General features: G+C 42.2%; 1 protein-coding gene, 2 long non-coding RNA genes and 2 pseudogenes across 7 annotated transcripts; 3 read left to right on the top strand and 2 right to left on the bottom strand.

Moving 5' to 3' along the window:
• The first annotated feature begins 771 nt into the window (after positions 1-771).
• On the top strand, positions 772-49216 carry LOC309797518 (3-hydroxyisobutyrate dehydrogenase, mitochondrial-like; annotated as a pseudogene). The gene is made up of 2 exons: positions 772-987; positions 45270-49216. The product of its transcript is annotated as a 3-hydroxyisobutyrate dehydrogenase, mitochondrial-like (transcript).
• A 14055-nt stretch (positions 49217-63271) lies between these two features.
• Positions 63272-68895, top strand: LOC309797516. Its single transcript, XR_014292687.1, has 2 exons — positions 63272-64458; positions 65354-68895. It is a non-coding gene; the product is annotated as an uncharacterized lncRNA (long non-coding RNA).
• LOC309797515 (U3 small nucleolar RNA-associated protein 25 homolog) lies at positions 68881-98165 on the bottom strand (annotated as a pseudogene). Its single transcript has 12 exons — positions 97915-98165; positions 96762-96801; positions 95825-96057; positions 93765-93935; positions 91306-91394; positions 89226-89636; positions 87028-87247; positions 79224-79426; positions 77852-78034; positions 77603-77715; positions 76630-76875; positions 68881-70412 (listed from the first exon to the last, which is right to left on the bottom strand). The product of its transcript is annotated as a U3 small nucleolar RNA-associated protein 25 homolog (transcript).
• An 11461-nt stretch (positions 98166-109626) lies between these two features.
• On the top strand, positions 109627-131735 carry LOC309797514 (U3 small nucleolar RNA-associated protein 25 homolog). 3 transcript variants are annotated; one of them, XM_082646026.1, is made up of 7 exons: positions 109627-111395; positions 113374-113593; positions 121249-121397; positions 122587-122769; positions 122906-123018; positions 123746-123991; positions 130204-131735. In XM_082646026.1, the coding sequence occupies exons 1-7, from the start codon at positions 111189-111191 to the stop codon at positions 130445-130447; spliced, it is 1362 nt and encodes a 453-aa protein (XP_082502152.1). In that variant the 5' UTR covers positions 109627-111188; the 3' UTR covers positions 130448-131735. The 3 variants fall into 3 exon arrangements, with proteins under 3 accessions (XP_082502152.1, XP_082502151.1, XP_082502153.1); XM_082646025.1 differs by having other exon boundaries at positions 121195-121397; XM_082646027.1 differs by lacking the exon at positions 109627-111395 and adding an exon at positions 112977-113082 and having other exon boundaries at positions 113310-113593; positions 121195-121397.
• Positions 131721-137344, bottom strand: LOC309797517. Its single transcript, XR_014292688.1, has 2 exons — positions 136158-137344; positions 131721-135262 (listed from the first exon to the last, which is right to left on the bottom strand). It is a non-coding gene; the product is annotated as an uncharacterized lncRNA (long non-coding RNA).
• Positions 137345-144179: the final 6835 nt, after the last annotated feature.

Below are 144179 nucleotides of genomic sequence, written 5' to 3'. Positions count from 1 at the left end.
TTTTAATCTCTTGTTTGCATCTGGAAAATGGTTTTTAAAACTTTTCTGTTGCTTTGTTAATGGCAGTTGCACATTGCAGAAAAATAGCTGGAAGAAAAAACATGTTTTTCAGATGTCCAGTGCAGGCCCAGGATAGAAGCAAGATGAATATTCCATTCCGCATTGTCAACACCAAAGGAGATGACGCTTTAGAAAAAAGATTTCTCGACAGAGCTCTTGAACTCACTATGATCTCCCTGAAAGGGCATAGGTGGTGAGTACGTGTCCCATCCAGAAGCTTGTCAGAGAATTGGTTTAGTTTTCAGACGCTGAAGGAGACACATCTAGGAGGCTGTCCATCCTGGAGTAGCAGTTATTGTAACTAGTTGGGAAAGACCGTTTGTTACGGGGGTGCTCCTGCTGCTGCTTACAGGCCCCTTAGCACGATTCCATGGCCGAGAGCACGGTGGGGGGGGCACACCTTCTAGGAGCTTTGGTCAAAATTTCCTTTGAAAGTCTCTGCTCTGACAGCACAAAGGGTGCCATCCCATCTCTAGTGCAGCTGGCACAAGCCTGTTCAGTGTAAGAACAGACACTGTTGCTCCCCTGAACATCAGAGAGAGTAGTTAATTCTGTGAGCTCCATGGAAGATGTATGTTTTCACGCATGAGAATAGCTGCCCGCTCCCTGCCCCCTGCACAGCAGGCTCATTGAAGAGTTGAGCTAACCTAGGTTACCTGTGAGCATGACGGTCCTTCACTGCCGTTGGAAAGGAATTTTCTAATGACTGAGATGTGTGACACTCATGGCCACCTGCAGGGGCTTTCAGGTGGGAGGTTGGACACGACGGCCTCAGGTGCCGTGACTCTCGCAGGAGCTGGTGACGGGAAGGAGGGTCATCCTGATGCTCAACCAGATGCTCCTGTTCTTAACGGCTGCATCGGTGGTTCTTCTGGGTCCGTGGGAGGCATTCAGGCCTCTCTGTGTAATGCTGTCACCATCGAAGATGTCAGAAGCTGGCAGCCTTCATGAAGCATTTTTTGGAGATGCACCAGCTATGAGCACATCCTAACTAATATACACTCTGCCCTTGAACAGTGTAGAAAATTGAAAGTCACCTGGGCATGGCTAAAAAACACAGTATTTTTTTTGAATGAACATACTTATGATAGATTTTCTTCTTTTTTCAGAGAACACAAAAGCATTCACAGCTATCCCAAGCTGTTGAAAATTAACCTTAATTCTGACTTGAACTGGAAGCTTTTAAAAAGTCTTCTCTTACTTTTCTACCAAATGCCAGCCACTGTTGTCTTTGCTGCTACTTTTTCTGCCTAGATCTCATATTCAAAGCTGCCTATGGGTTTAATTATATGCCAATTGCAGGTTATTATTTTTAGAGAAACACAGACACACAGCATGGAGGGTGGGTGGGGCCCTCTAGGTGCTGAATTTTGATCCTTTGCAAGATGACAGCAGTGGGGTCTTCTGGATCCTTTCTTTATACGGTTGTTCTCATAAAGCGGTAGAAGTGACTTACTATATGTTTGTATAGCAAGGTCTGTTTTTACTACCAAATAGTTTATATATCTATGCATTTATATCTCTGTGCCTTTATATTTCTAATAATACGGTTCTTGTTGGTATATGTTGAGACTTTGAGAATTTGTTAGGATCCTTGACCTTGTGCATTAGAGTGTTAGGTTCTCAACAGTCGTGTGCCTCCCCTTCCCCCTCCCCTCTCCCTTTTTAAGCTGCTTCACAAGATTTGGAAGCTCCCTGATTCACTTTTCCTTTCCTTTCAGTGGGTAGAAGATCGGTTGGTTGGTTGGTTGGTTGGTTTTGTTTTTCAGTTATGCTGTTAAACTAAAAATCTGTGTTAAATTCCCTTACTGTTGCTTCACGTGATCGTTCTCCTTCTGGTGTTTGACCAGTGATGCCGAAGAAGGAAGATCTTTGCTGAATAGTCTTTTCCCCTATTGTTCATCCATTGTCAGTGTTTTATGTTGACCGTGTGAAGGACATTAAAGTCCTAAAACATCTAAACCTTTGTCAATGAATTTCTTTACATGCTTTTTAGATGGATTGTTCTTTTAAAAACTTTATGCTGGGAAAACTTGAGTCTAAAAATAGCATCTGTGAAGGGTATTTTTTTCAGAACCGTGTAAGACTTGAGTCCTGTACCTCCATGTTTTTAATGATTCAGCGTACTGGTAGCTTTCCGTTGGCTTTTGGAATGGACGTTATCAACAGACCACCTTACAACACAGCTCACGATATAAAGTTGTATGAACTTTGTCCCACTTAGGCTGGAAACATGCCACTAGGACAGTTTTGAGCCATCTTTGTGTTTCGCTGGATTGTGTAATGAGGACTACACTGATCTTTCGTCCCAGCTCTGCACCAATTAGTTGGGTTAGTTGGGTTTCCTGCTTAGGGCTAAACCTTGCCAGTCATGGTTCTCTCATCTGTAAAAAGGAGGATTGAAGTAACTCCCCCACTTATCTCAGGGATGTTTGAAGAGCTTAAAACAAGGGCTCAGTGCAGGATGTGACTGGTTAAACACAGTAAATGTTTCAACAGCAAAAGCCGGCCAGTCCATGGACGCCATCCAAGTGTTCACATATAATAGTGCTCAGAGTCTATTTTGCCTACTTCCTCATCCATTCATATGATGGTTCCAAGTCCCTGTGGTTTGTACCGGCCCCAAATCTCTTGAATCTCCACTTATTTCCATTCCCATTGCCACAGCCAGCTCTGTCAGCCCTCAGTGGATCATTTCAGCAGCCTCATCTGCCCCCACCTGCCCCTACCAGCACCGCCAGCTGGACCGTCACTTCCCCTTCATGCTCCTCCTTGGTTCATAAAAATCCCAGACTTCTGAGCCCAACGGTCACAGCTTTGTGGTGTCTGGTCTGGCTTCTTCTTTCTTGTGTTTCTGGTTCTTGGAATGTGGCGAGCATATATGCCCGTGCTACGTCGGGTAAGCCTGGAGTTTCTGCCCCCCCTCAGCAAGACTGATGTTCCTTCAAGACACCTGCCAACCTCCTGAGCTTGTTTGTGTCTCCTGCATTGGAAGGATGCGCTTTTCCTTTGTTCTTATAAGCGTGACCCTTTTATCCCATCACAGCACCTCCATTCTGTGTTTTCCTGTGCCGAGGGTGTCTGCTTACGTGCCTTCCCCATCGGAGCAAGGAACAAGCCCTGTTTCTCCACCTCCATCACCTGGCATCCTGCCTTGCCCTTAGGAGGTGCTCAACGACTATGTGTTTAATGAATGGAAAGGCAGGGCTTCCTGAATTTTGCAAACAGCCTGCAGTAAAGGCAGAGGTACAATCTCACATACGTGGATGTTTTCATTTTTCAAGAGCTTACTATATAATTTCATTTTTTAACTAAAATTTAAAATCTTGGAGGGCTCCCAGGCTCTTCTTTACATATGTGTGAAAGTGTTTGGAAAACGGCGAGCAACTGCATTCATACCAGGACAAAAGGTAGTCACTGTTGTCTGGAGCACAGATCGCTGGAAGATACTCATTGAGCGAAAACCTTGACCTTTGAATGTCTCAAGTGAGTGAACGGATGCCAGTCTGCTGACCACGTGGAGAGTGGGGAAGGGGAGACAAGGATGCAGGCCCCGGGTCTACAGGCTGCGGGAGCCACAACTGGCCAGTCTTTAAGGTTAAAAGCAAAGTGGACAGGCAGGTGTCTTTCAGGCCTTGGGAAATCTGTGTAAGCCTTGGTGGCCTCACGTTCCTTCAGATCCTTCAGATCCTCCGGAGTGTCCTCCTTCTTCTCCCAAACTGTTTTTGTTTATTTTTCTCTTTCAAAATTTGACAACACATAACCATGTTAATACCACCTAAGTGAGAAAAAACAGATTTGTTCCCTCGTTGCTTATGTTTACCTGCACACACTGCTTTATCCCCAGCACTGTGGCTCTGTTCTTTGCCTGCACAAGAAACAAAATTGTTCTGTTCGGCGCTAGTCTATGTTTATCTAAACGTCTAATGCTGTCTCATCACAACTTAGCAGATGCTGGAAGGTTTGGCCAGCCCTTAGGTGAAGTATGTGATGTAACAAATAATTAGTCCCTTTTCTCCCCTTTGGAGCTTAAGGAGCCACTAAGACCCTGTAAAATGGACAAGACCCATTGATAGATGTCCAGCTCCACCTAAGGCCCTTGCAGGTCTGGCCTTGTATCACTCTGGGATTAATGTTTGTTGTATCGTGTCCTTTGGATGGAAAATAAAATGAGGAAGAATTTTCTCACATTTGATCCGAATGAACATAATTAAAAAGTGAAATGCTACTGCGTCTGCAAAGAAATCAATCACTTTAATTGCAAAGAAGATTCCCTGCCTCTGTTAGTAATGGGGCTCTTGGTAATTTAGAATCAGAATCCATGACAGCTTGTGATGAATTGGCTCCTTTTGGGCTAAAGAAGGTAAGAAGTTCTAATTACCCCTGGATTATTCCAGAGTGGGTGGAAAAGCTTGATCAAAGAGATATTGGGAGAGATCTCAAAAAGCTAGCAGTGAGCAAAGATTCATTGAATTTCTTTTTAAGAATCTACAGAATAAAATAGTTCATTTGTTGTAACAAAAACAAGAGCCTGTGGTATTTGAAATCCCAGAGCAAATTGGATTTTCTAAGAAAATAGGGAACTGGGCATATGAGAAAAAGTTTACGTACCCAGAAGTCCTATAGTTAGGTTATAGAAATTGGCCTTGCTTACTCGTTAGCACACGAGAATACTGACAGCCTTGTGCCTCACTTGGGGAAAAGTATGGAATTCATCCTTTGAGTGTTTAAATGTATAAGTAATTGGCACTAAGCTGAAGGCAGTCCAAAATGTTTGATTCAAATGAAAGCATAATTTAAGTTAGTAGAAATGTACTCAGGGTCCTAATGAATGAATCTACTGACCCAATCCCTTTTGGTATCCTAGCCTTTGTTTCTCTTCAGATTGCCAACAATACCTGAAGAATAGGCTGGATTTTAGGTTGATGCATTTTATTTTGAATTGTGTGTGTTGATTTTTGTATATCTATATAGATGTAGATATATAGTTATAGATATAATTTCAAACTTAAAGAAAAGTTGCAAGATTAGTACAAAGAACTCTTGTATGTGCTTTAGCTAGATTCACCAATGATTAATATTTAGCTTTATTTGCTTTGGCATTCACTGTCTTTCCATATATACATGTTTTTTTCTCCTGAACCCCTTAAGGGTAAGGACACATTTTGCCCTTTTCCCTGGAAATAGTGATTACTTCCTAAGCGAAACAACATTTTCTTACCAAACCACAGCACAGTGGTCTAAGTCAGAAATTTAACATTGATACTGCTGACTGATCTACCATCCATATTCAAATTTTGCCAGTTATTCCAGTAACATCCTTAATGGCTAAATTTTTCAGGCCAGGAACCAGTCTACAATCCTGCATTGCACTTAGTTCTCATGTCACTTTGGTCTAAGTATGAAATAATTCTTCAGCCTCTTTGTTCCTCATATTATGAGAGTTTGTGACGAGTATAGGCTGGTTGTTGTGTAGAATGATCCTCATTCTGGGTTTGTCCTGTTTCCTCATGGTTCTTTCATGTTCTGTGCTTTGGATGGGGTTCCACAGAGGTGACGGTGTGTCTCTCTGTGCATCCTTACAGGAGCCCCTTGATGGTCATCTGTCTCATTAGCATCTTGGTTAAGGTGGTGCCCCCGCACTTTCTCCACTGTGAAGTTATTATTTGTCCCTTTGTAGTTAATAAGTAATTTATGGAGAGATATTTTGAGACTCAAAGTATTCTGTTCTTCATCAAACTTTTGAATTACATACTGGTTCACAGAACCAGTAATTCAGGTGGATTTATTTGATGAAGAAGGTGAAGTGATTCTTAATGCTTATTTTCCACTAGTAGTTTTACAAGCCACTCTTCTCTCTCCCAAAGGAAAAAAAATCCTAAAATATAAGCAGTGGAGCTGTGCAGAACAGTTCATTGACAAAAGGCAACCATTGGAGGATATGTATTCCAGGAGCTCTGAGAGTAACAAACATATTTTGAGAATGTGAACAGTATGAGCAAGTGTGCTTTCTGGTGAATCAGGGAAGGAGGAAAAGAATCCCCTGATCAGGCTATGGGGAACGACTTGCAGACTTTTCCTTCCCTGAACTAGTCAAGGTTGTTTATTTCTCAATAGTTGTAGAAGTACAGCCCTTTGGCCACACAGACCTTTAATCTAATAACCAGATCATGAACCACATAGCCTGATTATGCTTTAAAAGATGTGATATTTATAATAACCTGAAGTTAAAGTTGCTTCTAATGACTCTAGCCCAGCAGAATAGCCCCCAAGAGAAAAGTAAAATCTTGGCTTCCATCTAGCCAGGTGAAAAGCTGTAGGCATCCCGAGAAATGAAACTTGAAGTTGAAATGTAAGAAATGTAGGAAGTCACAGGTCATTCTGGGGGAAAAAATTAATGATCTTATCCAGCAGAGTAAAAAGCAGCTAGAGGCTGAATCATTCTTTCCTGTTCCCTTCCCCCAATTTAAAACCATAGGTTCTTTAGGTTGAAAGTCCAGGATTTGAAGCAGAAATCTTTAGGAGTTCTTAGGAACTGACAGGTGAGCAGGTTAGTAACCTCAGGTAGGAACAATTCTGCTGTAAAACACACCGGGGAAAATACTCCTGAATTTCTGATGAATTTAAATCTTGGGCAGTCTAACATATTTTCTAAAGAACTATGTTCAAATTAAGGCTCCAGCTGATGTTACCCAGTCACCTCCCCCATTAAGCCATCTCCAGTTCTCCCGATGGCATATTGTTCAAGATATGGTGTCTTCCATGAGCAAGGTTCTTGTGGATACAGGGACAAGATATATCAGTTAGGATTTTGTTGGTCACAATACATAGAAACCTTGGTCCCAACTGGCTAAAGCAAAAAAAAAAAAAAAAAAAAAAGAAAAAAATTATTGGTTGATGTAACTGAACAGTCCAAACACAAGGGCCAGCCCAGATCTGGTTCACTCGAGAGGCCCATGTTGTGTACCCTTTGGAGCCACCTTTCTGGGACTCTGCGTCTTTGTCCTCCTTCGTGTCATGCTTCATGATAACCACATTGGTGACATTGCCTCTTCAGAACGGGTCTGTAGCTCTGCTTTCCTCGCCAGAGTGTCCAGCCTCACTCTGCTTGGGCTGCCTTAGATCAGGTTCTCGTTCCTGTGCCAATGAGTAGGACCTGGAGGAAGGGACATGCTAACTGGCTGGAATACAACAGGACCCATCTTTGGAGCTGGGTAGGTGGCCAATCCCACGTAAACCATATAGAAGCCTGTGCAGTTTGCCAAATAAGTTCTGCTTTTTGTTGCCCTTATGGAGTTTACAGCTTCATCAGGGAGGCAGACAAACAAATAAGCAAATGGATACAAGATATGAAGTGAAAGAACAGAGCTCTGAGAATAAATGTCAGGGAGACACGGTCCAGACGGCGAAATGGGAAGTGACATTTGAGTTGAGATCTGAATGGTTGCGCAGGAGTTAATCAAGAAAAGAGGTTAGGGAGAGACAAAAGCCACGTGAGCATTTGGGGGAACCTTTATCACTTGACTTTCTCTTTGGAGAGTTGGTGTGTGATGCTCAAAATATTGAACAACTAGTATGGTACCCTAAAGAGGGCCAAATTACAAGTGGCCAAAGGAGGATGACTCCAGGAAAGCACCACCTTGCCGTAGGTGGCCACAGATGAGTGGCCCACTGCTGGGGTCTGAGGCCCACAGGGCTAGGGCTGGGGCAGAGACTGTTAACCAACTAGGATGGAAGTAGTAGATAAGTATATAAATAACTGGTATGGCAGCAGAGGCGTGTACCTGGTGGATTTCAAGCCTGAGTGTACCCCCTTTTTTTCTGGGCCTCTTTCCACTGTTTACTGACCACCAAACCTCCCCATGCGATAGTCAATAAATGTTGACTAAACATATAGATGACTATATTGGTAGCGTGGGAAAATTATCTACATTCATGCCTGATTGATATTGATAGAAGATTTCGCCCCAGAGCAAATTAGCAAATGCTTCCCTAGATTCCGCAGAGCATCTCAGACATTGATTTTCAACTAGAGGCTTCTGGGATTTGAATCAGCATCTGCCTGAGGTTTGCAAGTTGAGGGGAATCTCAGCCTGGAGACACATGTTGATTCCACGTAAAGTGTTGGAGGCCCGCACGGAGTAATAAACTTATAGTTGTGTTCTTTTTGAACCATTTAATACTTATTGACTTAATGGGCATGTTAAAAAAAGTCATGAGATGAAGCATTAACATCTTGATTCCTGTCTTTTCTTGAAGGGGGAGAAAATTTGGGCCTGCATTGCAGCATGGAGGTTTGTCTGCAGCCAGTAGAGGCTGCCTCTTTAGATGGTGGGCTCTAATTTGCCTTTCTTCCACCTTTCTCACTTTTTTCATATTTGTGACGTACTTGCCCTTGGGTACCGGGTCTGAAAATAGCAAGATTTCAGCTTTCTATTAGAAAACCATCGCGAGGTCAAAAGAGTACGATGATCCTTGGCATCACCCTTCTGGCCTTTTCCACTGTTTTAACCCCAGCAGCAGGAGCATAAACTTTCCAGCTGTGTGCAGGACTCAGAACTGAGCCAGAGCAATCCCCAAACCAGCTGAAGTTAGCCTGTTAGCTTTGTGCAGCCTGAAAGCTTTACATAATCATTGCCAGTCATACCTTCTGGTCATTTCCCTTTAGTGTACAGTTTCCACCTCCAAGTTCTTCTCTTACACCCTGAGAGGCTGGCCCAGAACCAACCTAGGAGCCTCCACTTGGGTGAGTAATTGTCATTAGCCTCCCTTGAGTCTCTTAAGCATCTCTCCTGTTTAGGGCTGAAGTCTAGTTCTATACGATTTCAAGTAAAAACTCCCATCCACAAGTCACTGATCCATTCATCCAACCTTACCTAGTTAGTTAGCAAAATGGGGAATCGTATTGACAAGATCATTATCCTTAAGCGAGTTGGAGCCTAGTAGGGAAATTAAAATGTCAACATGCAATTGTCATACTCTGGAACAAGTGCCTATCAGGTAGGGTTGCAGATAAAAATACAGGACACCCGGTTAAACTTGCATGGTTTATTTGTTAAATCTGATACCCCTACCACCGGGGAAAGTCTTGGGTGCAAGGGAACACAGGTGAGGAGGACCAGGGACGTCTTCCTAGAAGTACTGCCATTGAGGCCAACATGAGAGGGCTTAAGTCAGAAGAGGTGCAGGATAGGGGAGGGCTCTGTGAAGACAGCAAATAGCACGTGTGAAGGCCCTGACTTGAGAGCCGCTCCAGGAAATTCAGGGGCCTGAGGTTCAGGATGTGGGAATGTGGAGGATGGAAGCGTATGTCAGGGGAGGGGAGACTGGAGATGTGATGAAGTCCTGCCATGGAATGTGGACTGGATCCTAAGCACAACGGGCCAGCCATTGTAGGACTCGAAGCGGCAGAGTGACGTAGGATAGGCATTTGAGAAAAACCCTTCTGGCTGGAGTGTAGTGACTGATTAGAAGAGGGAGTCTGGAGACAGGAGAAGGCAGAGCGGTGCTTGCTGCAGTAACGATAGTGAGTGATGGCGGTGGCTGTGAGGAAGAGAGAGGAATGGATGAGCTCCTTAGAGGATGGATGGGTAGATGTGGGAGATGAGGGAAGAGAAAGGTCGCGCATGAAGATGGTTCCACTCAGTGGCACAGGAGAGGTAGGGAGAAGTGGGTACTGCGCTGCCATTGGCCTGTTTGCCTCAGACTGTCTCCCTGTCTTTCCACTGCTCTGCTCCGTGTCACAGGGCTGATCCTGCAAACCCCATCGCCCAGATTTCCTTGCCAACTCTTTTCCAGGTAGGTTCAGCCAGTGGAAAACATTGGCCAGAGGTTGGAGGGCAGGGGGATGGGAGAAGCCAACGTATTTTTCCCTCGCCCTCCACTCTCTGTTCGGGCAGCTGCAGCAGGGTTGGTGGCTGCTTTGCTCTGAGTGGCTGCCCCAGGCACTTCACAGTGCTTAGTATGATAATCTCGAGGTCCATCCACGACATTGCTGCAAATAGCATTATTTCATTCTTTTTATGGCTGAATAATATTCCATTGTATATATGTACCATATCTTCTTTATCCATTCATCCATCAGTGAACATTTAGGTAGCTTCCCCATCTTGGCTATTGTAAATAGTGCTGCAATGAACATTAGGGTGCATGTATCTTTTCTTTCTTTCTTTCTTTTTCTTTCTTTCTCTTTCTTTCTTTCTTTCTTTCTTTTTTTTTTTTTTTTTTTTTGTCACACGGCATGTGGGATCTTAGTTCCCTGGCCAGAGATGGAACCCATGCTCCCTGCACTGGAAGCACGGAGTCTTAACCACTGGACCACCAGGGAAATCCCAGGGGTGTACGTATATTTTTGAATTAGAGTTTTTTCTGGATCTATGCCCAGGAGTGGAATTGCGGGACCCTATGGCAGCTGTATCTGTTGTCTTCACATCTCACATCAACCACCTGCACTCCAATCCTTGCTCTCAACGTCATCTTTGGGGAACCCAACCTGCGACAGGGACCTTGACAAGAAGAAATGGCTCAGGGAAAAGCTACCTGCACAGGGAGGAGATAGAGGCCATCGACCCTGGGGTGCGGCGGGGAGAGTGGGCACAGAGATTTGTCATTTCACCCCTGATACTCAGCCCTCCTGGCTGCCCCACTCTAGGTCACCTCGTGATACAGAGATGACCCGGTTAGAGTCCCTGCCTGTGCAGGAATCTAGGGGCACCAGCGGGTCTGAATAATATCAGTGCAGGGTCTCCCCCACGGCACTGGGGTTATTTGGGGCGGCTCATCCTCTGCTGGGGGCCCCTTCTGGGCACTGTGTGGGGTTCAGCAGCATCCCTGGCCCCACCCATTTGATTCCAGGGGCCCCTCCCACCCAGTTGTGACCACCACAGATTTTCCCCAGACATGACCAAAGAACTGGGTGAGGCGGGGGCAGGATGGCCCTGGGTGAGGACAGGTGTGTTGAAGCAACCAGCCTGTCCCAGGGCAAGGTCTGCCCCAATCCCGTCAGAGCCTGCATTTAGAACTGCCCCTTCCCTTTCCCAGCTCCCCTGCCCTGCAGTGGTCTCCGAGACATCATCCCTATGTAATAAATCACACCTTCTCAGTTTACTGTCCCCAGCACCTAGAAGAGTGTCTGATGTGTAGTAGATGCTTCATAAATACTTGCTGAATAAAGGAGTTGAATAAAGGGATGAGTGGATGAATGAATGAAGGTTACAATGGAAGGAGGGGCGAGATTCCCTTTCTGGCTCTCGGGGGTTGGGAGATCAAGTGAGAGATCCGTCCTAAATAGGCTGACCAGCCTTCTGGGGTTCCCCGGGAATGAGGGTTTCCCCACAGTTCCAGCGCTCAAACCTGAGTGGTCCTGGGCAAACTGGAGGCGGGTGTTGGTCACCCTATGTAAACACAGTAACAATTCCAACTGCAATAGCAATGGCCAAGGACCTCTAGGGTCTTATTGACCAGGCAGAGTTCTTTACCTGGCGGGGAAAGTGGCACAGGAGGGAGGGAGGAGTCTAAGGAAGAACATCCCACACGACAACGTGTGCCAATGGCCCTGGGCCCAAGGTCACACCTGACCAGGGCTTGCTTTTTTTTTTTCTAATTTACTTTTTCCCACATGGATATGCAATTGTCCTAATGCCATTTATTGAAAACTCCTTAATTTCCCCACTTTCTGTCATATCAAGTTCTCATATATCTGTTTCTGGACCTTTATTCTATACCATAGAGCTGTATGTCCCATCCTATCACCACTAGGGCTGTTTCATCACTATAACTTTATTTTTTATTCATTTATTTTTTTGGCCGTGCCGTGTGGCATGTGGGATTTTATTTCCCTGCCCAGGGATCGAAACTGCGCCCCCTGCAGTGCAAACTCGGAGTCTTAATCGCTGGACCTCCAGGGAAGTCCCCAGGGCTTGCTTTGACATCCATCGAATGGTGGTGGGTGGACACAGGGAGCAGCTGTCTGTGAGCCATCCTGTGTAGAAATGCAGGGTGGAGGGCAGGCCAGCTGGAGCGGGAGGGGAAGAGGCGGAGGAGGGAGGGAGGGTGGGCGGGCGAGAGACAGAGAGTTTCCGGAGACAACAGCTCTGGCCCTGTCCTAGGGCATGAAAGCTGAGCTCCTAGTGCCAGGAGTCTTGGAGCCGCAGCCTGTGAGCCAGGGTGACTGGCTCTCCTCCCTGGTGTGTGTGTGTGTGGGGTGGCTCTAGGCTTCTCAGGCTGGGAATGGGGTGCACGGAGCAGGGACGGAGTAGGGACCCTTCTCTCTGGGACCTCGCGGGCCATCCTTAGCTCACAAAGCTGAGGCACTCCTGGCCCTAAGGGTGGGGGTCTTAACCTCCCTGTCCCCTGGACTGCACCCTCTCACACACAACTTCCCCGTGTGTGCTCCCAGCAGCCAAGAGAATCTGTTTGTAAAAGATTTGGGGGAGGGGGGTAAACATACAAACAAGAGCAGAATGGATACTTTTTCAGAATGGGAATGGCTCTGTGTAACCCCACCCCCAGGGTAACCACAGTCCTGACCTCTAACACCCTTGACGAGTCAGCCTTGGTCTGGGCTTGCGGACCCACGGAAGCTTCCTCATCCCCTCCTTCAGACCCAGTCTCTCCCTCGGCGTCTTTGTGAGAAGCACCCGGGGAAGTGGGACTGCTAGGCTGTACTGCTGCTAGAACTCCACCTGGGCTCCACCAGGCTCCAGCCCCCCGCACTGTGCACCTCTCTGACCCTGGGCACCTCAACTGGTAGGAGCGGCATCACCTTGCCTCCCGGGACTTGTGACACTTAAGGCAGACACCGAAAAGACAAGTGTTTGGCTCCCTGGCTGGCAAAGGGCAGGTGCTCAATTGTCATAAGTGTCCGTATCAGTAAGGGTTCTCCAGACAAACAGAACCCATAGGGTTTATGTGTGTATATATACACACACACGTACATATGTACATGCATACAAAAATATACAGCTGTGTATATATGCAGTATGCATACAGACATATACACATATAGTATATACAATACACACACATATACACACATATAAAATGCACAGTTTGTATATATACAGTATGTATACACACATATACAATACACACATACATATACACTATACATACACACATAAAATGCATAGTTTATATATATACAGTATGTACACATATGTATAACATGCAATAGACACCTAGGTACATGTATATCATACATATATACACACATACAAAGATATTTAGGTGTGTGTATATATATAGTATGCATACATATATAATATATGCAATACATACACGTACATATAGACACACATATACACCTACATATAAAAGCATGTAGCATAAAAATATATATGTACTGTATATATAAATTTATCATATATATACATATATCATATATATAAGATATACACACATACATATACACAATGTATACACACACATACACACCTATATGTAAATATGTGCATGTAAATACACATATAAATACATACACAAGTGTGTCTATATATAGTATATACATATATACATATATACATATATACATATAATACCTATACAACGTATACACATACAGGTATACAACATATATACACACCTATATATAAATATACACTGTATACATACATACATACAGTGTACCTATACTGTATATATACACATATATACACATATATACCCATATATCAATATATGGGTGTGTGTATATATACAGCATGTTCACATTTATAATATGTATACTATACATATATACACATACATGCATACAATATATACACACACATATAGGCTTGTATGTATACTGTATATAGTACTTACACATATACTACAAACGCACGCACATATAAACGTGTATACATATATAATATGTATACACACATATACAAATTAATAGGCTTGTGTATATTCAGTATTTTTACATATATAGTTTTGTTTTAAGGAGTTGACTCGTGACCGTGAGGCAGGCAAGTCAGGGCAGGACTCTGGGCTGGAGACACAGGGAAGAGCTGATGTCCCAAGGCCATTGGAGGAACAGTTCCCTCTTTCTAGGGAACCTCATTTTTCTCTCCAGTCCTTCAACTGATGGACGAGGCCCACCCACGCCGCGGCATTGACAATCTCCTTTACGCAAAATGGACCAATTTCAGCGTTAATCTCTTCCGAAAAATACCTTCCTGGCCACATCTGGAATAATGTTTGTGGTTGCCGGGGCCCCACGCAGTGCGCACATGAGATTAACCATCCCCGTGGCGATGATGACACTTTATTTTCTCCCTTGACCATTGTCACTACTATTCCAATTAAAATGGCAGTGCCACGAGGGCAGGGCATTTCCTTTTTTGCCAGTACTGAGCGTCCGCGGTCTGGTGCCTAGCATAGGCTAAATACACGGCATTTTTGTGAACAGAAGCCGGGATGCCGGCTGTCATATTTAATGAGGAATTATAGTCTTCTTATTGGGGGGGAGGGGGGATGTGTGTGTCACGGTACGTCAAGGGCGGGAGTCGAACCCGCCACCCCAGGCCCCGAGGGCTCTCCTCGGGTCCCCACTTCGGGCCGGTGGGGGTGGCCGGGGTCAGCCGAAGACGTGCGTGCGTGCGTGCGTGCGTCGTGAGAGCGGGCGAGTCCACAGGGTGGGCCGCCCGTGCCGTGAGTGGTTCGCCCCGGCCCCCGGCTCACTGTGCTCGCCTCACGCCGGCCCGAGTTCGCAGCAGCGCTGGAGGCCCCAGGCCTGTGACCACAAAGAGGGAACCGGGGGCCGGACGGGAGCACGGCGGCGGCGGCGGCTGAGGCCCAGGCCAGGCCCCCTCCTCTCAGCCGCCCGCCTGCCCGCCCGTGTGCCCCGCCCCCGCCGGCGGCGCCGCGCCCCTCCCCCAAGCGCCAGACTAGCACGGTGCGGGGGCCGCGCGCGAAGACATGGGGGAGAAGCTGGAGCTGAGGCTGGAGTCGCTCGTGGGGGCCGAGCCCGCCGTCTGCCTGTGGCCGCTGCAGGTCTACGTAAGTGCCACCCGTGCCCTCCTCCCGGACCCCCGCCCCTCTTCCCCCACGGCGCGCGCTGAGCCCACCGAGAAACGGAGCGACTCGAGTCGCCAGACCTTCTTTGGAGCCCCCCTTCCCCCCGCGCCGTGGTTCTCCGCGGCCGTTTCCAGCCCCCGCGCGCAGGGTGGGCAGAGGGGAGCCGGCGCCGGCCGGGGGCGCAGACTCGGCCGCGGGGACCCCGCGCTTCCGAGGGGCGCCCGAGCCGGTCTGCGGTTGGCTCTGCAGGGCTGGGGACCCCGGTACCCCCGGGCCTGGACTGCCGGTGGGCTTGCCCTTCTGTACTTTAGGATGTGACATGTAGGGATTCTGTTTCCTGGTAGTTTATTCTTAGCGCTGTCAACGTGCTTAGGTTTTTTTTTTATTTTTGAGGGCACCCTTTCCTCCCTCTCTCCAGTTTTTTGTGTTTCTGTTTTGTTTTGTTTTAGTTAGGCATTTTGTCCCTCTGATCTTGAGTGGGTGGGCTGGCAGGACACTTGGAGAGGAGGCGTTCCGTCCCCTGATCTTGAGTGGCCTTTGGAAAATGACACGCCAAAGGGAAATTTACACAGAAGTCCGGTGATTCCAGAAATGCAGGGTGTCCGGCCAGGTGGGCGCACGGCCTCTCGTCCCCTGTGGCGGCGTGGTGTGCGTGTACCTTGTCTCAGGGTTTACTCTTGGGCCCCGCAGCTCACCGTCCGGAGGGAAAGCGCAGCGGGCGCCTTGGGCCGGCGCCTGTGGGGCGCCCTTTCGTGCGCTCAGCTTGCGGGGGACCGGCCTCCAGGCGACCCGGCGGGGAAGCCCGCGCGACCCGCCCCTCGCGCGGGCTCCGTGTGTGTCAGTTTTGTGGAAACTGTGTCGCGACCGGGGTCGGGGTTGGGACGCTGGGACCGCCTGGGAGCCGATGTTGACGCCGAGGCCCGGTTCTCCGCAGTTATCTGAGGTCCGAGGGTTTCCAGCCCTCCACTGCGCACTGGCGCTTTCTATTTCTGCCGTTCCTGTGCCTGGAGGCGTGGCTGAGCCTGGGCTCTGGCTTTTCCGGTTGGGTAACTCCGGGTGTCCCGGGTGGGTGACCTGAGCAGCAGTGGGCCGGGCGGGGAGACATGCCAGGGGAGGGAAACTGAAAGTGGGGAGAACCTTCAGAACTCCAGCTGATGCACTTGCCTCGCCTCCCCGCCCTTCTTACTGCACTTGTCATGCACGGGCTGGCTGGCCGGCGCATTTTTCAAAATGTAATAATTTGTGTGTCCTTAGTAGCCGTGAAGCCTAGTTCACTTGTAGTGCACAGTTGTAGGAGTTTTGATCGCCATCAGGCGGCAGAGCAATCCTGTCATCCCATTTGCTGCCCTTTGGCGCCAGGGTGCCTCTAGCCTCTTGGTCACTAATCTCCTCTCTGTCCCTAAGGTTTTGGCTTTTCCAGAAAGTCAGATAAACGGAACAACAGCACGTAGCTTTTTGATTCTGGCTGCTTTGGCTCAGCAAAACCTATGCGAGATTCCTCCCGGGTTTGTTTTGTTGTTGTTGTTCTAAATATTTATTTAGTTAGTTATTTACTTGGCTGTGCTGGGTCTTAGTTGCGGCACATGGGATCTTCATTGGCGCGTGCAGTATGTTTTAGTTGCGGCGTGGGGGATCTAGTTCCCTGAGCAGGGATGGACCCCGGGCCCCCTGCATTGGGAGCGCGGAGTCTTAACCACTGGACCACCAGGGAAGTCCGTCATCCCTGTTGTTGCGGGTATGAGAAGCCACTCCTTTTTCTGGCTGTGTTGTATTCCATTTTCCGTTTGTCCATTCGCCTGCGGGTGGCAGGACTTGTGGGATGTTTCCACTTTTGAGGGGATCGGGAATAAAGCTGCTGTAAACATCCCGGGGCAGTTTTCCATGTGAACTTGGGTTTTTACCTCACTTGAGAAAATACTCAGGAGTGGGACTGGGGTCTGTGCTAAGTGTATGTTTAACAACCCTCCTGCATCTTAGAAATTGATATTTTTGAATATTGGAAGAGTTGAGAAATCCACTGTGACCCAGCACCCAGGCACTTGAAACGGAGTTGAAAGTTCATCTGGAGATGGTCACGTTGTCCCCGTCACTGTCTTTTATTCGAGGCAGAGCAAGGCCACAGATTTGTAACCCTTGTAAGGAAGGCCTCGTGTGTCCAGGCCCTGGCAGGACCTGGCTTTCTAGTGGTGGGCGGTTCTGCAGTGGAGAGCGTCTTTCCCTTGCTGGCCAGACCTCGCTTGGCAGGGTGCGGGGTGTGCTGCCTGCGTGGCCGGGCGCTCTTTCTGCCGGTCAGCAGCCGTTCCTGGTGTGTCTGTCCTACTACCAGGCAGGCGGTCAGGGGCCCTAGTGAAGTGCTCAGCGAGCCGCAGCCTTCCTAAAGTTTGCGGGTAATGTCTGCTACCCTCCCATTTCCCTGCTGAGGAATTTTGCTCTCTCATGGGAAGTGAGGGGGCAGTACTTTATAAGAGTTCATGTTTTGTGATGACTCGATGCTGAATACATTAAGAAAATGGGCTCCTTCCAGAAGCCTAACTTCTCAGAAGGTCAGATTACGCATGTGACAGCACGTTTGAAATGAGTGAGCTTGTTTGTTCATTGATTCATTCATTCTGCAAGCACCTCCTGGATATTTACAGTGAGTGTTCCAGGGGGCGTGGAGGACAGTAGACAGTATTCCTTTTTTTTTTGATTTTTGAGTTTTACTTTATTTTTTTATACAGCATGTTCTTATTAGTCATCAATTTTATACACATCAGTGTATACATGTCAATCCGACTCGCCGAGCTCAGCACACCACCATCCCCACCCCCCCCGCGGCTTTCCTCCCTTGGTGTCCATACGTTTGTTCTCTACATCAGTGTCTCAACTTCTGCCCTGCAAACTGGTTCATCTGTTTGAGACAGCTTTGTACTTCCCGCTTCCAGGGGCTCTCATGTGGGCGCTGCGAAGCGGGGTTTTAGATGGTGCAAGGTGGAGGGTGGGCACTAGAACCGGAGCCCAGTGCCCGGGTGTGTGTGCGCTGGATGGGGCGTGCGGCCTAGGACTCCTGCCGGCTCGGTGACCCCGGCCGAGTGCCTTAAGGCTTCTAGGTCTCAGTGTTCTCATCTGTAGCATGGGCTGAACAGGACTCACTCTCTCTGGAGGTTACAAGGTCGCACTGTGTTAATGTTTGTAGACCCTACAATGTAGAACACTTAGGACAGTTTGGAGCATCGTTAATTGTTCCACAGATGTTACCTGGTCTGTTGAACGACTGCCTGGTACACGCCAAAGCGATTAGGAAATGGATATATCCCAGCTTCATTTCCTTTCCATTAAAACAGGGTTCAGGAAAAAAAAATCTGTTTTTCAGTAGTCGTATCATATAGTGGAAAGAGCACTGGTGTGAAGGCAGCTTAGGGTTTGAATTCCAGGGCTTATGCTGTCTGTGGCCTGGGCAGGTTTCTTTTGAACTGCAGTCCCCACACTTGTAAAATGACATTAAAAACCACTCTTTCTGTGGGTTCTTAGAATTAATTAAGCAGGTTATGTGTGTCAAGTAGCCTGGCACTTGAATGAGTTGTCAGAACCAAGGGCTGCTGGAGACGATGCTTCTGCCCTAGGTAATCTCCCCTTCTACTGGGCGGCAGGTAAACACAAGCACAGTAGTCAGTGCTCTGGAAGAAGTGAGTTCTGGTGCTACAGAGCACAGAATCTTTTTTTAAAATTTAATTATTATTTTATATTGGAGGTTAGTTGATGTACAATATTGTGTTAGTTTCAGGTGTACAGCAAAGTGGTTTAGTTATTCATGTATCCATTCTTTTTCAGATTCTTTTCCCGTACAGTTTGTTACAGGATATGGAGTAGAGTTCCCTGTGCTATGCAGTAGGTCCTTGTGGATTATCTGTTTTATATAGAGTCGTGTGTCTATGTTAATGCCAAACTCCTAATGTATCCCTCCCCCCCCACCTTTCCCCTTTGCAGAGCACAGAATCTTGGAAGGGAAAGTTCAGGGTAGGCTTCTTGGAGGAGGTGCCATCCTTTCTAAGGATATGTAGAAGCTCCTGGGGTGGCAGGAGGGAGCAGTGTGTGTCAAAGTTTGAGAAATATAAGAAAATATGGCAAAACTAAGGTATAGGACTGGAACTCAGGGTTTGGGAAAGAAATGAGAGTTGATACTGGAAACTTAGTGGGGCCCAAGAGAAGGGGGCCTTGTTTGTCCTGTCAGAAGTTTAGATGTTTATCCTGAGGGCTGTGGGAAACCCTAAAGAACAGTGAGATGGACTTGTGGTTTAGAGACTCACTCGGACCTCCATGTGCAAGGCACTTGATTGGGTGCAGGGTGAATTGTAATCTAAGGTTCCCACTTAAGTTATAAAAGGTTGGACTGGATTTTGCAGATGTGAGAGAGAATGGGTGGGGCCTGGTGACCGGTTAGAAAAGGGAGGGCAGCAAGCGTGGGTGACAGTTTACAGCTGCATCTTTTTGAGAGATACAGAGCACAGTAGGAAGGGATTGGGGGTGGGGAGAGGATCTTACTTCATCTTCAGTGCTTTAGAGGGGCCTGGTAGCCAGGTCTGGGCCCAAGGTTCATATCTGGGCTTTTGGGGAGGAGAGGTGTTTGAAGGCATGGGAGAGACTTAGGTTACCCACAACAAGATCCAAAGAATCATAGGTCTGAGGGCTTTTTAAGTGGGTATATTGAGGAAGTTTATAAGCTGAAAGAAAGCAACCAGCAGAGAAAGGGTGTGAAGATGTAGAAGAGGAAATGATTGTTCATTTGTTTTCAAAAAGCTGAATACTTATCGTGTGCCTGGCCCTTTTCTAGGATCTGGGGTTCTCACCATGTGTTACCTCTTCTGCAAGGACAGTTCAACTCATCCCCTGGTGAAGAGAAGTCAGATTATTCTTTGCATCCCATTCAGGTGTAGGAACTGTTCTGTACCTCTGAAGGGACTTTACTTAACCAGAGTAATAAGTTAGAAATCAAAAGAAATTAGAGCTGGAAGGGACCTTAAAGGCCACTGTACTTAATTTTGCCTAATATTTTACATTGATTGTCAGAAAAATGCAGAGCCCATTCTCTTCAGAATGCCTTCACTGAACTTTCTTTATGACTTTCATCCAGTGGGTCTAGCTTGTAAATGTTGGCCTCCTCCTAAATTTGCTTCTTCATCCACATTACCTTTTTCCCCGACTATGGTAGAAACTCCTGGGTGGTTTCGCGGCCCCTGGTCTCAGTTCCTCTAAGTTCATCTGCCTACTCGGGTTGAGTGATCTTCTAACATGACAAGATATGCCTAAAATAATGCTGCTAATGGCTTGCCCACACAGAGTTAGTGCATACTAGCCGCCCAGCGTGTGCTCTGCACAGAGGCCTGTAATCTGAACTGTGCTTTGCCAAGCCTCCTGGGGCTCTTTGGCCCTGAGGAAGGGGAGCTTTTTGTGATCACTCCCTTTGTCTAATTGGTCCTTCAGCAGCGGGGAGCCTTCTTCTAATCAGCGGAGGCACCCTTACTCAGCCAGTGGTAGCCCCAGGCCTCATCACCTGTGGGATACAAGCCATGCTCTCTCCCAGGCTTGCTTGGGCCAACATGTCTATTTTTATTTCTGTCTCTCCTCACACTTGGACTCCTGGTCTTTAGTCATCCCCACCTGCAGTATTTACAGTGCCCAGCAGGTGTCAGGCTCGAGTGTCTTTTCACAGATGTTTCCTCTGCAGTTAATGCACCTCCTACTCCAACTCTGCATAGCCTCATCTTTCTAGGCTGTACTTCAGGGTTATCATGAAGCCATCACTTAGATATAACTTTTGGCCTCCATAGGCACTTGTGTGCTTAAAGGTTATGGTTCTTTATCTCATGTGATTGAAATTTTGAGTTTATAGATCTTCGTCCTTAATGAGGCTTTAAGGACAGGAATCATTTCTAATCCTTAGCACAGAGCAGATGCTTTTTAACGGTGATAAAATGTGTGGTTTAAATGACTCATTTTACAATAATTTTGCTTTAGCTTCCGATAGAAATAAAGTTTCCAGATGTTGTGTTCCTGCAATAAGAAATAAAGATGTGACCTTCCAGTTGCGTAAAGCTCATCAATGCTGTGTAAGTGCGTCGGGTGTGCTAAGGAACGTGGATCCAAGTGGGCTAGTTGTGAGAGAGAGAGACTTAACTATGTTAACAAAGGTAAGCCTTCATTGTGTCCTGCCAACATGTGATAGTTGCTTTTGGGCAAACTAAACTTATAAAATTTTAAACTGTTCCTCGCCATTAAAGGGATTGAATATTGGGCCACTTTGGTGCACCTGTGTCTTGCGAATTGTCCAGTTGGAGATGGAGGTTTAGAAAGTGAGTTTCAGTCTTGTTTAAGTCTCTTCCCATCAGACTGGTCTTGTGATTTCCTACACACCATGTTACTTCCTGTCTACCTTTCCTTGGTGTTGTTCATGCCTGGATTGTCTCCTGTACCTGCTCAAACCTTGGTCCATTCTCATTTGTACCATGGAAGTTTGTCATGCCGGATACTGTCAGAATTAATTTTACTTAAGTTTGTGTTAAGGTGCAAAGCACACGTTTTGTATATTGTCTGTTTTTTGTGTTTGTTTATATTTTTATGGTTTCTCTTCAAGAAATATTATGAGTAGGGAAATAACGAGATGTAAAGAGAAAAAAAGTCATCATTCTCTTTCAAGTTGTTAGAACATCTACCTGCAATCATAATGCACTGTGGTATGTGTTAAAATAGGAAATATATGTCATGTCCCGTAGGAGCAGGAAAGTCAGTGGTGTTAGGGTGTGTCATGGAAGTAATCACAAAGCAGGTGACTGCTGGTTGGGGTCCTGAAACATTAGTGTGTGTTCCTTGTGTCCAGTAGTGGTCTGGAGGGGTCAGGAAGCGTGCCTTTCAATTTGAGGGAACAGAGGGTTTGAGGTCCTCTCTGTTCTATTGCTCTAGTATAGTATACTGCATAGCAGCTCATAAAATACTGTGTTTATAGTTGATATTTAAATCGCTGATTGATCATCAAGATTGGGATGTATCATTGGAAATGAAAATAGGAAGAGTCTTATGCTTTTTAGGTTTTTCCTTTTTTTCCGATGTCTCAGAAGGCTCTTTGACGGGGGACTTTTTATTCTCCCATACAATTCCATGAATACTTATACCCTGGCACTTATTTTAATGGCATTTTCCATTTATAAATGTCTCTGAAACACGTACTGTGAACTATTTGAGGGTAATGACCATGGCCATGGATGACACATCTTAAATGTGCATCGTGTTAATGTTTGAGTGTCAAGTGGTCTACCATCAGTGCTTCCTTCTTTCACCCAGTTTTCTTCCTCATTTCCTTCTCCAAATTTGTCTCATTTTTCTACTCTCCCTTTTGCTTCTCTATTCTTGCTTTCTCTTTCCCATTGCGTGTGTCATTCTTCTTCTTCTTCTTCTCCTTCTGACTTCATTATTACGGCCAACCAAAACCTTTTCTAGGATTGTCTCTATCTTCCTTTCCTCTTCATTGCCATCCACAAACTCTTAGAGAATATTGTTGCTTGAGTCCCTTACTTCCTAGCATACCCATGTACTTCCTGATCACTTTAGAACATTGAAAAGGGTTGGAATTTTTAAAAATAGGTAATTATAATCAGTCTTCTTTCACCTCTGGCATAAGACTCTTCTTCCTCAATCTGACCATTCTGAAGTCTAGAAGTACTCCAGCTCATTGGTCTCCCTTACCCCCATGTTTAGGCCAAAGAACTTGTGAAACCTTAGCCCTGTTTAATACTTGAATTTATCAAAACATAAGAGGGCTAATTCTGCCTAAGGGCACCAAAGAAGAATAAAGATGCCACAGATAAACGTTTAGTCCAGATTTATAATGGACTCTTAAGTGCCTAGTTGAGTGCTAACCGTTAACTCACTTGAACAACAGGGAGTTCATGACACAAACTAACATGTTAATTGTATAGACACTTCACTTCACCATTCCTCAATGTAGCTGATAAACTGCATCCAGTTAGCTTAAATACATGAATGATGAATTTCCCTGCGTATATAAATTGGGAGTTCCTAAAGTTTTCTTTTTCCCTTTGTACAACTACTGACTGCCACCTCGCTTGGTCAGTGCAATAGAAAATGATGACTAAGAAACACATTGTCTCAATATCAGTGGACATAATGTCCTAGTAGTCTATAAAAATCTCAAAATTCTTAATCTAAAAGGTAGTTCTGCCAATCTTATATCCTTTTCCTTTGTTAATATAAATATCCAATCTATGAAGGTCTCAGTTTCCTTACTTAGAATATGAGGTGGATAGATTTGCTAATATCTAGGGACCTTTCCAATTTTAATATTCCCTAGTTATAAGGGCTGAGCCAAATACAGTGGCTCCCTTAATCATTAACCTCGCTCATGATGAAAGTTATCAGCAAGTTCTACTTGTAAGAGATCAAACATTCATATCCATGTATATTGTAGCACATTGATTTTTACAGAACTCAAAGTAACACAACATAGTTACATTCATAGACTTAAGGTCACTGTGGTATACTTTACAATTTTTCTTTTCTCTAGGAAGGAAATGTAGATCCCTAGGAAGGGATTTCTTTCTCTGCCTTTCAGTAATGTAAGCCTTTTATTATCTCTTGGATCCTAAAAATGGGTAGGGTTTTGGCAGGTGGAGCTTAGGACAGACATTCCAGGTGACAGGGACAACACGAGAAAGGGCAGAAGGAAGAATGGATTTTCAGAAAGACTTGATATCTTACATGATGAGAGCAGCGTTTCACAATCTCTGTCCTGCAGAACACTGGTTTTAGATGATGTTAATGTAGTTACAAGACAGAAGCATTTGGGAAGAGCCGTACTCTACATCCCGACATGAAATTCAAGTTTCACTTTGTTACATTACATACTCTGAAAAGTTTTGGAGGAAGGAATTGATTTATTTTTGTTTAATTCAGTCTTACTCACAGTTACTTGACAAACCTATATTCAGCTGATGGGACTGTATTTTGTGAAAGGCCAATCGGAGAAATGGTGAGATGGAGCTTAGGCTATTTCTCTGTTGGGACAGGCATGTGATTATTTTTCTTATAATTCTTTACTGTTTGTCCTAACAATTGTTACTTTGCAGGAGTCAGTTTTTTTGTTTTTTTTTTTTACATCTTTATTGGAGTATAATTGCTTTACAGTGTTGTGTTAGTTTCTGCTGTATAACAAAGTGAATCAGCTATATGCATACATATATCCCCAGGATTCAGTTTTAAGCCCTCTGTTTTTACCTGAGTTATTGGGACTCTTAGAAAGCTCAACAATCCTGGAGTCTTCATCTCTGATGTAGTTTCCAGAAGCTCCTGGCACTTAACCACTATTTCCTCTTGATTCTTTTCCTCCGACTTCAGACTTCTTCCGATTATGAGCTGATGGTTTTCTCAGCCTCTAGTGTCAAAACCAGCTACCTCACTCATCTTCATTGTCTCAGTTACAAGGTGCAATATTTCCCATGTTTATATGTGTCAAAATATAAGTCAGGGATTGATACATAGCATATGCGTAATAAAAATTGTATTTCTTTTTTTTCTTTGTTCAAAGGTATCCAAACACTGGCCAAGTTCTTAAATTGAAAGTAGAGTGATCTAACTTATTCAGCTCATCCAACCATCAATATTCAATACTTGTCTTTTTTCTTACACATATTTCTTGTATTCCAATTGTGACATTCTAGAGCACAGTGAGTACATTTATAACTTATTACTGCATTACTACCTTGGCTGTTCCTTGACCAAAATTTACTTCATACAACTGACAGCCTAATTAACCTACTAGAGTTTTTTTTTTAATGTACGCATACATTAAAAAAAACTCTGGTAGGTTAACTACATTGCTAATAACTGAATTTTTACATCTCTACGCACCCATGTATCCAACACCAGATCAAGATATTATAAAATATTTCTAACAGCCTACACGGTTCTCTGTTACTTCTCTCTGTTCCATACTCTCCCAGGGCAACACCTAAGCTGACCTCTATCTATCACCATATATGACATACGTGGAAACACACAGTGTGTATTCTTTGGTATCTGGCCTCTGATTACATATCATTATATCGGTAGTTTATTCTTTTATTGTGTTTTCCTGATTTTTTAAACCTAGACATTCATACAGTGTCAAAGTACCACTGAGTTCTTCATATTATTATGCTGACCTCCATCTTCAGGGGCTTTCCACAGTCTTCCATGTGTCTTTCCACCTACTTTCTCTTCCATCTAATTATGTTTCATTTAACCAACCTCAGCCAGCCTTCCCCCATATTCCCCAACACGTAGCACTCCTGTGTTCAGCCAGTTTTGTCCCCTATTCCATAAGGCCTTTGTGCCATTCCTGACACTGTGCCTGTTCCCTGCCCGGAAGGCCTGTTCCCTACCCTCTATATACTTGTTCAAGACTCAGTTTAAATGCTACCTGTTCTGAGTAGTCTTCTCAGAAGAAGCCAGTACTTTTTGGAATCCTTCTTTAATGAAATCCCATAGCAAGTGTCATCTGTCCTCCCTGATCTGGTAATTAATTATCCATTGGTCCTATCATATAGTGTTTGTTTTCCTTGTGTGCTGTTATTATTTATTGAAGCAGATTACAGTGACTTGAACCAGGAACTGGGTCATTTTCCTCTTCATTTTAGTGCAAGTTTCTGTGATATGAAGTTAAACTCTTTTTCCCTCACTTCCCATTCACCCTCAGCAGTTGTTAAACATGAAGTACAAGTGAAACTTGTTGGTTAACAGGTTTTTGTGGTCCTTGGTTCTGGTCCCTAGGTCTAAGCTGCACTTCTGTAGTGCTAATTTGACTGATTTCTTATTGTCACGTAACTCAGGAATTAACTAAATCATTACAAATTTAGATACATATAAGATAGTATAAAAAAAAAACCCAGTGGATATCAAAAGTTTTGGCCTGGAGGAGAGTGTCGTATGAGTCCTAATTTGGTGGGGTTCACACTTAATGATCGAGCCTTCCAATATTCCACTGTAAGTAAGAAAGAGGTATGCAAATATATGGTTAATGTTTAACAGTGTTGATAAAAAAGAGAAGAGAGAAAGGGACGACAGATATTTTGAGGGCCTTGTGGAATTCATGAACAATTATGATTGGATGGGGAAAAAGAAGAACCGAGGGCTAACCTCCCACAAGTGAAGTCAGGAAAGAGAGAAGGGCTCATCTGGTATGCAGGTAGAGAGGTTTGACCTACAGAATCTTAGAAAACCTCAACAATCTGAGCAGTGTTTGCAAGAGGCAAACTAAAGGGCTAACAAAAGTCTGCAAAAGTCTCACACAAAGAACTCTGGCATGGTGTTCATCATCTAGCTAATCCTAACATGCAGACATTGATGAGAGTAAAGTCAGGTCTTTACCAGAGTGGGTTTCTTATTTGGGCAACTGGGTCAAATGAAGAAAGGCAGGTGTAGGCTGCCAGAGTAATAAATAAGGAGAGGAAAAAACAAAAAGAACGAGACATATCATTCATCAGTGATTTCCCCCCAGTATTCTTAGCCTCCACCTTATCTCCATCTTGCTGCTAACACAGGAACTAGACCGAACAGTGAGGTAAAAGGTCTCTACAGAAACTGAGGTAATATAGAAAATAAAAAAATAAAACATAAAATTGTAAATTTTCTTCCTAGGGGTAATTGAGATGATAGTTCAATAATAACATAAGATCAGGTGAAGTCTAAAGAAATTTTAGAAAAGCTGGATAAAGTAAGAAAACATCCGTTCGCTGGCATCTGAATGTTAGAGAGACACCAAGACATGTGGGCCAAGTTGTGGAGAGAAGGGAAACACAGACGCAAGCTTGACACTTGGTGCAGCTTTTGTCCTTGGGGCATTTGCTGATTCAGCTCATACAGCCTAGGAGCTGAAAAGCCAAAGAGTTCAAAAGACTGTAACCACAGAAGCCAATGGGCAACAGCTCAAGCTAAAGGCAACAACTAATGGAATGATAAGCTAAGTGTATCTTTAGTCTCACAGGGCTGCGGGAACCATTACATTTAAAGCCTAACAAATACAAGGGTAGTTGGGAATAGGGAGAATCCAAACATTCACATGGTAATCCCAAAGGGCAACACCCATAGAGGAAGGACAAGACAGAAATAGACCAACCTTCACACAGACTGAAAAACGGCTTTGAATGAGCTCAAACTGAGAATGGACTAAGGTTACCAGTCCCTATAGTAACTGTCTGCCATGGGCCAAAGTAAATCTTTTCAAGAGAAAGATAACAACATCCAGAATGTGGAGGTATCTTTATAGTTCCGTAAAATAATTTAAGCCCAATTTTAGTATAAAAAATAATTGGACATAACCAGGAAAAAGACTAAATGATCAAATGTTCAAAAAAAGAAGAAAGAAAGAAAAAAGACAACATAAATAGACACAGGAGGACAAGGGTTAGCAGGCCTTGGTTTAAAAAAAACAACAAAACTACTATGGTTAAACAAAGAAAATAGACACATGGCAAATAAACATATGAAAAGATGCTGCACATTCCATGTCATCAGTGAATTTTGAATTAGAACAATAATGAGATACCACTACACACCTATTTAAATGGCTAAAATCCCAAAACTGAAATACCGAAGTTGGTGATAATGCAGAACAATTGGAATTCTCATTTGTGGCTAGCGGGATACTTGGCAGTTGCCTACAAAATAAACGTACTTTTACCATACAGTGATGTAGTAATCACGCTCTTTGGTATTTACCCATAGGAACTGAAAAGTTATGAAAAGTTATGAAAGTAAGAGCCTTTACAGTGAGAAAATTCTATGATTCTATGGTTTTTCAACTCATTAATTTGTGTAGTTCATCCATTTTACTCATTGTATACACTTAAGTATATTGTTCCTTGAAATGGCCATTCAAAGGTGTTTCCTGTGCCACACACTATGAATGTTAGGGTTGGTCCTGTGTAAATCTTACCCCCATTGAATTAGTATTATCCCTAAACAAGCAACTTTGTTCCATAAGGAAACAAAAAAGAGGTTCAGAAATGTCCAAACTAAGTTTTTATAAAACTGTGTTATCAAATCTTATTTATCAAAAAACTTCAAACATAGCAGTATGAGTTCCCATATACCCTTTACTCAGCTTCCCCAAATGTTAACATTTTATATTACTAGAGTATAATTATTGAAAGCAGAAAGTTTACATTGTCACAATGCTACTAATGATTTATAGACTCGTATTCAAATATTGCCTATTGTCTTGTGGTCCAGATTCAAATCTAGGATCCCTTATTGCATTTGCTTGTCATATCTCCCCATTCTTCTCTAATCTAGGATAGTTCCTCAGTCTTTTTTTGTCTGTTATGACCTTGAACTAATGGAAAATCTTATGCAGTCATTTTGTAGAATTTTTCTCAAATCGGGTTTGTTTGATATTTTCTCATGGTTAGACTGAGGATATGAATTTCTTGACAAGAAGACTTCAGGAGAGATATTATGGCATTTTCAGTACATATTAGAGCTACAAACAAATCTGTATGTCTCACTACTGGGGATGCTAACCTTGATGACTTAGTTATAATGATAGCTGCAAAATCACTATTTTTCCCTTTGTAATTATTTGAGATTGTTCAAATATTCTGCTTCTTGTTTAATTTTCCCATACTAATTTTAGCATCCATCAATAATTTTTGACTCCACCAGTTACTGTGGTGTTTGATGATTGTTCATTTTCTATTCCCATCATTCCCTCTACATTTATTAACTATAATTTGAGTATAAGAAAGAGCTGTTCTTCTCATTCATTTATGTATTTATCTGGTTATTTGTTCATATATATACATACATCAGTGTGAACTTGTGGATATTTATTTTATTCTACGGGTTAAAATTTATTACTATCATTAATAGTTTTGTTTCTCAAAGTATTCCATATTTGGTCACTGGTACTCCTTCCAGCTGTCTCCTATATTTTTCCTACATGGCCATACAGTTTTTGGAGTAATATCTTACTTTCTGACACCACAAAATGCTCCAGACCCATCTTTTACTTTCTTCTGTCTCAGGCTTGAATCAGTCATTTCTCCATGGAGTTCTTGTTCCTTGCATTAATAATGGTATTCAGAAACCAGAATCTTGGTATGAGGTGGATTTATCACTATCCAAGCTACCTCATTGTGTTTTCAGCAGAGAGAGCTAAAAATATATATACGAATACATAAAAATATACAAGTATCTCTATTTTCATATTATCTATCTGGGTGTGTGTGTATACACACACACGTGTGCACACACACACCTTATCTATCATCTGTCTACCTACATATATATATATAACTTCAAGTTGATATATGAGTTCAAATTGATACCTTGATTCCAATCCAACACCACAGGGTTTATTCTAGCCTCCCTTACCCTTTCCTTATTTGTCACTCTTTAACAATTAGAAACCTGATTCTCATTATTTGCAGTCTATTTAGTCATTTGCTCAATTCTGGAATACACATAAAATATTTAAAAAATCATTAACCTGTACACGTGTGAAAAATAAATTTACTAACAAGTTCAATATTTGTGTACATTTCTTTTTGTCTTTAGCTTTTCAGTATATATTGTGCATGGTTAATGACAGTGTATTAAAATACTGTTTTCCAAAGTTACTTAGGTTAGCTCTTTCCCACCTCCTTCAGTGTGTTTTTTTTCTTCTGCAGTGTGAGAAAATCCAGTACTTTGTGTTCAACTCAGACTACCAAACCAGAAGTTCTGGCAGAAAAGGTGATAATCCATATGTGCAATAAGATCCCCAGGTGATTCTTTTCATTGGAGAAATATGAGGAACACTGCTTGACGTCTCTACAACTAAGATGTCTAAAATGAAACTTCAATTATTCCTTCTTCCAAACTGTCCCATCCTGCAAATCTTTTCTTCCTCAGTGAATGGTGCCATGATTCACACAAAAACTAACTCAGTGCAAAAACCTGGGAATGATCCTCAATTCCTTCCTTTTCTTCACTTTCTGCATAGACTGCATCATTAGGTCCTCTGGAATCTCATCTCTCTCTCTCTCTCTCTCTCTCTCTCATCACATACATAATGTTTCTCTTCATCTTCATTGCCACCATCTTAGCCACTACCATTTCTCCTTTGCTCTACTTGAACAGCCTAGTATCTACACAACTATCTTTTCATTTAATTGCTTTCTCTTGCATCTAAGATAAAGTCGAAATCCTTAGCCTTATAGATTCTGGCCTTGCCTTTTCTTGTAAGTTGTATTTTCATACTTATAAGTACAGGCACACTCACACGCACACACATATAGTTGGTATTGTTAGTTTAGGTTTGGTTTGCCCTCCCATCCTAGCATGAGAAAATTAAGAAACAAAGTCAAACCAAAAAAAAACTTTAAAAATAAATTTGAATAATATCTTTTCCCTCCAGAACATTTCTCTAAAGCAGTATTATCATTAATGGCAGTACAGACCAGAATTTTTTCCCTTAGACATAAAGGCATGGTGAAGAAGTCTCATTAAAAACTGGAATCTAAGCTTTCAATGTCAAATTCTGTCTCTAATCTTCTGCAGTAAGCCATAATGATTAAAGTATAGGAATCTGAATCAGAGGTCTGGTTTAGTATAATCTTTTTTGTAATAAGCTTTGTACCTTAGACAAGTCATTTATCTCTCCATTCCTTAATTTCTTCATTTATAAACGGAGACGTTAAGAGTATTGATATTCAAGGCTAATGAAAAAAGAATGCATCTAAGTACTGTATGAAACACTTTAAAAAGTAACCAGTTCAGGTTCTCTGCCCATTTTTAAATTGGAATATCTGGGGGGTTTTGATATTAGATTGTATGATTTCTTTAGATAATTTGGATATTAACTCCTTATCAGATATATCATTTGAAAAAATCTTTCATTCAGTAAGTTACCTTTTCATTTTGTGATGGTTTTCTCCTCTCTGCAAAAGGTTTTCAGTTTGATATAATCACACTTGTTTAATTTTACTTCTGTTGGCCATGCCTGAGGAGATAGACCCCCCCAAAATATTGCTAAGATCGATGTCAATGTATTTTTCCTAGGGGTTTTATGGTTTCAGGTCTTAAATGTGAGTCTTCAATCCATTTTAAATTTATGTTTATGTATAGTGTAAGGAAATAATTCAGTTTCACTCTTTTGCAAGTAGTTGTCCAATTTTCCTAACACCATTTATTGTCTTTATTTCATTGTATGTTCTTGCCTCCTTTGTTGTAGATTAATTGATCATATAACTGTGGGTTCATTTCTGGGCTCTCTATTCTATTCCACTGACCTATGTGTCTGTTGTTATGCTAATACCATACTGTTTTGATTACTATAGCTTTGTAGTATAGTCTGAGATCAGTGCATGTCGTACCACCAGCTTTGTATTTCTTTCTCAATATAGCTTTGGTTATTGGAGGTTTTTTGTTTGTTTGTTTGGATGATTCTATACAAATTTTAGGATTATTTGTTCTAATTCTGTGAAAAATACCATTGGTATTTTGATCGGGGTTACATTGCTTTGGGAATACATACAAATGACCAAAAGACACATGAAAAGATGCTCAATATCACTAATCATCTGGGAAATGCAAATCAAAACCACAGTGGGATATCACCTTACACCTGTCCGAATGGCCATCATCAAAAAGGGAACCCTTGTGCACTGTTAGTGGGAATGTAAATTGGTGCAGCCACTATGGAAAACAGTACAGAGGTTCCCCCAAATGTTAAAAATAGAATTACCATATGATGAAACAATTCAACTTCTGAGTATCTATCCAAAGAAAACAAAAACACTAATAAGAAAGGCTGTATGCACCCCTCTGTTCATTGGAGCATTACTTATAATAGCCAAGATATGGAAGAAACTAGTGTCCATAAATAGATGAATGGATAAAGAAGATGTGGTGTATATATACACATATATATAATGAAATATTACTTAGTCCTAAAAAAGAATGAAATATCTTCACTTGCAACAACATGGATTGACCTAGAGTACTAGGTGTGCTAAGTGAAATAAGTCAGGCAGAGAAGAACAAGTACTGTATGATTTCACTTATATGTGAAATCTAAAAAAATAAAGCAAAGAAAAGAAAACAGAAACAAACTTGTAGATACAGAGAACAAACTGGTGATTACTAGAGGGGAAGGGGGATAGGGGACTGAGAGAAATAGGTGAAGGGGATTAAGTGGTACAAATCTCCAGTTATAAAATAAATGTCTTGGGGATGCAATCTACCACATAAGGAATATAGTCAATAATACTGTAATAATTTTGTATGGTGATATATGGTTACTAGACTTATCATGGTGACCAATTCAAATGTATTTAGATGTTGGATCACTATGTTGAACACTTGAAACTAACATAATATTGTATGTCAACTCTACTTCAATAAAAAAGTGACCAGTTAACATTAATTGGTATTATAATTACATTTTCTCTGCATAAAGGCACATTTTATTGATTTTTTCATTATAAAGTATAAAAGTACCTTTTACTCTCAAGATGAGTTCTAAGATTACTTGTTAATGTTAATATGGTAATTTAAAAGATGTCTAGATATAATTTAATTTTAATTGCCTAACACAAATATGTCTGATATTCACCAGTATGAATTCAAACCTATTAGTAAAGATGTCAAATGAGTCACCAAAACATTTTTGTTTATTGCCTCTCATTGAACCCTAAATGCTAACAAGACTTTTTGTTGGAATGAGGGATCAAAATTTTATACTCTTTAAGAACTAATGCCATAGCTGTTTTATTTTTATAAATAAAGCTCTTTCCGTTTACTTTGTAGTGTACAATTTTTGAATGGCCTGGAAAGAGAAAAATTATTCTTTGGGCTGACAAAAATGATAAAGAGGCTCATTGCTGATGAAGGGAAGAAGACAAAGAAGAATAGAGAAAGAAGGATTCGTTCCTCTTTCAAAAGGGGGGCAAGATACTAGAGCTTTCTGCAGGGAAACTGAAGCACACCTTTCTTTCTGAGATTTGAAAGGAAGAGATGCCCTACATTGAAATATCTAGAGTATATCTTTCATTTAAAAATGAACCTAGCTAATCATCCAGTGAGGAAGAAAAGAGTAAAATAGCCTTTGATCAAGTCCTTTCTGTGGTGTTAAATGCAACTAATTATAATGAATATCACATATCTAATGAGTTCAAGAATTCCCCTTGGAAGACTTGGTCTGTCCTTTACAAAAAAAGAGAGTTCAAGTGAGTTATTTGCATTTGGTAGGGAAGCTCTACTGTCTAAATCATACTCATTTAAAGGTGAAGTTCAGGGCTTCCCTGGTGGCGCAGTGGTTGAGAGTCCACCTGCCAATGTAGAGGACACGGGTTCGTGCCCCGGTTTGGGAAGATCCCACATGCCGCAGAGCGGCTAGGCCCATGAGCCATGGCCGCTGAGCCTGCGTGTCCGGAGCCTGTGCTCTGCAACGGGAGAGCCCACAACAGTGAGAGGCCTGCGTACCGAAAAAAATAAAAGGTCCAGTTCAAAGTCTGCCATAGTTTGTTATTATATATGTGATTTTTGAATGTAATATGCAGTTATATATGTATATAACATCAACAAGAAAGTGACCCACTTTAGAGTCAAGAAAATATATAGGTGAAGTGTAAAAGGGTTGGAGTAGATATACCATAACAGTAACAACACAACAAAACAAGACAACAACAACAAAACTGGAGCGGCTAAGAAAATATCAGAAACAAAATGTTTTAAGACGAAAATTTTTACTAGAGACAAAGATATTTTAAACTGATAAAATGATTATAGCATCTAGAATGTATAATAATTATAAACTTATATGCACCTAACAACAGAACTTCAAAATACAATGAAGCAAAATCAACACAACAGAAAAGAGAAACAGACAGTTCTACAATAATAGTTGGATACTTTAGTACCTTTCTTTCAATAGCAGAACAGACAGAAAATCAACAAGAAAATTAAAAAAAAAAACTTGCACAACATTATCAATCAACTAGACCTAACAGCCATCTATAAAACATTCCACCCAACAGCATCAGAATATACATTCTTTACAAATGCACATGGATATACTGTATGCTAGGCCATAAAACAAATTTCAGTACATTTTAAAGGATATAAACAATACAAAGAGTGCTCTCAGATGACAACAGAATGCAATAAGAAATCGTTAACAGAAAGAAATTTGTTGAAAATCACAAATGGAAATTAAACAGTATATTCCTAAATAATTCATGGGTCAAGTAAGAACTCATAAGGGGAATTAGAAATAATTTGAGATGAAGTAAAAGGAAAGTATAACATGTTAATATTCGATTGGTCGCACATAGTCTTTTGAAAAGCAGAGGGGTTAGACAAAGAGATGTAAATTAATTAAAAAATCATTTATTATTCTGGGAATAAAAAGAACTGGGCTTAGTCTCAGTTTTGCCTTTCTTTATCTTTGTGTCTGTTGATCATCTTGGAATAGTCATTACATAGCCAGAATACAGTTGCCATCTCAGGAATCAAATACTGTTATCTCTAGGGCTACCATAACAAGATACCACAAACTTGTTAGCTTAAAAGAACAGAAATTTATTTTATCACAGCTCTAGAGGCCAGAAGATCAAACTCAGAGTGTTGAGAGGGCCATGTTCTTTCTGACGCCTCGAGGGGAGGATCCTTCTTTGTCTTAACCAGATTCTGGTGGTGGCCATCAATCACTGGTGTTGGCATTTTTTGATTTGCAGCTGCATCACTCTGGTCTCTTCCACTGTTGTCACATGGAATTGTCTCTGTGTGTTTCTGTCTCTGGAAACAATTTAAATAGAAATTTCTATTTTTAAAAAACAAACTGTTGATTACTATGCTCTATTTAGATAGTTCCTCTAACCCACACCCAGTTCCATTTCCCCATATGTATTTGAGAAGGAAAGAGGAACTCCTGTGAGCTATCCTATTGGAAAAAATCAATGATACAGTGCTTTACTAGAGATGCCTCTTACCTAAAATATTTGAATTAAATATAAAATCTGGGGAAATTATCACCCAGTTTCCCTCTTCTAGAGGCATGATCTGAATGATAGGCAGCAGAATATTTTATACCCGTGAGGTTTGCTGACATTATTGATTTGATCCAGAATCTGTATTTTCTCTCTAAAGAAAACAGTATTCTCTCTTTCCTTTCTTTAATTTATAATGTTGATGTCTTAAGATTATTGTCAGAGAGGATGCTTGTAGTTCAAATGATTTGGCTGTATTTCACCAGTATTATTACAAGGTAGTCAAACAATGGCTGGGCTCCAGTATAGACCTCGGTCCCTTTGTTCCACTGGGATACGGATGTGAAAGCCACTGTTTCCTTATATTCCAAAGACCAAATAAATAAAACAAATAAATAAACACACAAAAAAACAAGTAAATGAAACTATCTTAAAACCAACTCTCTTTTCTTCCTCATCCATGTTAATTCTCTTCTACCTAAAATTACTTCCTGGAAGTGATTTTTATGTTTCTTAGAGCCTCTTTATGTATATATCCACACTAATGCATATAAAACTGTTCCTTGTAGATCTTTTACTTTTTCCATTTGAATAATTATTTTCACATGTCATATAGAGTTTATCCATTGTCCTAGATATGCATTTTTCCTGTGTATTTGAGCATCATAGGAAGATAAATTCTACTCTTGAAAATGTTAACTGGTGACTGAGACACAGAAAGCTATTCTTCTTACCATTTTTCAATAGTGAGTAGTAGATTCTGTAGGGGTGGAATTTTAAGATGTAAGTATACTGTTTTTCTACACTCCAATTACGTTCCCCTTATCATAGAAATTGACCAGTGAAGTGTGCTGCTGACTTTTCAGAATCCACGTACATACAATCCATTAAGTTATTAGATATAACGTTGGTCAGAAAAGCATACTGTGAAATGTTGCTTTTATTTAAACTCCCACTATTTTCACTCCATGGTTTCAAGATTTGACTTCTTTATTGCCCTCTGGTGGTGGGCTCTGTGAACTGCATATTTACGGGTCTGGAGCACGTATCTTCCCGGAGGTATTCAACTCCTCAGGTACAAGCTAAAGAGTAGATGATAAGAAGCATTCAGATTTATTAAAACTAATTAAGAATATCAGTAGCCTGACTGTTGTTTCTAAAAATATAAAATATTTATCCTTCTGTTGTCAAACAACCATATTTCATGAAAAGAAGTATAAATCCTTTTTTGCTTGCAATAAAAGAACAATAATTGAAGGTATTCTTCATTTGGACCAAATACCTTCTCTGAAAACATAAGTGAAAATAGGAGTTGAACTTTCCAAAATATTCTTTAGTAAATAAAACTCCACATATAATTTCAAATTATCATTTAATTTTACCTTAAATTTAAATATCTATATTGACTTAAATGCCGTCCTCTGTAATTTCGGATGATTCCCTCCTTTATATCTTCTTCCTCTCTTCAACAAATAAAATACATATGAATGCCTAACATGAGGTAGGGTATTCTCTGTGAAATAATGATGTTGGGATACTTGATTTTGACTTAGCAGAGGGGTTGAGCCTCTGTGTTGGTGAATTCTCCCCAGATGGTGCGTGTGGAGAGGGTCAGGCATATCTCTGTGCTCCTGAAGTTTTCTCTGTGAAACTGTCAACCTCCAATATCAGAAATAACTTCCTTCGTGAGAAGGGATTTTCAGACATGAAAAGTTTTCTCTTAAAGTGCAAGTATTTTTAAAATCTATAAAATATAGAGCATTATAAATTTTCTTTAGTTACTACAAGCTGAATTTTAACTGAGAAGACTGGGAAGTCCATGTATGTGTACATGCATGCATACGTGCATGTTTGTGTGCTACACGTGTGTGTGTGTGTGTGTGTAGGTCTACTGAGGATACAGAACATATTCTGGACATGACAGAGCAGTGGTGTATCAGAAGGGAAAAGAGTATAAAGGACCAGCTTCACCTGCTTAATTTGTCCCCTGACCTGGTGTCGTCTTATTTTCCACCATCCTTTGCTGATCTGTATACTAAATACCCAGGGCTCCTGGGTACCTCCAGGTACCCCTGTAAGTTTTACAAGCCTATCAATATCCCATGTACAGTGGATGGAACCTGGACTTTTTGCCCATATAGTTTTCCTTTCCCTCAGAGTTTTCGTCTGAGCTATGTCATGGGGTAGGTACTGTTGTGAAAATTTGTGCTCACTTGTTAAATAGAAACTACTCATTGAACTGTTTAAACAAATAAACAGTATCTTGAGTCAATTGCAGGGCACCTCCAGTCTCCACAAAGCAGAGTTACTTTGGGACAGGAAGTTCTTTTAGTTTCCCCTTAAATCAAAATACAAAGTTATTGAGCAATTCTAGGACCAACCCTATAGTTGCAAACTTGGGAAGAGATCACAGGATTCTGTAATCGTCTGCTTATCCCCTTATTGGGACAGCAAATAGCTCAATAGTTCTTATACTGAAGTCAAAACGAAGAATAATACCGGAACAAAGTCTGCATTGAAAGTCTGTGTCTTATTTTTATTTTCTCTTGGCACATAGTAGGTAACTGTTAAATGTTCTCTTGATAAATGTTAAAAACACACAAGGTACTTCATATACTAGGGGTCATAAAATTTCAACTTTTCTTTTGGTGTAGGGGTTGATGATGAAAAGTTTGGAAACTTCTGATCCATGTTAATGTTCCTGCTTTGAGAACTGCAGGGTGCAGCTTTTAGATGGAAAAAGTTGCCAAGAGGACCAGAAGTAGAATAAAGGCATTTATGTAATTCTTCTTTATAATTTCATTTATTGGTTTTCAGCAACTAACTTTGAAAAGTTGCCTGAGGCTGCCTAGGGTCTGCAATAAGGATCACAGCTGTGCTGTCCTACCCCCTTCCCACATGTGGGAACAGAACCTACCCAGCAGTGCTAATAGAGGCCCATGGCTTTCCACCCACCTCGGTACTGCTCAAGGCAGTGGCTTTTTTCTACCAGCCTCACCCTTCTCCATGTGAATCTTTTTCTTCTTTCCAGTTTTACTGAGATGTAATTGACATATAACACTGTATAAGTTGAAGGTGTACAACATCATAATGTGATACATGTATATATTGCAAAGTGATTACCACAATAAGGTTAGTTAACACATCTATGACCGTACACAATTAATTACCTTTTGTGTGTGTGTGTGTGTGTGTGTGTGTGTGTGTGATGAGAACATGTAAGATCTACTATCTCGGAAACAAAATTTTGAGTATGCAATAGAGTGTTGTTAACTATAGTCACCATGCTGTACATCAGACTCCCAGGATTTATTCATCTTATAACTGGAAGGTTATACCCTTTGACCAACAACTCCCCATTTCCTCCACTCCCCAGCCCTTGACGGCCACCATTCTACTCGGTTTCTGTGAGAGCAGCGTTTTTAGATTACACGTAAAAGTGAGATTATGCAGTGTTTGTCTTTCTCTCTCTGACGTATTTCACTTAGCATAATGCCCTCAAGGTTCATCCAAGTTGTTGCAAATGGCAAGATTCCCTTATTTTTTAAGGCTGAATAACATTCCATTCTACATATGTGCCGTATTTTCTTTATTCATTTGTCTGTCAATGGACACTATAGAAACAGAAACTCACTCAGTTCCTACAAGTGTCCAAGGTAACAATAGACAAAATATGGATGTTGGTGGGTGTAGATCCAGGCAGTAGGTTAGACTACATCCCACAGGCAGGAAGGCCGCTATTTTAGGAGGAGCTGCTTTGAATATGAATCAAATAATAATTGATTTATATATCACCAGTTCAGAACTAACTCATCTGTTTTCGACACCTCACCATAGATATGAAATGAGAATGAGTGGAAAAAGAGGCTTCTGAAGGCAAACAGTCATAAAACCCATTATTATTCTGTAAAAAGGAGACTATACAGTCTTACCTTTAGAACCTCAACTCAAACAAAGACATGTAGCAGCCTCAGTAGGATATAATCGCAACAGAAAAAATACAAGCAGAAGGCAGAGGAAAAAGAAGTGCCATTTGGTATGGGAATAAATAGCTCTGTATGTCTCAAAAGCCTCCTATAAACATGTCTGGGTGTCAATATAGTGTAATAATTAATATCCATAAACCCTGAGTCTTAAGAAAAAAGAACTGTATCTTTTGCTTTCTTTTAGAAAGGGACAGAAAGGTAACTATATTTGCTTTAATAAATACAGAGACTTAGTGCACTTAAATATTTGATCAACTAATTTTAAAAATGTTTCTTACAGTATACATCATTTTCTGATGAAACAGGGGTAAAATAAGGTTCTAGGGTGTGAGGAGGGCATGAGGTATTATACACATTTTCTTTTCTGTCCTTTTGTAGCTGAATATCCTTTTCCAGGCCTAAAGAAGTAGTAAAATTATGCACCTAAGATTGAATAAAAGGTTTCATAGACATATTTTACATATATGCCATTAGATTTCCACAGAGTTATTTCAGGCTGCCGACAGGTTGCTTGCTTGAGCTGAGACCCCTCTAAACAAAGCCCAGGAAGAAGGTAACAACTGTGAAAGCCAACTTTTTTATTCTGTGAGTAACTTGGCTGCAGAGCAGACTAATTACCCCTTTAACCACACTGTTTGAACTCATTGTACTTATCTGGGAATCACTATTCTGAAAGTAGAGAAGGGGACTAGGGAAGTTAAAAGGGACAAAAGACTTAAATATGGTCTCTTTGCAGAATCTCAAAGGTCAGGCAACAGGCTTCTTCTTTCTGATGGTTTTAAAAAGAGAAGATGAGCTGTGGTTTAAAGGTCCACTTTGGAATTCAAGTTCTACCTCAGGTGCAGCCTGAATACTAGTCTCCACCTTGAGTGAATCACTGAAGGATCATTTCTCAGCACATAGTCAGTGTTTGTTAAATTTTCATATTATTTTATCCCAGTGAATAATATTGATGAGGGATTTTGAAACTATTAAATTCTGCCAAAGGACTTGATTTTGTAATGATACCAAACCTTGGAAAATAAAGGAAGTAGAGATTGGTGAATCCTTGACAAATTATTAGAGTTGTAACTGATTGTTTCATAAGGAAAGATAGGGAATGGATCACTTAGGAAACTGAATGAACACTTTGAATGTCCTCTATTTCTGTTAAAACTACAGGTTAGTTGAGCTCAAAAATTGTAGGTATAAAAATTGTGTTTTTTGGTAATAAAATTTGTTTTAACCCTTCTCTCAATTACGCATTTAAATGTTGACCAATTCACAAGTAACTGTTTACAGTCGATGGATTGGCCAGTGGCTTTGGGATCATTCATTTTATAGTCTGGGATTTCCAGTGTGATCTTTATTTTCCCATTTATACTCTATTTCATACATTTTATTAGCAGTAGTAGTAGAAATAGTAGCAGCAGTATCATTATTATTTAGTTAGAGTAGAATTGTTTCTATAACTTCTTACGGTCAGACGTATACTAAGCAACACACAATTTGAAAGCACTGGTGTTGGAGTAAATTCGATGTTGATGAGACTAGTCACTGCCCTTAAAGGAGCTTGTCTTCTAGTTGGAAAGATGTGACATATACAATAATCTGAGGCATTAAGTAAATACATGGGTCTGAGGGCAGAAGATCCTGAAGGAAGCAAGCTACAAAGAACTCATTTTGAATCCTGGCATTAATATTGGCAGATCTCCTCACACCTTTTTACGACAGTTATAGACAAAGCAAGTAAGACTGGAGAATACACTGCAATGGCCCAAATAAGATTTAATGTCATTTCAGCCTAGGCTTTGAGTATATGATAATTTAAATGCTACCTAAATAGTAAATTTACTTTAATGCTGACAACGTAGAAAAGATACTTTGCTGCAAAAGTATACACAGTAGTAACAAGTGGATTTTGGAAGAAACTAATATTTTGTCTTATACTGGTAACTACACTATTGCCCCAGACCTAGCAGCAGCCTTTATTCTTTGTTGTTTTCTTCTAAGACTGAAGAGCCTCTTTATTGTTTGTGCTGATTTTTTTTCCACCAACAGATCTCAGAGCAATCTGAGTGCACTGGCCAGTTGGGACAAAATTATCATTAGAATTCTTGGCTAGAGAAGAAAGCTCCTAATTTAAGAATGGCTTTTTGCCTTCTGAGAGCTCAGAAGAGCACATTGCAAGCCATCTACATTTATAAAACATGTTTTAGTATGGAAAATTTCAAACATCTACAGAAATAAAGAGAAAGAAGTAGAAACTTTCATCCATTGTTCTCATCAAATGTCCATTTCAGGCCAATAGATTTTCTCTACACCCTCTCTTACTACTACCACCATCATCCCCAGCAATTTTAAAGCAAATCCCAGATTTCTTTTTCTCAGTGAAAACGTCAGTATCCATATTTCTAAAATGCAAGAACTGCCCTTTTTAAGCTCAACTATGTCATTATCACACATCCGCAAATAATAATGATTCCTTAATATCAACAAATAGCCAGTCAGTTCATGTTTCCTTGATTGTCCTATAAATGTATTTTTATTTTAATAACCATTATTTATTTGATTGCTGATCCAAACACAATTTCTTTTAAAGTATAGGTTTAAAAGAACTCAATTTGCTCATTTTTCTTGCAAGTATTTGTCCTTGAATTCAAAGCATTCATCCAGTAGGGTTCCCAACTGTCTGGATTATGCTGATTGTCTGGATTATGCTGATTGCATCCCCTTTCTGCTTATATATTTATCATGCTCCTTTGACCCATGTATTTACTGTCAGTTGGTAGATAGATCTAGAGCACTGACATAATTCAGGTGTGATTTTTTTGTCAAGTTTACTTCATAGATAATATTGATGAATTCCAAAAGGAACTATCAAGTGTCTGTCTTACTGTGACGTTGCAGCCATTAATGATCAATGTCTAGATCCATTAATTTATTAAGGGTACCAAATGGTGATATTCTACTAACTAGATGATTATTCATTTACTAGCTAGAACATTATTTCATCAACTACTTGGTTGCCCTGAGTTACAGTTTAATTAGGAAAGGAAGAATAAATGTTTCTTTTCTTTTATTTACCAGTTTTACAAAAAAAGAAAAAACAAGAGAGAGAAAGGTTGACTCTTCCAAAGATAACTAATGAGGTATTTTCTTTCTTTGTTGTTGTTTTCAGTGAGGTTGTTATAAATATCGATGCAGAGATTGTCCCCTCTTAGGTTCACGGATCCTGTTCAAGTTGGCTCCTGAGTCCTTTCCACACAACCACAGTAGTCTTTGAAGTCTTCCCAGCTCTCTTATATGACAAGATGTAACAGGAACATCTTGTTCGTTTCTTATGCTGGATTTGAAATCAGCTGTTTCTCCAAGGAGACATTATCCACTGTGTTTATTCAAACTTGTGTTCCTTCTAGTTTAACCTTCTCTCGAGACATGATTTTTTTAAAACAAATTACTTACTGAATTTTTCACCTTTTCAAATCTTGCTATTCTCCAATCACTTCATTTCTGAATTTTTCTAATTTCTTTTATGTTTTTCTTAAAACCAGTTTCTATTCCTTTGAAAATTTCTTTTACTTTTTCCGCAGTATCAGGCAATAAATTTCATTTGTTCTGTGGACGTGTCTTTCTGTGACGTTTTCAGGATTTGCTGGAACTTTCTTTTCACCCTTCTTTTTTCTTTTTTTTTCTCACTGATTTTCTACAGGATGTGAATGGAATACCCTTCTGTCACTCATTTTTAAATGAAATAAGTTTCCACTTTAGGAGGGAAACATAGATCAGAATATAATTTCTAGCTTCAGAACTCCAGGGCTCACTATCTTCTATTATTTTCACAACATAATTTTATTGATTTATTTATTTTTTGCAGTACGCGGGCTTCTCACTGCTGTGGCCTCTCCCGTTGCGGAGCACAGGCTCCGGATGCGCAGGCTCAGCGGCCATGGTGCACGGACCCAGCCGCTCCGCGGCATGTGGGATCTTCCCAGACCGGGGCACGAACCTGTGTCCCGGCAGGCGGACTCTCAACCACTGCGCCACCAGGGAAGCCCCACAACATAATTTTAAAAAATGACCTTAAAATTTCTAAAATCTTCCTCCTCGGCCCTCCTATGCCCATTTACCCAGGCCTCCTCTTTCCTGTCCTTGTTGAGTATGGGGATTTGTTCTGGGATGGTGCTTTGGTTTGATAGGTGTCAAGGTTTCACAGACCCCAGAACACTTGGCATCCTCAGAACATTTCAAAGTTCTTGCACTCAGCTGCAAAGTGGAGCCTGCAACATTCACTCCCGGTTTCTGCCGCTGTTCTCAGTGAGTTTTTCAATCTCAGTGAGTTCGTGAACCATAGTAACCTTTGGCTCTCCTGAAAGAGAGAGAGAGTCCTTCCCTCGTCTTCCTCCCACACACCTTGGGATACACATATGTAGGTCTTTTTCCTGTTGTTGATTTGTTCCTACCTGGTTGTATGTTGCAGTTCATGTGGACACCTTGTTGTAGATGTTGTCTGTGGGTTTTTGATCTTGTTATCCTAGATGCTTTTCTTTCTTCTTTGTGGGGGTGGGGGGTTGTGTATTTAGGGGAGGGGTGGCATATTCAGGGATAAAAATCTTCTCTGTAGCCACCACCATTTCCCCAGAATCCTCTGCCATTAATATTTAAAACAAAATCATGGGAATCATTATCCGGATCCTTAGGATAATCATTACACTGTATCTGTCTTTTTTTCCAGGCTTCAAGCTGCCTGTGGCTCACCACGTTAGTATACTGACGTGACTGGGCAATGCCTAATTTGATGGGCTCTTTCTGTACTACCTTCCTCCTAATCATGACGGTCTTGTACGCTATACATAGTCTTCTTCACTGATAGGGAATTTAGAAAATACAGGAAGCCATGGGTTTAATAGCTGAAAGTGGAATTAATGTGTTCTTTTTCCCAGGTAAAATATCATAAGACTCCTTAGGCCAAAGTTGTAAAATGAAATCGCAACTTTCCTGGAATCATTTTGCAAACGTGAATGCCCACATAAAGTACACTAGGACTTGAATCCAAGGAATAACACATTTTTAGAGCCTCCAAATGTATAAACTTAGTACAATTCTGCATTACTTCTTAAGGCAACTGAAGAAAATAATTTTGTGATCAAATAAATATTGATTTTATTAACAGTTATTTTAAAAGTTTACAAAACTTATAAAAAATGTTAAGGCTCTATCAGCCTCATCAGTTGTTATTTCTTTTCTAGAATCTTGGATAAAGGAACAGTCGTTTGAGGGGAAACATGGTATAAAATGGGAAGATAATCTAACAGTAAAGATAGTTATATCTCTTCCTGTGTGATGAACTACTCCTAAGCTTGGTGGTTTAAAACAGCAGGCACTTTATCTCCTCACAATTTGTGAATCAGCGGAATGGGCTGGGATCTCCTGGGTGGATCTATCTTGCTTTCACCTGAGGTGACTACTGAGGCTGCCATCATCTGGTTGCTGGACTGGGGCTGGTTGCTTTCACATGTCTGGCCATTGGTGCTGGCTGTGGCCTGTGCCTAGTCTCCACTAGGTTAGCCAGGCTTCCTAACATGTCAGGTTTCCATGAGGACAAGCCCTAAAGCACGAGTACTCTCCAAGTTTCAGCTCTTGATATGCCATTGGGCCAAAGCAAGTCACGTGACCAAGCCCAGGTCAAGGTGGAACAAAACTACACAGGGTGAGAAAACGGGGGGAGGGGCATTTGCACTGGGGGTCAGTAGTCTAACAAACTGCTGCAATAACTATATAAAGAAAAACACCCTGGAGGACAACTGGTAAAAAATAAATGTGTGCGGGGTGGGGTGGGATTTGGCATAGGGGGGCAAAGGCAGTAAACAGGGGCTACCAAAATCTGAAGATTCTGGAATTTTTGGAAAATCCACTGGGATTAAAGGAGTTACACAACCATGTTCTGACACCAGAAGAAAGGCGCCAGTTGAGCATCAGGGAAGTCTAGCGCTCTTCCTCCATCGCATCAATTTTCACGTTTCTTTGACTCAGCATATTTGTAGAATGAATCATGACTTTCTATATTAATTCAGTTTTTCAAAGAAATAGTGACCTCGCTTCTATCTGCTGTGCCACAAAAATGCCGTAGAAAAAAATTCCTTCTGTTAAGTCGCTCACTAGGTGAAACTGTATGTTTAACCTAGTACCAAAGAGGTATTAAGAATCGCCACAGCCGAGCCGGCCCTCCGCATCACGCACCCTATAGCAGCCAGTGGGTGAGCCGGGAGTCGAGGAGGTCACCGTGAGAAGGAGGGGCGCGGGCAGCGTGGCAGCCTCCTTCCGTCTCCGTGGAGCCACCTCCGGCCTCCGGTACAGGGAGTCGTCTGCAGCAGCCAGTGGTGGCCAGCCTTGCAGCGCTGTGTTCTAGGTCAGTAGCTTCCAAGACTCCAGTTGGATTCATTGGAGTAGGCAACGTGGGGAGTCCAGTGGCAAAAGAGCTCATGAAACATGGCTAGCCACTCACCGTTGTTGATGTGTTCCCTGATTCATGCAAAGAGCTTCTAGATGCAGATGAACCCTGTAGTGTCTTCTGCAGGGGATGTAGCCGAAAAAGGTGACAGAATTATTACAATGCATCAATGCACTAGAAGCTTATTGTGGAGCAAATGGAATTCAAAAAAAAGTGAAGAAAGACTCACCATTAATAGATTCCAGTACTGTTGATCCTATGGTTTTCGGAGAATTGGCCAAAGAAGTTGAGAAAATGGGAGCGGTTTTCACGGATGCCCCTGTTTCTGGTAGTGTGGGAATGGCTCGATCTGGCAACCTCACACTTAGGATGGGAGGGGTTGAGCTGCTGTGGTGCATGGGCTCCCATGTGGTGCATCGTGGAGCTGTTGGGACTGGCCAGGCTTCGAAGATCTGCACAAACTTGCTGTTAGCTATTAGTAGGATTGGAACTGCTGAAGCTATGAATCTGGGACTCAGGTTAGGGCTTGACCCAAAACTCTTGGCTAAAATCCTAAATACGAGCTCAGGACAATGTTGGTCAAGTGACACTTATAATCCTGTACCTGGGGTGATGGATGGAGTTCCCTCGGCTAATTACTATCAGGGCGGATTCGGAGCAACACTATAATGGCTAAGGATCTGGGATTAGCATGAGACTCTGCTACCAGCACGAAGAGCCCAGTCCTTCTGGGCAGTCAAGCCCATCAGATCTGCAGGGATGTTGTGCGTGAAGGGCTACTCAAAAAAAAAGACTTCTCATCCGTGGTCCAGTTTTTGCAAGAGGAGGAGACATTCTGAGTTTGCCCTCTGGCTGTGAACACTGAAACATTGAAACCAAACTGTGTCTTGGAGCCCCTTATGGCTCACTCCACAGGAAAATGGGCTTAATCAAAGGTCAACTGTCTGCTTTTGAGTGTGTAGGTCAGGGGTTCCCAACCCCTTGGCCTTGGACGGGTACCAGTCCACAGCCTCTTAGGAACCGGGCTGCACAGCAGGAGGTGAGTCGCAAGCAAGCCAACTAAGCTTCATCTGCTGCTCCCTATGGCTCACATTACCGCCTGAACCTCACACACCCCGCCCCCCCTCCCTGGAAAAATTTGCTTCCAGGAAACCGGTCCCTGGTTCCAAAAAGTTTAGGCACCTCTGGTCTAGGTCACAGTAGATCCTGGGATTTTTCGCCCATTCTAAACTGCTTATTCTTTTTATCTATTTAGCAAACATATCATCTGTAATTTTTTTTTCTGCAAGCCACTGATGGTAACTGCTAGCTAGCTAGCTGATTGGCCTTTTTCAAAAGTTTGATTCCTGAGCATCTTCAGCTAAAACTCTGCCTACTTCACTCAGGATATTATTTACTCCACTTTACAAATAAAACTAAAATTGTTTTCAACAGGATAAAATCTATCCTCGAGGAAAGAAAAGAAATTGGTGTGAGAAAAGATATTAGAGAAAGGGGAAGTAGAGTGAATTACTACCTGTGTCCCTCAGAAAATTTGTCCTGTTAAATAACCCAGTGGTGATATTCTTGCATTGAGATTACTGGTTTAATTTCTAGGAGTTGTTAAAGCAAGAGAACTCCTTGCTGCATGTTATGTAATTTGGACTCTGTTACATTATCTTGTTGTGCCCCTCTTGTAACAACTTCCCATACTCAGCAAACTTGTTTTTTTCATATTTTTGCTTCCTTGTCCATTTTTACTGCATATTTTTTGACTTCAAAAGAATGACATCTTTAGAACTGTTTCAGAGCCAACGATGATATGTGCTTTAGATAATTATTACACTATGCTAAATATAACCATATTCTTTTGAATTCAAATAAATTTCTATGCTGATATAAAAAGAGAGGCACATTTCATCAATGTTTAAATAGTATCCTTCTTCCTCTAAAACTTAAAATAGGATTCAGTCTGATTCCTAAAGGGTTATTTTCTTCAACAACAAGAGCTGACTTAGGCCATTTCTTGGCAGTGGAATCTGAGCATAGAGGTCCCTGTCTGACTGCCCTTTGTTTCTCACTCACAGTATCCTGGGTGAGTGTAATGGACGGGCGTGCCCTTATGACTTAGCCCACTGCTACTGCTCCTGATGAGGGCTAATGGTGTGGGCCACTTTAACTCCTGCCCAGCAAAGTGCTGACATCTGGGGTTTCCTATCAAGTTTACCAGATATTTCACAGTAATTTCATAATTTACACAACATAAAAACACTGATTTTGAGCTTAGGAAAGCATTTCATTTAAACAGATACAGAACACTACTCTACAAAATGGTTTAAAATTTGTGAGCAATTGCATTAAATAAACTCTAATATAAATTAATCTAATACAAGTAAACTAATAGTTGCAAAGCTACTGGTTGCTTCAGAAGCGGTGGCTACGGATAACTTCAAAGTTGTTTCCTCAGTTCATTAAGAGGAGGAACTATTTGCTGTCAGCTTCTTCTTGGGGAAGCTTAGTTTGATGCTGATTCGCGTTATGAATGTATAGGAACCATTACTGGTTCTTCCTTTCCATATTCAGTGCACCATTATACTTCTATCCTCTTAAGATCTGGATATCTGTTACTGCTACTGTTGGCTGGAGCCTGGGAGGAGGAAAGCTATCAAGAAAAAAGGTCAACAAGTGTTAAAGATTTTTAGCATACCACTGAGACTTTTTATCAACCATAACCATAAGAAATAATAATTAAAATTACTTATAGCCTGGTCAGTGAGACCTTGAGTAAATTGTGGAAGCATCCATGTTTCATAGAGTTTCAGGGGATGGATATTTCCTGTTATTAACTCTATATCCTCTTCAACTGGAACAGAGAGACCTTTCTCTGTTGAAGCAGTTTTGTCTTTTTCCTGGGCATTTTCAGTTTTCTCTTAGGAGAGACTTGTAAAGCTTACATATACAAACTTACACATACACGAATAAAGCAAAGAAGGGATAGAGCAGTCTTGAGAGGACACGGTTTTGTAGCAGGCACACAAGACAGAGCTAATACTCCCTGATTGCATTTGCCTCCCTAGCCCCATCTCCTTTGTGGAAAGCATCAGCATTCTGACTGGTCTCTGCACCCCACTAACTGGACGGAACACTGCATTGGCATTCTTAGGGAGCACTGATGGTCCCTCCGGAAACTGTGGTTAGAGCTTGTGCAGCCAAAGTGCACAGGAAAGAATCAAATATACTTCATATAACATGCTTACTCTGTTTTGCTTAATTAGCACTTATTCCCTGTAAGAGGCTGATTTCTGCTTTGACAGGGAGTAATCGAACTCGGTATTCACGCAAACCATAAAATTAAAGTTAACATACCTCAGCTTTTCATCCTACTGGAAGAAATGTATGAAATCTAAAGTTATTTTTTAATTGCTGCTGTTTAGAACGCCTGAAGCCCATTTGCTGAACTTGTTAAAGAGCAGTGTTAATGAGGGTATTTTTCGTTTCTTTCTTTTCCGACCACAGCATGAATTCTCAGCCCAAAGTGTGCCCTGTTTCCCACAATAGAGACAGGGGAAAAAGTGCGAGTCTCTCACCACAAAGCATGAGACAACTACAAATACTTCTCTCCCAGAGTTAACATTGATGAGAGTCTTTGTGGAAAAGAACTTCCTCTTTTTGCGGGAATACAGTAGAAATGCAAGATGTATTCTCCACAATTTCACTATTGGAAAAATAATTTCATAGTCTCTCTCTCTCTCTCTCCCTCTCTCTCTCTCTCTCTCTTTCTCTCTCTCTCTCTCTCTCTCTCTATATATATATATATATATATATATTTTTTTTTTTTTTTTTTTTTTTTTTTTTGCGGTACGCGGGCCTCTCACTACTGTGGCCTCTCCCGTTGTGGAGCACAGGCTCTGCACACACAGTCTCAGCGGCCCTGGCTCACAGGCCCAGCTGCTCCGTGGCATGTGGGATCTTCCCAGACCGGGGCACGAACCCGTGTCCCCTGCATCAGCAGGCGGACTCTCAACCACTGCGCCACCAGGGAAGCCCCATAGTCCATATTTTTTATTGGTCTTCTTAAAAAGTGTTTAAACACTTAAACACAGTGTTTACAATAAGGAGTAAAAGAGAAGATTTTCAATGTGATATTTCAAGGAGCATTTTGTAAAGGCAGGATCCAGTGCCAACTTTGGAAAATTAACACACACCTATGAGATCAAAGAGTCACCTGCAAAAAATTTTATTATGTTTTTCTTTCATACTAGTTTCCTAAAGGTGCATTGTTACTTCTTGGTAACGTAATAGTCAGAAAATACAGCAAATAGTTTCTCCTCTTAATGGTGGCCATTTGAGGAAGAAGTAGCTCTTACATAAGTGTCTAGTGACCTTATCTCTTTTGATACAATACCTCTTGGTTTCAGAGGCTTGCACAGATTTCCTCTAAATGAATAAACTTAGTAAGATTTTTCTAACTATCAGTCTAAAAGTAGATTTAGAAATCTACTTCTGAAGCAGTTTTGTTAAGTAATTATTGGTCAGTTCTCTTTCTGATTGGTACTTCTTTCTGCAAAACAAATCCCTGTACTTAGAACAATTAATACCACCATCCCTGGCTCCTTGATTATTACACAGTGATGTTTCTTGAGAAAAAAGCTTACCCTTTTTGGGGGGAAACTTCAGCCCATGAAGTAATACTTCATTAAAACTAGATCTGCTTCTAATGCCAGTGTGATGCAGATCAGTATCCCCTTTCTTTTGACTTTCCAGGCTGTGTGAAGAGAATGGTATGGTTTGGTTTAGGAAGGGTTGTAGCTTAAGAGGATTGCATTATGTTTCTGTGTCACTTTGGGGGATTTTATTTCAATATTATATCCTGTTCTGTAAAAACACCCTAGTCATTCTCTTACTTATTATTAAATAATTAAACGCTGCCCTTTGTTTACTTTCCCCTTCTGATCAGAAGACTCCTCTCCACTCTAGGCCTTGATCTGAGTTCCCATTCATCAGCTTGTAGTAGCTACACTTCTGGTTTCTGAAGTCAGACAGATACGGGTCCCATTTCTGTCTTCATCAGTTATAATTTAGCCTCTGATATATGCATACCAGAGCTGGCAGTGACAAACATTTTGCTTCTCCTTATTTTCCCAGGGTTCTGTGCATTTTAATAGAGGATCACAATATTTGAAGTAGAGCTGGGATGGGGTGGAACGAAAGAGCAGGAAAACATGCTTTTAGGAAGGTCTAATATACAAATCACATGGAGGTAACTGCTTGAGGGAAAACCACCCCTACCTGAGTATTGTCAATAAAGTAGCACAGGGAGGCAAACGAATCAATTGTTCACTAAAAATATTCCTCTTTAGAAGAATAAAATTCACAAGAAAGCCTCATTGCAAATAAAATATATTTGTTTTCCTAAAGGAAGATATTTGGAAAGTCGTAGTAAATACCTCCTTTGACCTTCTGTGTCCCTAGTGTTCTATCTCCACTAAGTTTTATGAACACTACATAGAGGAGGAGGCTGAGTCTCAAAGGCCATAAGTAAGAGATGGATTTCAGAGCCTTTGCAAGGTCCTTTATGCCCCATGACTTCCCATTGCTTGTGCTTTTCATCCAGATAGGTGCTTAGGATACCAGAATGAATACATCTCTTTCGAGAGGTTTTTAACAGACATTAGATACTAAACAAGTACAACACCTAACAAATAGAACAGAATGCTTTATTTAAAGCAGAAACAGAATAAATGCTCACCTAGTATCATTTAAATCCCCATTAAATTATCTTTTGAATCAACATGTTTATATTTGAGGGTATTTTCTTATTTTTTCCTAGTTCCCTTTACTTGCACCTCCTTTCTTTTTCACTTTTCCCAACTGAAATGTTTATGGTTTCAAAAGTAATTACTTCTTGAAGAAAGTTTTCATGTATACTAAGTGCTACCTAATGGAAGCCATAAGCATAGAGTCTGCTAGCATTTAGAGTGGTATAATACATAGCCAGGTTGAATCAAGTGGGAGAGAAGGTTAATCATTCTTTTAAACTGGCAGTGTTGCCAGAGGTGGATTAATATGCTCTTTGAATCTCTTAGGTGCTGTAAGTCTCCTTGATCACAATCACTACGTTAATGGTTGAGGTTTTGAATTAGTGGTGTCTCCTGGGCTCAGCTGGGCCAAGTCCCTTCACCTCTCTGGCCATATTAGGTGATAGTTTTCTCATTTCAATACATGATCTACGTTAGAGGGAGTGTTGACTATACCAGACTTTTAACGTGGGCACCCAGAAAGTGGAAGAATCTCTCTACTGGTGATGAATCATAACTCTTTTCATTGTGAATATAGTCCTTCCCTTAGGTAAGGTAGGAACACCATGAAAAATAGAAAGTTCTCGGGTGTCTGTGGAAGCTGGAGTGCTCTCGACCTGTCAGCTCACTGGCAGAGCAGGCTTCGTCCAGACACTAGAGAACAAAATGTGAAATTGGCACCAGCCAGCCTCTCCATTGCACAGGATATCCCTATTTAAATTTGACAATCGGGATATTTTACAATTTGAAATTCTTGTCATCTGGTTTTCTTTAGTTTTTTCTTTGGGTTGAAAAGACTGAGAAGCTTGTTAAAAAATCTGGAATTCTGATGGTGAGGCTTAACCAGATCTATTGAGTCATCAATCAGCAAACATTGACCAATGCTTACCATTCCCTCAGTTACTATACTAAGGACCCAGACACGTCTCAGATAGTGGCCTTGCTCATTCACAGTATTTACAGTACTTTTTTCTAAATGTAACCAGAGCTCAGGTAAAGACAAGACATTGATTTGAGTCTGAAGTAAACAAAGCTGACTGGTCTGACCCCTTCAGTTTCCAGAATTCTTTTGTTTCAGGTAGTAATTTTCCCAGACCAATAGAACAAAGTCCTATCGTCTATTTATTTAATAATTTATCACAATAGTCCTTGCCCCTTTGACCTCTAGTGAGGAAACTTGCATAAGAAACTGAAATATGCTTAGGTTCTATGGGTAAGTGCAGATAATGATATGAATGAAATTGAAAATGAAAGCAAAGGTAGAAAAGCCAGTTCTGAATAGATGAAGTAAGACAGAGGTATTTGAAAAATCAAGTAGAAAAGATACAATAAGGAATGGAGAGCTTCTGGAAGTTTTCCAATAGGTGAGGGGTTGGTACATCATTTTCTTTTAATAACATGCCTGGCAGTTGTATGCCAGAGAAAGTTATAAGGGGGTTGACTATATGCATGGAAGTCCAGTGAGAACACTGTTTCTGTAGGCCACTGACGGTGTTCTGAGTGTACATTCTATAGTACTAGAAATTAAGTTAGGAAACAAAGGGTAATCTGATGGCATTTTAAATGACATTTCACAAATGATTAGAGCTAAAAGGTGTCTTTTTTCACTCAGCCAACACGTTGAGCACGTCCTATGGGGCAAGCACTGTGCTTATGGGTAAGAGATAAAAGAAAAAAATAAAGGCCAGAGGAACTCAAAAGAGAGTGTGAGAGATGCATAAACAACTCATTACAATCAAATAGGGAGAGGCTATTAAATAAATAGATCATAAAAATGTAACTTTGTAAAACAGAACTTGGAGTCACTAACCCTGCTAATAGGGGATATTAAAGAGGATGCCAACAATGAGGGGGTTTGGAATTAGGTTTTGAATGTCAGTAGGAATGTTCCACGTGGAGAGAAGGTCAGGGGCATACCAGGCAGAAGGAACATCCTGGACTTGAGAACCAACACAATATGTTTAAGTGATTGTAAATGAGATTTTTTTGACTAGAGCGTAGGGTATAAGTTGCCAAATGGTAGAAAATAGAGTATAAAAGTTAGGCTGGAATAAAAGTATAAAGTGTCATAATTCTTATGATGAAAGTTAGGTGTTTTCCTACAAAATGGGTTACTTATAAATATTTTAAAAATAGAGACTGCGGTGTAAGGCTTGAAAAAACACTAAATCAGAGTTGTACAGAGCTCAGGCTTAGTGGTGAAAATTTCTGTATTTTGTTTTCCAGGTTGGATACTGTTACAATTCTTTAACATTTCTTTTTCCTGAGTAAAGGCATCTGGTGAAAATATGGGATCCATTTTATCCTGGGGAAGTTTTGTCTTAACCTTTCTTCTATGTATTTTTCCTATTTAAAATGCTTTTGCAGAATCTAATCATACGAAGTTCGGATACTTGAAGTACCTGCTCATATTCTCTCTTGGACATAATGGGAATAATTGGGAAGTCTTCTCTAATTTTGAGACTACCGTGACTACTCTCTTATGTTGGTTATTCCTGTAGATGAACCAATTTTAGGTTCATCTGAGTGATTAGTTAAACTTACTCCTCACAGATTGATTCAGCAGGTCTGAGAAGATATCTCAGAATATGTATATAGAGAGATAAACAGTAAGAAATTACAGTAAGCACAAAAACAGATAAAGATCATTCATAATTTTTCATAAGATCTTATTTTCTCTCATTTCTCTCTTATTTTTTTCATAACTTTTCTTTAATCATATGAAAAAGAAGGGAATTTACATGGAATAACAAAAGATATGCAAAACTTAAGGAAACACAATTTTCTTAAATTTCTCAAACTTATTTGTATAGGATTCAGAATGCACTTAAAATGATTAAATGACTTAAGCTAAATCTTTTTTATTGCAAACTGTTTTAACCCAATTAACCAAGCAAGAAACTGAGAGTCATTCTTTACTCTTCTCCCCTCCCTTAAACTCTGGAACAATCCCTAGGAGTTGTCATAATTATACTATATATATATATATGTATGTGTGTGTGTGTATATATATATATATATATATATATATATATATATACACACACACACATATATATATACACACATATGTGTGTATATATGTATACACACACACACACACACACACACACACACACATATGTCCATTCTTCTCTATGTCCATTGTCATATCTTTTACATTTCGTACTCGGATGTAACATCCCAGTTCACTTTTTCCCTGACTCCAGTATTATTTCTGTCTTGTTTATTCTCTGCATTGCAACCTAAATTTCACTCAATGGCTTAGAGCTCTTTGATAGCTTCTCTTTAATTTTGGGGAAAAGGCTTCAAGCACTGTGCTCTTGCCTACTAGTCCACCCTCATCTGCTTTCTCTATCCTTACTTAGCATCTCCTTCTTCCATAAGTTTTCAGCAATACTCAGTAGACTTCAGGGTTAGACTTCTCTTACTGCTGAACTTTCTCCAGGTAATGTCATCAATTTGTATCATACTTTACTCATTCAATCCTTGGTTAATGCACTCTCATCATACAAGTTTCCAAATAAACATTGAATCTCTGGCTTTTCATGACTTCCATTAGAGATTAAATTCCCTTTCTACGTGTTCTTATAAAACTTGGCTGTCCAGTTACCTATGAGAGGTATAGTTCTATTTTATAGTTCATTGCCCCTACTACATTGTAAACTGCATGTGAACAATGTCCTTATTTACCAGTGTTGTAGGTACTCAATGAATATTTATTCTGTTAAAAGATTTATTCTGTTAAAAGTTAAGAGACGGTTTATGTTCCATAAATAAGAGAAAATGTAGCTCAGAACCAAGTCGTGGCAAGAGGCTTGAATAAAAGTAGACAATATTGAGAGATAGTAGGAATTTAGGTTAGAGAGTACTTGGTTACTGAATTAATTGTGAAGGTGAGGGATGATTATACAGAGTCCAGAGTTTTATTATTCCTTTAAATTAATTTTTATTAGAGTATAGCTGCTTTACAATGTTGTGGTAGTTTCTGCTGTACAGCAAAGTGAATCAGTTATACCTATACATATATTTCCTCTTTTTAATATTTCTAACCATTTAGGTCACCAGAGAGCATTGAGTAGCGTTCCCTGTGCTGTACCATAGTTTATCATTAGTTATCTATTTTATACATACTGGTGTATATATGTCAATCCAAATCTCCAAATTGATCCCCCCCTTCCCCCCGCCTTGGTATCCATGTGTTTCTTCTCTACATCTGGGTCTCTATTTCTGCTTTGCGAATAAGTTCATCTGTACCATATTTCTAGGTTCCACATATAAGTGATATTATACGGTATTTGTTTTTTTTTGATATTGATCTGCATGAGTTGCTTATATAGTTTACAAATTTATTTATGTTTATATTTTTTGGAGATGAATCCCTTGTCAGTTGCTTCGTTTGCAACTATTTTCTCCCATTCTGAGGGTTGTCAGAGTCCAGAGTCTTCAGTGTTCCCCCAGTATCCAACTTGGACAAGTGTACAAATAGCGGTGGTATAAATGATGTAGAGAGATGAATAGTGGAAGTAAGTATTGAAGGTAAAATTAATCGTTCAGTAACATCACATAATTAATTTTAAGTGTCCATGTTATATTTGGGCAGAGTTGTTCAGTTGGCAATTAGTTAAGTTTGTAAGAGACTCAGGAGAGAGAGATATGTACGTTTTAGGTCAAGATCTGTGATATATATGGTGGCTGGAATCACAAGAGTAGATGAGACCATCTATCAAGGGCAGAAGAGAGCTTCTGAGAAATACACATCTCTTGGCAGAGGGCAAAGTGAGAGTGCCCAGTGAAAGAGATAAGGATGTCCAGAGGCAGGAGGAAGAAGTAGCAGGTTAAGATGCTACTGTTGTTAAGGTGAAAGATTTTTCTGAGATGACAAGTTTGATCAACAAAATCAAATATTGCTGAAAGGTGACGTAATGACCAAACAACATTCACTCAATTTAATCACAAATTAAATGTTGGTGAATGCAATTCCAGTGCAGATAAGTAAGAAGAAAAGAGCAAAATTGTGTGAGTCACGAGGTACATAAAGATAAGAAAATACAGACAATGAGAATAAATACAATTTTTGATAAACTGCACTGTGAAATTAGGAAGAGAGAAAAGGTAACTAGAGAATTACTTGGCATCAAGCAAGAGTAATTTTTAATGGGAGGGGGGCAGCTTTTTAATGGGAGGGGGCCAAAATAAAATCGCTAAAGAGGAAAACCTTAACAATCCCAATGAGGTGGGAAAATGAATGGAAGATACTGAGGAAGTGAGAATAGGTATTGATAAACTATGTCGAAAAGCTATTCTTGGACGTAAAGAGAAAAAGTTAGTTTGGGGTGTTTTTGCTTTATAGTCTGTGTTTTCTCTGTGAAATAAAAGTTTGATGGGAGGTGATGTCACCTCGAGATAGTGCTCATCAAATATCCTATGTGCTTATCTACATTTTTCATCCTCCTTTGTAGTTCAACTGTTTTCCTTTGATTCGTTGTGGCCAGTGGCAAAGAAGCAGAATCAAGTGTATCACTTCTGAGCTGAGGTCATTAGGAGCCAGTGTCCCTCTTGTCTGGTCCTCTGCTATTGTGACATGGGAGGTCAAATAGTCCAGATGACGTGGCTGCAAGATGGATCAGGACCATGTGATCTGTAAGGGCTTTACTCAGTAGAGAAATAACGTACTCGTATTTTCCACTGAGATTCCTGTGTTCAATAGATCTGCCTGTGAGAGCTCAGAGAGCATAGCGAAGGCTGAAATGACAAAGACAGAGGGAGAGATGTTGGTAACAGATGGAAGGCGCCTGGCAGATAATATATTAAATGGTAAGCAAAGCTGCTGGAGTAAGAGAGAGAGTATATAAGAGATGAGAAGAAGGCCAACTGTCTGTAGTATCTAACGCTAAGGAGTGAGGAGAGAAACAACTGAAAAATAAAAATAAAAAGAATGATCAGAAAGAAGCTAGGTGGTATGCCAACAGAAATCATAAGATTGCTATAAAACATAAAGGAAGGTAGTTTGAAAAGAAGCACCATTTAATGGAGTCAGTTGTTTCCCAAAGGCAAAATGCTATGGGAACTGAAAATAAACCATCTGATTGGATGACTAAACTTTTATGAACAGAAATGGAACCATTTCAGGAAAGTCATGGGAGAAGACGCTGTGTTACAGTGGGGAGAGTAATCAATACATTGTGAGGAAAGGTGCCTTCATTTGCAAGAAATGCCAATTAAGAAGTGAAGACAGCATTTAAAGGGAAGGGATAATGTAAGAAAATCAAAAAAAATTTTAAGGAAACTTGAATAATTCGTAGACAAAGAGGGAGGTATTAGTGAAAGACTGAAAATCAGAGAAAGCTATCTTAAGTTGTTGTTATGGACTGAATTGTGTCCCCCCCAAAATTATATGTTGAAGCCCCTCCTAATTTGACTGTAGAAGATAGGAGATAGGTCCTTTAGGGAGGTGACTGAAGTTAACTGAAGTCATAAGGGTGAGGAAATAATCTGACAGGGACTGATAAGAAGGTGTCCTTATAAGAAGGGGAATAGATTCCAGAGATCTCTCTCCCTCTGCTCGTAGAGGAAAGGCCGTGTGAGGACACTGCAAGAAGACAGCCATCAGCAAGCCAGGAAGATTGTTCTCACCAGAAACCAATTCTTATGGTATTCAATACCTTAATCTTGGACTTCCACCCTCCAGAACTGTGAGAAAATAAATTTCTGCTGTTTAAGTCATTCAGTCTATAGTATTTCACTATAACAGCCCAACCAGACTAATACAGACCTTCATGTACACTGCAATATACAGAAGCTAAACAATGATTGTGAGCCAGAGATTACATCTTGAACAGAAGTGTAATGACGCTTGAGGTACTCACAACTTGACGAATTTTGTCAGAAAGATGTGAAAAAAAGTCAGTCAAACAACGGTTCTGATAGTGGATATTTTCTTTATGTGTTTGACCTAAAGCAGTGTCTGACAGCCTCCCTGATACCCATCAGTATCGCAGTTTTGATTCTGTGGCTCCAGTTCCACATGGCACCAAGGTGCTGTGTACTGTCCATTCTTGGGTTTTTGGGTGCTGTACCTATTGCCAATAGGTGGGTCAAACCACTGGGGCTCTTCTGAAGTCCTCCCTAAATTTGGACCCAGCTTCAGCTCCAAATCCGAGTTTTCAGAGAGCCCAGGGTGAGGCTCGCCTGCCACAGTAGACACGTTGGCTAACGGGTTGCACTGCAGCACCCGCTCGGACAAGGGCACCATCACGTTGCCACCGTTCTTCTTCTGCAGGGGCGGACCCGTGGACAGTCAGCTTGGCCCCCAGCACAGCCAGCTGCCTGCTCACTCTCTCGGCCCCTGTGAGGAAGGTGTTCAGCCCTGGCTTTGAGGTCAGAGTCGTCTCCTCTCTGGGTTTGTGTGAATGGAGGAGCCGCAGCCCTGGTCTGGGTGGTGTGTTGGCCCTGGGTTTCCGGGTTTGGAGGAGTATCTTACCACCTAGGGCTGAAGAGTTCAGGGGCTGTGGACCGTGGGTTTTGGGGGCAGAAGATATTTAACCTGGCGTTTGAGGAAATGGAGGGAGAAGAGGCTCAGGTTCAAGGGCTCCTGGTTTGAATCTCTTGCTTTAGGTTTGAGGGCCAGGGCAGTCTCTCACCAGAAGCTGCAGGATATCATCAGGAACATTGCGAGTGTTCTTGCACATACCCCGGGCAGCTGAGTGGGAGAAGATGACCGGTGCCTGTGACACTTGTAGGGCTCGCCGTGTCACAGCATCCGAGACATGGGCCAAGTCCACCATCATGCCCAGGCGGTTCATTTCTGCCACCACCTTCTGCCGGGACAGGATGGGGAGAGGGCATGAGGGCTGCATTTATCTTGTGTGTATTTATCTGTAGGGAACAGGCGGGGCTATACATTCATGTGGGGCAGGGTATGGAAGCCGGGTCCTTAACTCGCCAAAGCCGGAGAGCCCACTGACATTGCTGTAGAAGGGGTGGATACCTACCTTTACTGAGCTCTGTGCCCTGCAGGATGGCCAGGATGCAGTCTGACTGGTGGCCATGACTTGGCTACAAGAGCCTAGAAAGTGGTTCTGTCGAACCGTCTACACCTGCAACCGTCTACACCTGCAACCGTCTACACCTACCACCCGCCCTGGTGGCCGGCAGGCCCGGGGAAGCGGCCCCGGCCCCTGCTCCCACTCCCGCCCCCGGCCATTGCGAAACGGCGGAGGGGGGCCTTTATCCGGAGGGAGCTGTGGAGAGCCACACCCGCGGGCAGGTGGCGGCGCCGGGGCAGGGCGCCGGAGGGGGCGGCCAGGTGCAGGTCGAGGGGTTCGCGGGCCGCACGGACAGCACCCGGGCCCGCGGCGGAGTCTGGGTCCGGGCCAGCCACCCCGGGAGCGTCTGGGGTGCGGCCACCTTGCAGGGCCGCCTTCTGGCCGCATAGAGCGCCCCCTCTGGCGCGCTGTGGTGGGAGGGGCCGGAGGAGGTGGGGCCTGCAGCGGTGCCCGTCGGGGGTGCGGAGCTGGCGGCCACCGCCACGGGCGACTAAAGGAGAAGGCGGAGCCGCAGCGGGAGGCAAAATGCCTATGGCACCCGGTATTCCCAGGCGGTCTCCCATCCAAGTACTAACCAGGCCCGACCCTGCTTAGCTTCCGAGATCAGACGAGATCGGGCGCGTTCAGGGTGGTATGGCCGTAGACGGGGGCGGGGGATCATTTGAAGGGGGTCTTGAAAGGTAAGAGTTCCACAGTGGCGACAGGGCATTCTGTGCAGAGGAAACAAGATAGCCAAAGATCTCTATCCATTGACCTTGCTCTATTTTCTTCCAGCATTTAGCACCATCTGAAATTATATTTTTATCTAGCTTCTCGTTGTTTATTTCCTGTCTCCCCCATGCACTCTAATTCTCCAAGTGCAGGAAGCAGGTCTATCCTATGTGCCCAAAAGAATGCCTGGCACATGGTGGGTGCACAGTACATATTTGTAGCATGGATGAATCAGTAGGCAGTCCAAGCAAAAGGGAGAGAACGGGATTTGATGAGATCTATAAGTACATATGTGGTTTCATTTCAACCTCACAATTCTCCTTCCTAAGAAAGATGTCATTATCTCCGTCTTACAAATAAGGAAACTGAGGTAAGACAAAGGCAAGCAACTTGACAAAGGTCACACACCCAGTAAAAGGTAAAGCTGGCATTGAAGCCTAAGCTAGCAGGTTCCAAAGTCTGGACTGTACCACAGGAAGAGGCTAACAAAGGCCTGAACTAAGTAAAGCCGTGGGAAGGGAGTCAGAGAGAAGAGTTCATGCTTAAGAGTTGCTGGGCTTAATAAAATGGACCAGACGTGGCCACAGACTGAAAGAATCCCCTGCAGATTCATCTCCATCTGAGCCGCTCGTCCTGACCTCCTTCTCAGTCTCATGGGGATGACAGAAAACACATGCAGCATTGGCCACTAACTAGCTGTTTAACTTTGGAAGCCTTACATATCTAATTTCTCCAAGCATGTTTCCCCCACATGAAAAAAATGGTGACAGATACTAGGTTTACGGTTGTTATGAGATGATGCAGATGAAGCACCCAGGACAGTTCCTGGCCCATAGTAGGTGTTCAATAAATATTAACTTACTTCTCTTTCCCCATGGCCTCCTGCTATCTTTTGGTCTGGGAAATACTATTCCCAAGAGGAGGACCAAAGAGGGAGGAAGTGTTAGGAGGGCATCTGCTCTGGGGCAGGTATGGAAATGGATAGTCTCAAGAAGGTAGTGAGTGACAAGCCAGGCCTGGAAGAGGTGGGTGGATAAGAGGCTAGGAAAGTACCCAGCAGTTTTCTCTATGAGGAAAACTCTGACCCCCCCTATAATGAAGGTTCAGACAAGCAACCAGAATTCCAAGTCATGTGCCCAGTCTTTTCTCTGCACAAAAGGTGTAGCCAGAGCTTGGTGAAGGGGAAGCAGGGGACCATTTGACTTGGGCCTCATACGTACAAATTTGGTTGGATTCCCAAAGGAAGTTATTCATCAAGTTATTATAATTTGGGGTGTTTAAAATGTTAATTTTTAACAGTTATCTGTGAGTTTAATTATGGATTGCACCTAGTAGTGATTTTCCATTTCTTAAAACATAATGTACACTGCTCTATACAAACTGTTTCCTGAAATAAACATGTTATTTGTGGACTCATTTTTAAAAGGGGTTAACTTATAAACAATTAAATTATACCACAAGTTTTTGTAACTGTCTTTGAATTTTCACATTTCCTATGTGTTGGAATTGTTTCAAAAAGAAGAAGAAGAAAAAAAAGAGGCTTGGGTTTCTGGGTCTCTTCAGCTCAAGAGGGCACAGGGCAGTGGCAGCCCAGAGGCAGCCAGAGGGGAGGTGAAGAGCCTGTTACTGAACTTGTTTACAGCACCACCTGGTGTTTATAACTCATTAAAATGTCACACTTCCTTGTCCTTAAGTCCTGGAATTTGCTGAGTAAAATCCCCACAGCTATTTTCTGAAGCCCTCTCTCTCAAAATTTCTTTTTCACTCACTTAAAAAGAATAAGGCTTATAGACAAGAATAACCCAAAACAGAAGTTGATGCCCCACGACTTTCCTTTGTTTTCTTTTATTTAGCTTTGTGCTGTGGGACGGAAGGTCTGTATGTAATACTAGTTCAGACTGAGCAGTGACTATGTGCCAAGCAGTTCTAAGTACCCTGCATGGCTTAAGTAACTTAATTATTATAACAACTCTAGAGACAGGTATTACTATTACCATAAGCCCATTTTACAGATGTGGCTACTGAGACACAGAGAGTTTAAGGAATTTCATAAAAATCACTAGAAAGTAGCAAAGCAAAGATTTGAACCCAGGCCTGAAGCCTTGCTTCAGTGTCCATGATTTTAAACACTGTTATGCTGCTTTTCCGTGTAGGTGCATGTTTCAAGAAAAGGTATCTTCTTAATTTTTATTTGGCCTGATATTAAGAACTTAATTTCCCTGGGTAAAGCTCGATGGACCAAGGATAAACAGAGCAGCAAACAAGTTAAAAATATGCCTTCAATAATCATCTGCTATATGAGGCATTAAGCTTCTCAGAAGCCTAGACCGCCCTTTAGAATGTCATACAATCCAGAAGGGTGGCATACAAAACAACTTAGTGTTTGTTTATAACAACGCTACCACCACCAAGAAAGCATTATAATCCTCTGTCTTTTTAAGAGTTCAACAATTTCAGATCTCTCCTTTTAAAGGGGTAGTAATAATAATAGCTACAATCTATTGAGTGCTTTTTTGTTTTTGTTTTAGAGAAGCATCAACTAGTGAAAAACAGTGTGGGTTTGGGGGAATCATACTACCTGGGTTCAGATCCTGTTATTTCTTTTAATGAATTTTTATTGGCATATAGTTGCTTTACAATGTTGTGTTAGTATCTGCTGTACAGCAAAGTGAATCGGCTATACATGTACATATATCTCCTTTTTTGGATTTTCTTCCCATTTAGGTCACCACACAGCAATGAGTAGAGTTCCTTGTGCTATACAGTATGTTCTCATTAGTTATCTATTTTATACATGGTATTAATAGTGTATATATGTCCAATGGAATATTACTCAGCCATAAAAAGAAACGAAACTGAGTTATTTGTAGTGAGGTGGATGGACCTAGAGACTCATACAGAGTGAAGTAAGTCAGAAGGAGAAAAACAAATACCGTATGCTAACACATATATATGGAATCTAGAAAAAAAAATTTTTTTTAAATGGTTCTGAAGAACCTAGGGGCAGGACAGGAATAAAGACACAGGCATAGAGAATGGACTTGAGGACATGGGGAGGGGGAAGGGTAAGCTGGGATGAAGTGAGAGAGTGGCATGGACATATATACACTACCAAGTGTAAAACAGATAGCTAGTGGGAAGCAGCCGCATAGCACAGGGACATCAGCTCGGTGCTTCGAGACCACCTAGAGGGGTGGGATAGGGAGGGTGGGAGGGAGATGCAAGAGGGAGGGGCTATGGGGATATATGTATACATACAGCTGATTCACTTTGTTATACAGCAGAAACTAACACACCATTGTAAAGCAATTATACTCCAATAAAGATGTTAAAAAAAGTATTAAAAAAATAGTGTATATATGTCAATCCCAATCTCCCAATTCATCCCACCACCGCCCCTTCTCCCTTGGAACCATACATTTGTTCTCTACATCCGTGTCTCTATTTCTGCTTTGCACATAAGATCATCTATACCATTTTTCTAGATTCCACATATGTTAATATATATTTGTTTTTCTCTTTCTGACTTACTTCACTCTGTATGATAGTCCTGTTTTTATTTTTAACATCTTTATTGGAGTACAATTGCTTTACAATGTTGTGTTAGTTTCTGCTGTATGACAAAGTGAATTAGCTATACATATACATATATCCCCATATCCCCTCCCTCTTGCTTCTCCCTCCCACCCCTCTAGGTGGTCACGACGCACTGAGCTGATCTCCCTCTCAGAGACAACCTATAGGCGACTCAGGGGTCAAGCAGCAGATTGGACCACAAGACCTCTAAGTTGCTACCAAACTGGGGATCTGGACCCATTTCCTAGTTTTGCTTTGAAATACACCTGAAGAAATGAAAAGCAGGTGGTCGCCGACTTTCAGAGAATTGAAGTCTGTTTTCTTGCCAGTTATTTTTCTGCCACCATCAGTTTCCATAAACCCTATGAGGAGACATATGTCCTCCCTCATTCTTACAGATCCAGTTGGATTGGAGATGACGGAAGTGATGGCACAAAGCCAGACACGTCTTAGCGCTCACTCCGCACTGTCACCAAATGGCCAGGCGTCAACCTTGAAGCACAATCTCTATGCTGGTTCCTGCAGAGACAAGAAGAAAGAAGAAAGAATAGGCAGAGCCTTTGGACTTCAGGACTTGTGATCCCATTTTTGTCCTCTGTAGCCGTGAGGACTTGGCAATACAGCCTGAGGCCAACAGTACTGCCTGGCCTCAGTGGCTGAAACAAATGAGGGATTTAGGTTTTCACAGAAAAGTGTGAAGAGAGACCATGCAGAGCTGGGATGCAGCTTCAGGATATGACCTGAGAGCCAGGCTCCTTCTGCCCTTTGGCTCCACCATCACTTCTGTGTTGCAGGCAGGAAAAAGGGAAGAGCAAGAGGAAAAAGTGGTGTTCCTACCAGTTTCAAAGAGCTCTCCTAAGAGTCTGCCCCAAGGTTAGTGCTCTTTTCCCTGGCCACACCCTACCGCAAGGGGGACTGGGCACTTTGTCACCCAATAAAATCCAGGGTCCTCTTACTAGGGAAGTAGGAGGCGAGTACAGGGCAAACAACAGCAGTCTCTTCTACTTTCTCTCATGTCCCTCTGTCAGGATAGTGGAGATTGTACCCCGCTTTCTAAAGATGAGAAAGCTGAGAGGTGGCCAGGAGGACCTGCACAGAGCCACAGTGGGTTGGTGGTAATGTTGGTGTCAGCACCCAGCTCAGGGCTGGTTTTGAAAAATGATGAACACAAAAGGCAGAAATCCATGAACATCTGTGGGCAAACAGCAGCTGTGAGCCCAGGGCCATCTCTGTGGGGAGTCAAACTGACAGATGAGAGGGGCTGCAGGGTGCAGTGAGAATGAGGGCTGCAGGACACAGGGCTCCATGTCATTCCCTGGGTTGGCAAGAGCTAGACAGCTTTGGCCTTGGCTCAGTTGGGAGAACAGATGGGCAGGAATTCGGCACAGCTTCCAAATCAGCCAAGCAGCAAAGACTGCCTTCTTTGCCCTTGTCAGCTGAGGCTACAGCTCCCACCAGTCCCAGCCAGCTGCAGAGGCCCAAGCCTGAAGACCATGACAACTTGGCCCGGACTGTGCCATGCCCCGCCCACTGTGGGAGCCAGGAGGACAAGCAAGTGCAGGTGTTCCGCCCAGCAGTGAGGGTGACACCTAGGTGGAGCTGCCCACCAGGTTCAGATTTCTCTGTGCAGGGCGAGCAAGCCTTGTAGCAATCCAATCTCAGCCCTGACTCCTTTGGCGCATAGGACTCTTAACTATGGAGACAGCCAGCCCGTTTGATTGAGGTCCAGACCTCTGTTCTTTCTCATGCTCTCACCTCCCTCCCACAGGAATGATGGCAACGTGGCCAGAGGTGAAAGGCAAATCCAGGAATTATACTGAGATGCAAGCAATGCAGAGAGAACTCCTTCCCACATCTGAAGACAGGAGGGTCCTCACAGAAACAAGGCAATCGATGAGGGGATAGGAACGCGTGTTCAGCTCAGAAACAGGACATAAAATACATAGAATTTTATTGCAGCTCTGGCTAGAGCATATGGTATAAGAGGAAGAAATACAAGTCTTTAGAAAGAAATGCACTTTGTGCTGTCAGCTAGACGTGGTAGGTTCATTCTCTCTTTCTCCCTCCAAAGACTACATGAATTTTGGATTATCTGTGTATCTACTCCCAATTCACTGACTCTGGTATTAAAAGCAGACTGAAATTTGTTTAGAATTCTACTTAGCTAGAAAAGTTCTTTTTTTTTGAATGAGACTGAAATTTGTTTAGAATTGTTTAGCTAGAAAAGCCAGAAAAGCTTTTTGTGAATGGTGCAAGGATGACTACCATGACTCCTTTAAAGAGAGAAGCTGGGAAAGAGATGGGAAGGAGAGGCCGGGCCGGCTGTGAGGGCCCCACCCCCAGGAGGATGCTCCCTGAAAGCAGCAGTCTGTGCAGTGCCCACCACACCCCTCCTCCGCGAGGCTCTGGCGCCCTGCAGCCACCTGCAGGTTACACGATGAGGCTCTTCCAATGAGTATAAAGAACCCCCAACCCTGCTCCCTTACCCCAGGACTTCTATAATCTTGAGACCCTAGACTCATCAAAGCTACACTCTGCAGCCTGAAGATCTGTCCACACAGCCAAGGGAAGGCTGGGCAGGAGGCAGCCAGCAGGCTCTCACACCACCTGCCTCCCCTCCTTCCTCAGTGGCTCCCACGAGGGCACAATCAGGGCTGGGAGGCTTCATGAGCCCCCCTTGGCCCTCTGGGATGTGAGGAGTCAGCAGGGATTCATACCCATCCTGCCGGGACCATCTGCACTCAATTATAAGCCCTTTGGAAGCCAGCAGAGGGCTGTTAAGCTGCCGCTGGTTCTCTATGATTAGCTAGTTCTTGTCTTTTGAATACTGCATATGGTGCAGCCAGCTGCAGAGAGCATTCATGACTCAAAGCTTTTTTCCCCTCAAAGAGAAAAGTGCTAAGTTGTTATTACTATGGGAAGAAAAAAAAAGTTTAAAACTCTTACTTTCTGGTTAAGTTCCTCTTCCTCCCTTAAAATTCTACCTCTTCCCAGGATTGGGACCATTCCTTTGTCTGTTTTCTACCAGCACTATATAGGTACTTGCTTGCTGAAGATGAGCCTTGCTAAGAAATATCAAGATTGTGTATAATTCCAGCTCAGGTGTTGTTATCCATGGTCCAGTAGACCCTCTTCTCTCCCTTATTTTGTGTGAGAGACCTGACGTTAAGGCATGCTTTTGATGAAACCACTCCAAAAAGTCAACTCTTTGCAATCAACTCAGGAGCCAGCGCCACTGCTGAGGCTTACCTTCTTTCCCAGGTGCTGAGCCAGGAACAGAAGCAATACTGCTTGGTTCGCACTTGAAACCCTCAGTGTTCTCTGTAGGCGAGAAGCAGTTAGCTGGCTACAAGCTAGCATTAAAATCAGTAGGGATGCTTAAAAAAAACATGTATTTCTGGGGCTATACATAGACTTGAAATCCAGGCTCACATGTGAGTGGAGGTCCAGAGAAGATGGAGATTTGAGAGTCTTGTGAATAGTGATAATGAAAGCCATGAATTAGCTACAATTCACAGGGAAAAGAATATGGAAATAGAAGATGGGGGTAATCAGAGTCCCTTCTTCCTCATATCTCTGAACTAGGCAAATAACTCGTTTCTTTTCTCATAATACACAGGCTCTATGGTAAACACAGCACAAATATGCCAATAACCACAGGGCACTCTATGGATAAGACAATTCTTTGTAGAGTGGATACATGTATAACTGATTTGCTTTGCTGTACACCTGAAACTAATGCAACATTGTACATCAACTATACTCCATTTTAAAAATATATATTTAAGAAAATGTTCTTTGTACCATGAGTTTGGCTGGCTTAAGCCTATAAATTTGCAAAACTTTAGGAACCCATCTATATATGGAATGAATAGTTCTACTCTCCATGTTGAGAGACAAATAAAAATGCCTATTTAACTATCTAGCAGGAAAAGTACCCCAAAAGTGATTTCACTTTTTTTTTTTTTTGATGAGCAATTTTAAGCATGTCCAAGAGGAAGAAAATCTGTACCAATATGGGTTGTTCCACTGAGCCTAATGGGAGCCACATGTCTATCTGACAAGGGAGTTACAAGTTTGGAAAGGGAGAAAACAAAAGGAACCCTGTGTTGTTAGTCTGAAATTGGAGGTAAGGTGTAAATTCATGGTTTTCAATATATGGATACAGAAATAAATTTAGATGTCATGGGCACATAGGTATGTGTATACATATACACACATGCAGATATTCCCAAACTCTGACCACTGAGATGGCCTGGGACCAGTGGCTCCACAACAGTACTGGGTACACTTAGCACTCAAATCTTCGCTTTAAGGTAATTTTCCACTAAAGCAAGCAGGGCTGGAATAGGGAAAGTACAAGACAAACTTGGAATGTCTTATAGTGTCAGAAAATAAAGAAATGCCCAAGTTAAAGGGGGATGTGTCAAGACGACACAGGAGCCAGCTTGAAGGTGTTCCTGCTGGCCACATCTGAGACCATTTAAGCATCTAAAGGAATAACGATAATAACCAATTACAACCCACTGAATAAAAACTGAAGAATCCATACTTGTAATATTAATATAAATTAATAAAGGGGGAATGAGTGATTCTATAGTGGAAAAGTCTGGCAAGCACCACCTTAAACAAGTGGTCAGTTAGTGTCATAATGATGGGACAGGTGGAAATCATGCACCGCTTGAAGAGATGCAGCGAGGAAGACGCAGCATTGCTTCTATGCTGCTCCTGCCAAAGATGCATAAACTAAACCTAACCTAACCTAATCTGACAGGAAACACCATCCAAAGTAACTGGCCTGTAATCTTCTAAAGTGTCAACGTCCATTACTCAGCCATGAAAAGAAATGAAATTGAATTATTTGTAGTGAGGTGGATGGACATAGAGACTGTCATACATGAGTGGAGTAAGTCAGAGAAAAACAAATACCGTATGCTAATGCATATATATGGAATCGGAAAAAAAAAAGGTTCTGAAGAACCTAGGGGCAGGCTAGGTAGACGGAGGCGTAGAGAATGGACTTGAGGACACGGGGAGGGGGAAGGATAAGCTGGGACGAAGTGAGAGAGTGCCATGGATTTATAATACACTACCAAGTGTAAAATAGATAGCTAGTGGGAAGCAGCCGCATAGCACAGGGAGATGAGCTCGGTGCTTTGTGACCACCTAGACGGGTGGGATAGGGAAGGTGGGAGGGAGACGCAAGAGGGAGGAGATACGGGGGTATATGTATAGCTGATTCACTTTGTTATAAAGCAGAAACACACCATTGTAAAGCAATTATACTCCAATAAAGATGTTTAAAATTTTTTTTTAATTTAAAAATTAAAAAAAAGGTCAAGAAAGCCAAGAAACAGCTGAGGTACCATTCAGAATAAAGGCCACTACAGAGATATGACAACTCAAAGCAGTATGTAACTCTGAACTGCATCCTTTTGCTATAAAGGTTATTATTGGGACATTTGGCAAAATCTGAATGGGGCCCAAGGATTAGTGGCAATTTCCTGATTTGACGGTTGTTTTGAGGTTACATAGAAAAATGTCCTTGTTTACATGAAATACATACTAAATTCAGGAGTGATTTTTAGGAGTGACAGGCCCAGCAACTTGGCAATTTATTTTCAGATGATTCAGGTTCTGAATTGGTAATTTTTCTGTCTGAGGAATAGTTCAATTTTTTTTTTTTTTTTTTTTTTTTGGGCCACGCTGTGCAGCTTGCAGGATCTTTGTTCCCTGACCAGGAACTGAAACTGGGCCTCGGCAGTGAAAGCGCCGAGCCCAAACCACTGGACCGCCAGGGAACTCCCTAAAAATGTTTTTAAAAGTGTAACTTCTTTTCCTTTTTATGTTATATGACTTAAAAAATGACTATAGCAATGAAGACAGTGATGTTGACGATGAATTTGTGACATCAAGAATTTCATAAAATTATTTCTTGAAATAAGGTAGAAATTCATGTTATTTTATATAATGTGATTTTTAAGTATATATTTTCATTAAAACATTTAGGAGTTAAAAAAAGATCAGTGAACGAATGTGCTCTTCTAGGTTGAATTAAAATAGAATATTTAAGGTTTAAAAAAGTTTGGCTGGGGAAAAATAACAGTTTTGCAAAACCTTTGCGATCCAAAACTAAGATGATATTCAACAGCAAGAAGTATTCCAATTTCTCATAACCAGTTCTCACAAGCAAAGAAATGCATGCCTCACTTTAAGAAGGTGTCCAATAGAAACAGGCAAATCTGAAAGAGTTTACCAAGTGTAATAAATTAGAGGTGAAATCACAACAAAAGAATTTATGGCGTACAAAAAAATTCACAAGTAGAAGATTCCTTCTATCAACTTCTCAGAGTTCCATGAGCTCTCCCCTGACCTCTGAAAGATGGGTTTTACCAAAATCTGGTTTACACGGAACTTTTCAGGTATATATGGTCTGAAAAGAAAGAAGTATCTGCTAAGAACCTGCCTGGTGCTCCTTCCTTGTTGCAGCCCTTCTTTGTGTAAGTGATCAGAATCAGGTCCAAGAGACACAGAATCAAGCATGACATATCACACCAAACACCATTTCCTGTCCAACCAATTCTCATCTCTCTCCAGTAATGAAAAGGTGGACGTTCTTCTTGGACTGCAGCATCTGTGCAGCCCGCTCCACCCCGACCACAGCAGACAGCCTCTGGGCATCGTACTTGGAGTAGGGGACAGTGCAGGTCCAGGCAGCTTCCTCTCCTCTGGTGGCGGCTTGCAGCATGTTACAGACTTCACTGTAGAAGTGGGGATATGTTGGCAGTTCATAGAAAATTAGGTTCCTGATGCCTTTTATTGTGTATCTGTTAGAAGGAGAAAGAGAGGCTATGTCTACATGAGAAATTTTATGGAAAAGCCACCGAAGAGTTTTACAGGGACATAGTCACTCTCGCTGTTTCATGCAAGGAGAAAGACCATGGCACAAATAACACACAGACCAAAAGTTACTCAAATTTGAGCTGGAGGGGCTCATTTTTTGTGACAGTGTATTTGAATTCCTAATGTTTGGCTTAAGATAATGATAAAATGAATTTGCACTTCTTGAGCCTAATCTGAGCAGACTGAGGTAGGGTGGGGAAGAATAGTAGACAAGGATTAGAAATCTGTCGCAGAAAATTTGAAAAGCAGGCATTTCCAATTTAACATTATCCTAATTATAATCAGGCAAAACAGTGTTCTGTAATGGAGATGAGGTCAGACCAGACCCAGTACATAAAATAAACAGCATAAACTGTAAATGCACTCCCATTAGTCTTTTCTTGTCATTCTGTAGACATGTTAACTCCATGGCAGATGTCCCAAGTTCACCCATTTACAAAATCCTGCCCGAGGACCCATTAGGCATTATGGGAAGGCAATTAATTTCAACAGCTTCCTCGCTTCTTTCCCTGCTGCACAGGGCTGCATGGTGTGGGGAGGGTGCAGACCCTAGGGACGCGCCTTACGGTTCGGGTTGAGATCAATCATTCCCTCTTGGGCTCCATGACCAAAGATTTTATACGTTGACAAGTTTCTGATTTTTCCTGTTAAGACTCTCATACAGGGCTGATGTCAGACTCCCTCGGGAATTTTATTTTATTCATGGACGGTAAGTTTTCCTTGTCTTTTTATCCCTTGGCTCATCCTGATCTCTCTGGAGACCCTCCTCTCCCAAAATATAACTGCAGCCCATTACTTGGATCAGCTTTCCACATCCTCTTTCCATAAAGGAATTTTAATGGCTAATGATGTTGAAAAAACACAGTTCTGCCTCAGTAGTTATCAAAACAAACACAGAGTTCCATTTCTGCTTAGTATGTAGAAAACTCAAGAGAATACTGCTCCCGTGCTAACAAGAAAAAGATAATCTACAACAGTGTTCCTTTTCCTGAGCCTAGACAGCTGATGTCACAGGGCAACCAAGTGAACGGATTCAACGGTGCCCTGGTGTGTGTGTAACAACTGATTCTCAGTGGGGGAGGATAGGTGCTGATTTGAAGCATTTGCCAATTTCTGTGGTGTAAATACTCCATTTCAAGCTACCAGTGTCATGTTGCTGAACTTGGAACTGGGAAGAGATGTGCAACCATACCTTAAGAGCTGGTATGAGCCAGCTTCAGCCCATCACTGACTGAATTCCAAAGAGTGACAAGATGGTCTGAAGAAAGACAGGACATATGAACCACTTCACCTTTGGCAGAGCACAGTGGGGAAGAGGGCAGCTGCTAAGAAAGTGGGTAGGAAGAAAAAAGCTACACTTTTAACAAGTTCTTAAAGGGCAATTATGGGCTTGCATGACAGTTCAGAATCCCTGGGATTCCCGGACACTCCTTTACTTCACAGTCATGATGGCTTTTCCAAAGGTCTCCACTGGGAGCCCTGGAAAGGCTGGACGCAAGGCAGAAGACCTGAGAGACCCCGATGGTGGTGCAGACATGAAAACTCACTCTCTTCCCAGAGCCATGTTGTATATGAAGCTAAAGCCTGAAGCCAGTGAGGGGGCAAAGGTCAACTGCCAGGGTGGAGTCAGAAGCAGCAAAACTGTGTGCCCTAAGGGAGGAGCATTAACCCCTCACCCCATCCCTCCCCACCACAGGACTTACATCCAGTCAAAAGAGCAGTCTGGGGAAAGGGGAAAGGGCATGAAGACTGGGGAAAGGGCATGAAGCCTGTTCAGCCCAAGATCCTGCACTGATGTAAGCAGATGTTTGCCACCACTGCAGAGATGCAGGGAACTCTTCCCCACCAAGACCCCTCGTAGAACAAGGCAGAGGCTGGCCACCATGGAGGGTGGTGCAGGAGCCCTGAGAAAGCGCCAGCTCCAAAGCCCAGGATGGACAGAACCTGCCTGCATCTGAGCTGGACCAGGAGGAGAACAACTGCCCCACTTCAAGCCTTAGGGGAGGAGCGAGCAGGAGCAGCCTGCTGCTGGGGGAGGGGCCGGAGCGTGGGAGAGGCTCTCCCTCGGCACAGGGGTGCAGGGCATGGTGAAAGCTGAGAGGGGAGCAGGACACTGAGACAAGGCCCTCCAGCACTGGGCCCCACAGTGGGCCACTGTCTGCTGGAGGAACTGGCAGTTTGTGGTAAATAGAAGGCAACGACGGTAACAACCAAATCCTAACTAGATTCACAACTGCCACGCTAGTGGCCTGACAGAAGAGGCGTCCAGGCCAGCTACTTACTCAGGCACTACGTTCAACTGACAATTACAAAAAACACAGAAAAGCAAGAAAAAGACATTAAAACCATGAGGTATCATTTTGACTATCAAGTCACTGGAAAAAAGGAGAATTTACAGAAATATTTACAGAATTTACAGAAATAGGCTAATGGAGTATAAATTATTGTGAGTGTGTATTTCACCGGGGAGGGGAGAAGATGGGAGTGGCAACACACAGCAAATTTTAAACTGGGTACAGCTTTTGAACAAATAAGTTTTCCTTTCCAAATTTATCCTAAGGAAATGCCTAGGCAACTATGCCATCAACTACGCATATGGATGCTCTTGGCATTATTGTATATAATAACAGAAAACAACAAATCAGTATGCCCATTAAAAGGAAACTGGGTTAATTATATACCCATACAATGTAACACTATGCAACCATTAAAAAGGATGCTATACACACCTTAAAGATTACTTATAATTACACAGAAAAGGTATTTTTACAATGTAAAGATTTAGCAGACCTACCTTGACCAAGTGATTACATTTAGTATCACCAAAAATGGGACAAACTGACACCCTGGGCCTCTTGAGGAGATGCAGGGGGAAGTACACAATAGCCTCTATGTAGAATTCTTACTAAAATAATGTTTAAATCTTTGGTCCCCGAACTCTAATGCTCACTGAATCACCTATTTGTTTTTTAAAAATACCTGTAATTGGTCCCCATCCCCAAACACCATGATTTAATTGATACTGGGGTATGACCAGGGCATTCAGATTTTTAAAAGCTCCCCAAGGGGATTCTAATATGTAGCAAAGTTTGGGAACACTGATCTAAATAATAAGAAAACAGCCAAATCCAGATGTGAGACATTCTACAGGAAACTGGACTGGACTCTTCAAAACATATCAGTATCACAGCAAGAAACAAAGGCAGAGAATTATTCTAGATCAGGGTTTCTTAACCCTGGCACTACTGCCATTTTAAGCCAGGTAATTCTTTGGTGTAAGGGCTGTCCTGTGCACTGTAGGACGTCTAGCAGCACCCAGGCCTTGACCCGCTTGAACCACTAGACCACTAGAGTAACCCTCCAACTGTACCAACCAAAAATGTCTCCAGATATTTCCAAATGTCCCTTGGGGAGCAAAACTGCTCCTGCTTGAGAACTGCTAAAATAGACTAAAGAAACATGTCACGCAAATGCAACGTAGGATTCTTAACTAAATCCTGGATTGGAGCGGGGAGTGGGTGGTGAGAAGCAGCTGTAATAGTCATTTTGGGAACAACTAGGAAAATTTGCATACAGACTAAATATTAGATGGTATTACTGCAGTAATGTCAAGTGGTATGTTAATGGTGTTGTGGTTAGATAAAAGAATGTTGTTTTTAAGCTCTACAGGCTGAAAGATTTAGGAGTTAAGTGTCACGAAGCCTCCCATAATTTACTCTCAAATGGTTCAGGAAGAAAAAATAAGAGATGTGAGTGGAAAGAGAGAAGGAGAGACAGAGAATGTGGGTGCATGAGAATGTGGCAAAATGCTAACAGCTGGTGAAGCCTAAGTGGAAGGAGTTAGAGATGTTCACTGGGATAGTCTTACAATGTCTTTTGAAATGAAATCTTCCCAAATAAAAAGTTGGAGCGGGGGCAGGATATAGTAGAACTATATATATATTAACTTAAAAATACATCCATAACATACAAGTATATACCAAAATGCTAACTTATTTAAGCTTTTTTTCAATAAGCACATAAAACATTCAAGATAAAAGAAAGAAAAATCCAAATGTGTACACTGTGATCCCAATGTTGGTGTCCTTTTTAAAATGCCTGTGTCTGTGTGTGTGTGCACGTGCACATGTTTTTTACATCAAAGAGACAGGAAAGAAATACACCAAAATGGGTATTTATATCAGTAAGATGATAGGTGATCCCATTTTTTTAACCTAGATTTTCTAGGTTCTCTACAATAATTGTGTAATACTCTTATAATGAGAGTATTTTTAAAGCAAAATAAAACAACAAAACCAATTCCAATAGGTATTATATTTAAAACCCAAGAAAATCTCTCTTAGGACCAATTCGTGCACAGTAGAGACTAGGCATCTCCTGGAAATAAGAGCACGTGACCAGAACCTCTTCAGAGGGGCAGTTAGTAACAATTCCCATGGTCTTCTGCACCTCTTCCCCTGCCTTCCTCCTCTCCTGTATGTGCTTTGGGTCTTCGGTGACCCCTACAAATATGGCGTAACACTGTGACAGGACCCAAAACTAAGGACATTCCCGATGTCTATGTTACCTGACAACTGTTAAAGATAAATGAGGCAACCACAACTGACTTGCAAGGCTGGCTCCTGCATACAGTCTATAAAGACGAGGTCTGTTACTTCTATAACTGGGGTTCTCCCTGGGGCAGGGAGCACTCAGAAACACCCCACTAGCGTTTCCCACCTCCAGAAATCCTACCTCCAGAGTTTCTGATTGCCCCCTGCTTAAGAATCCTTCCTGTGCTAACCCACTGATAATGCTCAGAGAAAGAACTGTAAACTGTCCTCCCCTCAGGAGGGCCATCATGACCAAATGCCCATCCCATCCTAAGATTCTACTGGTTTCATCTCCCCAAAGAAAACAAATCCTCAGGATGAAAGTTTTTTGCTAGCTCACAAATGAACTGCAATATGTCTAACACGGCCTACTTCCATAGAGAATATAAATACAGAATTTTAAAGCTGGATACTAAAGTGTAAAATACATGTACTTTTCCCAAGGTCAAATGAAAAAATCAAATCACAAAGACACTGCAGATCAAAATACCCATCATCACCTTGGTGACCTCTCAAGCAAAAAAATCTATAGCTGGGAACCTTGAGATAATTGGCAGTTGCAGGTTATCTCCATTCAACTTAAACACCCACTAACCTGGTCCAGGGTACAAAGCTAATGGCCCGTGTTCGGTTTGTCTTTATAGTGACTTTGGGGACAAAACAGTTTGGTCAATAAATGAACAGTGTAAGACAGAAGACTGTCCTGCCTACTTAAGAGAAAGGGCTCCTTTGACATCATGCCCTCTCCTTGAAAAGCTGCTACTTGAGAGCAGTCCTCATCCCAGCTTAGCTCACTCTTGCTACAGACAATCACGCTGGGAAGTTTTCCAATCCATCCACTTCATTTAAAGGACTTGCTTTGATGTATCAAGCTTTTGGAAAACTAAGGGCTCTTTAGACCTGCTGAGTGCAAACTCCCCCAAAATACCATTTCCAACATGAATGAAAACAACAACTCACTGGAACAAAGCAAATAATGATGCCAGCAAGAAGCAAACCCTGAAGCCCTTAAATAGTCACCTCTAAGCCCCTCACCTTTTGCTTCTCCTAAGCTTCAAGGAGCCCCTTAGTCCTGGTTCTCCTTGGTGCAGAAGTGTGTGTGCACTGCCTCAGGACAAATGAGAGCTTTCTGAACACTGACCCTGTACTCAACTTCCATCTCCACAGACCACACAGTCCCCAGGTGTTTCATCTGTGCTTCTACGACAGGTTCCTCCCTTTCCTGTATTCAGTTGAGAGCTGCTCAACTCTATAATATCCTTCTTGAGGGGTATACCCACAGCTACAGGAGGTACCCTAAGTATGGACCCACTCCAGATCTGTATACAGGTTATGCTGTAGTCACTCATTCGTTTCTACCACCTTTTCCAACAATGCCCATTTTGAAAGAAAACCAACCAACCAATCAAGAAAAGTCTGTCCAGCCCCCCAGACTCTGGCTTGTCTGCAGGAGGTGAAGCAAGGGAGGACCTTATAACACAGCAAAGCCCACCATGCACTTGGAAGCAGACCCTCCAGAGAGGACACTTGAAACCTGGCCCTACTTTACCTTTTGTAGAAATGGAAGTGCTCTGTGAGGAGCAGGAACTGCTTCTCTCCTTGAAGGAAGAAGTGTCTGGCCCTGGAGACACCAGACTTCTGGGTGTACTCGCAGATATGAGTGAAGTTCAGTTCCTCCTCCTTGAAGTAATTTCGGAGACGCACAAAGTCAAAGTAGGAGGGGACATAGATAAGCGTGTGAGACGTGACTGCATCACGATACTGAGGCAAAATCTTGTTGACGAAAAAGTTAAACCTGATTTGGAAAGGCAAAGGGCAGAGAGTCAGTGGTCTAGAGGTGAGCCATAGTGTCACTGCCAACTGCATGACCCTGGGCAAGTCACAATCTCCTTCTACCTCCCCTAAGAGGCCAATTTGGCCTACCTCATTGCAAAGAGATTATATAGGGATAAAACTTGTTAAGCGCATCAAAAAGTAAGTGCCAACACTATTCATCATAAAGGATAGATGTGATGCTGGTATATCCCAGAGAATTATTCTAGGAAGTACGTAACTGTATCATTCATTCATTCATTCAGTTGTCAATCAGTCAGTCAACAAATAATTACTGAACACCTACCATGTGTTAAGCACCATTCTGCTACCATGGGTCCCCTGACTAAACACAATGAGAAGACGGGGAAATTACATAGAGAATTAGAAAAACAGTTCTTGCCCTGAAGGGCTTAGAATTAAGTTGTTGACATGAGGCATTAAAAAATTAATGTAATTTAAAAATGCCACAGTCTAGGGGAAAGTACCCTTGATTTACTAACCCTGACACTATTGGAACTAGGACAACACACCATTTCTCTGGCCTTCAGTGTCCTCCTCTGTCAATGGCATGATTGGATTCAATTATCTCATTTCATTTCGTAAATGGTAACTAAGAAAGCCAACGTGGAATACAATTCTAAATTTGAATGCCCAAGTAAAATCCCTCTCTGTGACCCCCAGGGATCCAATGGGACAGGGGAGGGTACCTGGCATCAATCACTGAAGCTAGGTTTTCAGGTTCCATCCTCTGGAAGACATGTGGGAGCTGCACCAGGACATGACTGATGCAGCCTGTCATCGGGACGTTCCTCACAGCCACCTGCCAGGAGTCAGTGAGAACATTAGGAAGTGAGCTATCCCCATTGTTGACCAAATGCTGTCCTCTCCTTCTGCCTCATGACCCAAACAATACACAATACTTCATGAAAATTCAGAGAAAGAAGGAGAGAACCCACCTGGCCTTGCACATTGACGCAGTACTTGTTGAACACAGAGTTGATCTGGGCATCCTGCAGGGCCCCAAACAGCAGCGTCTGACGATAGTACTTGGACCAATTATTGAGGTTCCACATGCGCACTCGAGAAAAGTCCACCCCATGTGAGTCCAAGGGCAGTAGGTTCATGTGGTTCATCAAATGCTTTGAGCAGAAGTAATACTCCATTAATACTTATTGAACACTTACCTGTTGGGCGTTGCTAACCTTTCTATAAGCCCATCATCTTATTTAACCCCATGAAGTAGATATTATCATCTCCCAAATTACAACAAGAAAACAGGCTCAGATGGGTGAGTGACTTGCCCATAGTCAAGCGAACAAGAAGAAAAGCTCAAACTGGCCACCTTGTGGATCTCTCAAAAAGGATCAAGATGCTACCTATACAGAATATTTCTTTTAAAGGAAATTCTGAAATGCCACTCTGGTCACTCTATAAGCAACTCAGTTCCAGACTTGGACAAGAAGGGAAATGACACGGAAAACAGAGCTGCTGTCCTTCCATGACTTGGCTCCCAAAACGTTAGAAAATTCCCGGAGTGACTACATGTGCCTTTTGCTCAAAATAAAGATGACTCAACCATCGACATGCCTGTTCTATTTTAATCATATTTTTACCTTGTAATGTATATTGAAGGGTCACAAGTACTATAAGTTTATTCCCTACTTTATAAATAAGTACTCCCCTTTATCTGTCCCAAACTTACTCCAAGTCCTGGGGTTGTAGAAAAGGTAAATTCTCACATGCCTTATAAAAATAAACCTATAGTTCTGTGATGAGGATTGTTCCAAAGCACAATCCTAAACCCCAAAACATTGCAGAGTATGTTGAGAGGGAGAAAAAAAATTATAGTACAAATTACAGTAGGGGGACAAAAACATCTTACGTTTCTCTGTAAAACATCACAAATTAAGAAATCATGAGCAATGTTTTCCCATCTCCACTGAAGACCAAACAAAAGAGAACGAGCATAAATAGGAGGAACTATTTTAGATAAAAACATTCCTGGTGAGGAGGGATTTCAATCAATCAACCAACCAACCAACCAACCAACCAACCAACCAACCACACTAAACTGGTCTATTACTAGAAGCAACTTTTAAGGGGAAAAAATCTTTTCTGGAGATTTGAAAATGTTGACAAGAATTTTTATCTTTCTGGATACTTTACTGACCAACTTGTGGGTAGAAGAGGGGACAACATTTCCCGTTTTCAAATTGGAAAATGTGGAATATTTCCATTTCCAAGCTGAGTTTTAATCTGGACTTTAATAACCATTTCAGACTCAAACCACTGAGCTTCTTGTCTCTAAATGTTAATGACCAGCATTACCAAGACATGCTCCCAGTTCTGCATCAGGTAAATGTCAGCTTGATCAATGATGAGAAGCTTAATACAAGACAGAAAGTCAAAATCTCTCTTCTTCTCTCCTTCTCCACCAATGATGGTCCTCAAGCCCAGAGGGGAGGCAATGAGGATGTCTGACGAATAGAAGGGGGCATAAAGTCGGATGCTTCTCTGCAGTATTGCCACCCCTATACACAAAACAGCCAAGCACACATCAGTTCATGAGTCACCACCAAGCCATTAGCTTCCACCCTCTCCAACTGCAGCCTCCCCTTGTACCTTCCACATCTTCCCCTTTGCATGTAATTGTGCTCCAACTGCTTTAATTATTAAAATCATCATCGTCATCCCTCCTTTGCATCTACGGTCCCTTCTAGCTCCCACCCTCTTCTTTTCCTTCACTGGCAAACCTTCCAAAAAATTATCTCTACTTTAAAATCTCCCACTCACTTCTTAATGTACTGCAATCTGCCTCTGAGTCTCAGGACACCACTGAAATGACTCTTGCCAAGGTCACCAACAGCTCTCAGTTACCAATTCAATGGCACTTTAGTGTTTCTTGTCACGAATGCATAAGCACACCCTCCTTGAAATGTTCTTTTCCTTACTGGTGGTTTCTGTCACTTTAACACTTACTTCTATTACTGACCTGGTCCTTATCTATTTTTCCATATTCAAAGAGCTCTTCAACAAATCCCTGGATTCACCCACAAGTTCTCTTTCACTCTACATAAAGCTTTGGATAAATATATTCACTAATTATGGCTTTAACATTATCATCACAAAAATTTATATTTCCTGCCCACATCTCTTTCCTAAGCAACAAGTAGCAGTCTTTAAAGAGCCCAGATCATATGTGAAGGAGATTCACTTGCTAATCTTAAAGCATCTACCAGAGGGGCAGAAGTTGGCTGGGACTCTCTCTGGGGACAGAATGCTGGCAGATGCCATTTTTACAAATTCCCTCTACCTTGATGGCACTGGTGGGTGCCACTTTTTTGCACTCTCACTCTTAAGTTGCTAACAGTGGTGGTGGGTGAGTACCCCCTACCCCACGGCCCTGCACTGCCTGTGTGCAGCACTGACAAACATGGACAACGAGCAGCCACGCCTACCCCATCTCATGCCACTCGCGGGACACGACCTGAGGCAACAATCACATGTAGCCCACACAGGGGACACTCCTTGAGCACCAGGCTCAGGCAGATGGGGGTGGGACTGCATTTCTAGACTCCATGGGAGTGAAACAAACAGAGAGAGTTTATAAGATGACCAAGAACTAGGAAAAAGTTAAAAATACAGTTCATCTCCCACACAGGGCCACTCCTTCAAGACGGGGCAGTAACTGTTTTGCATAATACACAGAAACAAAGACGGAGAGTCAAGCAAAATGAGGAAGCAGAGGAACATGTTCCAAATGAAGGAACAAGATAAAACCCCAGAAAAAATATTTAATGAAACAGATGCAAGTGATTTATCCAATAAAGAATTCAAAGTCATAGTCCTAAAGATGCTCACCAAACTTGGGAGATGAATGAACGAACACAGTGAGAAACTCAAGAAAGAGACAGAATATAAGAAAGTTCTAAACAGAGCTCACACAGCTGAAGATTATAATAATTGAACTGAAAAATACACTAGAGGGAATCAACAGCAGACTAGATGGTAGAAAAGAACAGATCAGTGACCTGGCAGACAAGGTAGCAGAAATCACCCCAACAGAACAGCAAAGAGAAAAAATATTTTTAAAATATGAGGACAGTTTAAGGGAACTGTGGGACAACATCAAGTGTACTATCATCGGTGTTAAGGGGTCGCAGAAGAAGAGAGAGAAAGGGGCACTAACACCCACATTATAGGGGTCCCAGAAGGAGGACAGAGAAAGAAAGGGGCAGAAAACTTATCTGAAGAAATAATGGCTAAAAATGTCCCTAACCTGGTGAAGGAAACAGACATTCAGGTCCAGCAAGAACCAAGAGTCCCAAACAAAATGAGCCCAAGGAGATTCATACCAAGACACATTATAATTAATATGTTAAAAGTCAAAGGTAAAGAGGGAATCTTAAGCAGCAAGAGAAAAACAACTAATTACAGACAAGGGAATCCCCATAAGAATATCAGCTGATTTTTCATCAGAAACTTTGTGGTCCAGAAGGAGATGGCATGATATGTTCAAATATGCTGAAAGGAAAAAACTTCCAACAAAGAAGGAAGGAAATAATAGAAGTCAGATGAGAAATACTGAATAAATGAAATGGAGACAAAAAAAAAAGATCAATGAAACTAAGAGCTGGTTCTGTGAAAAGATAAACAAAATTAACAAACCTTTAGTCAGACTCAATAAGAAAAAAAGAGAAGGGGCCCAAATCAGAAATGAAAGAGAAGCTATAACTGACACTACAGAAATACAAAGTATCGTAAGAGACTACTACGAACAATTATACACCAACAAGTCAGATAACCTAGAAGAAATACATAAATTCCTAGAAACACACAATCTTCTAAAACTGAATCATGAAGAAAAAATGTGAATAGATCAATTACTAGTAATGTGATTGAATCAGTAATCAAAAAGCTCCCCAAAAACAAAAGACCAGGACCAGAGAGCTTCATGGTAAATTCTATGAAATACTTAAAGAAGATTTAATACCTATCCTTCTCAAACATATTTCAAAAAACTGAAGAGGCGGAAACACTTCCAAACTCATTTTATGAGGCCAGCATAACCCTGATACTGAAACACCACAAAAAAAGAAATGTACAGGCTACTATGCCTGATAAACACAGATGCAAAAATCCTTGACAAATTATTAGCAAACTGAATCCAACAATACATTAAAAGGACCATACACTATAATCAAGTAGAATTTATTCCAGGGATGCAAGGATGGGTTGACAAAGTGGGTATAGAGGGAACGTATCTCAACATAACAAAGGCATATACGATAAACCCACAGCTAACATCATATTCAGTGGTGAAAAGCTGAAAGCATTTCCTCTAAAATCAGGAACAAGACAAGGATGCACACTTCTGCCACTTTTATTCAACATAGTATTGGAAATCCTAGCCACAGCAACTAGGCAAGAAAAAGAAATAAAAGATACCCAAATTGGAAAGGAGGAAGTAAAACTGACTATTTGCAGATGACATGATACTTTATGGAGAAAACCCTAAAGACTCCACCAAAAAACTGTCAGAACTAATAAATAAATTTAGTAATGTTGCAGGATACAAAATTAACAAAAATCTGTTGTGTTTATATACATTAATAATGAACTATTAGAAAGAGAAATTAAGAAAACAATCCATTTACAATAGCATCAAAAAGAATAAACTACCTAGAAAAAAATCTAACCAAGAAGGTAAAAAACTTGTACTTGGAAAACTACAAGGTATTGATGAAAGAAATTAAAGATGACAGAAACATGAAAAACTACACCATGCTCATAGATGGGAAGACTTAGTACTGTTAAAATGTCCATACTGGACACCAAGGGGGGAAAGTGGGGGTGGGGGTGGGGGTGTGATGAATTGGGAGATTGGGACTGACATGTATATACTAATATGTATTAAATGGATAACTAATAAGAACCTGCTGTATAAAGAAATAAATAAAATTCAAAAACAAAGTCCATACTACCCAAAGAAATCTACAGATTTAATGCAATCCTTATCAAAGTACCCATGACATTTTTCATAAAACTAGAGTAATCCTAAAATTTGTACAGAGTTGCAAAGGATCCTGAATAGCCAAACTGATTATGAGAAAGAAGAACAAAGCTGAAGGTATAACACTCCCTGATTTTAAACTACACTACAAGTCTACAGTAATCAAAATTGTACGGTAATAGCACAAAAACAGACACAGATCAACAGAACAGAGAGCCCAGAAATAAATCCATATTTATATGGTCACAATCTATGACAAAGGAGACAAGAATATACAATGCAGAAAAGACAGTCTCATCAACAAATGGTGATGGGAAAACTAGACAGCTACATGCAAAAGAATGAAACTGGACCACTAGCTTACACCATCTACAAAAATCAACTCAAAATGGATTAAAGACTTGAACATAAGACCTGAAAACCACAGAACTCCCAGAAGAAAACATAGGCAGTAACTTCCCTGACAACAGTCTTAGCAATATTTTTTTGGATCTGACTCCACAGGCAAGGGCAATGAAACCAAAAATAAACAAATGGGACTACATCAAACTAAAAAGCTTGTGCACAGCGATGGAAACCATCAATGAAACAAAAAGGCAATCTACTGAATGGGAGAGGATATTTGCAAATCTAGTAAGGGGTTAAGATCCAAGATATATAAAGAACTCATGTAACTCATTATCAAAAAACCCCAAACGGGGCTTCCCTGGTGGCACAGTGGTTGAGAGTCCGCCTGCCGATGCAGGGGATATGGGTTCGTGCCCTGGTCCGGAAAGATCCCACGTGCCACGGAGCGGCTAGGCCCGTGAGCCATGGCCGCTGAGCCTGCGCGTCCGGAGCCTGCGCTCCGCAATGGGAGAGGCCAAAACAGTGAGAGGCCCGCGTACTGCAAAAAAAAAAAAAAAAAACGCAAAAAAAAACCCCCAAACAATCCAATTAAAAAATAGCAGAGGGGGCTTCCCTGGTGGCGCAGTGGTTGAGAATCCACCTGCCGATGCAGGAGACACGGGGTCGTGCCCCGGTCCGGGGGGATCCCACATGCCGTGGAGTGGCTGGGCACATGAGCCATGGCCGCTGAGCCTGCGCGTCCGGAGCCTGTGCTCCGCAACGGGAGAGGCCACAACAGTGAGAGGCCCACGTACAGCAAAAAAAAAAAAAAAAAAAAAAAAAAAAAAGCAGAGGACCTGAATAAACATTTTTCCAAAGAAGTCGTACTGATAGCCAACAGTCAAATGTAGAGATGCTCAACATCACTCATCAGGAAAATGCAAATCAAAATCACAATGAGAAATCAAAACTACAATGAGGTACCATCTCACACTGGTCAGAATGGCCATCATTAAAATGTCTACAAATAACAAATGCTGGAGAGGGTGTGGAGAGAAGGGAACCCTCCTACGCTGTTGGTGGGAATGTAAGTTGGTGCAGTCACTATGGAAAACAGTATGGAGTTTCCTTGGAAAACTAAAAATATAATTACCATATGATCCAGCAATCCCACTCCTGGGCATATATCTGGACAAAACTATAATTCAAAAAGATACATGCACCCCTATGTTCACAGCAGCACTATTCACAATAGCCAAGACATGGAAACAACCTAAATGTCCATTGACAGATGAATGGATAAAGATGTGATACATATATACAATGGAATACTACTCAGTCATAAACATGAACAAAATAATGCCATTTGGCAGCAACATGGATGCAACTACAGATTATCATACTAAGAGGAGTCTGTCAAAGAGAAAGACAAATACCATATGATATCACGTATATATGAAATCTAAAATATGGCACAAATGAACCTATCTACAAAACAGAAACAGACTCACAGACCTGTGGTTGCCAAGGTCAGGGGTGGGGAAAGGGATGGACTGAGAGTCTGGGGTTAGTTGATGCAAACTATTACCTTTAGAATGGGTAAACAACAAGGTCCTACTGTATAGCACAGGGAACTATATCCAATCTCCTGGGATATGCCATAATGCAAAAGAATATAAAAAAGGATGTATATATGTGTATAACTGAGTCACTGCCGTACAGCAGAAATGAGCACAACATTGTAAATCAACTATACCTACTCCAATTAAAAAAAAAAAAAGAAGAATGTATCAGGTGGCTAGTAAGTGCTGTGATCAAAATGAAATAATATAAAATGATAGGCTGTGATTTTGGAGTTATAAATTCTTACAGCCACCATGTATTATAAGTTGCTATTAACCAAAGCACAGAGAGAAAAAAAACCACAATGAGATATCACCTCAAACCTGTCAGAATAGGTCTTATCCAAAAGACAAGAAATAACAAATGCTGGCAAAGATGTGGAGAAAAGGGAACCCTTGTGCATTGTTAGTGGAAATGTAAATTGGTGTGGCCACTATGGAAAACAGTATGGATGTTCTTCAAAAATTAAAAATAGAATCACCATACAATTGAGCAACTCAACTTCTGGGTGTTTATCCAAAGAAAAAAACCCACTAATTCAAAAAGATATATGCACTCCTACGTTCAATGCAACATTTATAATAGCCAAAATATGGAATATGGAAGCAGCCTAAGTGTCCACAGATGACAAATGGATAAAGATGCGGTGTGTACACACACACACACACACACACACACACACACACACACACAATGGAATATTACTCAGCCATAGATGAATGAAATCTTGCCATCTGCGACAACAAGGATAGACCTTGAGGGTATCACAGTAAGTGAAATAAGTCAGACAAAGACAAATATCAACAGCATGTGACTTCACTTATATGTGGAATCTCAAAAACAAAAAACCAGACAGATAGATACAGAGAACAGACTGGTGGTTGCCAGCAGGGAGGGCGGGGTTGGAGGGTGGGCAAAATGGATGGGGGAGATCAGGAGGTATAAAACTTCCAGTTATAAAGTGAACAGGTCACAGGGATCCAATGTATGCCATGGGGAATATAGTCAATAATATTGCATTAACTTTGTATGGTGACAAACGGTAACTTTACTTATTGTTGTGATAAGTTTGTAAGGTATATAGACATTGAATCACTATGTTGTACACCTGAAACTAATATGTCAATTATATATCAATTAAACAAAAGACTGATTTATCAGCTCCTTGTTGGCCGCCTGCATATGTTTAAAACTAACTGTAAGCTCTAATCCCCTTGCACTGCACACTCCGGCCATGCTAAAGCCTCTGAATCCTAAGTCTTGCCGGTTTATTCACCCTGATGCCTCCACACTTGCCATTTCCTGTCTGAAACTTTTTCTTCCACTCTCATCGCTCTACTTTGTACCTGGCTAAATCTGACTCAGGTTTCAACATAGTATGGATGGTACCTCCAACAGAAGGCCTTCCCTAACAGTCCTGAGCCCATTTTGAGTAAGGATATTTGCTTTAAATACTTTAACTAGAACACCCACTATCCTCTAACCGTAACACATCTCATCCCATACTGTCTGATTTGTCTTAAGGCTGGACTTGCTTAACAGTAACTTTTAATTCCATATCTCCAGCTTAACAGTGCCTGGCACATAGTAGATGCTTAATAAGTGGTAAATGGGCATACGTGACTAATAAATATTTTCCAGGAACTTTTTCAATGAACAAGCAACCAAGTACATGGGAGCTGAATGACAAACAAGCAAAAATGTGCAAAGCTGGGTGGGAGTCAGTAAGTCCAGAGTGGAGATAATTCAGGTGTGGGCACTCCACATGGCAGGCAGGAGGGAAGTCCATTACGTACAGATGCTCTAGTTTATTCATCTTCCCCAGACTGACCCACCCAGCCCCATCAGCTCCAACTCCCCCAAGAAGCCCTGTAGCATTGACTGTGAGCTACCAGCTATAGGCATGCTGAGACATTTGTTATAAACATGCAGGTGCCTTTCATACATGCCTTCACAGACACTCCATCCCATTAGCCAAGTATGTACCCCATTAGCCAAGGCAAGACTCTCCCCTGGCAGACGAGTGGTCTCAAATGTGTCCTGGTTCTGCTAGGAGGCTGAGACAGTGACCCTCTGAAAGAATGCCTAATTCCAGGCTTCTAGCTTCCAGCTATGTGCACCTCACACCTCAGGTCCCTCAGGGTCTCAGTTTTGACAAGGAGGAATTACCAGTCCTGAAGTGGTCATCGATGTTGCCGACAAATACAGCTTCATAATCCTCAGGCCTCTTCAGGTTGGGTGGTCTCTCCTTGGGATCTGAGCCATACTCTCCATTAAACCTCTTTTTGTTGCTTACAATTATTTTCTTCTTGCTGTCGCCCTCAAGAAGACAGATGAAGAGCTGTACCACCCGCAAAGCAGCTTCCCGGAATGGCACCACTATCGGCACCTGTGGAGGGAGTGATGGGCAGCCTTGGAGGGGCAAGGGGAAGGAAGGACAGCTCGAGGTGAGCCTGCTGGGGACCTAAGGAGCCCTCCGTTCCACAGCCCCTGGCCAAGGACCACATCCGTGTCACCCCCTTTACATAGGACCTGGCTCAGTACTGAAGGCTGAGCATCTTTCCGAACCACAGCACCATGTCCTATGGACTTCAATCTCATGGCTCCTTGGGGTGGGGGTGGGGTTAATTCTTAAGCAGAATGTAGAAATTTTATTTATTTATTTTTTTTTTTGCGGTACGCGGGCCTCTCACTGTTGTGGCCTCTCCCGCTGCGGAGCACAGGCTCCGGACGCGCAGGCTCAGCGGCCATGGCTCACGGGCCCAGCCGCTCCGCGGCATGTGGGATCTTCCTGGACTGGGGCACGAACCCGTGTCCCCTGCATCGGCAGGCGGACTCTCAACCACTGCGCCACCAGGGAAGCCCAGAAATACTCTTTGAGGTAAGTCAATGCCGTTAACAGAGGTGTCCATTAGCAAAAACCCAAGGGCATAAACACACAAAGCTCTTTGAGGACAAGAAATGTTACTCATTTCTGTCTCCCACAGAACTTAGTTCAGTATTTTGATCCGTAAGACCCAAGGAATATGCTGAACAAATGAATTAGATGTATTAAGTAGAGAATAAAGTTAGTAAGGAAAGGACTAAAGCATCATTACTTTTCTAGTACATTTCCTAGTACATTTTTCAGAAATGATGATAAAGGATTTCTGAAATAAGATGATATTTCAATGGGAAATATAGGATTCAGTTTTCCAAACATTTCCAAAAGTGCTCAATTTTAACTGTTGAGGAAAAAAAAACAGAAGATGCTTAACAAATGATTACCTTCTAACTACCCTTGTGTAAACAATACAATCAATGGATATAACCCCAGTCAGATCAGACAATTCACCAAATTCTGAATGTGACTCATGGGTAATCTACCTCATATTCTATTTTGCAATTCTAAATGGAAACAGATAATCTTATTATCCTGATGTTCAAGATTCTGAGATAGTTTCTCAGAAAGGCAACCAGCACAGCCAGAGGGGTGTAGTGATTCAGTTTGGTACAGTGCAGGGATGATGGATCAGTTTTGAAGAGGGCCAAGTTACTGTCCCGGCTGTCACACTAAGTAAGTGTCTAGGCTTTGGTTTCCCCAACTATCAAACAAGAGGGTTGGACTAAGAAATCTCTAAGAGCCATATCAGTATCAAAATCCTAAAATCCTATTAAGCCCAATGAGAAGAATCTAAGAAGATGAGGCTTCTTCAATATAGACACAGAGGCTAAAGGGTAAGGGGGTATGGGTGGCACAGTATCTAGCTCCAGCACATCATGAAAAACGTAGACAGAATTCAACGACGTAAGCTCCCAATCCACTGGAGCTTAGGCTTATGAGCCACATAAATGTAATCATCACTTTAAGCAGTAATAAGGATACAATGCAAAAACAGGGATTTTGTTTTCCAAGGTCTACATATTTATGTGGCTTAGTGAAGGGAATCCTTGGTTCTAGTCCTGTCTCTGCTACTTTTTCTCTGGTTCTCTTTAGCAAGGTCCTCTACGAATCTGGGTCTCTGTCCACAGGTGTAATATGTAGGGATTGAATAAAAGGCTCCTTAAGGTCCCATCCAGCTCTGACAATCACAAAGAAGAGATTTATAGTGGAGTGTTACTTATGTAGGATCAGGGTTTATCTTTAAGGAGAGAATTATCATGGAGGTACCTCCTACTCCACTTTCCAGTTAGATCTGCTGTTAGAGACAGTCCACTGAGCTGTCTGCAGCACTGCCGTGACATTACCTGGCCCATCTAATATGCTCATTCTTGGACTCATTCATTATTCCAATCATTAAACCATCTGAGAACCTGCTAAGTGCCAGGACCCATATGTTAGAGCCTTACAGCCTCCTTGAGGGCAAAGTTCTGCTGCTGCCACTCACCTTGGGCCTCGTTAGCCCTTGGTCCCTGAAGTCATCATCATCACCCAACCCAAGTTTCTGGCTTCGGCATCTGCTGTTGTTGGCAAGCACCTGGGCATTGGCTTTGAGAACGTGATTTATCACATGCAGGCAGTACACGTGGCGGATCTCTTCCCCTTTCTTCAGGGCAGTCCTTTCTGGGTAGAACAGGTCCCGGTAAGAATTCATAATTAAGAAGAGCTCTTTCTGGAGGGGTGTGAAGGGGCTACTTGAATTTGGGGGACAAGAGGGGAACTGGCTGTTGGTCTTGATCCAGGTGGATTCCAGAGGCTTCTGGAGATGAAGTGACTTTAAGTCAATGTCCTTTGGGGGTTTAAAGGTTTCCAACTGTTGAAACCTGGATGAAAAGACAAGCTGGCCCAGGATGGGCCACTGTGGGAGAAATGATCAAGAACTAAGTTAGAAATGAATTATAGTACCTTACATTCATATAATGCTTTATAATTTACCAAGGCCTTTCACAACTTACAGATCCTCTCACTTTATCCTCACAACAACCTTACAAGCTAAACACTATAATGCTCTTCTTGCAGTTTAGGAAATGCTGAGGTTCAGAGGTTATAGGATTCAGACAAACAGAGGAGAACAGAGCTAAGGGTTAGAGCCCAAGGTTTCTGACTTTAGAAACCTTGTGAGCTCTTCACTAGATCAGTGGGTCACAAACTGTCCTGTGGACCACACTGTAGGAAGTCAAAATTTACTCTAGACAAAAGAAAAGGGGGCCCAACGGTCAAATAACTTCGGTAACCACCACAAAACCTAATCCCCCTCAGGGAGAGTCACAAGCAGATCGGACACTAAAGGTTCTGCTGAGTCCTGTAACAAGGACTCCGTTCCACTTCGTTTGACCCAGAGTTTTCCAAATTTACTTGGACGTGGAACAAGGTTTTTGTTGTTGTTTTGGATTTTTTTTTTTTTTTGGAGACATATATTAGAATTGAAAAGAATAGTATTTTGTGGAATACCAGTTTGGGAATTTTTGCACTGTAACAAAACTGCTGATCTTAGCAATAAAGAAAGGATGACCTCTGCAATAAAAAAGAATTAACTATTGATATATGCCAACAACTGGGATGAACCTCCAAGGAATTATGCTGCGTGAGAAAAAGCCAACCTGTATGATTTTATTTATATAACGCTTTTGAAATAACAAAATTATAGAAATGGAGAACAGATTAGCGGTTACCAAGGGTTAGGAATGGGGGAAGGGAGGTGGGTGTGGTTATAAAATGGCACCAGGGAAGAGGAGGGATCTTGATGGTGCTGGAAATGCTCTGTATGTTGACTGTGGTGGTGGCCAGGGCAACCTACACGTGATAAAACAGTATAGAACTAAATAACACAAAGGAGCAGGAGCAAAAGTGAGGAAATCTGAATAAGACAGGTAGGTTGTATCAGTGGAAATTTCCTACTTGTGATATTGTACTACAGTTTTGTAAGATGCTACCATTGGGGGAAACCGGGCAAAGGGCACATGGGATACCCTTGTATGATTTCTTACAACTGCATCTATAATTATTACCTCAATAAAAATTTCAATGAAACAAGGATGACCAATTCTTATGAATAGCATCAGTGGTGAAAAAAAAAATCACCGAAAAAAGAAGCAAAAACTGCTCCATACTGAATAATTTAGGTGTGAACTTATCTCAGATATTTCAAACAAATGAACAGCAGTAGCTACTGTCTGACTGAACACTTTGTACATGTCTTCCAGTAAACTAAATTACTTTATTTTGATGCAGGCATTACTGTCCCCCTCTAACAGATGAGAACAGTGAAGATTAAAAAGGTAGATTAACTTGCCTTAGGTCATGAGATAGCCCCTTGCAGACGTTGGTCTAAACCCTGGTGTACCTGTCTCCAAAGCATTCTTATCTTATTGGTCCCCACCTTCCAGCTTCCCAGTGCCTTTTCTAGCTATGCCTGTGCCTTACTGGGCTCTTCCAGTCTTCCTCTATCTTGCTCCCTCTCAAGCCATCTGCCACGGGTGTGTATCATACATTCAGGGAGACCACTAAAACCCAAGACCACTGCTTGCTTTTAGCTGGTGGGTAGTTTTGGGATTTGTGGCAACAGCCTGGATTTCTTTTTCTTTCAGTTCTTTGTTTACATGTTGTGCAAATGGATCTAATTCAGAAATAAAGAATATTAGAACACTTAGGGCAAATGACAGGGATTTTCCAGTCTTCCCCTGTGAATGACATCCTGTTTTCATGATGTTAACTCATCTTTTTCCCCATCAACTTTCCCCATCATTTATCCCAGTCCAGAGCTTAAAAGTTTCTGACAGGTTCATCTCCCTAAAGCATTTCTTTAATCACATTATTCCCCACCTCAAAAACCTTTGAAGAAACTTCTTGGACTGAAATTCAACATACACCTCTAACCTACCTCTCTAATGTAATTTTTGAATTACATGGCTCTCAAATTCTTCTGCCACTGTGGCTTTCCTTCCTTTAACTGAAAATTCTATCCTCTTGTTCACCGCATTTCTATATATCCAAATAGTATCCGTTGAATGTTACCCCCTGACTCACAATAAATAACTATTTCCCAAGAGCCTACTGTGTCAGGCACAGTTCTGGCTCCAAAGAAGCCATCTCTGGTCCCCTATAGACAGTCATCACTTTCTCTCAAGCGCCCCACCCTGCCCTCAGTTATCCACACCAACACATATATGTGCATGTCCTACCTCACCTAACTAGACTGCAAGATCCCTGAGGGCAGGTACCACGTCTGATTTAACCTGCACTGGAAGACAAATGTAAATGCTCAACACTCAACTGAGGTGAACAAATGATCAAAATGGCAGGGTCAGTGCTCTGCACTGGCCACCCAACCTTCTCTTCCAGCCCCACTCACGTAAGAAGCAAAGTTAAATGACCCATTCAGGGACCCAGGTAGTAAAACTTCAAATGCAGTGCACCTTATATTAAGACCTAAGATAAAGGTGAACAATAGGAAATAAGAATTCTAGGTGATAATATATCAGTACAGACCAAACAACCAGAGAAACTTTAGGATAGTCAAGCCTCCTAATGTTTCCTCCAGGGTTTTTTTTGTTTTTTTTTTAACTTTTTTTGAGTTCAGAACGCGGTTTTTGCCCAAATTCTACCTGCTACTTCTTCCTCTTGTCTAGAATAGCTAACAGAACCAAATGAGGATTAAAATTTCAACTTCAGTGGCACCGCTGGTTGAAGAATGGCACTGGGACCAAAAAAGGCAGTCAGGACGCAGAATGAGACCAACCTGACATGCCCACCCAGGCACAGGCTAAGACACAGGACCTGAGAGACAGCAGAGCCCTGCCTCAGCCTACCACAGGCTTGTCTAAGTAACAGTCATGGGGACAGAGGCATGGCCCAGTGTTCTGTATCTTGACTTTGGCGATGACAATATAAATATACACATTTGTCAAAACTTATCGAATTGTATACTTAAAATGGGTACACCTTGTTGAATGTAATTCATACCTCAATAAAGTTGATTTTAAAGTTAAATTAAACAGTCGCCTATGGGGACTTCCCCAGTGGCACAGTGGTTCAGAATCCGCCTGCCGGGCTTCCCTGGTGGCGCAGTGGTTGAGAGTCCGCCTGCCGATGCAGGGGACATGGGTTCATGCCCCAGTCCAGGAAGATCCCACATGCCGCAGAGCGGCTGGGCCTGTGAGCCATGGCCACTGAGCCTGCGTGTCCAGAGCCTGTGCTCTGCAACGGGAGAGGCCACAACAGTGGGAGGCCCGCGTACCGCAAAAAAAAAAAAAAAAAAGAATCCGCCTGCCAATGCCGCGGAGCAACTAAGCCCATGCGCCACAACTACAGAGCCTGAGCTCTAGAGCCAGCGAGCCACAACTACTGAGCCCATGTGTCACAACTGCTGAGCCTGCATGTCACAACTGCTGAAGCCCGCGTGCCTAGAGCCTGCTCTCCACAACAAGAGAAGCCACCACCGTGAGAAGCCCACGCACTGCCACAAAGACCCAATGCAGCCAAAAATAAAGAGAGAGACTGGGGAGACAGGGTGGAGCTTTCTGGCTTCTGCGGTGCTTCCTGGTAATAAGGACCAATCAGATTAGCCACTGCCGGGTCTCACAAATCTGTAAAATTACTGCTCCAGTAAGGAAGAGCAAGTGAAGGATAGAGAGAAAAATGCAAAGTACTTTTCTCCTCTTTCTCTCCCTTCCCTGCTTGGGGAAAAAAATCAGAAGTCTTCCCCTGACCCCAGCTGTGGATCGTGAGCTTTGAGGAACTGGCCTTCCGTGCTATCATTGTTCAACTGTTTGTCCTCATGAACAGCCGCGCCCACTCGCAACACTGCCTAACCCTGAAAAACACAAAAGATCTCGGAGAAGCATTTCTTTCCAGCTCTACATCTAGCTGCTAAACTATCTGTTTCTATTACTGCTCATTCCAATAACAAGAGATTTAACAGGTATTAGACCACAACCACCCATACTAAGCACCAGCTGAATTCAAACAACATGAGCTGTGCTCTGACCTTGTGATGCTTTCAGAGAACAGTTGCCTCCTCTTTCCTCTTCGAGAAAGTTGGTTTCTAGGCTGAAGAGTGACTCATGTTTTGCATCTGTAAACTCCTTTGGGGATTCCTCTGCTGTGCCAGGTGGCCCGTGCCCATCTTTTCCCTTAGGGTCAGCAGGTAAGGCCGCATCTGCAGTTTTGATAAAACATTTTGTGAAATTATTTACTACTCATAATTACACTTCTGTTGACAAATGAAATCTAATTCCTTAGGCTATCATTTACTTTTAAGCAAATTCAGGTAGAAGACATAAGTTTCAAAACTGAGCTTGACTGCTGACCTAGTACATGTAAAGATGTTCAAATCAGCGTTGATATAACAAATAACTAGAAAAAATGATTTCGTCATTTCTATCGAAGGGGTACTAATTAAATTACCACATATTATTTACAATGGAATACTATGTGATTAAGCTAATGTGAACCCACAGTTACACACGTTATATCATTAAAGAAAAAAGTAACTTACAGAAATGTATGAGGCCATTATGCACATACACACAAATATATATTCACTCATATATCCATAAAAAAGTAGCCTGGAAGGTTCTATAAAATGTTAAAGGTGTTCATCCCAGGGTGGAGGAGATATACGTTAACTATATTACCCTCTTAAATTTTTACAGTAAATATATATTACTTTTATAATTTAAAAAACCAAACTTTTCATTTTTAAAAACCTAAAACATGAAAGAAAAATGGAAAACCAACAAAATTTAAAAAGTCCCTAAGTCTGAGGCAACGATTTTTTTATCCGAGTACAAGTGATGAATGAAAATACTAAGAATGGTGTGTGACACCTTAGAGACAAAAATACAGTAAGGCAAATAGGCATTAAGATAACAGAATATAAAAAGTTCCCCAGATATATTCAGACAATGGACTACTATTCCAGTAATAAAAAGAAATGAATTACTAATATGAACTACACGGATGAGTCACAACAACATGAGGAGCCAAAGAAGCCACATGCAAAAGGGTACTTATTGTGTGCTTCCATTCATATGAATTTCTAGAAGAGAAAACACTAATACATAGTGAAAGAAAGCATGTCAGTGGTTGCCTGATGCCAGGCCTGGGAAACTGACTGTAAAAGGACAAGAAGGAACTTTTTGCAGGTATTGGAAGTGTTCTGTATCTTGACTTTGGCGATGACAATATAGACAGACACATCTGTCAAAACTCATCAAATTACATACTTAAAATGGGTACACCTTGTTGAATGTAATTCATACTTCAATAAAGTTGATTTTAAAGTTAAATTAAAAAGTCACCTATGGGGACTTCCCTGGTGGCACAGTGGTTAAGAATTCGCCTGCTAATGCAGGGGACGTGGTTTCAAGCCCTAGTCTGGGAAGATCCCACATGCCGCAGAGCAACTAAGCTCGTGCGCCACAACAAGAGAAGCCACCACAGTGAGAAGCTGGCGCACCGCAACAAAGACACAATGCAGCCAAAAATAAATAAATTAATAATAATTTTTAAAAGAATAGTCACCTAGATGTCCGAGTGAGACAGAGTTCCTTTCAGCTTTCAATCCCAGCTCTTCTCTGAAGCCTCCCCTCATGTACCCTGGCAGCATGTGACCACTTTGCACCTCTTTAACACCTTATATTTATCGGTTCCATTCAGATTTGATGCTTGAAAAGTTTTGTATATTTTATGTCTATCTTCCACTAAACTTGGTTCCTCTAAGGCAGGAACAATCATCTCTTTCATAAATTGAGACCATTACAAAAACAGAATTATGTTCCCTTTCCTCTCAATCAGGGGAATTTGAAGTAGGATTGATGAAATCCTGGAAATCATAAGCAAAAACGTCATTTCTGCATTTTTATGGCCAGAGGGTCCTGTGTTTTCATCAGATTCTTGAAGATATCACAGAGCCCAACAATGTTAAGAATCTCTGCTTTGAATCCATGTGCTTTCACCCAGCTCTATGGTACAAGGCACCCTGCCCCTGGGGCAATCTGTCTGTGGTCCCTGCAAAGATGATAAACCCACATCAAAGACACTTACTCTTCCGCGTGTCAGTAGACTCTACTGCCGTCTCTTCCTCCACAACGATGTCACTATCGCCGTCTTCAAGATTCATTTCTGTCTCATCTGTAACACTGTCTTCTTCCTCTTCCTCCTCCTCATCTTCCTTGGAAACATCCTTTAACGTGGCAAGTAGTCTGTTGTAACCAGAAACTTGTTCTGGTTCACTCTATGCTTCACTTTCAGAACTTGGAAGTATCTAAACCCTCTGACTAAAAGGAAAATGGGGATTTTAAAAACAAAAATTATATTGTTCTTGTTGCTACCCCACGACTATCATCAGGCCCACAGTGGAACCAAGTTCAGACTTTTCTAAATAAAAACTAGCTTTTCTGCAAATATGCAATCCTATCTATTCAACCAAACCTAGCACCAAATTTGTTTAAAACAGCTAATCTAGCTATGATTCTAGAAGCTCTTCCTCTTCTTTGAACTGCTAATGTTCCACGTGGGAAGACAGCAAACTAAACACATGGAGCTTTAGGTTATAAGGCGATCTAACCTATGTGTCAGCCACTTGGCACCTTTAAAGGAGCAACAGGAAAACTTACAACAAAAAAGTGTACTTTATTTCTGAGTCCGTGGTAATGAAATAAGACCTTTGATGATTTTGCACTCTATTTTATGTTAAGCAAACATGACATTCCCTCTTAGGATTCACCAAGAGCCCTCTGGTAAGCCTCCTTAACAGGTTCTAACAGGCTACTCTCTCAGGACAGTTTCATACTCTATACTATATTAGTTATCACAATGGCATCTTAACAGACATCTGCACTTAAAACTAAGCAATATTACTAAAATATAGCTTACATCTAAAATCAGAAAGAGTGGAAATGTAGCCAAACATTATTACCATATATAATCTTAAAAGTAACCGTCCAGAATCTACTATCATAAAGAAGGTATAAAGCATTACCAGTTGACAAGTCTGTGGTTTTGCTTCCTTTCTGGAAACCCTGAGAAGAAACAGGCAATGTTAAACTTTAACTACTAGTATGTAGCAATTAGGAAAAGCCTAATGATACAACTTTAAATGAACATGGCAGACTATACCGTTATAAATACATTATATCTATTGTCAAGTTAAAAACTCCATATGCATTTGGACAGGTTTTGTAAGGATATGCCAAATAGATAATAATAGACGAATGAAAAGGTCTAACAAGACCACATGACAAATACTACAGTCACACAGTAACAGGCTCTCATCCAAAAGATGGGAAATTTTGGCAAATACAAGCCCTCGGGGTTCACCTTTTCTAGCAAATTTCTTAAGTAGATTATCCCTCTGTTGATAAAGCAGCCCAAAGGGGTGGGATGAGCACTAAGATCATAACTGAGAGTCTGGACACTTATAGAGGAACCCACAACTACCCAAACATTAGTTTCCTCATGGTCATTGAATACATAGGTGATGTCGAGGGTCCCAAGCAATTCTATTTTTTTTTAACTTATTTAATTTATTTATTTTTGCCTGCTATGGCTCTTCGTTGCTGCGCCCGGGCTTTCTCTAGTTGCGGCGAGCGGTGGCTTCTCTTGTTGCAAAGCAGGGGCTCTAGGCTCGCGGGCATCAGTAGTTGCACCACCCTGGCTCAGCTGCTGTGGCTCGCGGGCTCTAGAGTGCAGGCTCAATAGTTGTGGCGCACGGGCTTACTTGCACCGCGGCATGTGGGATCTTCCTGGACCAGGGCTCGAACCCCTGTCCCCTCCGTTGCCAGGCGGATTCTTAACCACTGCGCCACCAGGGAAGCCCCCAAGCAATTCTTTAAAAACATATAAAACGAAAACAAGCTTATAAAATCTCCGCCCAATCGCCACACGGGAGGCGTGCCGTCTAGCATAAAACTACAGGCTCAACAAAGGGTAGGAAGACCGGTGAAGAACCCCATCTCAGGCGGGAAGCCGTCAGGATCCCCGGGCGAGCTAGGCCGGCGCCGGGGCAGCGTGGGACGCGGCGGGAGCTGCCCTGTCACTACCCCCGGGGCACCGGCGGACCAAACGCGGGGACACGCGGGCTCCCACCGGGAAAGGACGCCGGCAGCGCCGGTCCCAGACTTGCCTCTCCATACGTGTCACAGAAGGGATGCTCCTCGCCGAAATCCCTTAGATGCTTCTGCTTTTTAGTTAGGGAGCTGAGCAGCTGGCTCCGGCTCCGGCTCCGGCTCCGGCTCCGGCTCCGGCTCCCGCTCCCGCGTTTGCCCATGGGGAAGACGGCAAGTCAGCCAACCTCCAAGAAACGCGTCTTGCACCTGGAAGTAGTCTCGTCAACCCACTCACGCGGGCTTGCCAACGGCGCTTTACGGCGGAAGCAGGGTGCCATAAAGCAGACCCGCTTTACGTCGCGCTTGTACGACAGGCATTAGAACTTCCTGTTTCCCATTCCGCCCCCTAGCGAGGCTCTTTGGAAGCACGTGCACGCATGCGCAGCTTTTCTCTGAGCCCCGTAAGGAAGACAGGCAGGCAGGGAGGCTTCGGGCTTCCCCAGGTGGGTAAATGGGTGGGTGTACTTTGTGCGTCTGTTTTGGCTGTGAGAATCAGCCTGCATAAACGTGTAGTGACTGAGATGGTTGAATGCAGTGCCTTTATATTATGCCATAATACAAATACCAACTAACATTTAAGGCTGCCGGTGCATCTCAGTTCATCCTCACAACAACAGTAAACAAATAGGCCTTGTTAATAAGCCTGATATTGGAGATGAGAAAGCTGATGCTTACAAAAGGTTACATACACACTAGCAAGAGAGGAGATGGAAACCTAATTCTCTCTGATGCGACCACAGGCTTTTCCCACTAGGATCTGCCACATGCGTGTGCCATGTGAAGAATGAGGACGCAAGGCTGAGATTCCCGCCCTTTACCCTACCCCCTCATTTTCTGAAAGGATTGCAAGGGCCCTTGGTAACAAATCTGTTCTGGCATTTTTCATGTTAGAAAAGCAAAAACACATCCAGAGAGGTAAAGTGACTTTCCTAAATCACCCGGAGAGTCGATGTTAGAGAAAGCAGTAAAACTCAATAAAGTGTCTCAAAACTGAATTGGGGCAAATTGGGATGGAAAACTTTTAAAGGGTAAGTAACTTTTCTATATCTGGGTCGTGGTGGTGGTTACACCTTGTATACAATTACCGAAATTAATCAAACTGTACCTTTAAAATTGGTACATTTTAATGCAAGTAAATAATAACCTCAATAAACAAAGAGGGAAAAAACAGCGCAACTGGACTTAATACTCTAGAGACAGGCAGAGTGTGCAGGGATACTTAAAAACCACAGGATAGGGCTTCCCTGGTGGCGCAGTGGTTGAGAGTCCGCCTGCCGATGCAGGGGACACGGGTTCGTGCCCCAGGTCTGGGAAGATCCCACATGCCGCGGAGCGGCTAAGCCCGTGAGCCATGGCCGCTGAGCCTGTGCATCCGGAGCCTGGGCTCCGCAAGGCTCCGCAAGGCTCCGCAACGGGAGAGGCCACAACAGTGAGAGGCCCGCGTACCGAAAAAACAAAACAAAACAAAAACCACAGCATAAACACAGAGACACTTTGTTTCTAATAGTAACTTACAATGTCAATCATAAACCACAGAATTCACCTGAATATTTAAGGTAAAATAGGAGCCATCAAAGATAGTGTTCACTGCCTCTGCTATTAGACGAGCGTCTGTGAGAGAATTGGACCTTTGTCCAATACCATGTCACACCTATACAAGTCACACTACAACTATTCAAATCCTAGTTTTCTCCTTCTGGGGACCATCTACTCCTAATTAGATTCTGGGAGCTTAGGGTAGGGGAGGGAGGCAAGGGGGAGGGAGGATCAAGAAAATATGCAAACAGCAGGTAGTGCCAGCTGATGGCCCAGCCGAGGAACCCAGAAACAAACACACATCTGTCTTCTGTCTCATTTCAACATAAAAAGTACAGTCACTTACGTAAACAAAAGGCTGCTTGCAAATCTCATCATACATACTAAGGCACTAACCACAGTATAACCTGGCTATGACAATAAAGTCATACAATGTTTTTTCTCCTCCCACCCTATTCCAAGTGCCCCAGCTTCCCTCCCCAGAGGCAACCAGTTTCTTGGTGTTCTTCCAGAGATCTGCTATAAAAAGCTATACTCATGAGCACTTGATGTGACTCTTTACTCTCTCCTGCTTTCCATGTCATTGTAGTCCTATGGACAGGTCTAGACTGTTCCCAGGTTCAGACACAACTGTGCCCTAGCTCCACCCAAGTGGTCTCATCATTGGCTCACTGAGCCCGCTTCTGAAAATATTTATATTAGCCTTTGACAACATAAAAGGGGATGCTTTGTGAAATTTTAACCTGAGACTTCGCAATTTAAACATATTTTTCATGCCTCCAGTGAAAGTTCTCTTAGTAAAACCCACACAAAGAAGATGCGTGTGCCAACTAGTGAAGGCCCTGGGAAAATTGTAATAAAGGCAAAATTTGTTCTTCCCTTTCTTCTTCCCATGCTCAGCCCTTCCTTTTCCATCCTGCAGGGTTTTCTTTGCCCTTTGCCCTCAGGGACTCAGTATTTTCAGGGGTAAAAACAATCCAGGAAATAATCTTTTATACTAGTTTGTAAAGAGAGGCTGATGAATTAATGTTACTTGGGTATTTCAATTCGGGGAGACTCCCTAGGATAACGATCTCAAGGGGTGGGAGGGCGGTGGCTGTCCCTTAAGACAAGATGGTCAGAATATTCAGAAAAGTGTTAGTTTTTCTTTATTAAAAACTTTTTCTTTGGAAAATTTCAAGTATATACAAAAGTAGACAAAAGAGTATAATGCACTCCCATGTTCCCATCCCTTGGCTTCAATGCAAGGCCATCTTGTTTCATTTATATGCCCACCCACTACCCCTAACTCCCGCCCCTGTATTATTTTTGAAGCAAATCCCAGACATTGTATTATTTTATCTGTAAATATTTATTTCTAAATATCTAAAAGATAAGGGTTCTTTCTTTACCATAGCTACAATGGCACTATTTCACCTAAAAAAAAGATGATAACAATTATTTAATATCATCATGTAACCAGTCAGTATTCAGATTTCTGATTGTCTCATAAATGTCTTTTTTTTTTTACACTGTTAGTTGAACATGTTCTGCTATTCTCTGTGTTTCTCGCGAATACATTGTGGGATTTAGAACTTTGATCAGATTTCATGATAGCTGATATTTTATACTTCCATCAGGAGGCGTATACCGTCTGGTTGCCTTTCATTTTGTGATGTTACCAGTCATTGGTAGTCAATGTCTAAATTCGTTAATTCATTAGAGGTCACATTCTAATTCTATCATGAGGTGATATTCTAATTCTATCATTTCTTCTTCACTTACTTGCTGGACTATTTCTATGAAAGCAAGCTTTTCCTTCCCCTAAATTTTGCTTACCCAGTGGTACTGTTTGTATAGGAAAAGCAGAAGAAATGCTTGATTCTCTCCCTTCATTTACTAATTTTCAACACAAGGAGTCAATTCACTGGATCTTCTAATGTTGACCAATCAACTTTTTTAAAATTTTTAGTATCATTATGAACTCATGGAATTACACAAATTGATGTGTTTTAATCCCTTGCAAATATTATGGTGTACATGATTGGAAAGAGCTTATTTGACATATAGTGATGTATTTGAAAAGACAAACTATGTCCTAATACAAACCACAGAAAGTAAACAGTCGTCTATCTGAGATTCTCAACAGAGCAGGAATGGGAAGGTGGGGAAGGAGCACAATTTGAGGATACAGATCAGATGCTGGGGAAGTTTGAGCTTTGAAATTTATGTGATAATATAAGTGGTAACAAGGGCACATGTATTCAAGATATGTTGACAGGGAGCCATAAATAATCCAAAGGTATGACTCTCTAATTATGAAAGCTCCGACACCTCAGCTACTGATTTGGGAAGATTCTGGGGAAGGTGTGTGTGCACCCACACATCTGTCTCCTCCTAGATGCCTCAAATCAGACAGTCTCCTCCACCACATGTATGCATACATGTCTGTATACACCCCAAAGCCATCCAGCCTCTTCCTGAGAGTGCTGGCAGAAATCCATAAATGAATCTATCTCACTTTCCAACCCAGACAATGAAACAGACTTTGGCTTGGGACTTTAGGAGAATTCTCCACTAACGTGTTCAGAATTACTTGTTTCTGACTCTCTTCTTATCCTTGGACCAAGCTGAGCACTGGTAAGTGTTCTCAGAGAAGCAGCTTTCTTTATTCCAAACTTGGACCTGTATAAGAGGAGGAGGAGGAAAAAGAAGGCTCAGTAACTCCCTTGGAAGTACGCTGCCCACCTGGGGCCCTCCCTCCAAACTTCTTCCCTTCAGCACCAATCTAACAGCCCACTTCCATCTCCCCTGGCAAAGAAAGTTGTCACTGGACCTGCAGATAAAAGAGCCAAACAAGAAGTTACAAGTACCATGAGCGTGAAGGTTCATAGTCCTGATTTCAAATATGTTTCCCTGTTGGGACAGAGCAGTGTCCTGATTTTGACTTTGGTCAGCACCAAACTACCTATCCTTTGATTATCTATGGCTATGATATGAGATCGTGGATATGAAAGCTCTCTGAAATTGGACAAGTGCTGTGTGGATGGGAGGGCTTCTCACTGCTATTATCGGCTTTTTGTTTCCTCCTGTAAATCATTCTCTCCAGGCCTCAGTCAAGTCCTTGAGGGCAGCAAGGCGCAGGCCAGACAGGAACTCCTGTAAGTCAGGAGCTCCTGGCACAGGGCTAGGGGCAGGGTGATCTCCACAAGCAATGGAGAATGTGTTGACTTCAGAAAAATGAGTTATCTGGGGATACAGGATCATTGGGTGTCAGTGAGACAAAAAACTGGACTTCTGTTCAGTAAGACTGATTGACCAAATGTGTTTTATCGTGTCTCCCTCCCCAGGCCATTCCAGTAAAATGACAATGAAGGAATAAAAAAAAAAGATTTTAACCCACAAGGGTAAGAGAGGACAAAAGCACAGGCGGGGAGATAAGATGGATGAAAGATTTCAACAGGAAATATTAGGAGGTGAAGTATTATGTTAACAAAAATAAGGAGTGGGGAGGGCTGATATTTTGATTAGAAAGCTTTCAGTACTATTTAATTTTTAAAGCAGATATATATAAAATTTAAGAAAAATATTATTATAAGTATTTTTTTTAAAGAAAGAAGCAAGAGCACCTGGGACTCAGGAGAGACCTGGGTGTCAGATCTTTCTTTGGTACTTGGTGACAGCAGAGCTTGTCACCGTCTCTGTCTGAGCCTGAGCCCCTTTATCTGAAGGAGCTGAACAAATCCCACAATCACCTTCTAGTTCTAACAATTCCTAGTTCTACAAGTAACTTATAGAGGCAGCACTGACGTCCTCAGAAAAACCACCTGTGCTTTGGAATTAGTCAAAAGTTGTCTCAGATTTCCCCTTTCAATTCCTAGCTGTGTGAGCTGGCTGGGCCTCAGTTTACTCAACTCATGCATGAGGATACTGCCTATTTCTCAGGACTGACAGAAGGATTAAATGAAATAAGTAAAGCAACAAATAAGTAAAGCAGCAAATGTATGTTTTCTCAACTGCTGCACCTCCCATATTTAGGCAAGGATCTGGCACAGTTCTGGTCACCAGGCATTGGTTTAATTAAAACCTGAAGAGTTCAGAAATGAGTTACTGTATTATTTATTCTTGGGGTAGGGAGAATGTGAAGCACCTCATTTCTGTTGATTGTATTAGGGGCAAGGTCCAAGTGTGGATATCAGAGCCTAGTGAGTAATTCCTTTGAGGAGAGGTAGCTAACTAAAGGGTAGACAAGGGAGGGCATGAATGAGAGGTTCTTTGACCAACTACCTTCCATCCCTCCACCCCTCCACTGTGGGGACTTTCTCTTAACAGTGTCGACATACACAACCTCAACCTAGATTAGCCTCCTATTCCATTACCTGTCGTTCTGCAGAAAAGGTAAAGATGGTGTCCACAGGGATTTCCTCTCTCTTGAGTGGCTCTGGACTGGCACACTGATTTTCCACACTATGGGCTGCCTTCCACACTAATTTCTCCACATCACTTAAAACTTTGGTTGCATAGCATTCAAACAGGTCATTCGATCTGGATGCTGCTCCTAGACACCTACAGCTCGACCCCCCTCCTCAATTCCCAAAGTCTGAATCCCAATTTGTCTGAGTTGAACTGAGGCCTACAAGGTGACTAAATGCCGTGGAGGGTTAGCCCAATCCAGGAAGAAAGGGAAGATGTACATACAGATATAAGAGTTCAGTGTTGATCTCGTGTAACCCCTGACCACGAGCGCATCCGGGTCAAGATCAGAAAGGATTTATATCTTTTCTCAGACAGACCCAAACCAGAGCCCTGGGCCCATCCCACATGAGACACAAGCATCATTCCTTCATTCATCCTTCAGTAAATATTTATTCAGCGCCTCTTATATGCCAGACAAAATCCCTGCCCTCATGAAACTTACTGCCTCCTACTGTTTTCTTTCATTCCTACTGAAGCCCTCTGTTTAAACCTTCCCATGTGTATCCTTCTACTATTGTGGCCCCATCCTATCCCCTACCCTAATCTATCCTAAGCCCCTTTGTGAGCTCTGATCGGTTTACTCTTCTGGTCAAAAACATTCTGTGGTTTCCCAATGTTTATTGAATCAAGAAACTTGATTCACTCATCCAACAAATGTTTATTGCATGTCTACGATGGGTCAGGCTCTGTTGTAGGTGCTGGGGATACAGCGGTGAGCAACAGATAAAAACTTCTGCTCTTATAGTGCTTATATTCTAGTGGGGGAGATAGACAATAACCAAGATAAACAAGTATGATAAGTAAAGCATGTTAGTTGGTGATAAGTTCTAAGAGCAATAAGGCAACAGGTCAGGAAGTGGAGGGGGCGAGGGAGAAGTAAAATTTTAGATAGACTAACCAGCAAGAAGAAGACATCCAAGTAAAGATCTAAGAAAATGAAGGAGGGAACCCTGGGGATAGCAGAGGGAATATGGGTCCAGAAGGAGAGGCTGGCAAGTGCAAAGGCCCTGAGGTAAGAGCACACTTTAAAGGATGAGCAGGGAGGTCAGAATGAGGCCCAGTGTCTGGCAGAGTGAGGAGAGAGGGGAGACGGTTGGGATGTGAGATCTGAGATCTAATAGCTGCAGCTTTTACTCTGATAGAGATAGGGGGCCACTAGGGGTTTTGAGCAGAAAAGTGATGTGGGGTGACTTGTCTTGCAGGATCACTCTGGCTGCTGTGTTTAAAATAAAGAGAAAGGAGAAAATGGCCAAGCAGGGAGATGAGTTGGAAGGCCCCTTGCTGGCCCTCTTCTGTTTGTCCAATCACATCTCTTACTATTCTGCTACCCTGTAGCCCTAACAGACTCTTCTTCCCCGAACACACTTGGCAGCGGCTGACCTATCATCCTTGATGAAGTGGCCTCCACTTCGAATAATAATAACAACTGGAATAATAGCTGCTACTTATCCAGCATCAATAATTCCATTCAATTTTTTAAAAAGTATTGTCTAATTTCACTTACAGACATTATTTCATTTAATGTTTATATTTTGTCCCCACTTATTGGGAAAGCTGAGGCTTTTTACAAGTTGCCACCAATTGGAAGGTCCCTGGGCCCAACCATAAGATAAAGAACACTTGATTCCCTTTTGGTCTCAAGTGGACCATTTGCATCTTTATGGGTCTCCAGACCACGTGACCCTCTGGGCATTTCCTCACAGGAAGCCTGCACAAAGGGAGAGGGAGGTGTTTAGGATGACCCTTAAATGTCAATATTAATTATCTGGATAGAAAAACAGAAACAAAGGACATTTTAGGCAAAGAAAATAGCACTGCACAGGTTCAGAGGTACCACATGGGAGGGTCAAGAAACTGCAGTTTACTGGTGTGTAGCATTTATAGGGATGCATTAGGCAGGAAACAGATCTGGAAGGCCTTGAATGGAATGTCATATCAAAGAGCTAGACTTTCTCCTATTTACAGTGAGGGAACATTGAAGGGTTTTAGGTAAACAAACAAGTAAACAAAAATATTGTTTAAGCTTTAACAAGGTAAGAGTGTCCGGGAATGCTGAGGACTGTGTCTACTTGGAAAGCATGCATTCCTTGTAAAGGAAGCAGCCAGAGTTCTGGCTGATGGTTGCTGTACAGAAAGACAAGCCCAGTTTTGCCACTGGGAAATCTGGATTTTTATATAAAATCTTCCAATTTTTATATGTTTGCAACAAGTTTTTAAAAATTTTTGATTACGTATAAAATTTTAATTGTATATAAAACCCCCCATAGGAGCTGCCCTCTGGGGGCTTCTGCCTGGAGTATAAGTAAGCTCCAGGAGGACAGGGACTTTGTCTTATTTCCACTGTGTTCTCAGTGCTTGCCACAGAGCCTGGCACACAGTAGGTGTTCATACATGTTTGCTAAATGTATATGTATGTGTTAGTTATTAGTATTCGTATTGTACGCTTGAGGCTCATGGAGGACAATAGATGACACGGGAAGTGGCCACACTCAGGTTCAAGTTCAAATCTCTGAACTTGGAAATAGACAAAATGTCTTGCAAGAAAGATGGATTAAGGTAGACTAAGAGTAGAAGAGTAGAAACAGCTCTTCGTCAGCCCCTTACACCACCCCCATCCCCTATCCAGGATGTGGGGACGGCTCAGATGGCCTGTGTGTGGCTCCACTTGATTTTAACCCCCCTGGGAAACTTCTGATGCCGTTCTCTGGGACTGTTTTCCCTCTCTTATCTCATTCAGACCTAGGAATCAGAGATGAGGCAGCCCACTCACCACCTGTCCCTCCCCAGCACAGTGACATCTGTAAAACGTTGAGTTGCTAGCAGTAGCAGTTTCTTCTGGGTCTTTCAAAATCAAACAAAGACCCACCAGATCTTGCTGTCCAGGATCCTGGATGACTAAATCCCTAGGGGTACCAGGTAGCTACCAGGCTTTTTCTGATCTAGTTCACTCTTTTACAAACATTATTAGCAGAGCTGCTCATGGCTGCTGCATACATAGAAATGAAAGGAGGGGGGCTGTACAGCAGAAACTAACACAACATTGTGAAGCAACTCTACTCCAATAAAAATTAATTTAAAAACAAGAAAGAAAGGAAAGGAGGTGGGAAAACAATAGAGCCAGTGAAGGGGGATTTGGGGAAATAGAATATCAGTGTTTGAGGCTTCTAAAATCAGAGTCAGGATTTCTGCTAAGATCTACTCAGTTGCCATAAAATCAATCCTTCCTTCCTTTCCTTCTTTCTTCCTCTCTTCCTTCATCAAATCAGACAATAGTTTAGTCAGTCAAGAAACATTTGTTGTTCAGTGTTCAACAGACTCCCATAATTGGCAGGGAATGATTTGAATGATGCCCATGAACTGTGTCACATTTTATTCATATATTCATACACTTTCAATTTATTCAGAAAGGATAAGGAAAGAAGGAAACACTAGCATGTTTTGCCAACTATTACAATTCACAGGGGAAAGCTGTTGTTCCTCTCTACAGTTCTAAGAGTAATTTACCAATTTCTGGACTCTTTCCAGAATCTTGTATTTGAAGGCACAGTCACGGCTCAGTGCACTGCTTTCCTTTTATTTATTTATTTATTTATTTAATTCATTCACTCATTTATTTATAGCTGCGTTGAGTGTTCGTTGCTGTATGCGGGCATCCTCCATTTGCGTCCAGCAGTGGCTACTCTTCATTGCAGTGCATGGGCTTCTCATTGTGGGGGCTTCTCTTGTTGCGGAGCACGGGCTCTAGGTGCATGGACTTCAGTAGTTGTGGTGTGTGGGCTCTAGAGTGCAGGCTTAGCAGTTGTGGCGCACGGGCTTAATTGTTCCGTGGCATGTGGGATCTTCCCGTACTAGGGCTCGAACCCATGTCCCCTGCACTGGCAGGTGGACTCGTAACCACTGCGCCACCAGGGAAGCCCGGCAGGCGGATTCTGAACCACTGTGCCACTGGGGAAGTCCCCATAGGCGACTGTTTAATTTAACTTTAAAATCAACTTTATTGAGGTATGAATTACATTCAACAAGGTGTACCCATTTTAAGTATACAATTCGATAAGTTTTGACAAATGTGTATATTTATATTGTCATCGCCAAAGTCAAGATACAGAACAATGGGCCATGCCTCTGTCCCCATGACTGTTACTTAGACAAGCCTGTGGTAGGCTGAGGCAGGGCTCTGCTGTCTCTCAGGTCCTGTGTCTTAGCCTGTGCCTGGGTGGGCACGTCAGGTTGGTCTCATTCTGCGTCCTGACTGCCTTTTTTGGTCCCAGTGCCATTCTTCAACCAGCGGTGCCACTGAAGTTGAAATTTTAATCCTCATTTGGTTCTGTTAGCTATTCTAGACAAGAGGAAGAAGTAGCAGGTAGAATTTGGGCAAAAACCGCGTTCTGAACTCAAAAAAAGTTAAAAAAAAAAACAAAAAAACCCTGGAGGAAACATTAGGAGGCTTGACTATCCTAAAGTTTCTCTGGTTGTTTGGTCTGTACTGATATATTATCACCTAGAATTCTTATTTCCTATTGTTCACCTTTATCTTAGGTCTTAATATAAGGTGCACTGCATTTGAAGTTTTACTACCTGGGTCCCTGAATGGGTCATTTAACTTTGCTTCTTACGTGAGTGGGGCTGGAAGAGAAGGTTGGGTGGCCAGTGCAGAGCACTGACCCTGCCATTTTGATCATTTGTTCACCTCAGTTGAGTGTTGAGCATTTACATTTGTCTTCCAGTGCAGGTTAAATCAGACGTGGTACCTGCCCTCAGGGATCTTGCAGTCTAGTTAGGTGAGGTAGGACATGCACATATATGTGTTGGTGTGGATAACTGAGGGCAGGGTGGGGCGCTTGAGAGAAAGTGATGACTGTCTATAGGGGACCAGAGATGGCTTCTTTGGAGCCAGAACTGTGCCTGACACAGTAGGCTCTTGGGAAATAGTTATTTATTGTGAGTCAGGGGGTAACATTCAACGGATACTATTTGGATATATAGAAATGCGGTGAACAAGAGGATAGAATTTTCAGTTAAAGGAAGGAAAGCCACAGTGGCAGAAGAATTTGAGAGCCATGTAATTCAAAAATTACATTAGAGAGGTAGGTTAGAGGTGTATGTTGAATTTCAGTCCAAGAAGTTTCTTCAAAGGTTTTTGAGGTGGGGAATAATGTGATTAAAGAAATGCTTTAGGGAGATGAACCTGTCAGAAACTTTTAAGCTCTGGACTGGGATAAATGATGGGGAAAGTTGATGGGGAAAAAGATGAGTTAACATCATGAAAACAGGATGTCATTCACAGGGGAAGACTGGAAAATCCCTGTCATTTGCCCTAAGTGTTCTAATATTCTTTATTTCTGAATTAGATCCATTTGCACAACATGTAAACAAAGAACTGAAAGAAAAAGAAATCCAGGCTGTTGCCACAAATCCCAAAACTACCCACCAGCTAAAAGCAAGCAGTGGTCTTGGGTTTTAGTGGTCTCCCTGAATGTATGATACACACCCGTGGCAGATGGCTTGAGAGGGAGCAAGATAGAGGAAGACTGGAAGAGCCCAGTAAGGCACAGGCATAGCTAGAAAAGGCACTGGGAAGCTGGAAGGTGGGGACCAATAAGATAAGAATGCTTTGGAGACAGGTACACCAGGGTTTAGACCAACGTCTGCAAGGGGCTATCTCATGACCTAAGGCAAGTTAATCTACCTTTTTAATCTTCACTGTTCTCATCTGTTAGAGGGGGACAGTAATGCCTGCATCAAAATAAAGTAATTTAGTTTACTGGAAGACATGTACAAAGTGTTCAGTCAGACAGTAGCTACTGCTGTTCATTTGTTTGAAATATCTGAGATAAGTTCACACCTAAATTATTCAGTATGGAGCAGTTTTTGCTTCTTTTTTCGGTGATTTTTTTTTTCACCACTGATGCTATTCATAAGAATTGGTCATCCTTGTTTCATTGAAATTTTTATTGAGGTAATAATTATAGATGCAGTTGTAAGAAATCATACAAGGGTATCCCATGTGCCCTTTGCCCGGTTTCCCCCAATGGTAGCATCTTACAAAACTGTAGTACAATATCACAAGTAGGAAATTTCCACTGATACAACCTACCTGTCTTATTCAGATTTCCTCACTTTTGCTCCTGCTCCTTTGTGTTATTTAGTTCTATACTGTTTTATCACGTGTAGGTTGCCCTGGCCACCACCACAGTCAACATACAGAGCATTTCCAGCACCATCAAGATCCCTCCTCTTCCCTGGTGCCATTTTATAACCACACCCACCTCCCTTCCCCCATTCCTAACCCTTGGTAACCGCTAATCTGTTCTCCATTTCTATAATTTTGTTATTTCAAAAGCGTTATATAAATAAAATCATACAGGTTGGCTTTTTCTCACGCAGCATAATTCCTTGGAGGTTCATCCCAGTTGTTGGCATATATCAATAGTTAATTCTTTTTTATTGCAGAGGTCATCCTTTCTTTATTGCTAAGATCAGCAGTTTTGTTACAGTGCAAAAATTCCCAAACTGGTATTCCACAAAATACTATTCTTTTCAATTCTAATATATGTCTCCAAAAAAAAAAAAAAATCCAAAACAACAACAAAAACCTTGTTCCACGTCCAAGTAAATTTGGAAAACTCTGGGTCAAACGAAGTGGAACGGAGTCCTTGTTACAGGACTCAGCAGAACCTTTAGTGTCCGATCTGCTTGTGACTCTCCCTGAGGGGGATTAGGTTTTGTGGTGGTTACCGAAGTTATTTGACCGTTGGGCCCCCTTTTCTTTTGTCTAGAGTAAATTTTGACTTCCTACAGTGTGGTCCACAGGACAGTTTGTGACCCACTGATCTAGTGAAGAGCTCACAAGGTTTCTAAAGTCAGAAACCTTGGGCTCTAACCCTTAGCTCTGTTCTCCTCTGTTTGTCTGAATCCTATAACCTCTGAACCTCAGCATTTCCTAAACTGCAAGAAGAGCATTATAGTGTTTAGCTTGTAAGGTTGTTGTGAGGATAAAGTGAGAGGATCTGTAAGTTGTGAAAGGCCTTGGTAAATTATAAAGCATTATATGAATGTAAGGTACTATAATTCATTTCTAACTTAGTTCTTGATCATTTCTCCCACAGTGGCCCATCCTGGGCCAGCTTGTCTTTTCATCCAGGTTTCAACAGTTGGAAACCTTTAAACCCCCAAAGGACATTGACTTAAAGTCACTTCATCTCCAGAAGCCTCTGGAATCCACCTGGATCAAGACCAACAGCCAGTTCCCCTCTTGTCCCCCAAATTCAAGTAGCCCCTTCACACCCCTCCAGAAAGAGCTCTTCTTAATTATGAATTCTTACCGGGACCTGTTCTACCCAGAAAGGACTGCCCTGAAGAAAGGGGAAGAGATCCGCCACGTGTACTGCCTGCATGTGATAAATCACGTTCTCAAAGCCAATGCCCAGGTGCTTGCCAACAACAGCAGATGCCGAAGCCAGAAACTTGGGTTGGGTGATGATGATGACTTCAGGGACCAAGGGCTAACGAGGCCCAAGGTGAGTGGCAGCAGCAGAACTTTGCCCTCAAGGAGGCTGTAAGGCTCTAACATATGGGTCCTGGCACTTAGCAGGTTCTCAGATGGTTTAATGATTGGAATAATGAATGAGTCCAAGAATGAGCATATTAGATGGGCCAGGTAATGTCACGGCAGTGCTGCAGACAGCTCAGTGGACTGTCTCTAACAGCAGATCTAACTGGAAAGTGGAGTAGGAGGTACCTCCATGATAATTCTCTCCTTAAAGATAAACCCTGATCCTACATAAGTAACACTCCACTATAAATCTCTTCTTTGTGATTGTCAGAGCTGGATGGGACCTTAAGGAGCCTTTTATTCAATCCCTACATATTACACCTGTGGACAGAGACCCAGATTCGTAGAGGACCTTGCTAAAGAGAACCAGAGAAAAAGTAGCAGAGACAGGACTAGAACCAAGGATTCCCTTCACTAAGCCACATAAATATGTAGACCTTGGAAAACAAAATCCCTGTTTTTGCATTGTATCCTTATTACTGCTTAAAGTGATGATTACATTTATGTGGCTCATAAGCCTAAGCTCCAGTGGATTGGGAGCTTACGTCGTTGAATTCTGTCTACGTTTTTCATGATGTGCTGGAGCTAGATACTGTGCCACCCATACCCCCTTACCCTTTAGCCTCTGTGTCTATATTGAAGAAGCCTCATCTTCTTAGATTCTTCTCATTGGGCTTAATAGGATTTTAGGATTTTGATACTGATATGGCTCTTAGAGATTTCTTAGTCCAACCCTCTTGTTTGATAGTTGGGGAAACCAAAGCCTAGACACTTACTTAGTGTGACAGCCGGGACAGTAACTTGGCCCTCTTCAAAACTGATCCATCATCCCTGCACTGTACCAAACTGAATCACTACACCCCTCTGGCTGTGCTGGTTGCCTTTCTGAGAAACTATCTCAGAATCTTGAACATCAGGATAATAAGATTATCTGTTTCCATTTAGAATTGCAAAATAGAATATGAGGTAGATTACCCATGAGTCACATTCAGAATTTGGTGAATTGTCTGATCTGACTGGGGTTATATCCATTGATTGTATTGTTTACACAAGGGTAGTTAGAAGGTAATCATTTGTTAAGCATCTTCTGTTTTTTTTTCCTCAACAGTTAAAATTGAGCACTTTTGGAAATGTTTGGAAAACTGAATCCTATATTTCCCATTGAAATATCATCTTATTTCAGAAATCCTTTATCATCATTTCTGAAAAATGTACTAGGAAATGTACTAGAAAAGTAATGATGCTTTAGTCCTTTCCTTACTAACTTTATTCTCTACTTAATACATCTAATTCATTTGTTCAGCATATTCCTTGGGTCTTACGGATCAAAATACTGAACTAAGTTCTGTGGGAGACAGAAATGAGTAACATTTCTTGTCCTCAAAGAGCTTTGTGTGTTTATGCCCTTGGGTTTTTGCTAATGGACACCTCTGTTAACGGCATTGACTTACCTCAAAGAGTATTTCTGGGCTTCCCTGGTGGCGCAGTGGTTGAGAGTCCGCCTGCCGATGCAGGGGACACGGGTTCGTGCCCCAGTCCAGGAAGATCCCACATGCCGCGGAGCGGCTGGGCCCGTGAGCCATGGCCGCTGAGCCTGCGCGTCCGGAGCCTGTGCTCCGCAGCGGGAGAGGCCACAACAGTGAGAGGCCCGCGTACCGCAAAAAAAAAAAAAAATAAATAAAATTTCTACATTCTGCTTAAGAATTAACCCCACCCCCACCCCAAGGAGCCATGAGATTGAAGTCCATAGGACATGGTGCTGTGGTTCGGAAAGATGCTCAGCCTTCAGTACTGAGCCAGGTCCTATGTAAAGGGGGTGACACGGATGTGGTCCTTGGCCAGGGGCTGTGGAACGGAGGGCTCCTTAGGTCCCCAGCAGGCTCACCTCGAGCTGTCCTTCCTTCCCCTTGCCCCTCCAAGGCTGCCCATCACTCCCTCCACAGGTGCCGATAGTGGTGCCATTCCGGGAAGCTGCTTTGCGGGTGGTACAGCTCTTCATCTGTCTTCTTGAGGGCGACAGCAAGAAGAAAATAATTGTAAGCAACAAAAAGAGGTTTAATGGAGAGTATGGCTCAGATCCCAAGGAGAGACCACCCAACCTGAAGAGGCCTGAGGATTATGAAGCTGTATTTGTCGGCAACATCGATGACCACTTCAGGACTGGTAATTCCTCCTTGTCAAAACTGAGACCCTGAGGGACCTGAGGTGTGAGGTGCACATAGCTGGAAGCTAGAAGCCTGGAATTAGGCATTCTTTCAGAGGGTCACTGTCTCAGCCTCCTAGCAGAACCAGGACACATTTGAGACCACTCGTCTGCCAGGGGAGAGTCTTGCCTTGGCTAATGGGGTACATACTTGGCTAATGGGATGGAGTGTCTGTGAAGGCATGTATGAAAGGCACCTGCATGTTTATAACAAATGTCTCAGCATGCCTATAGCTGGTAGCTCACAGTCAATGCTACAGGGCTTCTTGGGGGAGTTGGAGCTGATGGGGCTGGGTGGGTCAGTCTGGGGAAGATGAATAAACTAGAGCATCTGTATGTAATGGACTTCCCTCCTGCCTGCCATGTGGAGTGCCCACACCTGAATTATCTCCACTCTGGACTTACTGACTCCCACCCAGCTTTGCACATTTTTGCTTGTTTGTCATTCAGCTCCCATGTACTTGGTTGCTTGTTCATTGAAAAAGTTCCTGGAAAATATTTATTAGTCACGTATGCCCATTTACCACTTATTAAGCATCTACTATGTGCCAGGCACTGTTAAGCTGGAGATATGGAATTAAAAGTTACTGTTAAGCAAGTCCAGCCTTAAGACAAATCAGACAGTATGGGATGAGATGTGTTACGGTTAGAGGATAGTGGGTGTTCTAGTTAAAGTATTTAAAGCAAATATCCTTACTCAAAATGGGCTCAGGACTGTTAGGGAAGGCCTTCTGTTGGAGGTACCATCCATACTATGTTGAAACCTGAGTCAGATTTAGCCAGGTACAAAGTAGAGCGATGAGAGTGGAAGAAAAAGTTTCAGACAGGAAATGGCAAGTGTGGAGGCATCAGGGTGAATAAACCGGCAAGACTTAGGATTCAGAGGCTTTAGCATGGCCGGAGTGTGCAGTGCAAGGGGATTAGAGCTTACAGTTAGTTTTAAACATATGCAGGCGGCCAACAAGGAGCTGATAAATCAGTCTTTTGTTTAATTGATATATAATTGACATATTAGTTTCAGGTGTACAACATAGTGATTCAATGTCTATATACCTTACAAACTTATCACAACAATAAGTAAAGTTACCGTTTGTCACCATACAAAGTTAATGCAATATTATTGACTATATTCCCCATGGCATACATTGGATCCCTGTGACCTGTTCACTTTATAACTGGAAGTTTTATACCTCCTGATCTCCCCCATCCATTTTGCCCACCCTCCAACCCCGCCCTCCCTGCTGGCAACCACCAGTCTGTTCTCTGTATCTATCTGTCTGGTTTTTTGTTTTTGAGATTCCACATATAAGTGAAGTCACATGCTGTTGATATTTGTCTTTGTCTGACTTATTTCACTTACTGTGATACCCTCAAGGTCTATCCTTGTTGTCGCAGATGGCAAGATTTCATTCATCTATGGCTGAGTAATATTCCATTGTGTGTGTGTGTGTGTGTGTGTGTGTGTGTGTGTGTGTGTACACACCGCATCTTTATCCATTTGTCATCTGTGGACACTTAGGCTGCTTCCATATTCCATATTTTGGCTATTATAAATGTTGCATTGAACGTAGGAGTGCATATATCTTTTTGAATTAGTGGGTTTTTTTCTTTGGATAAACACCCAGAAGTTGAGTTGCTCAATTGTATGGTGATTCTATTTTTAATTTTTGAAGAACATCCATACTGTTTTCCATAGTGGCCACACCAATTTACATTTCCACTAACAATGCACAAGGGTTCCCTTTTCTCCACATCTTTGCCAGCATTTGTTATTTCTTGTCTTTTGGATAAGACCTATTCTGACAGGTTTGAGGTGATATCTCATTGTGGTTTTTTTTCTCTCTGTGCTTTGGTTAATAGCAACTTATAATACATGGTGGCTGTAAGAATTTATAACTCCAAAATCACAGCCTATCATTTTATATTATTTCATTTTGATCACAGCACTTACTAGCCACCTGATACATTCTTCTTTTTTTTTTTTTAATTGGAGTAGGTATAGTTGATTTACAATGTTGTGCTCATTTCTGCTGTACGGCAGTGACTCAGTTATACACATATATACATCCTTTTTTATATTCTTTTGCATTATGGCATATCCCAGGAGATTGGATATAGTTCCCTGTGCTATACAGTAGGACCTTGTTGTTTACCCATTCTAAAGGTAATAGTTTGCATCAACTAACCCCAGACTCTCAGTCCATCCCTTTCCCCACCCCTGACCTTGGCAACCACAGGTCTGTGAGTCTGTTTCTGTTTTGTAGATAGGTTCATTTGTGCCATATTTTAGATTTCATATATACGTGATATCATATGGTATTTGTCTTTCTCTTTGACAGACTCCTCTTAGTATGATAATCTGTAGTTGCATCCATGTTGCTGCCAAATGGCATTATTTTGTTCATGTTTATGACTGAGTAGTATTCCATTGTATATATGTATCACATCTTTATCCATTCATCTGTCAATGGACATTTAGGTTGTTTCCATGTCTTGGCTATTGTGAATAGTGCTGCTGTGAACATAGGGGTGCATGTATCTTTTTGAATTATAGTTTTGTCCAGATATATGCCCAGGAGTGGGATTGCTGGATCATATGGTAATTATATTTTTAGTTTTCCAAGGAAACTCCATACTGTTTTCCATAGTGACTGCACCAACTTACATTCCCACCAACAGCGTAGGAGGGTTCCCTTCTCTCCACACCCTCTCCAGCATTTGTTATTTGTAGACATTTTAATGATGGCCATTCTGACCAGTGTGAGATGGTACCTCATTGTAGTTTTGATTTCTCATTGTGATTTTGATTTGCATTTTCCTGATGAGTGATGTTGAGCATCTCTACATTTGACTGTTGGCTATCAGTACGACTTCTTTGGAAAAATGTTTATTCAGGTCCTCTGCTTTTTTTTTTTTTTTTTTTTTTTTTTTTTTGCTGTACGTGGGCCTCTCACTGTTGTGGCCTCTCCCGTTGCGGAGCACAGGCTCCGGACGCGCAGGCTCAGCGGCCATGGCTCATGTGCCCAGCCACTCCACGGCATGTGGGATCCCCCCGGACCGGGGCACGACCCCGTGTCTCCTGCATCGGCAGGTGGATTCTCAACCACTGCGCCACCAGGGAAGCCCCCTCTGCTATTTTTTAATTGGATTGTTTGGGGGTTTTTTTTTGCGTTTTTTTTTTTTTTTTTTGCAGTACGCGGGCCTCTCACTGTTTTGGCCTCTCCCATTGCGGAGCGCAGGCTCCGGACGCGCAGGCTCAGCGGCCATGGCTCACGGGCCTAGCCGCTCCGTGGCACGTGGGATCTTTCCGGACCAGGGCACGAACCCATATCCCCTGCATCGGCAGGCGGACTCTCAACCACTGTGCCACCAGGGAAGCCCCGTTTGGGGTTTTTTGATAATGAGTTACATGAGTTCTTTATATATCTTGGATCTTAACCCCTTACTAGATTTGCAAATATCCTCTCCCATTCAGTAGATTGCCTTTTTGTTTCATTGATGGTTTCCATCGCTGTGCACAAGCTTTTTAGTTTGATGTAGTCCCATTTGTTTATTTTTGGTTTCATTGCCCTTGCCTGTGGAGTCAGATCCAAAAAAATATTGCTAAGACTGTTGTCAGGGAAGTTACTGCCTATGTTTTCTTCTGGGAGTTCTGTGGTTTTCAGGTCTTATGTTCAAGTCTTTAATCCATTTTGAGTTGATTTTTGTAGATGGTGTAAGCTAGTGGTCCAGTTTCATTCTTTTGCATGTAGCTGTCTAGTTTTCCCATCACCATTTGTTGATGAGACTGTCTTTTCTGCATTGTATATTCTTGTCTCCTTTGTCATAGATTGTGACCATATAAATATGGATTTATTTCTGGGCTCTCTGTTCTGTTGATCTGTGTCTGTTTTTGTGCTATTACCGTACAATTTTGATTACTGTAGACTTGTAGTGTAGTTTAAAATCAGGGAGTGTTATACCTTCAGCTTTGTTCTTCTTTCTCATAATCAGTTTGGCTATTCAGGATCCTTTGCAACTCTGTACAAATTTTAGGATTACTCTAGTTTTATGAAAAATGTCATGGGTACTTTGATAAGGATTGCATTAAATCTGTAGATTTCTTTGGGTAGTATGGACTTTGTTTTTGAATTTTATTTATTTCTTTATACAGCAGGTTCTTATTAGTTATCCATTTAATACATATTAGTATATACATGTCAGTCCCAATCTCCCAATTCATCACACCCCCACCCCCACCCCCACTTTCCCCCCTTGGTGTCCAGTATGGACATTTTAACAGTACTAAGTCTTCCCATCTATGAGCATGGTGTAGTTTTTCATGTTTCTGTCATCTTTAATTTCTTTCATCAATACCTTGTAGTTTTCCAAGTACAAGTTTTTTACCTTCTTGGTTAGATTTTTTTCTAGGTAGTTTATTCTTTTTGATGCTATTGTAAATGGATTGTTTTCTTAATTTCTCTTTCTAATAGTTCATTATTAATGTATATAAACACAACAGATTTTTGTTAATTTTGTATCCTGCAACATTACTAAATTTATTTATTAGTTCTGACAGTTTTTTGGTGGAGTCTTTAGGGTTTTCTCCATAAAGTATCATGTCATCTGCAAATAGTCAGTTTTACTTCCTCCTTTCCAATTTGGGTATCTTTTATTTCTTTTTCTTGCCTAGTTGCTGTGGCTAGGATTTCCAATACTATGTTGAATAAAAGTGGCAGAAGTGTGCATCCTTGTCTTGTTCCTGATTTTAGAGGAAATGCTTTCAGCTTTTCACCACTGAATATGATGTTAGCTGTGGGTTTATCGTATATGCCTTTGTTATGTTGAGATACGTTCCCTCTATACCCACTTTGTCAACCCATCCTTGCATCCCTGGAATAAATTCTACTTGATTATAGTGTATGGTCCTTTTAATGTATTGTTGGATTCAGTTTGCTAATAATTTGTCAAGGATTTTTGCATCTGTGTTTATCAGGCATAGTAGCCTGTACATTTCTTTTTTTGTGGTGTTTCAGTATCAGGGTTATGCTGGCCTCATAAAATGAGTTTGGAAGTGTTTCCGCCTCTTCAGTTTTTTGAAATATGTTTGAGAAGGATAGGTATTAAATCTTCTTTAAGTATTTCATAGAATTTACCATGAAGCTCTCTGGTCCTGGTCTTTTGTTTTTGGGGAGCTTTTTGATTACTGATTCAATCACATTACTAGTAATTGATCTATTCACATTTTTTCTTCATGATTCAGTTTTAGAAGATTGTGTGTTTCTAGGAATTTATGTATTTCTTCTAGGTTATCTGACTTGTTGGTGTATAATTGTTCGTAGTAGTCTCTTACGATACTTTGTATTTCTGTAGTGTCAGTTATAGCTTCTCTTTCATTTCTGATTTGGGCCCCTTCTCTTTTTTTCTTATTGAGTCTGACTAAAGGTTTGTTAATTTTGTTTATCTTTTCACAGAACCAGCTCTTAGTTTCATTGATCTTTTTTTTTTGTCTCCATTTCATTTATTCAGTATTTCTCATCTGACTTCTATTATTTCCTTCCTTCTTTGTTGGAAGTTTTTTCCTTTCAGCATATTTGAACATATCATGCCATCTCCTTCTGGACCACAAAGTTTCTGATGAAAAATCAGCTGATATTCTTATGGGGATTCCCTTGTCTGTAATTAGTTGTTTTTCTCTTGCTGCTTAAGATTCCCTCTTTACCTTTGACTTTTAACATATTAATTATAATGTGTCTTGGTATGAATCTCCTTGGGCTCATTTTGTTTGGGACTCTTGGTTCTTGCTGGACCTGAATGTCTGTTTCCTTCACCAGGTTAGGGACATTTTTAGCCATTATTTCTTCAGATAAGTTTTCTGCCCCTTTCTTTCTCTGTCCTCCTTCTGGGACCCCTATAATGTGGGTGTTAGTGCCCCTTTCTCTCTCTTCTTCTGCGACCCCTTAACACCGATGATAGTACACTTGATGTTGTCCCACAGTTCCCTTAAACTGTCCTCATATTTTAAAAATATTTTTTCTCTTTGCTGTTCTGTTGGGGTGATTTCTGCTACCTTGTCTGCCAGGTCACTGATCTGTTCTTTTCTACCATCTAGTCTGCTGTTGATTCCCTCTAGTGTATTTTTCAGTTCAATTATTATAATCTTCAGCTGTGTGAGCTCTGTTTAGAACTTTCTTATATTCTGTCTCTTTCTTGAGTTTCTCACTGTGTTCGTTCATTCATCTCCCAAGTTTGGTGAGCATCTTTAGGACTATGACTTTGAATTCTTTATTGGATAAATCACTTGCATCTGTTTCATTAAATATTTTTTCTGGGGTTTTATCTTGTTCCTTCATTTGGAACATGTTCCTCTGCTTCCTCATTTTGCTTGACTCTCCGTCTTTGTTTCTGTGTATTATGCAAAACAGTTACTGCCCCGTCTTGAAGGAGTGGCCCTGTGTGGGAGATGAACTGTATTTTTAACTTTTTCCTAGTTCTTGGTCATCTTATAAACTCTCTCTGTTTGTTTCACTCCCATGGAGTCTAGAAATGCAGTCCCACCCCCATCTGCCTGAGCCTGGTGCTCAAGGAGTGTCCCCTGTGTGGGCTACATGTGATTGTTGCCTCAGGTCGTGTCCCGCGAGTGGCATGAGATGGGGTAGGCGTGGCTGCTCGTTGTCCATGTTTGTCAGTGCTGCACACAGGCAGTGCAGGGCCGTGGGGTAGGGGGTACTCACCCACCACCACTGTTAGCAACTTAAGAGTGAGAGTGCAAAAAAGTGGCACCCACCAGTGCCATCAAGGTAGAGGGAATTTGTAAAAATGGCATCTGCCAGCATTCTGTCCCCAGAGAGAGTCCCAGCCAACTTCTGCCCCTCTGGTAGATGCTTTAAGATTAGCAAGTGAATCTCCTTCACATATGATCTGGGCTCTTTAAAGACTGCTACTTGTTGCTTAGGAAAGAGATGTGGGCAGGAAATATAAATTTTTGTGATGATAATGTTAAAGCCATAATTAGTGAATATATTTATCCAAAGCTTTATGTAGAGTGAAAGAGAACTTGTGGGTGAATCCAGGGATTTGTTGAAGAGCTCTTTGAATATGGAAAAATAGATAAGGACCAGGTCAGTAATAGAAGTAAGTGTTAAAGTGACAGAAACCACCAGTAAGGAAAAGAACATTTCAAGGAGGGTGTGCTTATGCATTCGTGACAAGAAACACTAAAGTGCCATTGAATTGGTAACTGAGAGCTGTTGGTGACCTTGGCAAGAGTCATTTCAGTGGTGTCCTGAGACTCAGAGGCAGATTGCAGTACATTAAGAAGTGAGTGGGAGATTTTAAAGTAGAGATAATTTTTTGGAAGGTTTGCCAGTGAAGGAAAAGAAGAGGGTGGGAGCTAGAAGGGACCGTAGATGCAAAGGAGGGATGACGATGATGATTTTAATAATTAAAGCAGTTGGAGCACAATTACATGCAAAGGGGAAGATGTGGAAGGTACAAGGGGAGGCTGCAGTTGGAGAGGGTGGAAGCTAATGGCTTGGTGGTGACTCATGAACTGATGTGTGCTTGGCTGTTTTGTGTATAGGGGTGGCAATACTGCAGAGAAGCATCCGACTTTATGCCCCCTTCTATTCGTCAGACATCCTCATTGCCTCCCCTCTGGGCTTGAGGACCATCATTGGTGGAGAAGGAGAGAAGAAGAGAGATTTTGACTTTCTGTCTTGTATTAAGCTTCTCATCATTGATCAAGCTGACATTTACCTGATGCAGAACTGGGAGCATGTCTTGGTAATGCTGGTCATTAACATTTAGAGACAAGAAGCTCAGTGGTTTGAGTCTGAAATGGTTATTAAAGTCCAGATTAAAACTCAGCTTGGAAATGGAAATATTCCACATTTTCCAATTTGAAAACGGGAAATGTTGTCCCCTCTTCTACCCACAAGTTGGTCAGTAAAGTATCCAGAAAGATAAAAATTCTTGTCAACATTTTCAAATCTCCAGAAAAGATTTTTTCCCCTTAAAAGTTGCTTCTAGTAATAGACCAGTTTAGTGTGGTTGGTTGGTTGGTTGGTTGGTTGGTTGGTTGGTTGATTGATTGAAATCCCTCCTCACCAGGAATGTTTTTATCTAAAATAGTTCCTCCTATTTATGCTCGTTCTCTTTTGTTTGGTCTTCAGTGGAGATGGGAAAACATTGCTCATGATTTCTTAATTTGTGATGTTTTACAGAGAAACGTAAGATGTTTTTGTCCCCCTACTGTAATTTGTACTATAATTTTTTTTCTCCCTCTCAACATACTCTGCAATGTTTTGGGGTTTAGGATTGTGCTTTGGAACAATCCTCATCACAGAACTATAGGTTTATTTTTATAAGGCATGTGAGAATTTACCTTTTCTACAACCCCAGGACTTGGAGTAAGTTTGGGACAGATAAAGGGGAGTACTTATTTATAAAGTAGGGAATAAACTTATAGTACTTGTGACCCTTCAATATACATTACAAGGTAAAAATATGATTAAAATAGAACAGGCATGTCGATGGTTGAGTCATCTTTATTTTGAGCAAAAGGCACATGTAGTCACTCCGGGAATTTTCTAACGTTTTGGGAGCCAAGTCATGGAAGGACAGCAGCTCTGTTTTCCGTGTCATTTCCCTTCTTGTCCAAGTCTGGAACTGAGTTGCTTATAGAGTGACCAGAGTGGCATTTCAGAATTTCCTTTAAAAGAAATATTCTGTATAGGTAGCATCTTGATCCTTTTTGAGAGATCCACAAGGTGGCCAGTTTGAGCTTTTCTTCTTGTTCGCTTGACTATGGGCAAGTCACTCACCCATCTGAGCCTGTTTTCTTGTTGTAATTTGGGAGATGATAATATCTACTTCATGGGGTTAAATAAGATGATGGGCTTATAGAAAGGTTAGCAACGCCCAACAGGTAAGTGTTCAATAAGTATTAATGGAGTATTACTTCTGCTCAAAGCATTTGATGAACCACATGAACCTACTGCCCTTGGACTCACATGGGGTGGACTTTTCTCGAGTGCGCATGTGGAACCTCAATAATTGGTCCAAGTACTATCGTCAGACGCTGCTGTTTGGGGCCCTGCAGGATGCCCAGATCAACTCTGTGTTCAACAAGTACTGCGTCAATGTGCAAGGCCAGGTGGGTTCTCTCCTTCTTTCTCTGAATTTTCATGAAGTATTGTGTATTGTTTGGGTCATGAGGCAGAAGGAGAGGACAGCATTTGGTCAACAATGGGGATAGCTCACTTCCTAATGTTCTCACTGACTCCTGGCAGGTGGCTGTGAGGAACGTCCCGATGACAGGCTGCATCAGTCATGTCCTGGTGCAGCTCCCACATGTCTTCCAGAGGATGGAACCTGAAAACCTAGCTTCAGTGATTGATGCCAGGTACCCTCCCCTGTCCCATTGGATCCCTGGGGGTCACAGAGAGGGATTTTACTTGGGCATTCAAATTTAGAATTGTATTCCACGTTGGCTTTCTTAGTTACCATTTACGAAATGAAATGAGATAATTGAATCCAATCATGCCATTGACAGAGGAGGACACTGAAGGCCAGAGAAATGGTGTGTTGTCCTAGTTCCAATAGTGTCAGGGTTAGTAAATCAAGGGTACTTTCCCCTAGACTGTGGCATTTTTAAATTACATTAATTTTTTAATGCCTCATGTCAACAACTTAATTCTAAGCCCTTCAGGGCAAGAACTGTTTTTCTAATTCTCTATGTAATTTCCCCGTCTTCTCATTGTGTTTAGTCAGGGGACCCATGGTAGCAGAATGGTGCTTAACACATGGTAGGTGTTCAGTAATTATTTGTTGACTGACTGATTGACAACTGAATGAATGAATGAATGATACAGTTACGTACTTCCTAGAATAATTCTCTGGGATATACCAGCATCACATCTATCCTTTATGATGAATAGTGTTGGCACTTACTTTTTGATGCGCTTAACAAGTTTTATCCCTATATAATCTCTTTGCAATGAGGTAGGCCAAATTGGCCTCTTAGGGGAGGTAGAAGGAGATTGTGACTTGCCCAGGGTCATGCAGTTGGCAGTGACACTATGGCTCACCTCTAGACCACTGACTCTCTGCCCTTTGCCTTTCCAAATCAGGTTTAACTTTTTCGTCAACAAGATTTTGCCTCAGTATCGTGATGCAGTCACGTCTCACACGCTTATCTATGTCCCCTCCTACTTTGACTTTGTGCGTCTCCGAAATTACTTCAAGGAGGAGGAACTGAACTTCACTCATATCTGCGAGTACACCCAGAAGTCTGGTGTCTCCAGGGCCAGACACTTCTTCCTTCAAGGAGAGAAGCAGTTCCTGCTCCTCACAGAGCACTTCCATTTCTACAAAAGGTAAAGTAGGGCCAGGTTTCAAGTGTCCTCTCTGGAGGGTCTGCTTCCAAGTGCATGGTGGGCTTTGCTGTGTTATAAGGTCCTCCCTTGCTTCACCTCCTGCAGACAAGCCAGAGTCTGGGGGGCTGGACAGACTTTTCTTGATTGGTTGGTTGGTTTTCTTTCAAAATGGGCATTGTTGGAAAAGGTGGTAGAAACGAATGAGTGACTACAGCATAACCTGTATACAGATCTGGAGTGGGTCCATACTTAGGGTACCTCCTGTAGCTGTGGGTATACCCCTCAAGAAGGATATTATAGAGTTGAGCAGCTCTCAACTGAATACAGGAAAGGGAGGAACCTGTCGTAGAAGCACAGATGAAACACCTGGGGACTGTGTGGTCTGTGGAGATGGAAGTTGAGTACAGGGTCAGTGTTCAGAAAGCTCTCATTTGTCCTGAGGCAGTGCACACACACTTCTGCACCAAGGAGAACCAGGACTAAGGGGCTCCTTGAAGCTTAGGAGAAGCAAAAGGTGAGGGGCTTAGAGGTGACTATTTAAGGGCTTCAGGGTTTGCTTCTTGCTGGCATCATTATTTGCTTTGTTCCAGTGAGTTGTTGTTTTCATTCATGTTGGAAATGGTATTTTGGGGGAGTTTGCACTCAGCAGGTCTAAAGAGCCCTTAGTTTTCCAAAAGCTTGATACATCAAAGCAAGTCCTTTAAATGAAGTGGATGGATTGGAAAACTTCCCAGCGTGATTGTCTGTAGCAAGAGTGAGCTAAGCTGGGATGAGGACTGCTCTCAAGTAGCAGCTTTTCAAGGAGAGGGCATGATGTCAAAGGAGCCCTTTCTCTTAAGTAGGCAGGACAGTCTTCTGTCTTACACTGTTCATTTATTGACCAAACTGTTTTGTCCCCAAAGTCACTATAAAGACAAACCGAACACGGGCCATTAGCTTTGTACCCTGGACCAGGTTAGTGGGTGTTTAAGTTGAATGGAGATAACCTGCAACTGCCAATTATCTCAAGGTTCCCAGCTATAGATTTTTTTGCTTGAGAGGTCACCAAGGTGATGATGGGTATTTTGATCTGCAGTGTCTTTGTGATTTGATTTTTTCATTTGACCTTGGGAAAAGTACATGTATTTTACACTTTAGTATCCAGCTTTAAAATTCTGTATTTATATTCTCTATGGAAGTAGGCCGTGTTAGACATATTGCAGTTCATTTGTGAGCTAGCAAAAAACTTTCATCCTGAGGATTTGTTTTCTTTGGGGAGATGAAACCAGTAGAATCTTAGGATGGGATGGGCATTTGGTCATGATGGCCCTCCTGAGGGGAGGACAGTTCACAGTTCTTTCTCTGAGCATTATCAGTGGGTTAGCACAGGAAGGATTCTTAAGCAGGGGGCAATCAGAAACTCTGGAGGTAGGATTTCTGGAGGTGGGAAACGCTAGTGGGGTGTTTCTGAGTGCTCCCTGCCCCAGGGAGAACCCCAGTTATAGAAGTAACAGACCTCGTCTTTATAGACTGTATGCAGGAGCCAGCCTTGCAAGTCAGTTGTGGTTGCCTCATTTATCTTTAACAGTTGTCAGGTAACATAGACATCGGGAATGTCCTTAGTTTTGGGTCCTGTCACAGTGTTACGCCATATTTGTAGGGGTCACCGAAGACCCAAAGCACATACAGGAGAGGAGGAAGGCAGGGGAAGAGGTGCAGAAGACCATGGGAATTGTTACTAACTGCCCCTCTGAAGAGGTTCTGGTCACGTGCTCTTATTTCCAGGAGATGCCTAGTCTCTACTGTGCACGAATTGGTCCTAAGAGAGATTTTCTTGGGTTTTAAATATAATACCTATTGGAATTGGTTTTGTTGTTTTATTTTGCTTTAAAAATACTCTCATTATAAGAGTATTACACAATTATTGTAGAGAACCTAGAAAATCTAGGTTAAAAAAATGGGATCACCTATCATCTTACTGATATAAATACCCATTTTGGTGTATTTCTTTCCTGTCTCTTTGATGTAAAAAACATGTGCACGTGCACACACACACAGACACAGGCATTTTAAAAAGGACACCAACATTGGGATCACAGTGTACACATTTGGATTTTTCTTTATCTTGAATGTTTTATGTGCTTATTGAAAAAAAGCTTAAATAAGTTAGCATTTTGGTATATACTTGTATGTTATGGATGTATTTTTAAGTTAATATATATATAGTTCTACTATATCCTGCCCCCGCTCCAACTTTTTATTTGGGAAGATTTCATTTCAAAAGACATTGTAAGACTATCCCAGTGAACATCTCTAACTCCTTCCACTTAGGCTTCACCAGCTGTTAGCATTTTGCCACATTCTCATGCACCCACATTCTCTGTCTCTCCTTCTCTCTTTCCACTCACATCTCTTATTTTTTCTTCCTGAACCATTTGAGAGTAAATTATGGGAGGCTTCGTGACACTTAACTCCTAAATCTTTCAGCCTGTAGAGCTTAAAAACAACATTCTTTTATCTAACCACAACACCATTAACATACCACTTGACATTACTGCAGTAATACCATCTAATATTTAGTCTGTATGCAAATTTTCCTAGTTGTTCCCAAAATGACTATTACAGCTGCTTCTCACCACCCACTCCCCGCTCCAATCCAGGATTTAGTTAAGAATCCTACGTTGCATTTGCGTGACATGTTTCTTTAGTCTATTTTAGCAGTTCTCAAGCAGGAGCAGTTTTGCTCCCCAAGGGACATTTGGAAATATCTGGAGACATTTTTGGTTGGTACAGTTGGAGGGTTACTCTAGTGGTCTAGTGGTTCAAGCGGGTCAAGGCCTGGGTGCTGCTAGACGTCCTACAGTGCACAGGACAGCCCTTACACCAAAGAATTACCTGGCTTAAAATGGCAGTAGTGCCAGGGTTAAGAAACCCTGATCTAGAATAATTCTCTGCCTTTGTTTCTTGCTGTGATACTGATATGTTTTGAAGAGTCCAGTCCAGTTTCCTGTAGAATGTCTCACATCTGGATTTGGCTGTTTTCTTATTATTTAGATCAGTGTTCCCAAACTTTGCTACATATTAGAATCCCCTTGGGGAGCTTTTAAAAATCTGAATGCCCTGGTCATACCCCAGTATCAATTAAATCATGGTGTTTGGGGATGGGGACCAATTACAGGTATTTTTAAAAAACAAATAGGTGATTCAGTGAGCATTAGAGTTCGGGGACCAAAGATTTAAACATTATTTTAGTAAGAATTCTACATAGAGGCTATTGTGTACTTCCCCCTGCATCTCCTCAAGAGGCCCAGGGTGTCAGTTTGTCCCATTTTTGGTGATACTAAATGTAATCACTTGGTCAAGGTAGGTCTGCTAAATCTTTACATTGTAAAAATACCTTTTCTGTGTAATTATAAGTAATCTTTAAGGTGTGTATAGCATCCTTTTTAATGGTTGCATAGTGTTACATTGTATGGGTATATAATTAACCCAGTTTCCTTTTAATGGGCATACTGATTTGTTGTTTTCTGTTATTATATACAATAATGCCAAGAGCATCCATATGCGTAGTTGATGGCATAGTTGCCTAGGCATTTCCTTAGGATAAATTTGGAAAGGAAAACTTATTTGTTCAAAAGCTGTACCCAGTTTAAAATTTGCTGTGTGTTGCCACTCCCATCTTCTCCCCTCCCCGGTGAAATACACACTCACAATAATTTATACTCCATTAGCCTATTTCTGTAAATTCTGTAAATATTTCTGTAAATTCTCCTTTTTTCCAGTGACTTGATAGTCAAAATGATACCTCATGGTTTTAATGTCTTTTTCTTGCTTTTCTGTGTTTTTTGTAATTGTCAGTTGAACGTAGTGCCTGAGTAAGTAGCTGGCCTGGACGCCTCTTCTGTCAGGCCACTAGCGTGGCAGTTGTGAATCTAGTTAGGATTTGGTTGTTACCGTCGTTGCCTTCTATTTACCACAAACTGCCAGTTCCTCCAGCAGACAGTGGCCCACTGTGGGGCCCAGTGCTGGAGGGCCTTGTCTCAGTGTCCTGCTCCCCTCTCAGCTTTCACCATGCCCTGCACCCCTGTGCCGAGGGAGAGCCTCTCCCACGCTCCGGCCCCTCCCCCAGCAGCAGGCTGCTCCTGCTCGCTCCTCCCCTAAGGCTTGAAGTGGGGCAGTTGTTCTCCTCCTGGTCCAGCTCAGATGCAGGCAGGTTCTGTCCATCCTGGGCTTTGGAGCTGGCGCTTTCTCAGGGCTCCTGCACCACCCTCCATGGTGGCCAGCCTCTGCCTTGTTCTACGAGGGGTCTTGGTGGGGAAGAGTTCCCTGCATCTCTGCAGTGGTGGCAAACATCTGCTTACATCAGTGCAGGATCTTGGGCTGAACAGGCTTCATGCCCTTTCCCCAGTCTTCATGCCCTTTCCCCTTTCCCCAGACTGCTCTTTTGACTGGATGTAAGTCCTGTGGTGGGGAGGGATGGGGTGAGGGGTTAATGCTCCTCCCTTAGGGCACACAGTTTTGCTGCTTCTGACTCCACCCTGGCAGTTGACCTTTGCCCCCTCACTGGCTTCAGGCTTTAGCTTCATATACAACATGGCTCTGGGAAGAGAGTGAGTTTTCATGTCTGCACCACCATCGGGGTCTCTCAGGTCTTCTGCCTTGCGTCCAGCCTTTCCAGGGCTCCCAGTGGAGACCTTTGGAAAAGCCATCATGACTGTGAAGTAAAGGAGTGTCCGGGAATCCCAGGGATTCTGAACTGTCATGCAAGCCCATAATTGCCCTTTAAGAACTTGTTAAAAGTGTAGCTTTTTTCTTCCTACCCACTTTCTTAGCAGCTGCCCTCTTCCCCACTGTGCTCTGCCAAAGGTGAAGTGGTTCATATGTCCTGTCTTTCTTCAGACCATCTTGTCACTCTTTGGAATTCAGTCAGTGATGGGCTGAAGCTGGCTCATACCAGCTCTTAAGGTATGGTTGCACATCTCTTCCCAGTTCCAAGTTCAGCAACATGACACTGGTAGCTTGAAATGGAGTATTTACACCACAGAAATTGGCAAATGCTTCAAATCAGCACCTATCCTCCCCCACTGAGAATCAGTTGTTACACACACACCAGGGCACCGTTGAATCCGTTCACTTGGTTGCCCTGTGACATCAGCTGTCTAGGCTCAGGAAAAGGAACACTGTTGTAGATTATCTTTTTCTTGTTAGCACGGGAGCAGTATTCTCTTGAGTTTTCTACATACTAAGCAGAAATGGAACTCTGTGTTTGTTTTGATAACTACTGAGGCAGAACTGTGTTTTTTCAACATCATTAGCCATTAAAATTCCTTTATGGAAAGAGGATGTGGAAAGCTGATCCAAGTAATGGGCTGCAGTTATATTTTGGGAGAGGAGGGTCTCCAGAGAGATCAGGATGAGCCAAGGGATAAAAAGACAAGGAAAACTTACCGTCCATGAATAAAATAAAATTCCCGAGGGAGTCTGACATCAGCCCTGTATGAGAGTCTTAACAGGAAAAATCAGAAACTTGTCAACGTATAAAATCTTTGGTCATGGAGCCCAAGAGGGAATGATTGATCTCAACCCGAACCGTAAGGCGCGTCCCTAGGGTCTGCACCCCCCCCACACCATGCAGCCCTGTGCAGCAGGGAAAGAAGCGAGGAAGCTGTTGAAATTAATTGCCTTCCCATAATGCCTAATGGGTCCTCGGGCAGGATTTTGTAAATGGGTGAACTTGGGACATCTGCCATGGAGTTAACATGTCTACAGAATGACAAGAAAAGACTAATGGGAGTGCATTTACAGTTTATGCTGTTTATTTTATGTACTGGGTCTGGTCTGACCTCATCTCCATTACAGAACACTGTTTTGCCTGATTATAATTAGGATAATGTTAAATTGGAAATGCCTGCTTTTCAAATTTTCTGCGACAGATTTCTAATCCTTGTCTACTATTCTTCCCCACCCTACCTCAGTCTGCTCAGATTAGGCTCAAGAAGTGCAAATTCATTTTATCATTATCTTAAGCCAAACATTAGGAATTCAAATACACTGTCACAAAAAATGAGCCCCTCCAGCTCAAATTTGAGTAACTTTTGGTCTGTGTGTTATTTGTGCCATGGTCTTTCTCCTTGCATGAAACAGCGAGAGTGACTATGTCCCTGTAAAACTCTTCGGTGGCTTTTCCATAAAATTTCTCATGTAGACATAGCCTCTCTTTCTCCTTCTAACAGATACACAATAAAAGGCATCAGGAACCTAATTTTCTATGAACTGCCAACATATCCCCACTTCTACAGTGAAGTCTGTAACATGCTGCAAGCCGCCACCAGAGGAGAGGAAGCTGCCTGGACCTGCACTGTCCCCTACTCCAAGTACGATGCCCAGAGGCTGTCTGCTGTGGTCGGGGTGGAGCGGGCTGCACAGATGCTGCAGTCCAAGAAGAACGTCCACCTTTTCATTACTGGAGAGAGATGAGAATTGGTTGGACAGGAAATGGTGTTTGGTGTGATATGTCATGCTTGATTCTGTGTCTCTTGGACCTGATTCTGATCACTTACACAAAGAAGGGCTGCAACAAGGAAGGAGCACCAGGCAGGTTCTTAGCAGATACTTCTTTCTTTTCAGACCATATATACCTGAAAAGTTCCGTGTAAACCAGATTTTGGTAAAACCCATCTTTCAGAGGTCAGGGGAGAGCTCATGGAACTCTGAGAAGTTGATAGAAGGAATCTTCTACTTGTGAATTTTTTTGTACGCCATAAATTCTTTTGTTGTGATTTCACCTCTAATTTATTACACTTGGTAAACTCTTTCAGATTTGCCTGTTTCTATTGGACACCTTCTTAAAGTGAGGCATGCATTTCTTTGCTTGTGAGAACTGGTTATGAGAAATTGGAATACTTCTTGCTGTTGAATATCATCTTAGTTTTGGATCGCAAAGGTTTTGCAAAACTGTTATTTTTCCCCAGCCAAACTTTTTTAAACCTTAAATATTCTATTTTAATTCAACCTAGAAGAGCACATTCGTTCACTGATCTTTTTTTAACTCCTAAATGTTTTAATGAAAATATATACTTAAAAATCACATTATATAAAATAACATGAATTTCTACCTTATTTCAAGAAATAATTTTATGAAATTCTTGATGTCACAAATTCATCGTCAACATCACTGTCTTCATTGCTATAGTCATTTTTTAAGTCATATAACATAAAAAGGAAAAGAAGTTACACTTTTAAAAACATTTTTAGGGAGTTCCCTGGCGGTCCAGTGGTTTGGGCTCGGCGCTTTCACTGCCGAGGCCCAGTTTCAGTTCCTGGTCAGGGAACAAAGATCCTGCAAGCTGCACAGCGTGGCCCAAAAAAAAAAAAAAAAAAAAAAAATTGAACTATTCCTCAGACAGAAAAATTACCAATTCAGAACCTGAATCATCTGAAAATAAATTGCCAAGTTGCTGGGCCTGTCACTCCTAAAAATCACTCCTGAATTTAGTATGTATTTCATGTAAACAAGGACATTTTTCTATGTAACCTCAAAACAACCGTCAAATCAGGAAATTGCCACTAATCCTTGGGCCCCATTCAGATTTTGCCAAATGTCCCAATAATAACCTTTATAGCAAAAGGATGCAGTTCAGAGTTACATACTGCTTTGAGTTGTCATATCTCTGTAGTGGCCTTTATTCTGAATGGTACCTCAGCTGTTTCTTGGCTTTCTTGACCTTTTTTTTAATTTTTAAATTAAAAAAAAATTTTAAACATCTTTATTGGAGTATAATTGCTTTACAATGGTGTGTTTCTGCTTTATAACAAAGTGAATCAGCTATACATATACCCCCGTATCTCCTCCCTCTTGCGTCTCCCTCCCACCTTCCCTATCCCACCCGTCTAGGTGGTCACAAAGCACCGAGCTCATCTCCCTGTGCTATGCGGCTGCTTCCCACTAGCTATCTATTTTACACTTGGTAGTGTATTATAAATCCATGGCACTCTCTCACTTCGTCCCAGCTTATCCTTCCCCCTCCCCGTGTCCTCAAGTCCATTCTCTACGCCTCCGTCTACCTAGCCTGCCCCTAGGTTCTTCAGAACCTTTTTTTTTTCCGATTCCATATATATGCATTAGCATACGGTATTTGTTTTTCTCTGACTTACTCCACTCATGTATGACAGTCTCTATGTCCATCCACCTCACTACAAATAATTCAATTTCATTTCTTTTCATGGCTGAGTAATGGACGTTGACACTTTAGAAGATTACAGGCCAGTTACTTTGGATGGTGTTTCCTGTCAGATTAGGTTAGGTTAGGTTTAGTTTATGCATCTTTGGCAGGAGCAGCATAGAAGCAATGCTGCGTCTTCCTCGCTGCATCTCTTCAAGCGGTGCATGATTTCCACCTGTCCCATCATTATGACACTAACTGACCACTTGTTTAAGGTGGTGCTTGCCAGACTTTTCCACTATAGAATCACTCATTCCCCCTTTATTAATTTATATTAATATTACAAGTATGGATTCTTCAGTTTTTATTCAGTGGGTTGTAATTGGTTATTATCGTTATTCCTTTAGATGCTTAAATGGTCTCAGATGTGGCCAGCAGGAACACCTTCAAGCTGGCTCCTGTGTCGTCTTGACACATCCCCCTTTAACTTGGGCATTTCTTTATTTTCTGACACTATAAGACATTCCAAGTTTGTCTTGTACTTTCCCTATTCCAGCCCTGCTTGCTTTAGTGGAAAATTACCTTAAAGCGAAGATTTGAGTGCTAAGTGTACCCAGTACTGTTGTGGAGCCACTGGTCCCAGGCCATCTCAGTGGTCAGAGTTTGGGAATATCTGCATGTGTGTATATGTATACACATACCTATGTGCCCATGACATCTAAATTTATTTCTGTATCCATATATTGAAAACCATGAATTTACACCTTACCTCCAATTTCAGACTAACAACACAGGGTTCCTTTTGTTTTCTCCCTTTCCAAACTTGTAACTCCCTTGTCAGATAGACATGTGGCTCCCATTAGGCTCAGTGGAACAACCCATATTGGTACAGATTTTCTTCCTCTTGGACATGCTTAAAATTGCTCATCAAAAAAAAAAAAAAGTGAAATCACTTTTGGGGTACTTTTCCTGCTAGATAGTTAAATAGGCATTTTTATTTGTCTCTCAACATGGAGAGTAGAACTATTCATTCCATATATAGATGGGTTCCTAAAGTTTTGCAAATTTATAGGCTTAAGCCAGCCAAACTCATGGTACAAAGAACATTTTCTTAAATATATATTTTTAAAATGGAGTATAGTTGATGTACAATGTTGCATTAGTTTCAGGTGTACAGCAAAGCAAATCAGTTATACATGTATCCACTCTACAAAGAATTGTCTTATCCATAGAGTGCCCTGTGGTTATTGGCATATTTGTGCTGTGTTTACCATAGAGCCTGTGTATTATGAGAAAAGAAACGAGTTATTTGCCTAGTTCAGAGATATGAGGAAGAAGGGACTCTGATTACCCCCATCTTCTATTTCCATATTCTTTTCCCTGTGAATTGTAGCTAATTCATGGCTTTCATTATCACTATTCACAAGACTCTCAAATCTCCATCTTCTCTGGACCTCCACTCACATGTGAGCCTGGATTTCAAGTCTATGTATAGCCCCAGAAATACATGTTTTTTTTAAGCATCCCTACTGATTTTAATGCTAGCTTGTAGCCAGCTAACTGCTTCTCGCCTACAGAGAACACTGAGGGTTTCAAGTGCGAACCAAGCAGTATTGCTTCTGTTCCTGGCTCAGCACCTGGGAAAGAAGGTAAGCCTCAGCAGTGGCGCTGGCTCCTGAGTTGATTGCAAAGAGTTGACTTTTTGGAGTGGTTTCATCAAAAGCATGCCTTAACGTCAGGTCTCTCACACAAAATAAGGGAGAGAAGAGGGTCTACTGGACCATGGATAACAACACCTGAGCTGGAATTATACACAATCTTGATATTTCTTAGCAAGGCTCATCTTCAGCAAGCAAGTACCTATATAGTGCTGGTAGAAAACAGACAAAGGAATGGTCCCAATCCTGGGAAGAGGTAGAATTTTAAGGGAGGAAGAGGAACTTAACCAGAAAGTAAGAGTTTTAAACTTTTTTTTTCTTCCCATAGTAATAACAACTTAGCACTTTTCTCTTTGAGGGGAAAAAAGCTTTGAGTCATGAATGCTCTCTGCAGCTGGCTGCACCATATGCAGTATTCAAAAGACAAGAACTAGCTAATCATAGAGAACCAGCGGCAGCTTAACAGCCCTCTGCTGGCTTCCAAAGGGCTTATAATTGAGTGCAGATGGTCCCGGCAGGATGGGTATGAATCCCTGCTGACTCCTCACATCCCAGAGGGCCAAGGGGGGCTCATGAAGCCTCCCAGCCCTGATTGTGCCCTCGTGGGAGCCACTGAGGAAGGAGGGGAGGCAGGTGGTGTGAGAGCCTGCTGGCTGCCTCCTGCCCAGCCTTCCCTTGGCTGTGTGGACAGATCTTCAGGCTGCAGAGTGTAGCTTTGATGAGTCTAGGGTCTCAAGATTATAGAAGTCCTGGGGTAAGGGAGCAGGGTTGGGGGTTCTTTATACTCATTGGAAGAGCCTCATCGTGTAACCTGCAGGTGGCTGCAGGGCGCCAGAGCCTCGCGGAGGAGGGGTGTGGTGGGCACTGCACAGACTGCTGCTTTCAGGGAGCATCCTCCTGGGGGTGGGGCCCTCACAGCCGGCCCGGCCTCTCCTTCCCATCTCTTTCCCAGCTTCTCTCTTTAAAGGAGTCATGGTAGTCATCCTTGCACCATTCACAAAAAGCTTTTCTGGCTTTTCTAGCTAAACAATTCTAAACAAATTTCAGTCTCATTCAAAAAAAAAGAACTTTTCTAGCTAAGTAGAATTCTAAACAAATTTCAGTCTGCTTTTAATACCAGAGTCAGTGAATTGGGAGTAGATACACAGATAATCCAAAATTCATGTAGTCTTTGGAGGGAGAAAGAGAGAATGAACCTACCACGTCTAGCTGACAGCACAAAGTGCATTTCTTTCTAAAGACTTGTATTTCTTCCTCTTATACCATATGCTCTAGCCAGAGCTGCAATAAAATTCTATGTATTTTATGTCCTGTTTCTGAGCTGAACACGCGTTCCTATCCCCTCATCGATTGCCTTGTTTCTGTGAGGACCCTCCTTTCTTCAGATGTGGGAAGGAGTTCTCTCTGCATTGCTTGCATCTCAGTATAATTCCTGGATTTGCCTTTCACCTCTGGCCACGTTGCCATCATTCCTGTGGGAGGGAGGTGAGAGCATGAGAAAGAACAGAGGTCTGGACCTCAATCAAACGGGCTGGCTGTCTCCATAGTTAAGAGTCCTATGCGCCAAAGGAGTCAGGGCTGAGATTGGATTGCTACAAGGCTTGCTCGCCCTGCACAGAGAAATCTGAACCTGGTGGGCAGCTCCACCTAGGTGTCACCCTCACTGCTGGGCGGAACACCTGCACTTGCTTGTCCTCCTGGCTCCCACAGTGGGCGGGGCATGGCACAGTCCGGGCCAAGTTGTCATGGTCTTCAGGCTTGGGCCTCTGCAGCTGGCTGGGACTGGTGGGAGCTGTAGCCTCAGCTGACAAGGGCAAAGAAGGCAGTCTTTGCTGCTTGGCTGATTTGGAAGCTGTGCCGAATTCCTGCCCATCTGTTCTCCCAACTGAGCCAAGGCCAAAGCTGTCTAGCTCTTGCCAACCCAGGGAATGACATGGAGCCCTGTGTCCTGCAGCCCTCATTCTCACTGCACCCTGCAGCCCCTCTCATCTGTCAGTTTGACTCCCCACAGAGATGGCCCTGGGCTCACAGCTGCTGTTTGCCCACAGATGTTCATGGATTTCTGCCTTTTGTGTTCATCATTTTTCAAAACCAGCCCTGAGCTGGGTGCTGACACCAACATTACCACCAACCCACTGTGGCTCTGTGCAGGTCCTCCTGGCCACCTCTCAGCTTTCTCATCTTTAGAAAGCGGGGTACAATCTCCACTATCCTGACAGAGGGACATGAGAGAAAGTAGAAGAGACTGCTGTTGTTTGCCCTGTACTCGCCTCCTACTTCCCTAGTAAGAGGACCCTGGATTTTATTGGGTGACAAAGTGCCCAGTCCCCCTTGCGGTAGGGTGTGGCCAGGGAAAAGAGCACTAACCTTGGGGCAGACTCTTAGGAGAGCTCTTTGAAACTGGTAGGAACACCACTTTTTCCTCTTGCTCTTCCCTTTTTCCTGCCTGCAACACAGAAGTGATGGTGGAGCCAAAGGGCAGAAGGAGCCTGGCTCTCAGGTCATATCCTGAAGCTGCATCCCAGCTCTGCATGGTCTCTCTTCACACTTTTCTGTGAAAACCTAAATCCCTCATTTGTTTCAGCCACTGAGGCCAGGCAGTACTGTTGGCCTCAGGCTGTATTGCCAAGTCCTCACGGCTACAGAGGACAAAAATGGGATCACAAGTCCTGAAGTCCAAAGGCTCTGCCTATTCTTTCTTCTTTCTTCTTGTCTCTGCAGGAACCAGCATAGAGATTGTGCTTCAAGGTTGACGCCTGGCCATTTGGTGACAGTGCGGAGTGAGCGCTAAGACGTGTCTGGCTTTGTGCCATCACTTCCGTCATCTCCAATCCAACTGGATCTGTAAGAATGAGGGAGGACATATGTCTCCTCATAGGGTTTATGGAAACTGATGGTGGCAGAAAAATAACTGGCAAGAAAACAGACTTCAATTCTCTGAAAGTCGGCGACCACCTGCTTTTCATTTCTTCAGGTGTATTTCAAAGCAAAACTAGGAAATGGGTCCAGATCCCCAGTTTGGTAGCAACTTAGAGGTCTTGTGGTCCAATCTGCTGCTTGACCCCTGAGTCGCCTATAGGTTGTCTCTGAGAGGGAGATCAGCTCAGTGCGTCGTGACCACCTAGAGGGGTGGGAGGGAGAAGCAAGAGGGAGGGGATATGGGGATATATGTATATGTATAGCTAATTCACTTTGTCATACAGCAGAAACTAACACAACATTGTAAAGCAATTGTACTCCAATAAAGATGTTAAAAATAAAAACAGGACTATCATACAGAGTGAAGTAAGTCAGAAAGAGAAAAACAAATATATATTAACATATGTGGAATCTAGAAAAATGGTATAGATGATCTTATGTGCAAAGCAGAAATAGAGACACGGATGTAGAGAACAAATGTATGGTTCCAAGGGAGAAGGGGCGGTGGTGGGATGAATTGGGAGATTGGGATTGACATATATACACTATTTTTTTAATACTTTTTTTAACATCTTTATTGGAGTATAATTGCTTTACAATGGTGTGTTAGTTTCTGCTGTATAACAAAGTGAATCAGCTGTATGTATACATATATCCCCATAGCCCCTCCCTCTTGCATCTCCCTCCCACCCTCCCTATCCCACCCCTCTAGGTGGTCTCGAAGCACCGAGCTGATGTCCCTGTGCTATGCGGCTGCTTCCCACTAGCTATCTGTTTTACACTTGGTAGTGTATATATGTCCATGCCACTCTCTCACTTCATCCCAGCTTACCCTTCCCCCTCCCCATGTCCTCAAGTCCATTCTCTATGCCTGTGTCTTTATTCCTGTCCTGCCCCTAGGTTCTTCAGAACCATTTAAAAAAAATTTTTTTTTCTAGATTCCATATATATGTGTTAGCATACGGTATTTGTTTTTCTCCTTCTGACTTACTTCACTCTGTATGAGTCTCTAGGTCCATCCACCTCACTACAAATAACTCAGTTTCGTTTCTTTTTATGGCTGAGTAATATTCCATTGGACATATATACACTATTAATACCATGTATAAAATAGATAACTAATGAGAACATACTGTATAGCACAAGGAACTCTACTCATTGCTGTGTGGTGACCTAAATGGGAAGAAAATCCAAAAAAGGAGATATATGTACATGTATAGCCGATTCACTTTGCTGTACAGCAGATACTAACACAACATTGTAAAGCAACTATATGCCAATAAAAATTCATTAAAAGAAATAACAGGATCTGAACCCAGGTAGTATGATTCCCCCAAACCCACACTGTTTTTCACTAGTTGATGCTTCTCTAAAACAAAAACAAAAAAGCACTCAATAGATTGTAGCTATTATTATTACTACCCCTTTAAAAGGAGAGATCTGAAATTGTTGAACTCTTAAAAAGACAGAGGATTATAATGCTTTCTTGGTGGTGGTAGCGTTGTTATAAACAAACACTAAGTTGTTTTGTATGCCACCCTTCTGGATTGTATGACATTCTAAAGGGCGGTCTAGGCTTCTGAGAAGCTTAATGCCTCATATAGCAGATGATTATTGAAGGCATATTTTTAACTTGTTTGCTGCTCTGTTTATCCTTGGTCCATCGAGCTTTACCCAGGGAAATTAAGTTCTTAATATCAGGCCAAATAAAAATTAAGAAGATACCTTTTCTTGAAACATGCACCTACACGGAAAAGCAGCATAACAGTGTTTAAAATCATGGACACTGAAGCAAGGCTTCAGGCCTGGGTTCAAATCTTTGCTTTGCTACTTTCTAGTGATTTTTATGAAATTCCTTAAACTCTCTGTGTCTCAGTAGCCACATCTGTAAAATGGGCTTATGGTAATAGTAATACCTGTCTCTAGAGTTGTTATAATAATTAAGTTACTTAAGCCATGCAGGGTACTTAGAACTGCTTGGCACATAGTCACTGCTCAGTCAGTCTGAACTAGTATTACATACAGACCTTCCGTCCCACAGCACAAAGCCAAATAAAAGAAAACAAAGGAAAGTCGTGGGGCATCAACTTCTGTTTTGGGTTATTCTTGTCTATAAGCCTTATTCTTTTTAAGTGAGTGAAAAAGAAATTTTGAGAGAGAGGGCTTCAGAAAATAGCTGTGGGGATTTTACTCAGCAAATTCCAGGACTTAAGGACAAGGAAGTGTGACATTTTAATGAGTTATAAACACCAGGTGGTGCTGTAAACAAGTTCAGTAACAGGCTCTTCACCTCCCCTCTGGCTGCCTCTGGGCTGCCACTGCCCTGTGCCCTCTTGAGCTGAAGAGACCCAGAAACCCAAGCCTCTTTTTTTTTTTCTTCTTCTTTTTGAAACAATTCCAACACATAGGAAATGTGAAAATTCAAAGACAGTTACAAAAACTTGTGGTATAATTTAATTGTTTATAAGTTAACCCCTTTTAAAAATGAGTCCACAAATAACATGTTTATTTCAGGAAACAGTTTGTATAGAGCAGTGTACATTATGTTTTAAGAAATGGAAAATCACTACTAGGTGCAATCCATAATTAAACTCACAGATAACTGTTAAAAATTAACATTTTAAACACCCCAAATTATAATAACTTGATGAATAACTTCCTTTGGGAATCCAACCAAATTTGTACGTATGAGGCCCAAGTCAAATGGTCCCCTGCTTCCCCTTCACCAAGCTCTGGCTACACCTTTTGTGCAGAGAAAAGACTGGGCACATGACTTGGAATTCTGGTTGCTTGTCTGAACCTTCATTATAGGGGGGGTCAGAGTTTTCCTCATAGAGAAAACTGCTGGGTACTTTCCTAGCCTCTTATCCACCCACCTCTTCCAGGCCTGGCTTGTCACTCACTACCTTCTTGAGACTATCCATTTCCATACCTGCCCCAGAGCAGATGCCCTCCTAACACTTCCTCCCTCTTTGGTCCTCCTCTTGGGAATAGTATTTCCCAGACCAAAAGATAGCAGGAGGCCATGGGGAAAGAGAAGTAAGTTAATATTTATTGAACACCTACTATGGGCCAGGAACTGTCCTGGGTGCTTCATCTGCATCATCTCATAACAACCGTAAACCTAGTATCTGTCACCATTTTTTTCATGTGGGGGAAACATGCTTGGAGAAATTAGATATGTAAGGCTTCCAAAGTTAAACAGCTAGTTAGTGGCCAATGCTGCATGTGTTTTCTGTCATCCCCATGAGACTGAGAAGGAGGTCAGGACGAGCGGCTCAGATGGAGATGAATCTGCAGGGGATTCTTTCAGTCTGTGGCCACGTCTGGTCCATTTTATTAAGCCCAGCAACTCTTAAGCATGAACTCTTCTCTCTGACTCCCTTCCCACGGCTTTACTTAGTTCAGGCCTTTGTTAGCCTCTTCCTGTGGTACAGTCCAGACTTTGGAACCTGCTAGCTTAGGCTTCAATGCCAGCTTTACCTTTTACTGGGTGTGTGACCTTTGTCAAGTTGCTTGCCTTTGTCTTACCTCAGTTTCCTTATTTGTAAGACGGAGATAATGACATCTTTCTTAGGAAGGAGAATTGTGAGGTTGAAATGAAACCACATATGTACTTATAGATCTCATCAAATCCCGTTCTCTCCCTTTTGCTTGGACTGCCTACTGATTCATCCATGCTACAAATATGTACTGTGCACCCACCATGTGCCAGGCATTCTTTTGGGCACATAGGATAGACCTGCTTCCTGCACTTGGAGAATTAGAGTGCATGGGGGAGACAGGAAATAAACAACGAGAAGCTAGATAAAAATATAATTTCAGATGGTGCTAAATGCTGGAAGAAAATAGAGCAAGGTCAATGGATAGAGATCTTTGGCTATCTTGTTTCCTCTGCACAGAATGCCCTGTCGCCACTGTGGAACTCTTACCTTTCAAGACCCCCTTCAAATGATCCCCCGCCCCCGTCTACGGCCATACCACCCTGAACGCGCCCGATCTCGTCTGATCTCGGAAGCTAAGCAGGGTCGGGCCTGGTTAGTACTTGGATGGGAGACCGCCTGGGAATACCGGGTGCCATAGGCATTTTGCCTCCCGCTGCGGCTCCGCCTTCTCCTTTAGTCGCCCGTGGCGGTGGCCGCCAGCTCCGCACCCCCGACGGGCACCGCTGCAGGCCCCACCTCCTCCGGCCCCTCCCACCACAGCGCGCCAGAGGGGGCGCTCTATGCGGCCAGAAGGCGGCCCTGCAAGGTGGCCGCACCCCAGACGCTCCCGGGGTGGCTGGCCCGGACCCAGACTCCGCCGCGGGCCCGGGTGCTGTCCGTGCGGCCCGCGAACCCCTCGACCTGCACCTGGCCGCCCCCTCCGGCGCCCTGCCCCGGCGCCGCCACCTGCCCGCGGGTGTGGCTCTCCACAGCTCCCTCCGGATAAAGGCCCCCCTCCGCCGTTTCGCAATGGCCGGGGGCGGGAGTGGGAGCAGGGGCCGGGGCCGCTTCCCCGGGCCTGCCGGCCACCAGGGCGGGTGGTAGGTGTAGACGGTTGCAGGTGTAGACGGTTGCAGGTGTAGACGGTTCGACAGAACCACTTTCTAGGCTCTTGTAGCCAAGTCATGGCCACCAGTCAGACTGCATCCTGGCCATCCTGCAGGGCACAGAGCTCAGTAAAGGTAGGTATCCACCCCTTCTACAGCAATGTCAGTGGGCTCTCCGGCTTTGGCGAGTTAAGGACCCGGCTTCCATACCCTGCCCCACATGAATGTATAGCCCCGCCTGTTCCCTACAGATAAATACACACAAGATAAATGCAGCCCTCATGCCCTCTCCCCATCCTGTCCCGGCAGAAGGTGGTGGCAGAAATGAACCGCCTGGGCATGATGGTGGACTTGGCCCATGTCTCGGATGCTGTGACACGGCGAGCCCTACAAGTGTCACAGGCACCGGTCATCTTCTCCCACTCAGCTGCCCGGGGTATGTGCAAGAACACTCGCAATGTTCCTGATGATATCCTGCAGCTTCTGGTGAGAGACTGCCCTGGCCCTCAAACCTAAAGCAAGAGATTCAAACCAGGAGCCCTTGAACCTGAGCCTCTTCTCCCTCCATTTCCTCAAACGCCAGGTTAAATATCTTCTGCCCCCAAAACCCACGGTCCACAGCCCCTGAACTCTTCAGCCCTAGGTGGTAAGATACTCCTCCAAACCCGGAAACCCAGGGCCAACACACCACCCAGACCAGGGCTGCGGCTCCTCCATTCACACAAACCCAGAGAGGAGACGACTCTGACCTCAAAGCCAGGGCTGAACACCTTCCTCACAGGGGCCGAGAGAGTGAGCAGGCAGCTGGCTGTGCTGGGGGCCAAGCTGACTGTCCACGGGTCCGCCCCTGCAGAAGAAGAACGGTGGCAACGTGATGGTGCCCTTGTCCGAGCGGGTGCTGCAGTGCAACCCGTTAGCCAACGTGTCTACTGTGGCAGGCGAGCCTCACCCTGGGCTCTCTGAAAACTCGGATTTGGAGCTGAAGCTGGGTCCAAATTTAGGGAGGACTTCAGAAGAGCCCCAGTGGTTTGACCCACCTATTGGCAATAGGTACAGCACCCAAAAACCCAAGAATGGACAGTACACAGCACCTTGGTGCCATGTGGAACTGGAGCCACAGAATCAAAACTGCGATACTGATGGGTATCAGGGAGGCTGTCAGACACTGCTTTAGGTCAAACACATAAAGAAAATATCCACTATCAGAACCGTTGTTTGACTGACTTTTTTTCACATCTTTCTGACAAAATTCGTCAAGTTGTGAGTACCTCAAGCGTCATTACACTTCTGTTCAAGATGTAATCTCTGGCTCACAATCATTGTTTAGCTTCTGTATATTGCAGTGTACATGAAGGTCTGTATTAGTCTGGTTGGGCTGTTATAGTGAAATACTATAGACTGAATGACTTAAACAGCAGAAATTTATTTTCTCACAGTTCTGGAGGGTGGAAGTCCAAGATTAAGGTATTGAATACCATAAGAATTGGTTTCTGGTGAGAACAATCTTCCTGGCTTGCTGATGGCTGTCTTCTTGCAGTGTCCTCACACGGCCTTTCCTCTACGAGCAGAGGGAGAGAGATCTCTGGAATCTATTCCCCTTCTTATAAGGACACCTTCTTATCAGTCCCTGTCAGATTATTTCCTCACCCTTATGACTTCAGTTAACTTCAGTCACCTCCCTAAAGGACCTATCTCCTATCTTCTACAGTCAAATTAGGAGGGGCTTCAACATATAATTTTGGGGGGGACACAATTCAGTCCATAACAACAACTTAAGATAGCTTTCTCTGATTTTCAGTCTTTCACTAATACCTCCCTCTTTGTCTACGAATTATTCAAGTTTCCTTAAAATTTTTTTTGATTTTCTTACATTATCCCTTCCCTTTAAATGCTGTCTTCACTTCTTAATTGGCATTTCTTGCAAATGAAGGCACCTTTCCTCACAATGTATTGATTACTCTCCCCACTGTAACACAGCGTCTTCTCCCATGACTTTCCTGAAATGGTTCCATTTCTGTTCATAAAAGTTTAGTCATCCAATCAGATGGTTTATTTTCAGTTCCCATAGCATTTTGCCTTTGGGAAACAACTGACTCCATTAAATGGTGCTTCTTTTCAAACTACCTTCCTTTATGTTTTATAGCAATCTTATGATTTCTGTTGGCATACCACCTAGCTTCTTTCTGATCATTCTTTTTATTTTTATTTTTCAGTTGTTTCTCTCCTCACTCCTTAGCGTTAGATACTACAGACAGTTGGCCTTCTTCTCATCTCTTATATACTCTCTCTCTTACTCCAGCAGCTTTGCTTACCATTTAATATATTATCTGCCAGGCGCCTTCCATCTGTTACCAACATCTCTCCCTCTGTCTTTGTCATTTCAGCCTTCGCTATGCTCTCTGAGCTCTCACAGGCAGATCTATTGAACACAGGAATCTCAGTGGAAAATACGAGTACGTTATTTCTCTACTGAGTAAAGCCCTTACAGATCACATGGTCCTGATCCATCTTGCAGCCACGTCATCTGGACTATTTGACCTCCCATGTCACAATAGCAGAGGACCAGACAAGAGGGACACTGGCTCCTAATGACCTCAGCTCAGAAGTGATACACTTGATTCTGCTTCTTTGCCACTGGCCACAACGAATCAAAGGAAAACAGTTGAACTACAAAGGAGGATGAAAAATGTAGATAAGCACATAGGATATTTGATGAGCACTATCTCGAGGTGACATCACCTCCCATCAAACTTTTATTTCACAGAGAAAACACAGACTATAAAGCAAAAACACCCCAAACTAACTTTTTCTCTTTACGTCCAAGAATAGCTTTTCGACATAGTTTATCAATACCTATTCTCACTTCCTCAGTATCTTCCATTCATTTTCCCACCTCATTGGGATTGTTAAGGTTTTCCTCTTTAGCGATTTTATTTTGG

The sequence above is a fragment of the Mesoplodon mirus genome (genome assembly GCF_964341445.2).
Source record: "Mesoplodon mirus genome assembly, contig: HAP1_SCAFFOLD_680, whole genome shotgun sequence".
NCBI lineage: Eukaryota > Metazoa > Chordata > Mammalia > Artiodactyla > Ziphiidae > Mesoplodon > Mesoplodon mirus.
The sequence above is the reverse complement of the archived record's forward strand: the minus strand, read 5'-3'. Positions and strand labels throughout refer to the sequence as shown.

Coding starts and splice junctions, on each gene's coding strand:
- LOC309797514 (XM_082646025.1), top strand. CDS start 111,189: ATGAATTCTTACCGGGACCTGTTCTACCCAGAAAGGACTGCCCTGAAG. Junction 122,770..122,905: donor GCGTCAATGTGCAAGGCCAG/GTGGGTTCTCTC, acceptor GACTCCTGGCAG/GTGGCTGTGAGGAACGTCCC. Junction 123,992..130,203: donor CACTTCCATTTCTACAAAAG/GTAAAGTAGGGC, acceptor TCCTTCTAACAG/ATACACAATAAAAGGCATCA.